This window comes from Cnephaeus nilssonii, assembly GCF_951640355.1.
Source record: "Cnephaeus nilssonii genome assembly, chromosome: 6".
NCBI classification, from domain to species: Eukaryota; Metazoa; Chordata; class Mammalia; order Chiroptera; family Vespertilionidae; genus Cnephaeus; species Cnephaeus nilssonii.
The window spans coordinates 4,116,139-4,254,226 of NC_137077.1; the positions used below are offsets into that span (position 1 = coordinate 4,116,139).

The 138,088-nt window shown below is 56.3% G+C and overlaps 5 protein-coding genes across 11 annotated transcripts; 2 read left to right on the plus strand and 3 right to left on the minus strand.

Annotated features, from left to right (window-relative positions):
• Positions 1-275: 275 nt before the first annotated feature.
• On the minus strand, positions 276-23,417 carry TEF (TEF transcription factor, PAR bZIP family member). Of its 3 annotated transcripts, none has more exons than XM_079774422.1 (4): positions 23,262-23,417; positions 9,397-9,714; positions 5,519-5,739; positions 276-4,172 (listed from the first exon to the last, which is right to left on the minus strand). In XM_079774422.1, the coding sequence occupies exons 1-4, from the start codon at positions 23,362-23,364 to the stop codon at positions 3,957-3,959; spliced, it is 858 nt and encodes a 285-aa protein (XP_079630548.1). In that variant the 5' UTR covers positions 23,365-23,417; the 3' UTR covers positions 276-3,956. The 3 variants fall into 3 exon arrangements, with proteins under 3 accessions (XP_079630548.1, XP_079630546.1, XP_079630547.1); XM_079774420.1 differs by lacking the exon at positions 23,262-23,417 and adding an exon at positions 13,770-14,056; XM_079774421.1 differs by lacking the exon at positions 23,262-23,417 and adding an exon at positions 14,276-15,561 and having other exon boundaries at positions 277-4,172.
• A 4,607-nt stretch (positions 23,418-28,024) lies between these two features.
• Positions 28,025-67,017, minus strand: ZC3H7B (zinc finger CCCH-type containing 7B). 3 transcript variants are annotated; one of them, XM_079775834.1, is made up of 23 exons: positions 66,802-67,017; positions 52,617-52,675; positions 51,630-51,663; positions 51,323-51,520; positions 49,532-49,690; positions 47,874-47,954; positions 47,066-47,122; positions 45,536-45,578; positions 44,777-44,970; positions 44,147-44,468; positions 43,229-43,287; positions 42,418-42,517; positions 40,727-40,888; positions 38,214-38,419; positions 37,084-37,184; positions 35,984-36,165; positions 35,613-35,698; positions 32,350-32,483; positions 32,119-32,224; positions 31,881-31,989; positions 31,500-31,633; positions 31,246-31,409; positions 28,025-30,862 (listed from the first exon to the last, which is right to left on the minus strand). In XM_079775834.1, the coding sequence occupies exons 2-23, from the start codon at positions 52,667-52,669 to the stop codon at positions 30,619-30,621; spliced, it is 2,928 nt and encodes a 975-aa protein (XP_079631960.1). In that variant the 5' UTR covers positions 52,670-52,675; positions 66,802-67,017; the 3' UTR covers positions 28,025-30,618. The 3 variants fall into 3 exon arrangements, with proteins under 3 accessions (XP_079631960.1, XP_079631961.1, XP_079631959.1); XM_079775835.1 differs by lacking the exon at positions 66,802-67,017 and adding an exon at positions 57,311-59,743; XM_079775833.1 differs by lacking the exon at positions 66,802-67,017 and adding an exon at positions 53,354-53,667.
• Positions 67,018-67,283: 266 nt separating this feature from the next.
• On the plus strand, positions 67,284-101,199 carry RANGAP1 (Ran GTPase activating protein 1). 3 transcript variants are annotated; one of them, XM_079775838.1, is made up of 16 exons: positions 67,284-67,443; positions 80,295-80,444; positions 85,069-85,196; positions 87,816-87,875; positions 88,918-89,097; positions 91,057-91,191; positions 92,788-92,946; positions 93,032-93,145; positions 93,692-93,791; positions 93,890-93,974; positions 94,902-95,091; positions 95,958-96,077; positions 97,574-97,676; positions 98,650-98,738; positions 98,937-99,058; positions 100,225-101,199. In XM_079775838.1, exons 2-16 carry the CDS (start codon positions 80,333-80,335, stop codon positions 100,292-100,294), a joined length of 1,767 nt encoding a protein of 588 aa, XP_079631964.1. In that variant the 5' UTR covers positions 67,284-67,443; positions 80,295-80,332; the 3' UTR covers positions 100,295-101,199. The 3 variants fall into 3 exon arrangements, with proteins under 3 accessions (XP_079631964.1, XP_079631963.1, XP_079631962.1); XM_079775837.1 differs by lacking the exon at positions 67,284-67,443 and adding an exon at positions 76,248-76,398; XM_079775836.1 differs by lacking the exon at positions 67,284-67,443 and adding an exon at positions 76,332-76,467.
• Positions 101,200-105,027: 3,828 nt separating this feature from the next.
• Positions 105,028-112,112, plus strand: CHADL (chondroadherin like; the record flags this gene model as incomplete). The annotated part of the gene is made up of 7 exons (XM_079775492.1): positions 105,028-105,035; positions 106,436-106,604; positions 107,561-109,264; positions 109,799-109,965; positions 110,602-110,788; positions 110,880-110,976; positions 111,916-112,112. 7 exons carry the CDS (start codon positions 105,028-105,030, stop codon positions 112,110-112,112), a joined length of 2,529 nt encoding a protein of 842 aa, XP_079631618.1.
• A 1,196-nt stretch (positions 112,113-113,308) lies between these two features.
• L3MBTL2 (L3MBTL histone methyl-lysine binding protein 2) lies at positions 113,309-132,581 on the minus strand. Its single transcript, XM_079773383.1, has 17 exons — positions 132,555-132,581; positions 128,724-128,964; positions 127,041-127,174; positions 125,272-125,395; positions 124,443-124,522; positions 122,755-122,872; positions 122,200-122,334; positions 121,854-121,942; positions 119,419-119,650; positions 118,587-118,663; positions 118,323-118,427; positions 117,804-117,951; positions 117,616-117,698; positions 117,111-117,345; positions 116,591-116,656; positions 115,756-115,872; positions 113,309-115,304 (listed from the first exon to the last, which is right to left on the minus strand). The coding sequence occupies exons 1-17, from the start codon at positions 132,576-132,578 to the stop codon at positions 115,192-115,194; spliced, it is 2,121 nt and encodes a 706-aa protein (XP_079629509.1). The 5' UTR covers positions 132,579-132,581; the 3' UTR covers positions 113,309-115,191.
• Between the last annotated feature and the right edge of the window lie 5,507 nt (positions 132,582-138,088).

Sequence of the window (138,088 nt, forward strand, 5' to 3'; positions counted from 1 at the left end):
CACCAGGCAGCGTGGAGTGGGGGTGGGGGCAGGACAGGGCAGCCTTGGCTGGAAGAAGCAGCCCTTCCAGACCTTGCTGAGGAAGGAGACACTTGGGCTCCACACTTGAGGCAGCAGAGCGAGCAGCACTGACAGACGGTGGAGCTGGAAGCGGGGAGGGGCTTGCAGGGGCACTGCCACAGGTGATGTCCCTATTCCGCCCACCCCTAATGAAAGGCTGTGGGGGCCCGGCCGGCCCTCAGCAGGGGACCTGGGGACACCAATGCTGAATGGATCAGTAACAGCAGCGCAGGAGCCCTGCATGTGGCTGCACTCACGTATAAACTTTCCAATTGTGAAGTTCACACGGCCACAGACAGAAACCGGGCAAAAGGAGAAGGAAAACCTCCAGAATCTCACCAACCGAGACCCACCTCTTCTAGTGTTTGTGTTTCTGTGTGTATGTTTCGTAGCTGCCATCCATCGTTCCGTTTGGGAACACTTTTCATGAGCAGGTCCCTATCTTTCTACCAGTTGTACAGCACTTTATTGTTCAAAATGCTTTTGGTCTGATGTTGTCCTTTCTCGGTAAACTGTGAGGTAAGCAGGAATTACTTTCATCTGGCAGATGAGGAAACCGAGGCACAGAGTGGTTAGGTGACTTGGCCAAGGGTGCCTGGCTCGTGATGCAGGGGTGCCAGGGATAACCCTCAAACTCCTAGGCCAACGTACACACAGAGGAGACACAGAGGGAGGACAGAAAAGACAGCCCCACAATTCTCATCTCAAAATATTTAATTTTGTTTTGAAAAGGTTACATTCCCGGCTTCCCTCCCCGCCACATCACTCCGGCCCACCAGCAGTGACACACTCGCACGCACATACGCACCTAAGGCCAACGGGCTGTGCCGTTGCCGGCTGGGAGGAAGGAGTTTCCTCCTGGCCTCCTTCCCCAACACAGGTAACAAAAAGGGGCTCGCTGGAATCCCAGCTCCCAAGGGAGGACGCAGAGCCCCACACACCCTGTCACGTCACATGCACTTAGAAAAATAAAACCAAGTGGTGATCTGGCATCCCCAACACCACAAAATAGCAATATCCACCTGGAAGTCATCTTTGCCATTTTCTAGAAAAATTTATTGCACTTAATTAACAGATGTTAAAGGAGCTCTTGGCCCTCTGTGTTCCACGAAGCCGAGCTCCCAGGGCCTGGGTAGGGGGCTGCCCAGCACAAAGGCGCCCTCTTCTGCTGGCTCCCAGGCCTGCCGCCCAGCTCAGGGTGACACTTACCGAGGTTCACTGCTAAGTGCCTCCTCCAACCTCAGGATCCAGACAGGCAAACCCCCACCTTTGGCCAAGGGTGATAGTTACCCAGGCCCTCCACAAGGCTGCTGCCCATTGTGAAAGTTCTCTCCATAGGTTTATTTCTCTATCTAGATAGACATTTATTACATTCCTGTAACATGCTAGCTCACTCATGATTTGTCTGTTCGGAGGCTGCACCACGGCTGCCAGGGAACCGAAGACGGCGCTGAGGGAGGGATGGTGCTTCCCAGCCCGTCACAAACCCGGGGAGAGCCACTGACGTTGGCTCCTCCGGCCTCCAGTGCTTCCGAGATGTCCAAGATTTGGGCAAAGGAGCCTCCGTCTTTGGCTGTCAGCCCCAAGATGGAGAGGGGCCAGGAGGGAGTCAAGGAGACTCCCGATTCCATGATGGAAACTAGCAGGCACCAACCCTCTCCTGCAAGGACTCGCTTCCCTGAGCACTCCTTTTCCCCAACATGTCCACCTCCCTGCACATCTCCTTCCTGTCTCTGCTAGGCCCGGCTCAAAGGGGCTCTTCTAGAAGAGGCCAGCAGCCACATTCTTTCCAAGTAAGCACTTGGGGAAGGAACCAGCCGCCCACTGCCTGGGGGAAGGAGGGGAGGGCTGAACAGGCAGAAGGTGGGACAAAGAGGAGATGTCAGGCCATTATCCCACCCACGGGGGTCAGAACATGGACACCATTCAGAGATTAAGTCTCCATTCTTTAAAAAAAATAAAAATAAAAACACAAACCATACACTTTCTGGCCAAAGAAAATGAAGAGCTTTTACACTGGAAGCTCTTCTACTAATAACAAAATGAGAACTGCCCTCTTGGTGGGTCGCCAGACCAGAGGGAGAGTGCCCGGGCGGGCGAGCTGCCCAGGGCAGGACACTGACATGCCGGATGCAACTGCCCTGCTGTGGTTACAATAGAGTGGAAAGTGTGAACATGGTTTTTCTAGAACCACAAAACAAAGTCAGGGGCCTGGAGGGAGTCCGTGACCTCCCTTGGCCTCAGGCACCCTTGTCAAGTCCCCAGGAGAGGCGGGTATGTAGGTCCCGGAGGACCATGGCGTTCCCCTGGGTGCGGTCCACGGCCAGTGGATGGCGTCCCCAGGTCCTAACATGTTATATAGTCTTTAGGGGTCAGAGCCCGGGTCTTGGAGCTACCACTTTAAATAAAGCCAGTGGTAAACATGACCAAGTGTACCCGTCACCTCTGACCCCTCTTAACCACAGGCTGCCTGGCCCTGAGCCAGTAAACGCACCTATCTGCAGGTGCCCTGGCTGGCCACAATGAACAGAGCATTCCACAGATTTCCTCAACGCATCTCCCGGGTGGAGCAGAAGGACAAGTCCAGCCAGACACAAGAGAAAACAGCTGTGAGGTAGTGAAGCCACAGCTGCAAGGACCCCCCACATACCATGGCCAGGCTTGTGTGGGTGGCCTACATCTTCAGGGCCCCAGACTGAGGGGACTCTAGTGGATCAATGTCCCGAGAACCGGCCGTTCCGTGAGTTGTGCTGTGACCCTGGCTGGCTGTCCTGCCCAGCAGGTGGCTCTAGGCAGCTTGCACAGGGGAGGGATCTTGAACCAAGAACTGGGAAGCCCTCTTCTGCTTTCCTCTGGCCTGGCCTACACCGGAGAGCAGAGCAAGACAAAATGGAGACACAGGGCCCAGCTCCCTGCCCGCAGTGCAGGGGGCTGTGGAGGCTGGTTTTCTGAACACCATGCAGAAGGTGCATCCTGCCTCCAGGAAATTAAGCTTCGTAGATGAGGGGGGTTTTCCTTTTAAATCCAAGATCTGAGATTGATCACTGGATGAAGAGAAACAGGCCTAGAGGCCAGTCTAGTCGGACAAACAAGATTCAGGTGGTATCCACAAGTGACCTGGAGAGGAGGAGATGCAAAGGCCCCTCTCAGCTCTGTGATTAGGGCTGAGTCTGGCCGACCTGGGAGTCTCCTTCACAGCAGACGAAACAGAGACAACCGGCTGCCAGCGCCTCCTCCCTGGCTTCCAGGCCTCGGAGCCACAGAGTAAAGGGGTGTGGGAGCCAAGAATGGCTGGTGCACTTCTGCTGCAGGCTCCAGACCCAAACCCCATCCCGGGCTGCAGAGACCCCGCTCTGGTGGCCTGGTACCCATGCAGACACTATGGAGGAGCAGGCGTGTCTTTCTTCCGCTGAGGGAGATCGAAATGGATGCTTCTCTCAAACTTTCTTGGGAGGGTGAGGTGGACCACAGACAGTCCTGGAAACACCCTGCTACCTGAGAAGACGTGACAGCGATGGACTCATTCTGCGGAGACTGGCCTCAGTGGCCCAGGGTGGAGACTGAGGGCGAGCCAGGACGGCTGAGCGCCCTGGGAAAGGAGAGCTGTACTCCAGAGGTCCCTTCTGATCCAATTGGGACATCCAAGCATAGAAACTAAGGCTGAGGCACCGTCTACGTCGATTCCCTCGCGGCCTCACCAGTGAGGAGGCTGGCCCCCTGGGGAAGTTCCACGTGCGCTGGCCATGTGATAATGAAGCTTGAACATGACCACTCCTGGAGCAGGTGCGCCGCCATTGGCCCGCGAGGAGTCATGAGTCTCCACATGTGTGTGGGTTTCAGGGAGCCCTCAGGCAGAGGCTGGGGTGTAGGCAGCGCGGCCTGGGCGAGGGCATGAGTTACAAGGGCCCGTACTTGGTCTCATACTTGGACACGATGGTCTTGCACTTGCCCACCTCCTTGCGTAGCTCAGCCACCTCCGTCCGCAGGGCCGTGTTCTCCTTCTCCAGAAAGGCCGCCCGGATGGTGATCTGGTTCTCCTTCAGGCGCCGGGCGTCCCGGGACCGCTTGGCAGCCACGTTGTTCTTCTTGCGTCTCGTCCAGTACTTTTCATCCTGCGGGAAGTGTCCTCTGTTAGTCTTTCCTCTTTCCCAAGGGGAAAATACAGTGTTGGTTTAAGAGCCTCTCCCCTCCTGCCAGCACTCCACACCCCAGATTCCTCTTATCACTCATCAGAACGAAAGCGGGGACCCAGGGAAGAAGATGCATGTGCCAAGGACAGCAAGGGGCCCTCCCCTTCCCCCAGGAGGGGAAACAGCCATCTGGAGGAAGCGGTGGAGGGAAGGGGACTCCACTTACCGGGAGCCTGCTCTGTGCCGCTCCAACATAAAGCACGATCTACACCTTGCTGCCCACCGTCGTTTTGGTTATGGCTAAGGTCTGGGCTCCTGAGTTCAAGTCTCGGCTCTGTCCCTTACTAGCAGCGGAACCATGTGAGCTCCTTAACCTCTCAATGTCTCAGGTCCCTCAGCTTACAATGGGGGATGACAATAACTACCTCATAGTTGTTTGAGGATTAAATGAGTTAGTATGTGCAAAGTGCCTACTGCAGTGAGGATCACATAAAGGTTTACATTTTCATCATCATCATTATGAAAGCCTCAGAAACCTCCTGAGAGGCAGGTACAGTTGTTCCCATTTTACAAACGAGGAACCGGAGGCCCAGGCAGTTCTAGGTGGCAAAGTGGGGTCTGGACCCAGCTCTGCCTAACTCCAAAGCTTGGATGAAAAGCCCTTCCTGTGAATTTTCCATAGGAGAGGATGGAAAAACTACAGAATCTTCCTCTCCCTGCCCACCCCAACTCCTATAAAACCATCAGCTTGAAGCTGTTTGCTCGTCCCTGGGGTGGGAACAATACAACTGTCTTTGTCCTTCAAAGTGAGGGCTTGTTCAGCCCAGTTCCTGTGGCCGAGTGAGCTCTTGCCCAAAGGCTGGGCTACAGCCAGGGAAGCAAGAACATCAACACAGCCACCGGCCAGTAAGGAAACAGAGAAGCTGCAGGGAGTCACGCTGGGGCCAACCGCGACTTGACTCCCTTTCTTTCTACCAGCTGCTGCAGGGAGGAATGGCTCTATGCTCTGAACTCATGCCTTTCTAAATGGTGTCCACAAGGAATCTCCAGATAAAATCAAACGTGAGGAAGTGCAGCCCTCGGATCTTGAACCAATGCTGTACCTTCCCTTATACCAGGCGTCCTCAAACTACGGCCCGCGGGCCACATGCGGGTGTTTTTGCCATTTTGTTTTTTTACTTCAAAATAAGATATGTGCAGTGTGCATAGGAATTTGTTCATAGTTTTTTTAAAACTATAGTCCGGCCCTCCAACGGGCTGAGGGACAGTGAGCTGGCCCCCCGTTTAAAAAGTTTGAGGACCCCTGCCTTATACAGACACCAGATTACCTTCTGCTCATCAGGCACAAAGACCTTCTTGGCCTTTTTGATCATGGGCTGGGGCTTCAGGTCCTCCTCTGCAAACTTGTGCTTCCGAGGGTTGAAGAGCTCCCCGCCTGGCACACTGGAAAGGACCAGGTCGGCAGGGTCAGGATTGAAGTTCACATCCACCTCCACACAGCTGGGGTCGATGGGACTGGGCGTCTCCCTTTCCTTTTCCAGGGAGGATTCTGAAAGACACAGAGGCAGGTGGTCCTGAAGCAGCCACTGGACAGCAAAGACCCATGTCACATACCCAGATACCGGCTTGAAGCTCAATGTTGCACAGCCACTGCTACTTGGAGGGTCCAACCCCCAAGCTAGACTGGCATATGTGATTCAAATCAGTAACACAAACATAGAAAAAATACTTCCCTTTAGGAAAATATTCAAAAGGAAACAGAGGCCCTTGAAAAAGACAGGGTTTTCAGCCCCCCCCCCCAACCCCCCGAAATATTAAGCAAAACATGAAGTCATTATCCTTCTTAACTCCCTGTGGTTTCAAGCTCTGAAGTAATGAGAAACAGCTGAATCTCCGTGAACCATAATGGGTTGGGGACAGACTGAATAATGAAACAGCTTCCACAATGGACTCCCTAGAGACAGATCATTGCAGTGCTCATTTAGTCTACGACAACTCTGAAAGCAAAATGGATGTTAACCTTACTTTACAGATGAGGAAACTAAGGCTCAGAGAAAGGACATGGTTTTCCCAGGGTCACACGGAAGATAAGAGACTAAACTAAAATTTGAGTCTGATTCTGGCTGATTCCAAATCATTCTTCTCTGTCCTACCTGGCTGCCATTTTATAGTGGACATCGGATTTAAGGCACTTTCAGAATTCAAAGATTGTTAGAGATAAAGTTATTAAAAAAAAAACATAGACTGCCCAGCCAGTGTGGGTCAGTGGATGACCTATGAACCAGGAGGTCATGGTTCGAATCCCAGTAAGGGCACATGCCTGGGTTGTGGGCTCGATCCCCAGTGGGATGTGTGCAGGAGGCAGATGATCAATGATTTTCTCTCATCATTGATGTGTCTCTCTCGCCATCTCTGAAATCAATAAAAACATATTTAAAAAATAAAAAAAGACACAGACCTTTGGCCTACTTGTTCAAGGTACCAGAGGCTGACACCTAGAACCGCCATACCCCACTGCTGGGAGTTATTAACGGCTACAGCCACATTGTACACTACTTGGTAGTATCTACAAAAGCTGAATATATGCATATGTCCAATGACCCAGCCATTCTACTCCTAGGTAAATGACTATTCGAATGTACACATATATTTACCAAATGACATGTATACAAGTGTTCATGGCATTGCTATGCATAACCCCAAACCAGAAGCACCTCAAATGCCCATCACTGTGGAATGGAAACCTGTGATATCGTCATACAACGGAATACCACTTGGCAATGAAAATGAACAAACTATGCTATAGGCAACAACATGAATGGTTCTCATAAACAAAGTTGAGGAAAGAAGGTAAACAAAAGAATGCATACTGCTTATGTCTTTCCTATAGAAGGAACTGAAAAATTAAGAGGGGAGATTCTGCCTTCATTTCTTATCTGTATTGTGGTTTTTCTGTGTCATACGAGTATTCCATAAGTATGTTCTGTAAATCTATGTTGTTAGTATAAGGAGATTTTGGTGCCCACATAATTTATGTGTGTACCATAAAGCTAGCTACAGAAAGCTATACATATAAGCAAGTATAAATGTAATCAACGTAAAATAGTTGAAAACAAAAAAGAGGACATGATATACAATTCCATTTATAGAATGTTCAGTAACAAGGAAAAGGAATCTTTAGTGATGGAAATAAAGATAGTGTCACCTCTGGGGAGTAATGACTGAGTGGGGTCACAAGGCACTTTGGGAACAACAATATTCTATTTCTTGATTTGGGTGGGAGTCACATGGGTGGGTTCACTTTGTGAAGATTCACTGAGATGTATACTTATGATGTGGGCACTTTTGTGCACCATATTTAAGAACATTTACTTAAAAACAGAATCAAAGGAAAATGTTACATAGATGGTGCAAGGTACAAGATGGGGGCTCATTTTCACCTTTGCTCCCTACCCACACATGAAACCAGCCCTCTAGGACAACCAACCAGCACAAAAATGATCTGCCTTCAATGAGAATTTGGCTGAAATCAGCTGAAGCTTCTAACCCGCTTACAGGGGAAAAAACATGATAAATGGGACCACGGGGATATAGTCAGAAAAAAACAGCATGTGCTAAACTCTACATGATAAATGATTCCATTTCCTCAACAAATTGCAAAGAAAAAATAAAAAGGAGAGGGGACCCTATAGATTACTAGAGATTTAAGAGGAATAACTAAATGGAATGTGTGGGTCTTGTTTGGATCCTGATTCAAATAAACTGCAAAACAATAGCATTTATGAGACAACTTTTTCAAAATTTGAATGCTGATGAATTTATTGTCAAGTTCAGATGTAAAATTGGTGTTTTTGTTACTTGGTTGTTGTTGTTTTTGTTACTTTTTAAAAAGAACCCTTGTATTTTATATACTTATTGAAATATTTATGGCTGAAATATCTAGGATTTGACTGTAAATAATTAAGTGAGGGGAATGGAAGAGGTTACCGAAAACAAGATCAGTTATAAATTAAGAATTATGGAAGCTGAGTGATGGTTACATGGATGTTCATTAGAGTAGTCTTTTACTTTTGTATTTGAAAATTTGTCCATAATAAAAAGTAAAGTTAAAACAAAATAAAACAGAGCATGAGCACTACTCAGTTGGTTGGAGCATTGTCCTGTACACCAAAAGGTTGCGGGCTCAATTCCTGATCAGGGCATGTACGGAAGGCAACCAATCAATGTTTCTCTCTGACATCAATGTTTCTCTCTTTCTCTCTCCCCCTGCCTCCTCTCTCTCTAAAAAATCAATAAAAACATATCCTCAGTGATGATTAAAATAAAAAAATAATTTAAAAAACAGAGCATGAGAATTCTTTGGGTGAGGGTTCCCTGGGTTCCATACCAGCGTCGGGGGTCCTTCCAGGAGCCACCAGCCTACATGCCTCTAACTGAGCCTAAAGAAAGCTTTGCAGACTCCTGAGACAGGGGTCATCGGTCCTCTGGAGGGTTCATGTCCCAGGGGCATGAAAACCAATAACCAACCCCCAGAGGTAAAACAGAAAAAGGACAAGAGGACTAAAGAGAAATCCTGAAGACGATGCCTTCTTTGTGCCTGTTCCTAAGCAGTACTTGGCTATGGAGTCAGACATCCTAGGTTCAAGTACTGCCTCTACTACCCTACCAGCTGTGTGACCTTGGGCAAGTTACTTAACTTCTCAGTTTCTCACCTATAACACACAGATAATATTATCAATTTGATAAGGTTGTTGTGAGGATTACATATTAATGCCTGGCACAGAGTAAGTGCTAAATAAATGTTAGCTGGTATTATTATTATTATTGCCCAAGCTTCCCAATAATCTGTGGCAAACTGCATGGGCGGAGAGTCGGGGGTAAAGAGCTGCTCTGATAAAATGCAGAATGGGATTTCTATCCTGCAAAACCTCAGACTGGAAGATCTTGCTCCACTGTCCTGGCCACTTGCAGCACACCAACCAACAGAAAGGTTCCGACAAAACCGATGTGACTGCTATTTTTTCTGTAGACTTGGGGACTGTGCAGAAGGGTGGGGAGCAGAGGGTTTCTCCACACTGCAGGCCCACCGGGACCTCCCTGAGGGCTTCTTGTGTCTATACTGGGTGTGTAGACACAAGAATCCCTCAGTGGGAAATGGACTTCCTTAGTTAGGACAGGTGGCCCTGCCCAAAGGCTCGTCACCAACCTGTGCTGGACACAGTTTCAGAGGGCTGAAAGATGGCGTTGGAAGAGGATGGTGGGGATGCTGTGGAAGAGCTGGCAGATTCCTTTCCTTCTAGCTCTGCCACAGGCAGCAGCAGGTTCTGGGCCAGGTGGGTGGGGCTGGCAGGGATGCCATTCTCCAGCAGGAACTCGTCCAGGTCCATGTACTCCAGATGGAAGGACTCGCCATCATACGGGATGGTCTTGTCCCAGATAGGTGGCATGAGTGAGGCTGAAACGGCCATGGTGCTGGCTGCTGCGGCCTCGTCTTCCTCCAGCTTTTCCTTCCCCTTTTCCTTATCTGCAGACACAAAATCTGTGATGAGACTCCACACAAGAGGGTAATTCAATCCCAAGAGGGGAGCAGTGGGCCTCACAGGGCTGGCCCAGCTCTCGCGTCCTGATCCATCCCATGCATTTCAAGAGCCCACTGTGTTCTCATTTTAACCTGGTGCTTGACCCAGGCCCACTGGTCTCCTTCAGAGATGGCAGCATATCCTTATCCACGCTTGGGCTCCCCAGAATGCTCACCACAAGCTCTAAGGCTTAATGTGGTTAATTCAGAATGGGCTGTGGAATTAGCATTTGGAAAAGAGAGGCTACAGGGAGGAAATGGAATTTCTGAGTCTTCCCGATATCTTATCCCTGTGGTAGGAAAGGGTGATTCCTCAGGCCAAGAACTTGTGTTTTCTCCTGTCCTGTCCCTACCAGATATGCTTCTCCATAGCAACTCAGCCCAGGGCTTGAATCCCAGTTCTGCCAACCAGTTGCTGTGGTGTGTTACTTTAGCTATGTATTTAACCTCTCCCAGCCTCTGTGCCATCCATCTATATATATAAAACTCCAATATGCAAATAGACCAAATTGCAGAACAACTGAACAACCGAACAACTGGTCACTATGACGTGCGCTGACCACCTGGGGGTGCGTGCGGACCATGGTGGGCATTGGCAGCAGGAGGCAGAGTGTGGAACATGGCGGGCGTCGGCCACGGCGGGATGGTGGATCAAATGAGCGGGGGTGCCAGACCAAGGCGAGGTGCTGGTCGCTGTCATCGGGGCGAGCCTCTGGTGGTTACTGAAAATTCTTTGCTCCCACGCACCATGGTCCCACCTGGTGCTCGCACCTGCTGCCGGCACCGGCCCCACTTACACCCGTTGCCGGTGCTGGAGCTGCTGCTCGCACCCGCTGCCGGCGCCCAGCGCCAGCCCCGATCACTCGGCGCTGTCAGTGGGTACAAGCAGTGGCTGCTGGCCCCGATCACCCCTCAGGGCTTCTCCACCTCTCCCTGCTCCTGAGGGGTAATCAGGGTCGGCAGCCACCACTCACACCCACAGCCGGTGCCAGAGCCACCACTCGCACCTGCTGCTGGCGCCCGGTGCCTATCGCTTGGCGCCATCAGTGGGTGCAAGCAGCAGCTGCCGGCCCTGACCACCCCTGACATCTTCTCCACTTCCCCCTGCTCCTGAGGGGCGATTGGGGCAGCAGCCGCCGCTCGTACCTGCTGATGGCAGCGCCAGCCCCAATCACTCTGCGCTGTCAGTGGGTGTGAGCAGGGCCAGTGTCATCAGCACATGGGAGTGGTGGCAGCAGGAGCGGGGCTGCTGGCAGACGGGGGACCAGGAGCTACGTCAGGAGGTGCCAGGCAGGGGCACAGAGAATGGACTGAGACCTCCCCCTGTGCCCACCGCAGCCTTGCAGCCCCCATAGAGCACATGAAGTCCTTTCAAGGTGCATGAATTTGTGCACTGGGCCCCTAGTTGTATATAATAAAGTTTTCTCTTTGGTGTAGACTAGAGATAACATATGCAAGTGTCTTATATAGTTCCTGGAAAATGGCAAGTATTCATTACTACAGTGAGCTCATTGATTCTGAGTCTGATTCATTTCTAGATTTCAGGGCCAACACAGGAGCAGGCTGACCATGGCCTATGGGAAAATTTGCATACTGAATGAAGAATGCTGGAGCTGTCTTTTCAGAACCTTTTCAGAGCAACAATTTCAAGAGAAGTTTATCCCTGACTAAGCAGAGAAGACTGAAGGCAAGTTTTCTGGGAAGGAGAAGGCAGAACTTAAGAAGAAAGCTTGCTCCCATTCAAAGCAAAACTAATAAATTAGCAGGGACTGAATCTCACCTAAATTGTCTCAGTCAAAAAGTTACCTGTGTGGATATTAAAGAAAGAACAAATTAGGGGAAAAAGACAAGAGAGAAATGTGACAAGGTTGAAAGGAAATCAAAGTGACAGGGAGGATAATCGGGGAAGTGGGAGATAAAATCATGACAAGTTCATACTGGGTTTTCAAATCGAGGGAGACAACTTTGCACTCTGGATTCTGAAGTGAAAAAGAGAAATCAAATATAATTATGGTGGAAATAAACCAGTCATACATGGACTCACAGACCTTAGCCGGCCAAAAAGCCTATTGGTCCAATAAAAATGGACACACCAGTGGGTTAAGAAGGTGGAGGTTTTGACAAATAGAATTTGGTAATGGCTTCTAAGACAAATTAACCTGAATGCTTGCAACTGTTTTCTGTACCAGGCTTTGGTTGAAAACCAAATGGGAAGTAAGAAAGCCAAGCTTTGGTGGGCTGGGTGGGCCAGATGGCCTGGCTGTTCTGCTCCCGGAGATCCTGACCTACATTCTGTTCAGATCCACATTGGGTAGAGTCATGGGGATCAAAGGAGACAGGAGAAGGAAGGAGATAGAAAAACAGCCACACCGAAGGACAAGTAACAGTAAGTTCCAGGTTTTGCCTGGCCTAAGCAATTAAGGATATTTTAAACCAATATTTTTAGAAAATGGAGTTTTAATTGTAAGAGATGATAAAGAATTAGGCCCATCACTCGGGTCACAGGGATTGGCATTAGTGGTTGCCAGTGATACAGTAAAAAGCACCAGGCTGAGAGTTATAAGGCCTAGCTATGTGACCTTGAAGAAGTATCCCCCTTCCTTTCTGAGCTTCAACTTCCCTTATCTGGGAAGTGGGGATAATACTCTATAGGACTGCAGTGGAAGACTAAATAAAACAGGAATTCTGTCAAAGTGCTTTATGAGCATTCTGCTAACGTAGAGTCACTGTTACGGATGGCTCTTATTTGGCAATCTTGAACCAGAGCCTAACAGACGTGTGTACCTGTCCCGGCAGCTCGTCTCAGCCACAGAACCGGAACGAAGCATTGCCTTAAAAACAAAAGGGTCGGTGCACATGAAGTCCCAAAGGGGAGGAGAATGCCTGGTCTCACCTGATATGCTGAAGCTATTTATAACCCAATGGAGACAAGCCATAGGAATGGAAGCCTCAGAACACACCAGGAAAAGAGAGATGGCATTTTAAACAAGAAAATTAATTCCCCAAGACAGGTAATTCACAGAAGGCCTATTCCACCTCAAATCCCTAAACTACACTGATGGTCTTGGAAATTCAAAGGTCTCAGATTGAAACCTCCACCTAAAACCACAATAGGTGGTGCTCGGCTGCTCCCTGAACCTCATGTTCCCAGGCCAGAAAAACAAGGCCAAACCTGCTTTCCACACAGGCCCCAGGGACCTGTGTGGCCTAGGGAACAGGATGAAGCTCAGCTCTGCCACTGTGGCCCCAAGTCTAGGGTCAATCCCAAAACACCAGGTGAAGGGCCCTATTCTGATCTTCATCCCTCACCTGCCTCGCCCCCCTCTCCACCTTAGAAGGTGCCTTGGCACCCCTCCCCCACCTCAGCAGCAGCCTGAGACACACTTCCAGAAAACCTCCAGTGTGCGCCTAGGAGGGGGGAGGGAGGCAGGTCCTCCTCCCAGGAGGGGGCAAAGCCACATGCTGAAGACAACCTGCCATGTAAATCAGCGCTCCTCAAACTTGAGTGGACTTTGGAGTCACGGAGGTGGGGTACTCCTGAAGGTGCGGACTCCTGGCCCAGGAGCTGCAGATTCGGTGGGTGATGGGTGGCGCCCAGGAACCGGCATTCTAAACAAGCATCCCAAGTGGTTCTGATGAAGCTGTCCCCGAGAAGGCGCCCAGGAGCGTCACCTAAGGGGCTGCTGCGACCCGCTCCCGCCTGCTCAGCAACCCCGGCACCCCGCGCGCGCTCAGCTGCCCCCAAGAACCTCCTCACCACCACCCTTCTCCTTCCGGAGCCTTTTTCCGCCAACGCCCATCTGACCCAACCTCTCTCAATTCCCCCCGGCCTGCTCCCAACCTTCTCGCCTCGCCTCGCCCACCAGGCCCTCCGTCATCCCAGGCCCCGAGCCCCGCAGCGGGACCACTGCGCCCAGACCGCCGACCTCCCGGCCCCGCCCCCATAAGGCCCCGCCCCTGCAAGACCCCGCCCCCGGGCACGCGCCGACCCCCGCCCTCACCGAGGCGCGCCTCGCGCGGGGGGTTCTCCATCAGCTTCCTCAGGACCAGCGGGAAGGAGCCCGGCAGGCCCCGTTCCCCAGCTGCGCGCCCCGGACCTGGGCCTGGCCCCGCCTGCGGCTCCACAGGCGGCTTCTTTCCGCCGCCCGTGTCGGACATCGTGCTCCGCGCTCCGCTCGCGCGCCTCGCCTCCCCCGCCCGCCCCCCGAGAAAGGCCGGAGCCGTGCGACCCGCCGCAGCTGCCAACACGGGCAGCTACTGCGCAGGCGCCCAACAGCTCCCCCGCCTCCCTCCATCCCTACCCCGCCAGTGGACTAGCTCTGGGATATTCATTATTCATGAGGCCAGGCCAACGTCCCCAGATCGTGGCCTTGGATTGGCCCACCCAGCGAGGAGGGCGGGAGCAGCCTTCTGAGCCGTGATTGGTTCGGCTGACGGGGTAAGTGAGACACGTGCGGGGCCAGGTGAGGAGCAACGCCAGAGGCCCCGCCCCGCCCTCCCGGGTCACCTGATTGGCGCCGGCTGGAGTCTGGGCCGTAGGCCTTCTTCGGCGGCAGCTCCTTCCCTTCCACCAGAGGTTTCACCTTCGCCTTCCTCTTCATAACCCCCACTCTCCTCCCAGACCATCGTGGCCGCTCTCTTTTCCCTCTCATCCCAATCTCGCCGCCTTCGGGAGTCGACACGGGAGGGAGGCGGGGCTGGGAGCGGCCGGGAGGACCTATCACAAAGCCTGTTCGGGCCGCCAGGCCCGGCCTCCGCAGGTCACGTGGAGCCCCAGCCGAGTCCAGTCGCTCGGGGAGGAGGAGAGAGGAGGAAGTCGAGGAGCAGCCAATGGAGGGCGGGGGCGGGGCCCGAGTCCGTGCACGAGGCGCAGCACGTGCGGCCTGCTGCGGGGACGGGAGGGGTGGGGCGGCGCGGGGCGGGCCTTTTGTCCCGGGTACTGCCCGGGGTCGTGGGGCCGGGACAAGGAGTCGAGCTTGCACCCCTCCTCCCTCGCGACCCAGAGGTTGGCTGAGGGCAGGGCGGGGGTGGCCCGAGCCGGAGCAGGCTTGGCCGCCGCTGAAGGGGGTGTCGGGTTCCTCACGGATCCCTGTTTCTGGTGCGGGCGTGGCGGCCAGATAAACAGTAGCGTGGCGGGAGCATTCCTGAGGCCGGGGCGGGGCGGGGTGGGGTGAGGTGAAGGGGAGAGGAGGGCCCAGCTCTGAGCCAAGGGCTGGGGTACAGTCTGTTGTCCTCCCACTAGCTTTTGGACCGGCTGTGACCTTGGGGAAGTCCAGTTGCCTCCCTTGAGCCTGTTCCCTCGCTCACGGGGTTGGACCAGATACTCTCTAAAGCCCGAAACACTGAGCTCTGCAAGTCTGTTCCTCTCCAGGACCTCCCATCCTTATCTTAGGGACAGGAAACAGAAAACAAGCTCCTCGGCAGAGGGGGCCGGTGACCCCCCCGTGGGAAAACCACCTCTGAACAGGCAAACACTCCCTGGGCGTTCCTCAGGCCGCGACACGTGTGAGGGGCGCACACGCGTGGAGACACTGCAGGAAGCTGCTCCGAAGCGGCGCCCACAACTTTGTCCCTCGTTGCAACAAACCCCACTCTGCTTTGCACCCAGACAGTACAAGCCTCCGCCTGCCTGCACTCCCAGAGGGCCGGACTTCGGCTTGTTGATCCTGTATCTGCCAAAGGCGGGGCGCTGGGAACGGAGGACGGCGCCCCGGGTTCACCGGGAGGGGCGTGGCCGCAACGCCCAGCTCGCTGGCCGCCGTCCCGCTGATGCAATGAGAACGCTGCTGGGAGCGGGGCTCCCCGACAGGCTGGGAAGGTGGTGGTCGGGGCAGGGTGATGGGGTCTGACTCCAGAACAACCTCGTTAGGCTTCGGTCACTGTCCGGCTTGATACTAGCCAGTTGCTTCCTTTCCTTATATGTCAAATGGATCCACCTTGTGCAGTGGTGGGCAAACTCATTTGTCAACAGAGCCAAATATCAACAGTACAACGATTGACATTTCTTTTGAGAGCCAAATTTTTTAAACTTAAACTATATAGGTAGGTACATTGTTATTAACTTAATTAGGGTCCTCCTAAGCTGGCCTTTGCTAAAAACTCAAGGGGCCAAAGAGCCGCAGGTGGCTCGCGAGCCGCAGTTTGCTGACCACTGCACCTTGTGGGTCCTCTGTAGGCCAATGTATGTAAAATGCACAATCGGAAACCTGCAACAAATGGTCGTTTTCATAATTTTTATAAAACTAAAAAGAAATAAAACTAACAGGTACACATCCACTGCCTGGTGTATCCATTATCCTGGAGGCCAGCCCAGGGCCCATGTCCCTCTCATTTTAGTGGAAACACGAAATCTGTTGTGTTGCAGGGTGAGTGGGAATTCTGTACGTGGCTAAGATATCTTTAGGTGAAACGGACCTAGAGGTTTTTAGAAACACTTTAAAGAAGGATCTAAGGGAGATTGATTGAAACAATATATGAAGCTTTCTTTTTTATAATAGCTACTTTGGTGAAAAAGAGACTTTACTGGGTTAGAGTCAAATGTGTATTTTCGTGGTTGATGTAACATTGTGGAAGGGGCAAAATAATTCTCAAGGTATTAGGGCGGATTTATAAGATAACAGTGGAAAGTTACAGCATTTGCTTACAACAGGAGTGGGATGTATTAAGGATAAAGATTGAGATATTGTTAAAGCTACAATTATCCAAAGGGGAAAATGCCTACTCCACTCATCATCCAGCCTGGAGCAACTAGCCTACCAAGCCCAGTTATCTGTGAGGCACTGGTGAGAAGCAAGGCAAGCAGGTTAAGGCTTCAAACGTTGGTTTTGATTTGGTTCTCTGTTCATGTACTGACACTCCCCAGAGAGGGTTTTTCCCCCTGGATAACCACAGGGTAAATGGTGTGTCACAAACACTGCAGGAACACCACAAACATGTTCTCTCTCGTGCCTGCTTGCAAGCTGGGAGGTTAGCTACATCGCCGGCTGGCAGCCTTCAGCAGCGCCGTCCTGGAGGCGGGAGCCATTCTGTTCTAGTCTTCCTTCTCCAGCTGACCCGCCAAGAGCCACAGCCGCCCCCTCTACCTCCGGTTCCTGCCAACGAAGTGCAACCTTGCCCCTTCTCTTAGGGGAGAGATAAATGTTGTGAGATGTAATTAGCTAATTTCCAGTGTTTGTGAGCCCTTCCAGGGAAACCACCTCTGTAAAAAGAACATGTGATTACGTGGTTAAGGCTTTAAAGGTATGAAGTGGCACCTCGGAGTTCTTTAGTAATAGGTTTTCAATGCAGCCACTCCTTGAGGAAAGCGTGGTCCTGGGGACAGCTTTGTGGGCTTGGGGGGCCGACCGAGGTAAAATCTCCCCTCGGGCCCTTGCCGTTTGGTTCAGTGGATAGAGCGTCGGCCTGCGGACTGAAGGGTCCCAGGTTCGATTCTGGTCAAGGGCACATGCCTGGGTTTTGGGCTCGGTTCCCAGTAGAGTGCGTGCAGGAGGCAGCCGATCAATGATAGTCTCTCATCATTGATGTTTCTCTCTCTCTCTCCCTCTCCCTTACTCTCTGAAATAAAAAAAAAATTATGTTTAAAAAAATAATAATAAAATAAAATCTCCCCTGGGATGCTGACCAGCCATGTGACTTTTCCTGCCTAAGCCGTAGTTGTTTTCTCTGGGAGACAGAGATGGGTATGCTTACCTCACGAGTGGTTGTGAGGATTAAGTGTGAGAAACAGTGACAAGTGCTCGGCTGGAACCGTGTGGCATGGAGTGGGGGTGCGTCCACCCGGCTGCTGTTGGGCCTGGAGTGGCATTATTTGGGGCGTGGGGACAAGGCTGTGCGGTTAAGGTTGGCTTCCGGAGTCTATGCTGAAGCATCCTTGAGCTGGGCTGGCTTTAAATTCTACTCTTTCATGTTCCAGAAACCTGCTAACCAACCCAAGCTTAAAACTTAACTCAATTCAATTGAGCAGATGCAGAACAAGTGCCTTTCATGAAGCCATTACACCAGTTTGGAGTATCATTTAAACTCAGAGTTTAGAGGAGCTAAAACTCCAGCGTGGGAGCCCCATAATGATCTCTTTCGCCCCGTATTCAGTGTCTAGCAAGACAGGACCATTCCGTCTTTCGACTTTACTGAAACATGTGCTCTGAGTCTTGTGTGTGTGAAAACAGGGCAATAGTAAGGCTTCCGTTGAGCTCTAACAAAGCCCAGTTCTCTGTGTGCTTTGCCAAGACCAGATGCAGGAGAGTACAAAGCTTTGTTCCAGGTGGTAACTCAGTAAATATTTGCTGGCTCGTTTGTTGTTGGTGCCGGTTAACAAAACCTTTCAGAGCCAAGTCATATACATTTGGAACGTTACTCACATGAAATAACAGTCATTGTGTTCCACAGTCGAACTTGGAATAACGTGGCAAGTCCCCCAGCACCAGCCTAACCAACAGCTGCCCGCTTTCGAGCCACATGCCTGTGGCAGTGGTTTGCGCCTTGGTCTCCGTGTGTTCTAGGGCAGAAGTGGTGGGTGAAGGCCCTTCACTAACTCTTGTCCATCTCTTCAGTCCTCTCAAGAGCACTGATTTCCTGTTTGGCTTGCATTTGCCCACTCCCAGGGTTCAGATGGATTACAGATGGAGAGCTGCCCCAAGAGGGCCGTTTGCAGAGCGAAGCCCTCAGCTCCAGTCTCTGCCGTCTCAACAGCCACTGCCTGGCGGCCAGGGATGCTCCTGTACGAGCCGTGTTGGTGGTGCAGCGGCAGGGTGTGGGCTCCAGAGCCGGCCATTAGGGTCTGATTCCTGGTTTGACCACTTCCTAACCGTGTGACCTCAGGCGAGTTACTTAACCTCTCTGTGCCCGAGTGGCAGAGGTACAGGAGGCGGTTCAGGCACACTGCATAGCAAATGCTCGATTGAAGTTAACTCTTAGTACAATTCCATCTTGAATCGTTCTGGGACTTCCCCACTCCTTTCCACCTTCCACTTCCCTGGGAATAGGGGTGGGTGGGTGGGGCCTAGCAGACAGGGCGATGACAGCCTCACAGCCTTTATGACCTTCAGGGCCCTGCAGGCTCTCCCTGTTCCGGGTCCCTCCAACCTCACCTCGTCCTCCTCTCCCCGCCTGCTCACCTTCTGCAGCCACAGTGGCCTTTTATTGCTCAGACACGTGTCTCTCCTGCCCCCGGAAAGGGCCTTTGCAGGTGCTGTTCCCTCAGCCTGAGCGTTCTTGGCGCAGCCGGCTCTCCCTCACTTCCCAGGCCTTGGTTTACATGTGACCCCCCTCGGAGACGGCCCTGACTCCTGATGGCTGACTGTCCTTTCCCAGGGAGCGCAGCTGCCAGGCGGGCGCCAGGGGCCGTGCACGTCTCATTCACCCCATGCCACCCGTGTAGCCAATGTTCGATAAGCAAAGGATGAAAAAGCAAAGGAGGACCGAAGAGGTGCTGCGCCGAGTCTCGGTTTCAGAGACCCTGGGGCCCTGTGGGAGGGCGGAGCCTGGAAGCAGGCGGAGAGGGGTTGGCACCCCTCACAACCGTGGCCTTCCCGTCTCTGAGCCTTGGCCTCCCCATCTGTAGAACTGATCGTGACACCCCCCTTGCAAAGCCATTTCGAAAGCGGTGATGTCAGAGCACTTAGCACGACACCCAGGAGCAGTGGCCTTCGATTCAGGATGCATTCCTGGAGCAGCCTGGCCTTGGGTCAGGCCCCGTCCAAATGCAAAGCCATCTGGAAGGGGGCTTCTGGACACTGCGGTCAGTTCCTGGCCCCGGTGAGATTGAGTTTCTCAGATTAGGGACAGGGGACAGGTAGAGAAGGCAGTCGGGTCCCTAAGGTTGGAGCAAGGAGAGAGGCTGGCCAACCTCTGAGTGCATTTCCTCAGCATTTAGAAGGTAGTAGTAAGGGTTAAGGGAGCTAAGGCTTCCAGCACATAAGGCTTCCTCCACCTCCTCTTCCCTGAAAGAAAACGCCAAGATCTCTCGTCTTTGCCTGCTACCCCAGGCTGGGAGTGGAGGCGACCGCATGGACCTTACTGAGGCTGACCTCAGGTCAGCCCGGCTGCAGGGAGTCCACACTCTCGGGCCATTGAGCTCAATCCTCCAAGAGGAAGCTACCCAGGCTCCTCCTCTGCCCCACTGTCTCTGTCCCAGGAAGTGCCCCTGACTTCCGGCCTGTCATCATTCAGCTGTTTCCCTGGCCAGTCCAGCGGGGCTGATGGCACCCTGTCCCCAAGAGCCTCAGCACACGTTTCCAAGGAGACAGCACAAACTTGCAACATTCAGTTGTTTTAAGGAGGCTATTCACCGGAAGGAGGGTAGAAAGAAGGACGTGAGGGTCAGATTGCAAACGTGATGTTGGTGGAAGGAGCATAGTGCCCGGCCCAGCTGCTCTTTGCCTTTCACAGAGAAAACGGCGTGGCGCGTCACAGTTTGCAAACACTTTCACATGGGATAACACGTGATCCTGGCAACAAGCCAGTGGAGCAGGTATTCTTTCCCCCATTTTTACAGATTGGGGATGGAGAGAGAGAGAGAGATGTGTCTAGGACACCCTACTAGGTGGCCCACTCGTGATTCTAGTAGGAGCTCCCTGAGGTGGGGACGCTGCCTGGCCAGCTCACAGTGGAGGCCTTGTTCAACCTGTGGGTGTGTTTCAGGCTACATGGCTCCTTGGAAGGCCCGAGTGACCAAAGCTGGCGGAAAGATGGGGGACCAGCCTCTGAGCACAGCCAAGGCCCTCTAGGGTGAGGTAAGGGAGGGGTGTAGAGAAGCAGGGTCCTTCCAGAAGCTGGAGAAGAAAGAGCGAGTGAGCAGCCTGGAACAGAATCCTGGAAGAGGATCCTGGGGAGAAAGGGCAGGAGTGGAAACAGGAAGGGCTCAGAGACAGAGGGGAAACTGAGTCAGGGCTTGGGGTACAGACCACCCTTTTGCTGGGCGTGGATTTCTCTGCCCACAGGAAAGTTGGTCACACTGGTGGCCCAGAGTGTGGGGCGGCCAGGTGGCCATTGAGACCTGGAGCCCGGCCAGCTCTGCTAGACAAAAGCTGCTTCCCTAGGGACAAGGACGGGAAGCAGGCGGGGTGGGAGGCACGCGGGAGAGGGAGAACCCCAAGGCCGCTCTCAGGGAGCGTCTTTGAACTAGAAAGCCAGAGGCTGTCGGGAGAGCAGTCTCGGGAGAGCACACCTGGAATTTCTCCCACGCCACTCCCCTTCCCCTGAAATTCCTTCACTCTGGATCCAAGCTATGCTCTGCACGTGACCTAAACGTGTGTGGAAGCAGTCACGGGGCTGGAGAAAGCGAGGCGTTTGTAAACAGGCCGCAGCCCCCCACGAGAAACCTGCCCTTCCTTCTACATCCCGGCAAAGGGCAAGTGACCCTGAGGGCAACTGTTTCCGGGGCAACTGGCCCCTCCGCTGCCTTCCTCTGACTGAGGTCCGAGCCAGAGTAGGGGACCCAGAGGAAGAAGCAGCTTCATCAACAACTTGGAGCACTAGCTCCGTGATGGCTAGAAACTCCAGCGCGGTGTGGCGTGCGCGCTCTTTTTACCAAGGTATATGGCCTTTCCGGTAGACTTATTTTTATAAAAGATTTGGAGAGTTGGAGCTTTGGAAGTGGTGATTCCAGGTTGGGGCAAGAATGTGGGCGAGGTCTTTGTGGGTGCACTGACCCCTCATTTTATCTCCCCCTTGGCATCTGTCAGTCCCACGGGGCCTCATGCTTCTGACCCTCAGTGAGATAGCACCTGGAGAAGGGACAGGAGGTGGCCTGAGACACTGGTCCACACCCCTCCACCCACCCAGCCTCTGCAGACAGCTGATCCTCAGCCAGGGCTCGCCAACACTTGGCCAGGCTCTGGCCAGGACCTCTGGCAAGTCCTCGCAGGGCTGGGCCCGACTCTCTCATCCCTAGTGAGTGATGGGGATTTTCCGGCTGTCACAGGGTCTGCGGACCAGCTGGGACCGGCGACCAGCAGCTGCTGCCACCCTTCAAAGGCCTTGCTATCCTCATCGGAGGAGGAGCAGCACCCCGAGTTGCCCCCACAACCCTCCCCTGCCCCGCTCGGAGCTGTCCCTGCAAGCCGCTCCCTGCGCGTGCACGGGGCCATCCTGGACCCCCACCTTCCCTGGGTGCCTGGACCGAGAAGCTAGGGCCCCACCTCCTGCTTCCGGAAGGCCTTCAGCTTCACCCCCCCACACGGCCGTTCAGAGGTGGCAAGAAAAAGTCAGCTGCGACTCATCCGCCAGGCTGAGCTGAGGGTGTCCTGAGGAGATGGGCTTCTCCCCGTGAGCAGCAGGGTCCTGAGTGCGAGGAGGGCACAGGGACTCCCTCCCGTGCTGCCCGCCTCCGAGGGGGGCCCAGGCCGCCCCAGCAGGAACCGCAGGTGTGGTCTGAGGAGCTGGGGCCTAGAGCTCTGTGAGAGCCCACAGAGACCCGGCCCTGAGCTCTGGGACCCACCTTTCTCTCCTCAGGCAGCGTCTCCTCCGAGCAGAGCCTGCGCCCCTCTTTCCCTGAGCCCGCTCCCCGAGGGGTGAGAGAGGGCCTGGGCTTCGCTGTCTGTCCTTAGGCTCCAGAGTTTGGGAGGGGGCTGGGAGTCCCGGGGATGAAGCCCCATGGGGACATCCAGGCTACCTGGTGATGAGACACGTCAGTTGCCAGCACAGCAGGATGAGGCAGCGGCCTGAGAAAGGTCGCCTGAGGGGACCCCGGGGCTCCTAAGTCAGACTCAGGCCGCAGAAGACAGCTGGGCTCCTTTAAAGGCGCCCGGGCAGCTTGAGCAGTGGGGACCTGGTGTGAGCCCCTCACAGCTTGGAGCAGAAGAGAGTGGGAGGAACATTTACCAGGGGATTCGCCCGAGCAGGTGGCCCCCAAAGCTAGCCGTGGCCTTGGGTTTCTCAGGCAGGACTTGGGGGACACCTGGTGCTGGCCGCGGGCTCTGCCCCTCCGTCCACGCCCTCCTCTGCCGGCTCCCTCGTCCCGTGTTTGCCTGTGGTATCCTAGGAACGCGGGCTCTGAGCCTGTGGTCCTGTTACATAACAGCTTCCCTCCCATCCATGGGCTCAGCCCTCCGGCGAGCAGGAGCTGAAGCAGGCGCGTGGAGGAAGCCTGCCCTCCAGGCAGGAGGCTGCCCGAGTCCACAGTCTCTGCCACCCCAACATGCAGAGGGAGGGCACTGAACAGGCAATTGCATCCAGCGCATTCCCTCGGCAGGGCCAGAGGGCCCTGTTCTTGGCCCACGTGAGCACAGCACCTGTCAGTGGCCACACACTGGTGGCTTCCGCAAGCTAGCAGGCGGAGGGGCAGTCCCCGAGTTGCAGTGCCCCCCCCCCCCCCCCCCCGTGTCTCTCTCTGCACCCCAGCCCTTCCTCCTGCTCAGGAAGGGACCAAGGGCCAGTAGACCCTGCTGGGGACCCTCGCTAGGTTGGCGATGCCTGTCCTGCCACTGTGTCTGTGGCTGCCCCCAGCCCCTTGGGCACCTGGGCGGCCAGCCAATGCCGGCCACCTCCGTTCCTACCTGTCCTCTTCTCTGGCCAAGGCAGAGAGTGCTCCAGCAGGGACTTGAGGACCTCAGGCATGTCCATGGCGGGGGCCACCCCGATCCGGTCGCAGCTCGACATGGCCCGGCAGGAGGAGCTTGCTCTGGGAGTTTAGAAGCAGCTGGAGAGGCAGAAGCTGGCCTGGGAGCCACAGGCTCCGGAGGGGGGCGGGGCGGGAGCCGGAGGCAGCCAATGGGCAGCATGGACCCTGGCCCGCCCATCCACCCCCCAGATTGGCCACCTGCCAGCCCTGGCTGCAGCCAGGCCTTCCCTTCCCGCTGCCTGGCAAGGCAGCCTGGCCTCGTGCCAGCTGCAACCCGTGGAGCCACTGCGCCAATCCTCTGCCAGGGAGCCCGTGCTGTTATCTAACTTTGCTAAGGGAAGTTCTCCCCTCAGGCTGGGCGCCATGACCAGGGCCTGCCAGGTGAGAACCGGGAGCCAGCTCCATGCCCACAGTGAGGCGCACCGCCCCATCAGGCACACTGGGCAGAGGAGCCCGGTGCAGCGGAGGGCAGGGCCTGCCGTGGAAACCAGCTCAGCTGGGAGGTGAGACTCGGCACTGCAGGCAGCTCAGCACAAAGGAGAAACTGTGTGTTGGCATTTACGGGCGCATGAAGGCGCATCATGCGGTCATCTGCGGGCTTGTGAGCCTCCCGGGGTTGTTTGTGGGTTTTGAAGCTGATCCACATGTGCCCGGCTAGGTGCACGGGTGTGCATGTGGCATGCATCATTGGGGCTTTCTACCATCTGCAGAGCCTGAAGTCTGTTCTCCTAAGACAGTGGTCGGCAAACTCATTCGTCCACAGAGCCAAATATCAACAGTACAGCGATTGAAATTTCTTTTGAGAGCCACATTTTTTAAACTTAAACTTCTTCTAACGCCACTTCTTCAAAATAGACTCGCCCAGGCCGTGGTATTTTGTGGAAGAGCCACACTCAAGGGGCCAAAAAGCCGCATGTGGCTCGCGAGCCGCAGTTTGCCGACCATGGTCCTAAGGGAAGTGACAAAACCTGCGGTCTGGTCCCTCTAGTCTCCCGGAGAGGGAAGGAGGGGCAGGTGGGAGGGGGCAGCTCTGCAGACCTGGCTCAGGCTTGTCCTGGATGATGTCCTGCTTCCCAGCCCATCCTAGGAACCTCGGTGACAACTGGCTCTTTGCTGTAGTCCTCTCCCTGGTCCTCTCACCAGGGTGCTGGCCTCTGTGGTCCCCAGGCCACTGAATGTGTGGTTGAAGCCAAGGTTCTGTATGTCACCTTCCACAGAAGACCAACATCAGAGTAGGGGTTGTCAGCTGTCAATCATGCCACACACTGATGTGGGATCTTGAACAAGCTGTGCAGACCCAAGTCTGCGTCTCCAGGCCAAAGCTGCTGGACATTGTGACCTTCGGCTGGGGCTCTGGCTCTGACGCTCCAGTTGGATGCAGTAAGCAGTTGCTTCCTTTACTGTAGCTGATCTCTCTGCAGTCCTCCCCTGCTCTCCAAGATCCCACTTCGCACAGAATCAAACTCCAGGAACCTTTCCTGGCCTCTTCCAAACAGCCCTCATCTTATCTTCTAACGACCCTCCCTCCCTTCCTAAGGGCCCTCCCCAAACCATGTTCTTTTCCCAAATTAATGAACAATTAATGTCAATTTTTAAATTTAATAAAACAGTATATGGCTCAAAGCTCAAAACTTTTGATAAAGGTATCCTTTAAACATGTCATGTCTATCTCAGTCCCTCCTCCCCACGCCCCTTCTTCGTAACTAATTTAATTTTGTGTTTAGCCTTCTAGTGCCCTTTGCCTCTGTGAGCCCGGGGCGAGGACACGAGGACGCGGTGGCCCGGTGTGCAGGCTGCCTGCACTTGTAGGCTGGGGCTGACTGAGGCTGAGCTGGTACAGTAACCACTCCTTGGCCAGAGAACCCTGTCACGTGCAAGGTAGGCTTGCCACAAAGTTGGAGTGGGTAGGTGCCCACGGAGCGTGATTTCAGAGGCAATAGGACGTACCCTACATGTCTCAAAATACCCACTGGCTGCACGACATTTCATTCTCAGAGATCGTTCCTGCGAGCTCTCTGCAGACCCCTTCAATGTAGGAATGAGTGCTTACTGCATACCTGGCCCAGCCTAGCTCTTGTGAGGAATTCAAAGTCAAATAACAAACCCAGCCAGGCAAGTCCCTACCCTTAAGGAATTTTCATGCCACTGAGTCAGTCCACCTGGCACCCCCACTCTGCACCCAGGGTGTCCAGCCAGCAGCATCACCTATGGTCACACACGGACCACATCAGCAGGTTGCTGAATCAAGATGCTAGGGACGCACTAGCCAGTTTGTTCAGCGGATAGAGCGTCGGCTCTCGGACTGAAGGGTCCTGGGTTCAATTCCCGGTCAAGGGCACATTCCTTGGTTGCTGGTTTGATCCCCAGTCCCAGTCCGGTGCGTGCAGGAGGCAACCAATCGATGTGTCTGTCTCACATCAATGTTTCTCTTTCTCTGTCTCTCCCCCTCCCTTCCACTCTCTCTCTAAAAATCAATGGAAAAATATCCTCGGGTAAAGATTAATAACAACAACCAAAAAGATGCTAGGGAGGGCAGAGGTATGGAGAGGGGAGGCCATATACAAGCCTGGGGACATTCAGAGGAGCCACATGGCAGGTGTGTTGGGATTGTCTGCACTTTTTTAAAAAATGCACTGAGTGGCCAGATTATTATGATCTCTGAACGCATAATAATCTGGCCACTCAGAGTGTGTGTGTGTGTGTGTGTGTGTGTGTGTGTGTGTGTGTGTATTAAAGGCCTGGTGCATGAATTCGTGCATGTGCGGGGTCCGGCCAGCCTGGCCAGGGGGAAGGGACATGGGCTGTTGGCTGGCCTGCCTGCTGGTCGAACTCCTGGTTGAGGGGACAATTCGCATATTAGCCTTTTATACTGAGTGTCCAGATTATTATGCGTTCAGAGATCATAATAATCTGGCCACTCAGTGTGTGTGGCCAGATTATTATGTTTTATATATATAAAACATATATATATATTTTATTAAGGTATTATATGTGTACATAGCTTACCATTGTCCCCCCCACCCCAGTGTATATATTTTTTATTAATTTCAGAGACTAAGGGAGAGGGAGAGATAGAAACATCAATGATGAGAGAGAATCATTGATCAGCTGCCTCCTAGGGATGGAGCCTGAAACCTGGGCATGTGCCCTTGACTGGAATCGAACCCAGTACCCTTCAGCCTGCAGGTTGACACACTATCCACTGAGCCAAACCGGCCAGGGCTTTCTGCACTTCTTGGGTTTCCTGGCTCAGAGGTCTTGCTGAGATAGCTCCCCTGGTCGGGGTATATGTGGATGCAGTTTCTGGCAGAGCTCTCACCTGCACCCATCTGCAGCCCCAGGTCCCGGACAGTCATCTCTCCTCGAAAGCAGTTTCCCCAAAGGCAGGGAGGAGGAGGAGCCTGCATTGGTGGCGGTGGTCGTCACCGCAGTCCCTCGTCACAGGACTGAAGACCAGAAACGAGCCTGCATTCAATAACTGGGGGCTGCTCAAGCCAGCTCTGGCACCTTGATGAAGTGCCAGCCACTGGCCATAAATATCTAGGTTACATTGGGGCATGAAGATGCACATGTGAAATACAATTGAGAGAAAAAAGCAAGATGCAGATCAGTAAGTGCACATTGATTACAATGATATAATTTTTTAAAGCCTCAATTCCAGTGTCACCTCCTCCAGGTAGCCCTCCCGGTTCCCTTAGCCTGGATGAGGTGCCTTTGCTGGCACTTGGAGTGTCTGTCCCACAACTGAGCCTGTCACATCATCCTACATTCATCCCTGCAGGTCTGTCTCCCTGGCAGATGATGGATTCAGGAAAGCCATCTTTAGTAATTTGTATCCCCAGGATCTGAGATGGTGTGGGTGCTCAGTTCATGCTTACAAACCTGAGCTAAACAAGGACCAGAGGGGAATTTAGGAGAATTTAAGAGCTTAGTCCACTTCCTTATTTTACTCTTTCATTTCCTGAGTTCAAGGGAGGTCGTGATGTAGGCCAGGGTGGGGCATGTGCCCTTGACCAGAATCGAACCTGGGACTGTTCACGCTATCCACTGGGCCAAACCAACTAGGGTTGTACTGTTGTTTCAAGCTGTCTGATCATGATCATTTGCAGCCTCTCACACCAGGTCCCCGCTCCATCACCTGTAACCACACCCAATCGGAGATTTGAGAAAGTACCTCCAGCAGATGCAGATGTCCCTCAGTGAGAACTCCTGGCCTAGTACACTCTCTCCTTTCAAAGATGAGGAAGCCCAGGTGACTGGGCCCAGAGGAGTCTGGGTTGCGGTCAGGATCATATTCCAAAGCATGACACGGCCCCTCACCTTTCTGGAAAAGCCACACCCAGAAAGGGCACAGAGCTAGACCTCTGGACCCCAGGACCGTGCACATGGAGAACGCAGGGAGGCGTGGGGACTGCTGCACAGCTCGCGGGAGCGCCACAGCAGGCAGGCTGCGGAGGAGCCGGCAAAGGGTGGCTACGGGGCCACTTATGCAGAGCACAGCTTGTCCCCGTCAGCCGTCAGCCGGGCTGCCTGAGCCAGGGTCAGCTGAGTTGCCCTGTTTACACAGGGACGGGCCTGCCCTGCACCCCTTGGAATGTCTGGCGGAGGCCTGCCCAGCACCAGCCAGCTCTGCCCCAGGCACCAGTGCCCGGCAGGGAGGAACAGGAGCGACACCTGGGGGACAGAGGCCAAAATGCACACGTTTATTTTCTAGAACAAAGGCTAAAAGAAGCAAGTTTCTTTCATTTTATTTTAAGAAGGACAAAAATTGTTATTAAAACATCTACATTATTATCAAGATACTAGACCTTATGGATATTTAATATTAAAGTGTGGTATTCTTAAAATTTTAATACACATTTTAAAAGGACCATTGCATTGATTCCTGCCCAGCTGAGAAATGCAGCCTCCCTCCCTGCCCCGCCCCAAAGGGACACTCCATCAAGGGCGCCTGCCCATCGCCATGGGGCGTGACCTCTTGTCCCTGCCCGATGGCGGTGGGCACAGGCCCTGGTTCCCCTCTCCGAGCCTCCCCGTCAGGATCACAACTGAAATCATCGCCCTCATCATTCCAAGCGCACTCCTGTCTCCCTCCCCACCCCTTCCTGCCTCCTGCTAGGGATCCATCTCGGCCAGGCCAGGAAGGCCCAGATCCGGAGGCCCTGGGACGAAAAACGGGTTGAAGAAAAATCCGGACTCTAATCCTTTTCCCTTGGGTGAGGGGTAAACACCAATCCTCTGCTGTTCTTGCGCACTCCTGCTCTCTGCCCAGGAGGGGGCGCTGGGAGCTGCAGGCAGAGCTGGGCCCCCCGCAGATCCCCCTCTGCCTGCTGCCCAGTCACCTCTGGCCCTGGCCCTAGTCCCTGAATCCCCGGAAATGGCCTGACGACCTTGAAAACCTCTCCACATTACACCAGGGTGGCTGCATTTTTCTGGTCAAATTCTTTATCTTTAGCCCTCCACAGAAGTGATTCGTTGGATACCACACACATATATAATATTATATAGAGCGATATATTTAATACCTGTGTATATATGCATCACGGGGCGACATATATACACACTAAAACAAGGCTGGTGACAACAGACTGCAACACCACGGACCAGGGGAAACAAGTGTCATTGACATTCATGGCCACGGCCCCCACACTGGGTGTGGTCTCTCCTGCCCTCCGGCCACGCCACCAGCACCCGCACTCTGCAGTGCTGGCCTGCGGGGGAGGGGGCAGGGGGAGGGAGGGATGCATGCCACAATCATTGGGGGAAGGGTGGGCAGTGGTGGCAAGAGAAACAGGCTTCTCTGAGCCCGATGCCCGTCGTCCTATCATCACACTGTCGATCCTTGCTTGAGGAGAAGTAAGGGGTGCTCTATACTCTCCGTCTCACCCCCGACCCCAGCCTGGGTCCCTGGTTCCTTCTGGGGGGGCCCCACTTCTGTGCCAATGGTGTGGGGCATTCTGGAATGTCTAGGGAACCAGGGGAGACTGGGCCTGCACACAGGGGGTGGGATGGAGAGCAGAGGGCGCACACAGACATTAGGCTACACGAGGACAGGAGAGGGGCTTGGTGGGTGGGGGCAGGGGCTGGGGGGTCAACTGGGGTCCTAGGCAGCTGGCAGGGCCAGGGAGCAGGGAGGGGCCAGGACAGACAGTCATAATTGTATTTCTGGGTCTAAGGGAGAAGGAGGAAAGGACCATGCTGGGTCCCCCAAAAAGAGGGACTGTGTCTGGTCCTAGAATGGCCCATGATGCCCCGGGGTCATGTCTCCCTTCTCTCAGCATCCCCTCGCCTCAGTACCTCATTCCCTGCCCCTCCCACCTTTCCCGAGTGGTGTGGGAAGAGACCTCTGCTGGACGCTCCCCACAACCATCCTCAGGAGAGGACTTCCCCTCCTCCGTGCTGACAAGACCAAACCCCTGAGCTTCCTTCCCCAGCCCCTGGGTGGCGCTGCCTGGGACCCCAGCTGCACACTGATCCAGAGGCGGTCACATAGCTAATGATGGGCCCTGAGTCTCCTGACCAGTCTGCACCCCAGCTTACCTCATGCCGTGGGATGGAGACCCCGTGTAGGTCACTCCTCCCCTTTAGGCCTCAGTTTTCCTATCTGCAGAATGGGGGCTTTGGGCTGGGTCATCACCAAAGGCTCTGAGGATCTACAATCTACATTCAATGGCTCAAGAATGAGAGGGGCTGGGCTGGCGGCCTCACTAAAGGGCCAGACCCCAGAGATCATCTAGCCCAGTCCCTCCCACTCTTCCAACCGGAGGGAAAATTGAGGCCCCAGAGGGTAAGTGACCAATGCCGTGTCCCAGCTCCATTCTGGGGCTGCATTTTAAAGCTAATTGGAGCCTCCTACCCTCTGTTGTGTCCTGATCTGTCCCCAGGGAGGTGGGGGTGGAATGAAGGTGGGTAGAGAGGACCCTCCTGCTGCAGATTCAAGTGGGGACCCCAGGCTCCCCAGCCCTGAGCTTCGGGCCCCCTTTAGGAGCAGACAGAAGTTAAAGCTGTAGCTGAAGCTGGAGGGGTCCAACCAGGGGCGCTGGGGCTGGGGGGAGGGGGCTGCCCAGGGCTTCAGCAGGATGAGGACCCTGGGACCCCTTGAGCCACAGCACGTGCACCTGGCTCGCACACTGGGTAGTGGGAGCGGATGGGATGGGTAGGGCCTCCAGGGCCAGGGGCTGCCTGATGAGGGCGGCCCCCGAACCCCCCAGGCTGCCCCGGCCCTTCCGCCAGGCCCTCTGTTCCCACCCACACCCCTGACCCTAGGACTTCACCCACAAGCAAGACCTGGCCTACTCCCCGGGGACCGTGGCAGCAGCAGGGGCTTCTGGGGCGGCGCCAGCGGTGCCGTCCTCCTGCAGCAGGAAGTTGTATTTGCCGAAGTCGTCGTCCCGGGGACACAGAAGCATGTCCTTGCGGGCCTTGGCCAGCTTCTGCTTCAGCACCTCGCGCCGGTCCAGCCACTCGTTGAGCTCCTCCTGCCCGTGGGCGCAGCGGCACTTGTCCCCGTCCGGGCAGGCCTTGCCCTTCTGGAGCCTGTTGGCAGCAGGCGGCTCACTGCCCACGCCCTGTGCCCTGTCCACCACGTCTGCGGGACCTGGGCCAGCAGCTTAGCCTCCCCCAAGACAAGCTCCCCCCCCCCCGGGCGGCTTCGGTGCTGCTGCGTGCCGGCACGTCCCAGCCTTTTCCAGGGACCCAGGGCTGCGAAGTAGGGTCTGGCCAGGCCCAACCACCTCACCCCTGCAACCCTGCCCTGCCCGGCGCCAGGCTCCTCACGTCCAGGGGCAGCTGTTCCTGGACACGCCATCCCTGGAGTGCCATCTCCAGACCCAGCAGAGCCGGAGCTAGCCACGGCCTCTGTTTCCCGGGGCCACGGCTTGTCCGCCCTCCCCGCCCCCGCGCCCGCCCCCCGCCAGCACCTGTCGCAGAGCCGGAACTCGCCCATGGGGAAGCGGTAGGCCCAGCCGCTGGCGTCGCTGTCGGACGTGAAGACCTTCTCCTTGTGCTTCTCGGACTGGATGTGCTGCTGCCACTGCTTCTTGCTGTTGCTGTTCTTGCCGCAGAGCCAGCAGTGGTAGCCCATCTGGGGGCACAGCCACCATGGGTGCCCGCTCCGCACACCCCCGCTGGAGGCTGGGCCCCTCCCCGCGGCCCAAGCGCGCGTGGGCATTACCATGATGTCGGCGTAGTCCGTGGGCATCTGGATCTGCTTCTCCCCTTCCCGGGAGCTGATGGGGGTCCCTTCCCCCGGCTTCCCCGGGTTGTGCTTCTTCAGCCACATGTCGTAGGTCTGCTGCATGTCCAGGACTGGAGGGACACAGGGGACAGAGTGCATGGGAGGGCGCTCCATCCGTGCTGCCCGGGACCCCTGCTAGACAACTGGGGCTTCTCGGGCCCTGCTGCTGGGCTGCCCGGGCAACCCCAGAGAGCGTGGCCTGGTACACCCGGAGAAGGGCCCGGTGGCCAAGGTGCTCTCAGGCCTGCTGAAGAGTCGGGGTGTCCGGCAACGAGGGGACACAGGGCCAGGCCCCGCCTTGGCCGGTCTGCCACTCACTCTTGTTCTCCTTCATGAAGGTCCACATGTCCCGCTCCTCGGGGCTGTGTGCGAAGGAGCAGTTCCCCACGTACTGGCACTTGCGGCCGTTCTGCGCGTGGATGCAGAGCTGTGGAGGCGCGGGGAGGTCCTGCTGAGTACCGCCGGATGGCGCCACCGCCCACCGAGGGCAAGCCCTCTGGGCCCCACGGCACCCTCCGGGGCCCCACGGCACCCCCCACCCCCCGCCAGGGCTCACGTCGTATTGCTGTGGGAAGTTGCGAATGGAGGGCAGCGGCCTCACTGACACCCACTTCCTCTTGGCCTTGGACATCACCAGCAGGACCCGCCGCTCCTTGGTCCAGCTGTGGGCAGAGCGGGCCGTCGGGAGGGCGTGGGCAGAGCCTCTGGTTGTGTGGCCTCCGCAGAGAGCCGTGGCCCCCTCACCCGTGGCACTCGGGTGGCCGCCACCCAGCCCGCGCCCACTCACCAGTGCCGGGCCTTGGCACTGCAGTACTTGAGGTCTTTGTCAGGCTCCACCACCTGCCCGTTCCTCCAGCACTGGCCACACACGAACTTCATCTGCAGGTCAAAGGTGCTGGGCCCATGTGTCCGCGGGGCACCCTGTGGGCAGAGGGGCTGGTGAAGCTCAGGCACCAGGGCTAAGGCCTGAGGTCCATCATGAGTCCCCTCCAGGGGCATTGGGACTGCCCGGAGCCTTGGGATGGGCCAGTCCATTACCACTTACTGGCAGGAAGTGACCCCCAGCTCCAGGCCCATCGCCTCTCCACGTGGGAGCGAGGCCTGGAGTGGGAGTCCCGACTCCTGATCCCGTGCTCTCCGCCTTAGCTGGCTAGTCCACATCGGCCTGGTCTGTGGGGCTGCTGGCATTTCTCTGGGCACAGCATGCGACCTCATAGCTCCCTGCCTTTGCACACGCCGTTCCCTCTTCCTGGAATGCCCTTTGTCTGTTCTTCATAGGTTTGGTCTAGAAACTTTCACGACTCAGCTCAAGCACCTCCTTCAGGAAGCCTTCCTAGAGCTCTCCTAAGTGGCAGCTGCCCATCCTCCGAGCTCCCACAGCACCTAAGCTGCCCCATGGTGACGGACTCATCCAGTTCGGAGGGCCGGGAGGTGGACAGCTCCCCGCTGGAGAGCAGGGCCCAGGAGGTGGACAGCCCCCTGCAGCGGGTGGGGATGGAGGGGCCTGTGATGGGCGGTGGGACAGACCGCTGGGCAGCCCTGGACTCTCCAAGGCCCCACGCGTTCATGCCCGTCCTCTGCCCCAGCCTTTCCCTCGCAGGCAGGAGTTCCTGCTCTGAGCATCCTGGTCGAGGGTGGGGCAGGCGGTGAGAAGATGCCCACTCAGCCTCACTCCCTGCAACCTCACTGTCCCTCCCTCCGTTAGCGAGAGCCTCCCAGCCTCCCTGGAATCTGAGACGGGGCCGCCCCTCCAGGCAGCACTCTCCTCCAGGCTGCAGGTTCGAGTCCCCTGCCATGGGTGCGCTGTCCCTGGCACTGCCCAGCCCAGGGGCTGCCCGGGGCAGGAAGGGGTTCTGTCCTTGTCGGGTGCTGACTGAGCGCTGGCTCAGCCCCAGGATGACACACGTCGTCCCGATGATGACATAAACCCACCCCTTAATCCCCGGGCCACGGCCTGCACTAGAGCGTACAGGACGCTTATCCGCGGCAGCTGGATGTCTGCTGTCCCGCGGGATGCTCCCCTTTCCACAGGTGAGGGGAGTGGGGCCTGGAGGGGCACCGTGGCTCAGCCACTGGCGAGTGAACTGCCACATCCGTTCACTCTCACAACAGCCAGCCTCCCCCTGGCTGCAGCCTGGGGGTAGGTGGGTCTTTCCCGTTGGACGGAGAAGCAGAGGCTCGGCGGCGTTACTAAGCCACCCACAGGTAAGCGGCCGAGGACAGGGACCTGGCGTGAGGCGGGTGCTCGTGCTTCTCTGCGGGATGGCACAGCTGTGCCCAGGCACTGGCCAGACACCCTGGCATCTCCCTCCCGGTCCCACTCTGCCACTGGCCCCAGCCTATGATGGCAAACGAACAAGACGCCCGTGCCCACGTGACCGGGCCTGGCACAGAAGTTCTGGAGCCAGGCCCGAGAGGCACCTTGGTGGGGAGGGTGGGGCCTGGCAGAAAGAGGGGGTGGAAAGCTGTCATGGTACCTTGAGCAGCCAGGCCTGGCCCCGTTCCTGGGGACCCCGGCAGCTGCCCTGGGCAGGATGAAGGGGTCAGAAGGACAGGTGGTGGCAAGGACAGTCTTCTCTCTAGAAGATGATGCCCAGGTCCAGGCTTAGCCCCTCACTGGTGCCCGGCCAGTAGCAAAACTACACCCATGGGAGAGGGACAGGGGAAGGGAGCAACCAGGACTAGGGGAGAGAGAGGAAAAGGACCGGCAACCAGGGGGCTAAGAAGAGAGAGGGAAGGCCCGAGGGGCTGGGCAGCTCTGTTGGCCGACCAGCCTGACCTGCTCCCTGGCACACCTCTGGCCTCAGGTGGGCCTGAGTGAGGGGGTCGTCCCTCATGTGTGGATGGCACAAGTCACCGTCTCCTGTGCCCTGAGGCCACCCCTTCTCTCTCCCCGCTGTCCCCTAAGTTACAAGGATCCCTGCCTCCTGGGGCAGGGGTGAGGATGGGGATGGCACAGAGGGACTCAGCGAGCTGCAGCGTGATCGGCTCCTGGGAGTCTCAGCCCTACCCTGGGAGATGGCAGGCAGGACCGTGGTCCCCATTTTAGGGACGAGGAGCCCTCAGGGGTGAAGGGCATGGTGCAGGGTGGGACGGGGCAGGGGGAGCTCCAGACCAGACGTCAGAGAAGCTGGGATTTACTCCACTAAGTGTGCCCCTGGGCAGGCCTGAGCATGCCGAGCCTCCGTGCCCGCGTCCGCAAAAGCCATGACGCCGCCGTGCCATCTTCAGGACCGGGGTGAGGCTCACGAGGGAGGGAGGCGATACACTCCGCGGGTGTAAGTGTGAGGAGCACCAGGACACTGACATGGTCTCAAGGACCTCCCGGAAGACAGTTATGAACTTTAAAGGGGGGGAAGCGTAACCTCACAGCAGAGAAACCGGCCCGGTGGGGGCACCTCATAGCAAGTCGTCACCAGTAAAAGGGCAAATCGGACGACGTGCCGCCGGGGGAGGGACCCGGAAGAACAGAACATCCCCCCGAGGTCTGAGGAACCATCGGACAATCCCGCGTGGACGGGCCTTTCACAAAGCAACCGGCTCCTCACCAATGTCAAGGTCACGAGAGACAGAGAGACGGAGGGGCTGCTCTGGGGAAAGGACACTAAAGAGACACGACGGGAAAGCTGCGCGGTGCTCGGGATTGGGAACGGCTCGCAAAATCTGAACGCAGCACGCCAGACGGCACAGGCACACCGATGTCAGCTTTGTGGGCTGAGAACGGTCCTGGGGTTATTACGGACGGGAGCGGCTGCATTTTTAGGAAACACACACTGAAGAATTTAGGGGAAATGGGGCATCGTGTCTGCAACTTATTCTCAAATAGTTCAGGAAAAAAGTGTGTGCATTCCGTATATAAACGTATACGTGCAGGTACACACACACACACACACACACACACACACACACACACGCTCACAGGACAAAGCGTGGGATGTGGTAAATGTTAACATCTGGGGAATCCAGAAAAGGGTGTACATAGTCCATGTACGATTCTGATAATTTTCTGGTAAATCTGCAATCATGTGCGTCCCCAGGCCAGGGCCTTACCAAGCTGCTGCCGGCCTTCCCCGCGTGGGCCTCCATCTGCTGCCAGAATTTCTTGGATTCCTGGACGATGTCTTCGTGGGTCATGCCTGGGGAGGGAGAGCGGACCTGGTGTCCTTGAAGGAGCTCGGCCGGCAAGGAGAGGCAGCGCTCTGGGAGGTGCTGGTGCCACCCACGGTCCACCTGCCTCTGCCTGCTCCCCTGGCAGTGCCCGGAGAGGGAGAAGCCTGGGTCCCCCAGGCCGGGCCGCTGCCTGAGGGCAGAGCCTCTGGGATGTTTAGGAAGCACCGGCTCCTCCCGAGGCAGCCCCCCAGGGGCCGCCCCCCTCTCTGCACCTGCCGCCGCCCTCGGGGGAGCCTGCCCTGCCGGCCCACCTGAGTACTGCTGCAGCAGCCAGACTTTGAGCTCGATGAAGCTGTGGGCGAAGTGGCAGCTGTCCTCCCGCAGGCAGCCGTAGCGCACCTCGTGGCGGCACACGTCGAACTGGAAGTGCTCCTGGAACTGGCGGATCTTGGAGTACTTGAGGGAGGTGGAGCGGACGATGTGCACCAGGCACCTGGGGGCAGGTGGGGAAATGCAGGCTGCAGCCCCCTTCTGCTGGGCCTGAGGGGAGGGTGCCTCCTGCCCCGCTGACCGTATCTACAAGCAATGGCACAGGAGGCGGCAGGTGGGGGTCCCACACTCAGGCAGCCCTGGTGAGAGTCCAGCTGGGTGCCCCGCCGCCCCCCCCTCAGTCTGGGGCAAGCTCAAGGGCAGAGCTGCCAGCAGGAGCAGGACAACAGCTCCCCCTGCTGGGAGAAGGGAGCGCCCGTGGGTGGAGAAGGGGCCTTGCCCTCGGGTTCCCAGCCCGATGCGCCAGAACTGGGCTTGCACCCAGAGGGATAATAAAGCACCCCCTCAGGCCAGGGATCCAGTCACCCTCCCAGCAGCCTTAGGAGGTTCGGAACCATCAACTGCTCAGTGAGGAAATGGAGGGTGAGGGGGGCCGGAGGACACAGGACAGGCCACTCCCCGACCAGCTGGGACTCCAGGGCCTGGGCTCCATCATCCCCGATGGGGCAGAGCCAAGGGGGTCAGAGGGAGCAAACGTGGGTGCCTGGCTCACCCAGCCCCTCCCACTCTGCCGACGCTGATGTCACGAGAGTGGAGGGCACCAGACAGGAGTCAGAGGTGTGGCCTCCCTCTTGCCTGATGGGTGACCTGCTTCAGAGCCTCAGCGTTCTCATCCGTACGCCACAGGCAGCATCCCTGCCCTCAGGACTAGGGGACCGTTCTCATACCCAAAAGGCTGCTCCATAGAGGTGGTCTGTCTGTCCGTTCCAGGGGGGTGCTGGCTCTGAGTCCCAAATTCTGCCCCTTGCCTTGACACCCTCCGTCCACCCTCTGACCTCAGCTGCTCCCCAGGCCTCTGAGCCGCCCCCGGGAGCCTCTCCATGCGCCCCCGTCCCCGGGCTGGGCTGTGGGCCACACTCACTTGTTGTTATAAAAGCTGTGCTTGGCAGCCAGGTTGGAGCAGACGGATGGAGAGTCCTTTGTGCCTTTGCTGATGATCCGGGGTTTACTGTCAAAGCAGATCTGCCCGGGGAGGGCCTGGGCTGGAACCCGGCATGACCACCCGGGTGGGGGGTGGACAGATGGGTCCCCGGAAGCCCTGTTCTGAGTCCCTGAGTCTGGGAAGTGAGGAAGGGAGTCCCAGGGTCTGTGGTCCCCGCCTCTCTGGCTCTCACTCACAGGTAACCTGGGCCCTGGCTCTCTGCTCCCACCCTTCCTTGGGTTGGGATTCACCATGCCATGCCGAGGGCAGGGGTTACCCCATGCCTCAGCCTCAGTTTCCTTAACTGTGCACTGGGGATGACCACACAGGGTCTGTCCCACAGGTTCCCCGTGGAGCTCAGAAAGGATGTAACGGAACTGCAGGTGCTCTGTAAAGTACACGCAGCCGTCCGACTGGGAGCGGACACCCGGGCTGCCTGCTGTCCGCGTCTCCCTGCCCGCTCCGAGTCGGGGGAGGGCTGGCTGTGTGATGGATCGGGGTGGGGCTGAGCTGCACCAAACCCGGCCAGCATCCAGGACCAGCGCTCTCACTCCACAGAAGTGGACCCTCACAGGCCATGGCTGGGTGGGGAGGCAGGGCCCAGCAGGGCCTTCTGTGACCGCTCTGGGGAGGGAATGAACAGCAGCCTGTGGGGCTGGCTGGATCGCAGCTGGGCCTCCGAGGGTCTGAGGATACCCCCGGGAGAGGATACAGGCCGGCCACACGCAGGGAGGGGCAGCGGGCACTGAAGTCAGCACAACCGGGCAAGGCGGCGAGGAGGGTGGAATGAGAACCTACAGCGCCGGCCCCAGCCCGGCCCACGGCGGCCGGGAGGGAAGAGCCGGTGTGATCTCTTCTGGCCTCAGTTTCTGCCGCCCTTGGTGAGGGGCTGGACGGAGCCTCTGAGCCTCACTGTCTATCAGTCCGAGGACCCGCGGACTCTAGGGACAGGCCTCCCAAACCACAGGCTCAGGGCTGCCATTCCGGGGGAATGCGCCAGGGAGCCCTCCCAGCCCGACTGTGCCTCCGCCTGGGGAGGCGGCGGGCGGCGCGGGGCCGGCGGCAGGTACCTCGCAGAGGAAGGTGAAGATGCCCTGGTGCTCCTTAAGGAGCTTGGCGATGGTGAGGCTGCCGCGCTTGACGCCCCCCAGCGGGTCGAAGAGCAGGTCGCGGTTGAGGGTGCCCTTCCGCTCCTCGGTCCACACGTCGATCTCCTCCTGATGGTAGGCGAAGGTGCAGTTATCCCCGTACTTACAGTCCTGCTTGTTAATCATGTCTGCAAAGAGGCAACAGGACACACGTTCTGCCAGGCGGGAAGGCGGCCCCCTGCGCCCCCAGGACCATTGCCGCGGCCCGGGGGGTGCAGCAGCCCCCTGGCGGGGCTGGGGCTCATCTCCGACACGTGGGTGGTGCCCTGCCCGCACGAGGACTGGGGAGGGGCGCATCCTCTTAGCTCTACACCTGGGTGGGTGGGGGTGGGGATGCACATCTTCATCTGCAAAACATGGCTACCATCAGGCACCACCCAGAGTTTGAGGGTGCGTGACGGTGGATACAAAACGGTGACAACATAAAGCACTTAATAACACTGTGGCTGTCGTATTTGCTATGTAGATGCACCAAGACGCTTGGCTGAGGAAGAGAAGAACGCATATCCTATCTAATAAAAGAGCAATATGCAAATTAACCATCACTCCGCTATACCCACAAGCCACACCCACAAGCCACGCCCACAAATCAGGAGCAAATATGCACATAAACTCAACCAAGATGGCTACGGCCACAGAGAGCAGGAGGGAGGCTTGGGTTTCCCTGGCAATGGAGGAAGCCAAGCTTTCCGCACAACCCAGGCCTCCGCTTAAGGCTACAAAGTTTCAATTATAGAAGGTAAATAAACCCCAGATACCAGGGCCTCCGCTTGGGTCGACAGGGGGCGTGGCCAGCCTGCAAACCACCACAGGCCCCTCGCCCAGGCCACCCCATGCCCCAAGGGAACCCCCACCCTGATCTGGGACACCCTTCAGGGAAAACCAGCCAGCTCCCACCTGTGCACCAGGCCTCTATCCTATCTAATAAAAGAGTAATATGCAGATTGACCATTACTCCAACACACAACATGGCTGCCCCCATGTGGACACAATATGGCACCACAAGATGGCCAGCAGGGGAGGGCAGTTGGGAGGGACCAAGCCTGCAAGGGAGGGCAGTTGGGGGCAATCAAGCCTGCAGGGGAGGGCAGTTAGGGGTGACCAAGCCAGCAGAGGAGGGAAGTTGGGGGCAACCAGGCCTGTAGGAAAGGGCAGTTGGGAGGGACCCAGGCCTGCAGGGGAGAGCAGTTGGGGGGACCAGGCCTGCAGGGGAGGGCAGTTAGGGGTGACCAGGCCTGCAGTGGAGGGAAGTTAGGGGCAAACAGGCTGGCAGGGGAGCAGTTAGGCGTCGATCAGGCTGGCAGGGGAGTGGTTAGGGGGTGATCAGGCTAGCAGGCAGAACCGTTTAGGGGCAATCAGGAAGGCAGGCAGGCAAGCGGTTGGGAGCCAGCAGTCCTGGATTGTGAGAGGGATGGCCGATTGCCCATTTAGGCCCGATCCCACCGGTGGGATCGGGCCTAAACGGGCAGTCGGACATCCCTTGAGGGGTCGCAGATTGGAGAGGGTGCTGGCTGGGCTGAAGGACACCCTCCCTGCCATGCATGAATTTCGTGCACCGGGCCTCTAGTAAGGTATATAACTGTCTATTCAATTTCAACCAAGTTGACATGAGCCAGGAGTGAGGGCAATGGCAACAGAATACTTTTTAAAAGCTAACATTTATTGTTCTGGCTGGTTTGGCTCAGTGGCTAGAGTGTCGGCCTGCGGACTCAAGGGTCCCAGGTTCGATTCCGGTCAAGGGCATGTACCTTGGTGGCGGGCACATCCCCAGTAGGGAGTGTGCAGGAGGCAGCTGAATCGATGTTTCTCTCTCATCGATGTTTCTAAAACTCTATCCCTCTCCCTTCTTCTCTGTAAAAAAATCAATTAAAAAAAATATATATATATATATTAAAAAAGGGTCCCAGGTTCGATTCCAATCAAGGGCATGCACCTTGGTTGCAGGCTCTTCCCCAGCCCGGGCCCTGGTCGGGGCTCGTGCAGGAGGCAACCAATCGATGTGTTTCTCTCACATCGATGTTTCTCTCTGTCTTTCCCTCTCTCTTCCCCTCTCTCTAAAAGATCGATGGAAAAATATCCTCAGATGAGGATTAACAAAAAAATAAATAAAAATAAAAAATAAATAAGAGCTAACATGTCTGGAGCCTTACTATGTGCCAGTCCTCAGTGCTGTACACGGATTCTTTCCGCACCTCCCCGCAGCCAGTGGGCCCTGCCGCATAGCAGGCTAGCTCTCCACCAACTGTGCGGCGGCCACCAGCTCGAAGGGAACCCCCCAATGTTCCCGCCCGTCTGCAGAGCTGGTCCGGCGGGAGACGCTCTCTCGGAGGTGGGAGTCATCCTCGATGGGCCACGCCTGCTCTGCCCACCTGCCTGCCGGTGAGGGGCAGAGCGGCAGCCTGGCGTGGGAACACCGCCCGCCGCAGGCCGCCCACCTTTGCACAGGTAGTAGGAGCCCACGAAGCTGGTCTTGGTGGGCCGGGGCCGGATCCGCTTCCAGGTCTGGTCCTCGGAGGTCCGGAGCCGGCCGAGCAGGATGTCCCGCTTGCACTTGTGCTCAAGGCCCTCACGGTAGGTGTAGTCGCCGGCCCTGGGGCCTGTGGGGGCAGGGGGACAGGGACGGTGACTTGGGGACCAGAACTGAAGGCGATGGCTGACGGGCCCAAGCAGTGGGAATCGGGCCCCAGTCTACAAACCTGCCTCCTTCACCGGGGCCTCCGCCACCCCCACCTCCATCCATATGCTCTCTGGGGCCTGGGATGGGGGAAGCCCTTCAAGGAGCCCCTTCTCAGCACCCCGCCCCCGCCCCCTGGCCCTCTGGTGAGCCTGAGCATTTCCGCGTTTCCTTAAGCGAATTATGCAGACAGTGCCCAGCAGAGAGCAGACCTCCACAACGCCCCCCTCTTTTCCTGTCTGAATGGCATCGCCCGGATTCATCCTCCCTCCCCTGCTCCTTTCTCTTCCTGGCCAAGGGGCCCCTGTCCCCGGACATTGGAGTGGGGTGATCTCCTTAAAGGGACCAACAGGAAACGGCCCTGCGGGGGCCCCCTGCGGTCTGGCTGCCAGCACCAGGTGGGCCCCGGCTCCCGGCCTGTGGCTTCCTCAGCACAGGGGCAGCGGGCGGGGGGGTCGGGGAGGCAGCCAAGGAAGAACTTCCTCACGGACACAGCCATCCGCCAAGGTGGCTTCTGCTCTCGACCCCACGGCCCGTGGAGCTCTGGGGGATGACTCAGGCGGGGCGACATGTGTGGGGTGGGCCAGGGGGGTCTGGCAGCAGGTGGAGGACAGTAACTGGATGACCCCGAAGGCCCCGCCAACTCCAACACCCTGAGGGAGGATGCAGCCTGCTGGGATGTCTAACCTGGGATCCTGTATCGCCTAGAACAGTGGTCAGCAAACCGCGGCTCGCGAGCCACATGTGGCTCTTTGGCCCCTTGAGTTTTTAGCAAAGGCCAGCTTAGGAGGACCCTAATTAAGTTAATAACAATGTACCTACCTATATAGTTTAAGTTTTAAAAATATGGCTCTCAAGAGAAATTTCAATCGTTGTACTGTTGATATTTGGCTCTGTTGACTAATGAGTTTGCCGACCACTGGCCTAGAATTTTGGGGCCGTGGGCTTCCGGCAGAGAAACCCCGAGCCTGAGAGTCCAGAATCCTGAGACTCTGGGTGAGCTGAAAATCATCTCCCAATCCCGGGCATCTCTGAGCGACTTCCACCGCCTCCCTTGGATTTGGGGTCTAGGGACTCCCCTGGGGCCACCCAGCTAGTGTCCTCTCCCAAACTCCTTTGCCACCTGGGTGCTGGGCAAGGTTTGCAGTCACCCGTGAGAGACACTCAGGGGGGCGTGGAGGGGCGCACCCGCGTTCCCGCGGCGGGCGGGCTCTGCATGCCGCAGCCAGGTCCCAGCCTCCGGGCTGCAGGCGCCGAGACGCACCAGCAGCGCCCCTCATGCCCTCCAGCCTCCCCGCACTGGTGAAAGCCCCCACCCCCACACTGTCTCCCTGTCTGCTCCTGTGCCCGCCCTCCTCTCTGACCGGCACACGAGGACCTGTCATTCTGGGTGTCCACGCTCGCGACCCCCAGCATCTCTGGGCAGCGGGGCGAGGTGCGGGTGCACGTTACCTGTTTTGGGGTAGCAGAGCTGGCAGGCCTGCTTGAACTCGTGGGTGGCAGCCAAGGGGTTCTTGATGAGCAAGGCGGTGTTGGGCATGGAGGGCTCCGGCTGTGACAAGAGGAAGTTGGGCATCTTGACCACTGGACGAGGGCTGGAGCCACCAGGGCCAGCCTGGGCACCAGAAGTGGGGGGCTCTATGACCCACCCAAGAGCAGAACTGTAGCCCAGGACCCTCCCCCTTCCTCTGCCCTCCCAGCCCGGGAGCTCCTTCTATGATCCAAGAATCCAGAACGTGGGGACTGGAGAAGCCTGGGGGTAACGGTGATCTCGACCTAGAGCCCCCCCCGGGACACAAGCCCAGCAGGACAGCAGAGCAAGAGGAGTGGACCCCGTGGGGCTGTGCACGCCCCAGCCTCCATTTCCCAAGCCCCACAAGACGAGGCGAGGTTAGGGACTTCCCCGGGGCCGCACAGCTGGTGTGCAGCTGAGGCAGGAGGCCAGGCTGCCTAACTCCTGGTCAAGTGCGCGCCCACCCGCCGAGCCTGGCTGAGCCCCAAAACCAGGGATGTTACTAACGCTGGAGAAGTCACTCAGCCCCCCTGAGCCTCCATGCCCTCTTCTGCCAGACCCGGCCCTCTGCTCACCCTCCCAGCACGCGGCTCAGTCGGGAAGGGCTGAGAGGCCACCTGCTCCTGGGCCCCTCTGGGGGGTGCAGCCCCTTGTCCCAGGCAGAGGGCTCACCCCCACTCTGGAGCCCACAGCCCTCGCTTTCCACCCCCGGGTGCATGGCTGGTCACGCATCCTCACCGCATCACTCACCGAGGCGGCTGGTTTCTGAGTACCGCTGGGGGGACGCTGGTCCTGTGAGTTGGTGTCCTCTGGGCAAGGAGAAGACAGGGGGTCAGGGCCCTGCTCTGAAGGGTGTGAGGGGCCCTCCGAGGACTTTCTCCATGTTTCTAACCCAGAGGAGCCGCCCAGCCTACACACCTTCTCCTATTCATGCCGATCCCCTAACTCTACCCCCGGGGACAGGAAAGCATCCCAGCCTGCGCATGTCCCCACACCTCCCGCACCCCCACGGGCCCAGGAGACAGCCGCAGCCCCTCAGCTTGGCCGCAGGTCCTCCGAGACTAGCTCAGGTCTCCAAGGCCCCCATCCTGCCCGCCCTCGTCTGCTCCGGGCCTTGGGAGACATCCCTGCCATGCGGGCCTGTGTGGACGGCTCCCTCTGCTGGCAGAGGCCTCCTGCAGGCCGGGTGGACTGGGCTCTCACCCTCAGGAGGCGCATCACCTCCCCTGGAGCCCCTCTGGCCCTGAGGTGCGGGGCGCCCCTCTGCGCTCCTGCAGCCGGGAATCCCCTCAGCCGGGAGCTCTCGTCTGCGGAAAGCTGTGCCTGGAGGGGCCCACGTGGGCCTGTGCCTGTCTGGGTTCCTGGCACCCAGCTGTGTGGGACTGAAGGAGCCCATGGCCTTGAACCCACCGGCCTAGCGACCCCAGTCCCTGGGAGGCTGGACAGCGAGCACCAGACCACAGGTCTGCAGTCCTAGCCTGTCCCAGCTCTGCGGTTCGATTTTGAACACGATACCTGCCCGACCCTGAGCCGAGAGCCGCAGGGGACATGGCCCTGGGCCTGACGGGGGACAGGACCCGGGCTTTGGCAAACAGCTGTGATCCCAACTCCGCTCTCCAGAGACTGGAGCCGTCAGGGGGTGAGGGGTGACTGCCACCCGGGCCTCACCCATGAAGGAGCTGGGCTTGTCCAGGGAGCCCCGGGTTGACCCGAAGCTGTCCAAGGCGTCCAGGCGGGTCTCTGAGTAGGGCAGCAGTTCCAGGGAGTCCAACGCGGAGCCCGGGGGGTCAAGGGCATCCAGCACGGAGGCAGCCAGCTTCTTGGAGGGGTCCATGACGAGGCCAAAGGAGGCGGGGGGCAGGGGGCTGGAGACGGGGATGGACCCACCCACTACCGGTGGCAGCAGCGGGGTCCCGCCGGGGAACACGGGTATCAGCTGGGGCAGCTCGCTGGGCACACCGCTGCCAGGCAGGCCGCCCTGGACCAGGGACTGCAGGGTGGAGAGCCGGGGTCAGAGAACGCACCTGCCCAGGCCTGGCACGGTCGGCACTGGGACAAGCCAGCCCTCCGGCCTCAGCCCTGCCTGACCCCTGGGGGAACCAGGAACCGCCGCCCCCCCCCCCTGCACTGCCCCCCCTGCACATACTGCAGCTTCGTGTTTCTGCCCCCAAAGCCTGTTCCCCCCCCTCCCCGCCCCCGTGACAGAGATGGGGCCATCCCTCCACCCGCTGTGGGACGTGAGGATGACTGTGGCGGGGCCCAGGCAGGAGGGGGTTCCGGAGAGAAGAGAGGGCTCACCAGTGAGTCCAGAAGGGTGTCCAGCTCCGGACCAAGGACGTCCCCGTCGGAGAAGTCGTCCAGGCCCTCGGTGCTGGGCAGCGCCCTGCTGCTGCCTTCCAGGGGCGCCAACAGGTCCAGCACATGGGGGAACAGGGGCATCGTGGGGGGGGTGGGGAGGAGGGCCGGGGAGCCTTGCAGGTCCATGTAGCAGTCTGTGGGGTGGGGGGGGCTCAGTAGCTGTAGGAGGTCCTGCTTGGTGGGAGTGGGGGCCGTGTCCCAGGGTCCTGGGTCCTCCCCCAACACCCTTCCTCCTCCCCCAGCTCCTCCCCTAACCCTGCCTGCCCGCTGGCCTGACCCAGTGGCCGAGGCTCAGTCTTAGTCCAGGAAGTGGGGCAGGGTCCTTGAGCCCCACAGTATGTCCCTGACGGGCCTGGCGCAGTGCCTGAATATCCCAACCTGGGCAAGCCTCCTTCTCTGAGGGACACCTTTAAAGTGACCTTCCGGGGAGCCAGTGAGAACAAAGGCAGAGGACTTGGACAGAGGTGGACGCCGGGTGAGGGGGCTGGAGTGGAGAACATGGGACCAGCACCCCTCACTTTGAGGTGCCCCCCCCAGGCTGGAGAGGTGCTTTCCCCTCCCTGTGGGGACTCTTCCTGAACCCACTATTTGCTCTCATGTTGCAGGGAGTCCCCAGGAGCCCTTGTCTGCAGGGCTGGGGCTGGCTGAGCCCTTCCCTGGGCCCGTCTCCACCCCGTGCCCTTGCGAGAGGGACACTACCTGTCTCGATGTCATCGATGGAGCCCGGTCCGTTGGAAGGTCCCTGTGGGAGGAAGGACAGGGGTCAGGCAGGCCCGGGCTGGGAGGCCACGGTGCCCAGCGCTCGGGTGTCCCCCGGCCCGAGGGACTACGGCTGCTGTTAACCTCGGGCCTGGACAGGACGGCCAGGAAGGCGCCAAAGGGCCACTCCTCCATCACCAGAGTCCGCCCCAGGCCCCGCCCCGGCTGAGTCGGCGGGTGGGACCCACTGTTGAGGGAGCCCTGCCGAGGGCCTCACCCGCTCCGGCCGCTTCCTTTTGTATAAAGTGGGTAACACCGTCACCCCCCCGCCCCCCGGGGCTTTAGGAGAAACCCTTTGACACCTGCACCGAGCTTGGAACATGCTGACCTGCAGGGAGGGCTTCACGCGTTTGGTAAATGGTGACGTGAAATGTTAGACCCACGCGCTCAGAGCTGGCCGGGTGGACTGGGCTCTCACCGCAGCCTCCACCCTCGGTCCCGGGCATGGCTCCTCCCCTCCGGCCGTGGCCGTCCTCCCCGGCCCCCTGGGTCCTGCACCGTGGGCTCTGCCAGCGCCCTGATCTTGCACATCCCAGTCTCCAGCACCGACGGTAAGTCGTTTGTAAACCACCCAGGCTGCACTTGGCCATGGCAGCCCGAACAGACTGATACGTTCATTCATTCTCTTTTTGAACACTCAGTATGTGCGAGGCTAATAATTCCTGGTTACACACCACGATGAGTGACGGTTACAAACCAGGGGAGGTCGCGCCTGCCCCCAAGCAGCCTGCGAGGCCCCCAAGGGCAAAGCCACGCCTCCCGCGGCCCGGGCACAGCGGCGCCCAGGGCTTAGAAGGGGCTCCCTGGGAGGTGCTGAGCGGATGGATGGCAGTGCTATAGCGCCCTGGAGGGCGGCCTGCTGCTGCCTTGCTGTGTGACGCTGGCCCAGGCCCCTGCCCACTCTGTGCCTCAATCTCTCCTTCTGGATAACGAGGCAGGACACAGGCTCCGTCGGTCCTCTTACAGCCTGTCCCTCATCTTGCAGAAAGCCTCCAAGTCCGCCCAGCAGTCCGTGTGCGGTGAGTGGTGGGGAGTGATGCGTGAGCTGAGCCCTGCCACACCCACATGAGGAGGCCCGCGTGGCTGGCCCCAACCACCTTCCCTTCCCTCCCGCTGCCATGGTTTCCTTTCTCAAGGGGCCGTGGGCTATCCCGGAGGCCCCTGCAGTGACCACTCCCACCACCAGCAGCACCGCCTGTCCCCACGCCGTGCACCCCAGAGCTGTCCTCACAAGCCTGGCTCAGGCCCAGGCCTGGGCCCGGGCTGCAGTCACCCCTCTCCCCAGAGCAGGCGCCTGGCTCAGCAGCGGGGATGAGGAGAGACTGAGCCCAGCCCTTCAGTCTGATGCCCCGGCACCTGCTGCCTGAGGTCAGACACCCCAGGGAGTGGGCTCAGAGCTCTGTGATGGATGAACCCCGATAGCTGCTCCTAGAGGTGAGGAGGGAGGCTTGGGGCCCGGGCCCGCCCTACCTGGTCTGCCACACCAGCCGCAGTGCCGTTACTGAGCAGAGAAAAGGTCTCCAATTCCTGCCAGAGATTGGGGAGGGGGGAGAGTGAAGATCCCGGAGAGATGCTCAGGGTCCCATCACCCAGGCGGTCAGTCGGGGTCTGCGGTCCCTCCCAAGCTCTCTGCCCCCAGGGCTGCTGGGAGTCACCTGCACTCTCTCGGGGTCATATTTGGGCGCCTCCTTTCTGCCACCATGGCCTGGAGAGGACTTCCAAGCACACACTCCTCCTGTGTGCCAGGCCCGGCACCAGGTGCCATCTCATCCTCTCGTTTTGATCCTCTGAGGTGGGCACCATTATCCCACGTTCCAGGTGGAGAGGGAACTAACGTGCTCAAGGTCACAGCAGGACTCGAGAGCCGGACCCTTCCTACGTGCAGCTTCCTGGCACACAGTAGGTGCCACGTGAACCGAACGGACACCAACATTTCAAATACGCGCCATCGGGGTTATTTGAGGGCATGAGGCTGAAGGGCGCTGTCAGCGAAGGCCCCGGCCCGGGTGCTAAGGCGCAGGCGGGAGGGCGCGGCCTCACGGCTGGTGTCTGGTGTCGGTGAGCTGCGCGCTCTGGCTGCGCTTTCCTCGCCCTAAAGATGCTGAAAGTCGTCCCCGGGCTTTCAGCCGCGAGAGGGAGGACCACCTGCTGCCACTCCCTTCTGGCCTGGCCTGGCTCTGGCCACCCTCACCTACTTCTCCCCCAGGCGCCTGGTCCCCCTCTTCCGGTCTCCCCACCTCCACCCCCGCCGGCCCCCCAGCACCCCGAGCCCACCTACCTGGGGCCTCTTATACGCCTTCCGAACTCGCAGCCCCAGCTTCTGAGCCAGCTCCTGACCCAGCTGGGTGACGCTTTCATCCTGGGGAGACAAGACACGGGGTGGAGCGGTCGTCCGGCCCGGCTCACCCGGCTGGGCTGTGGCGCCTGGTGCCGCCTGCCAGGGGGCCGCGGCAGCTCCCGGGAGGGGACACTGGCTGCCCAAGTGACACGGCGAGAGCGTGGTGGGCTGGGACCAGACTCCGTGCTGCTGTTTTTTTCTTGTAGGGAGAGCAATGGAGTGATTTTTGTTTATATTAATATTGTCCCGTTGCCGGACACAGTAAGTGTTCAGAAAACATTCACCGTTATTCTACTTTTTGTTTATTATTCCTGCTCCCCCAATTCAGTTCAGTTCACAGTGAGAACCTTTCTTTGGACAGTTGTCCCCATCCACACAGCATTCTCCAGCATTCACAGCAGGTCCAGGTCACCGAGTTATCATAGCTATGACTCCGGGGAGGGCAGGAGGCTTTACCCGCTGTCCAGCCCAGCGAGGGTGGTAACGTGCCTAAGGAAAGTGCCCAGATGAGGGCCCCCGCGCTCTCACTATGTGACTTGTGTGACTCTCAAACGGCCTTGTCTGGTTTTCTGATTCCGTCCCCAGCACAGCCCTATGATGCATGGTATGCCATCACCCCCATTTTGCAGGGGTGCAAACCAAGGCTCAGAGAGGCTACGCCACGTGTCCAAGGTCATACAGCTAGCAGGTGGCAGACCCAAGATTAGGACCCAAAGCCAGGCCAGCAGCCTGCACCGAGATCCTTGGACCATCGTGCAGTGACCTCCTCTCTGCTCTGCTCACCCAAATCTTTCTTGCTTCTTCCAGCCCCACCCAAGCCCCGCCTCCTCAGGGAGTCCTCCCAGGAAGCACTGACCACCCCCAGTCCTCTCACACCCATTATTTCAGGGATAAAGTAGGATGGACACATTATAAACGAGGGGCTGATTCGCAGAGAGGGGAAGTGCTTTGTCTACAGCCATGCCAGGGGTCCATGGTGGAGCCAGGCCTAAGCTGGGATATTTCCATTTGTCTCCTAGTAGACGGTGGGTCCCCGAAAGGCACAGACTGGGCGCCGTGTGGGCACTGAGTAGATGCTTGCTAAGTGGATGGGTAAATGTGGAGGGGGTGATGTGCCCAGCATGCGTGGGCTGGTGCAAGCAATGCTCTCTGTTGGCCATTTCCCATGGTCTCCTCCCGACCTAATGACAGCCTGGACATTGGGACCCCACACAGGTGGCACCCCTTTTAGTCTCACTGCCGCCCTGCACTCCGAGGGTCTCACCAACTCTGTGATCAGAATGCCGGGGTTCAAATCTCAGCTCTGCCGCCCCCTAGCAGTGACGCTGGGGAAGTTCCTTCCTCTCTGTCCTCGTCTTTAAAATGGGGATAACTGTACCCACCTCAAAGGGTTGTTTGTTGCAACTGAGTTAACACAACGTATCTTTAGCAACACCTGGCACAGAGCTCAGTGCTAACAAAAGTATCTGCAGCTCCATGTGACAGAGGAAACCGAGGCTCAGAGAGATGGGGTGGCTTGGCCCGAGTGAGGGCCAGTGCAGAGGGCTGGCGCCTGGCCCTACGCCGGGGCCCTGGCGTGGATGCAGAGCCACACTCACATGGGGCAGGGCGAGCGAGCAGCGGCTGCTGCACTCATAGGCCTCCTTGTGGCGTCCCAGCTCGTTGAGGGCGCGCGCCTTGCGGAACAGCGCCCGGATGTTCTCGCCGTCCAGGCTCAGCGCCTTCTCGCTGTCCTCCAGCGCCTTCTCATACAGGCCCTGCCGGAGAGGAGCAGGTGCTCTGTCAACCCGTTACCCTCCCTCCCCCAAGCCTTTGCCGCTTCCCCCCAGAAGACTGGCCTCCCTTCCCTGCAGAGACAGAGGATGCTGGAGGACCCGGCTCAGGGAGAGGCTCCAGAGCCACAGGAAACAGCTCTGGTGTTCACACGCCGGTCAAGGGCATCCCTGTGTCCAGCTGCAGGGGCGGCCAATAGGCATTGTCAGGACACTGGAGGGAGGAGCCTCCATGCTACAGTGATGAGCCCAGTCACTCAGGCACGTCTATTCCGTGTCTGCCTTCAGCTCAGAACACCATGGGCTGCGCCCTGGCCGGTGTGGCTCCGTTGGTTGGGCATCGTCCTGTGCACCAAAAGGTTGCTGGTTCGATTCCCGGTTAGGGCACATGCCCCGGTTGCGGGCTTGATCTCCAGTAGGGGGCATGTAGGAGGCAGCCAATCAATGTTCTGCTCTCACATCTATGTTTCTCTCTCTCTCCCTCCCCCTTCCTCTCTCTCTGAAAATCCATAAAAAGTCTTTTACAACAAGAATAATAAAGGCGCCTTCAAGAGGAAGTGAGCTCCGGAAGGCAGCCAGCGTACTGAAGAGTGTGCGCAGGCACCTGGCGGGCCCGTTTGTCCACAACAGTCCACTGTGAGTTCAGGTGTCGCTGAGCCTCCACAGAGCCCACAGCACAGCCTCACAGGATCTGGCGCGTGCCTGAGTCCGCGAGCGAGCAGGGCAGGCACGAGGGGGAGGCTGGAGCTCTGAGGAGGAGAGGAGACTGAAGTGCGGAGGAGGAAGTGAGGGTGTGATGGAGGCAAGGAGCCCAGGAGGGCGGGGAAGAGGCCAGAGGTTTGCAGAGAGAGGCAGGGGGATGAGAAGAGGGGTTCTCAGCTCTGACTGCCCACAGACTCCTGCCCAGTTCCCCGGGCCCCCCCGCCCCAGATTCTAATGTAATCCATCTGGGGTTGGGCTTAGGCACCAGTACCGTTTTATTTTATTTATTTATTTTAAATATATATTTCATTGATTTCAGAGAGGAAGGGAGAGGGAGAGATAGAGATAGAAACATCAGTGATGAGAATCATTGATTGGCTGCCTCCTGCCCGCCCCCTACTGGGGATCGAGCCCACAACCCGGGCATGTGCCCTTGATTGGTCTCAAACCCGGGACTCTTCAGTCCGCAGGCCGACGATCTATCCACTGAGCAAACCAGCTAGAGCGCCAGTAGCATTTTAAAAACTGTTTCTTTATCTGAAACTTTTACTGATTGATTTTAGAGAAAGGGAGGGAGAGAGAGAAACATCGATTTGTTGTTCCACTTAATCATGCACTCCTTGGTTGACTCTTGTATATGCCCTGACCAGGGATCGAATCTGCAGCATTGGTGTATGGGGACGATGCTCTAACCACTGAGCTCCCCGGCCAGGGCTGGACAACAGCATCACTTACAAATTGTTACTATGTGTTAGGACTTTAAAAGCTCCAGGTGAGTTCCCGGGCAGCCGGGCTGAGAGCCCAGGGGGTGATGGGGAGGGTCAGCCAGGAGGATGTGCAGCCGGCCTGGCTCCCTGGGCGGCCGGGGCGTGGCGATGGGGGGGGGGGGGGGACGGGGGAGGGCGCCAGGCTCACCATGGTGAAGTAGCAGGCGGCCCTGTTGACGTGCAGCTTGCACAGCAGCTCCTGGGGCAGGTGCACCTGGTCGGAGGCGGCGTAGTCGGCCACGTTCAGCCCCTCCATGTACTGCACCAGCGCCTGCTTGTGGTCCTTCTCCCGGAACAGGTCGTTGCCCTCAGCAAACAGGTTCTGCACCAGCTTGAGCAGAAAGGCCTGCCGGGGGGAGCGCACAGCGGGGCTCAGGGGCTTTCCCCATCCAGCCCGGCCCGGCCGCCGGCCCCCACGCCCCTTCACCACCCCCAGCCCGGCCGCCCGCACTCACCTCATATTCTTCTTGCTTTAGGGGTAGTGTCGACCTAGCGGGAAGAGGAGAGGAACACGAGGTCTGGTGAGCAGGGACCCGGCCGCATGGAGGTCCAGGAGCCGGGGCCACGGGCCACAGGTCATGCCTGGAGCGGCTGCTGCAGCTCGGTCCGCAGATGTCAGCTTCGGGGTTATGGTGAGGGGGCAGCACTTTTTTCTCCCCAAATCCTCACCACGCTGGCCTCCCATCTCCCGTGACAGGGAGGGAGGGAGGCTCGTGTCTGGCCCAGGCCCGGCGGCCGGGCTTTCCCGGGAGCAGGTGCTCCAGGCGAGCGGCTGTCCCCTGCCTAAGAGACCGGTCCTCTGGGAATGACCGTGCCCCCCACACCAGACCTGACTCTGCAGCCCCAGCACCTCCAGCAGCCCCCCGTCCGCTTCTCCCGTCCCTTCACTAAACACAGGACCCGCCAATGCCAGGCCTACTCAGAGCCGGCACCCCCTAGGACTCTTCGAATCCTGTGAGACCCTAAACAAGTTCCCGGTCTCTGAACCCCAGCTTTCTCATCTGCAACCCGGAGACAAGAGCGCCTCCTTTCCTGGGCCGCGGCGAAGACTAGGACCACGATGCGTGCCAAGGCCCGCACGGAGCCCCGAGGGTGTGCTCATCATCACTCCTCTGTGACGTGCGAGGCCAGCGAGAGCATCACCGAGCCAGGTGGACGGCAGGCGAAGTGGTACACGGGACAAGACCGAAGGGTGACCAGGGCCCGGGAGCGCGGGTGCGTGTGGGGTTCGTGGCTCACATGTGGGGCGCGCAGATCCAGCCCCCGAGCCCCTGCCATGCCAGCCCCTTCCCAGCACACCCCACCTCCCCACACCCCAAGGCACACGGGACCCGAACAGCAAAGGCTCCGTGAGCAAGAGGAGGAGGCTGGAGAGGGCCTGCCGCTTCGGCGTCGCCTTCGGAGGACGCCCTGCTCAGCCGGCCCGCCCGGTGCGCACTCACTGGATGAACTGCAGCCCCTTCTCGATGTCCGCCTTCCGTCTCTGCCTCTCCATCAGTCTCTGGGGGAGAGAACGGTCCATCAGTCCGTCAGCAGGGGCCGGGCCCATCTGCCCCCCGCCACGGACTCGCCCTCACTCATCCCTTTTCTCAGGAGCAGAGGGGAGGTACCGAGGGCAGTAACCTGTCTCAGGGCCTCCAAAGACTGAGCCACGCCACGCAGCTCCTGCCCTCCACGCCCGAGTCCCCCTGGACGTGGAGCCTGTCGAGGGCCCTCGACGGCCACGGGGCTGCATGGAGGCCCCGGCCCTTTCCCACAGCATGGCTTGGGCTGCAGTACTGCACGGGACACCCTCAAGTTCAAGGGGAACAACCTTGTCTAACCATCACACTCAGTCTGGGGAGAAGAGACAGAACTCAGTCTGGGGAGAAGAGACAGAAAAAGCAACATGACGCCCCTGACTAGCGATACAATGTAGTGCCACGCACTGGGCCAGGCTCTGACCGAACCTTTCAACCGCACAGCGAGGCGGGGTGTCATTCTGCCCCCATCTTACCGAGGAGGAGCCGGAGCTCGGGGAGCCCCCACCACGAGCTGGCGTACCGCAGAGGCAGGGTTTGAACCCAGGCCCCTCTCCTTTCATGCCCCGCCCCCAGGAGCCCCTCCACTCAGCCCTACGTGCACCATCTTCATACAGTACGTGGTGGTAAGAGAACTAGACGAACGAGCAGCAACTCACCCAACGCGGACGTCCTGTAGATGCGGAGAACTGACCCTGAGACATTAACAATCAGATAATAACACCAACAGTTGCTGAGTGGAAGCCACGTGCCGGGGGTTGCCACGATCGTTTTACACGCAGTTCCTTCCTTCACCCTTACTCCCCGCACCACCCTCAGGAGGGGCTGCCATCATGTCCCCACTTCGCAGAGGAGGAACCAGAGGCACAGAGACGTTAGAGAGACCTGCCCAAGGTCACACAGCTCGTTCACGGGGGAGCTGAGATTCAAACCCCGCAACCTGGCTCCAGAGCCCCCACACATCACCATCACCCTTCCCGTCACCCACTAAGCAATCGGCCCCGCCGCCCCCACCCCCCGGGGACCCCTCAGCCTGGCCCGCAGCCCCCGCCGCCTGCGGCACAGCCTCCCCTCCTTTCTGGGTCACAGGCAGGGAACGAGCTGTCCACACTGTCTCCATACCCTCACCTCCCACGCCACTCCCCACGCACCCCACCCACTCCCACGGCTCCGCAGCCGCCGGCCAAGGGCCCCCCACCCCAGGGCCCTCTCACTGCTGCGTCCGTCCGTCCGGCAGAGGGACAGGTTTCACCCGCCTTTCCTGGCCCCCCCCCCCCTGCTGCACCTGCCCGGCCCTCCTCGCAGCCACCTCCCCCATCATCCCGCTCCGTCCAGTAGGGGCTCCTCTTCCCCTGCCCAGGTCTCCAGACCAAGGCACGGGCTTCCAGGGACAACACTCCTGTTCTCCTCAGGCCACACGCTCTCCCCAGGGGAGCCCTTGCACTTGGTGACCCCTGAGTCACCTCGAAGACTCACAAATCTGTCCCACCCACCAGCTCCCCCTCCCCCATATTTCAGATTCCTATCTCTGGCTTTCTGGGTAGAGCTACCTGGATGTCCAATGACTTCCATGTCTTTCCCAATCCTAGGCTCTCTACCTAGAATGCCCACCCCCCACCGCACCCACACACCTAGCCAATTCCATTCATCCTTCAAGACCCAGCTCAGAGGCCTCCGTATCCAGGAAGTCCTCCCTGGTCCACCCCCACTGGGTTTCTTGATCCTTGAACTCATAACATCCCAATCTTTTAAAAAATACACCGAGTGGCCAGATTATTATGATCTCTGAACGCATAATAATCTGGCCACTCAGTGTATATCCTACCTAATAATAGAGTAATATGCAAATTGACCGTACCTTCACCACGCCCACCAGGAAACCGTTGCAGGGACGTTGGGGTGCGGCCGAGCACCCACCGGGGGTCGGCTCCTAAGATCCGTAGCAGGGACACTGGGTGCGGCTGAGCCCAAGGCCAGGAAAGCCTCAGGTGGAGGCTTTCCCGGCCTTGGGCACCAGCGGGGAGCCTGCACGGATCGCAGGCAATGACCAGGGGGTCGGCTCCTAAGATCTGTAGCAGGGACACTGGGGTCCAGCAGAGCCCAAGGCCGCCACCCGGGGCCAAGCCCCAACCCTGAAAGAAGGCAGAAGGCGGTGGCCACAGCCAAGGCCTGGGTCCCCGGTGCCGGCAGAAAACTGGTGCAGGCAGCCAGGTGAATGAAAGTCTATTGCACGAATCTTCGTGCAAACGGGCTGCTAGTCCTATATAATAAAAGGCTAATATGCAAATTGTCCCCTCGACCAGGAGTTTGACCAACAGGCAGGCCGGCCAACCGCCCATATCCCCTCCCCCTGGCCAGGCTGGCCGGACCCCACCCATGCACGAATTCATGCACCGGGCCTCTAATATCCTATCTAATAAAAGCGTAATATGCAAATTGACTGTCACTCCAACACACAAGATGGCTGCCCCCATGTGGTCAAAGATGGCTGCTCCCATGTGGACACAAGATGGCCGCCACAAGATGGCCAGCAGAGGAGGGCAGTTGGGAGGAATCAGGCCAGCAGGGGAGGGCAGTTGGGAGGGACCAGGCCTGCAAGGGAGGGCAGTTGGGGGCGATCAAGCCTGCAGGGAGGGCAGTTAGGGGCGACCAGGCTGGCAGAGGAGGGAAGTTGAGGGCGATCAGGCCTGCAGGGAAGGGCAGTTGGGCAGGACCCAGGCCTGCAGGGGAGAGCAGTTGGGGGGGACCAGGCCTGCAGGGGAGGGCAGTTAGGGGTGACCAGGCCTGCAGGGGAGGGCAGTTACGGGCAATCAGGCTGGCAGGGGAGCAGTTAGGCATCAATCAGGCTGGCAGGGGAGTGGTTAGGGGGTGATCAGGCTGGCAGGCAGAAGCAGTTAGGGGCAATCAGGACAGCAGGCAGGCGAGCAGTTGGGAGCCAGCAGTTCTAGATTGTGAGAGGAATATCCGACTGCCTGTTTAGGCCCAGTCCCAGATTGGAGAGGTTGCAGGCTGGGCTGAGGGACACCCCCCCACCCCCGTGCACGAATTTCGTGCACTGGGCCTCTAGTATACATATATATATTTACACTGAGTGGCCAGATTATTTTTTTTTTTTGAGTGGCCAGATTATTATGCGTTCAGAGATCATAATAATCTGGCAACTCAGTGTATATTTTTATTATTGATTTCAGAGAGGAAGGGAGAGGGAAGAGAGGGATAGAAACATCAATGATGACAGAGGATCATTTATGGCTGCCTCCTGCACACCCCACACTGGGAATCGAGTCTGCAACCCGGGCATGTGCCCCGACTGGGACTCGAACTGTGACCTCCTGATTCATAGGTTGACACGCAACCACTGAGCCACATTGGCCGGGCAAAACATCCCAATCTTAACTCAGCAGCTTCTCCCTAACCCAGTTTCTCTTTCATTAACCCCCAACTCTAGACATAGCTGCGACTGCCATCCTGTTCCGTCTTCCACCTTTACCTGTGGAACGTTTCTCCCTCCGCAGCCCCTCCCGCCCCTCCACAGCTGGGGCTGTCGCTCAGGCCCTCGGGATCTCCTGCCAGCAGCCTCCAGGAGGCCCCTCCCACCTGCGGCCACGGGCTGGCGGTCAAGGATATCTGTCTAACACACGTCAGTGCCACGCCCCAGCTCAACACCCTTCCGGGCATGTATGCGCGCGCACACACAAAAGAATGCATGTTATTTTTTAAAAGTTGAAACCCGAATACACTCTGCCGCCTAGTAATGTAGCAATGCCAGTTTTCTGGGCCTGATAAGATAAGACAACTATAAATTACCCTCCGGGAAAGCTGGGTAGGGAACTCTGTGCTATTTTTGCAATTCCCTGCGAATAAAAAGTTTAACAAACAAAGCCTTCCACGACACCTACTAGCAGGGCAAGTCCCGGGCACACAGCACTGTAGGCACGGCCTCCCTCCAGCCCGGCCCAGCCTGGACTCTCACACTCTAGCAACGTCCCATTCACGCTGCCCATCTGTCTGGAACGCCCTTCGGACCCTCGCTTCCTTCCTACCCTGGCCATGCCCGGTGCTTCAGTGAAGCTCGGCCCAGGGGGTCCTCTACAGGAAGCCTGCCTTCCCCGATTGCCCCGAGCTCACCACAACCGCTGCACCTGTCCTGGTTAACTGACCTCAGGTGCTGTGTGCCCAGCTCTCTCCAAACTATGAGCTCCCGAAGGCAGAGGCTGCCCCTGGTTCATCTCTGGGAGCCAGAGGAACAGTCCCAGAACCCACTGTGGGGAAGGGGAGCCCCGCGAACCCCAGAATAACAGTGTAGAGGCTGATTTCAGTCTTCAGTTACCAAGCACTTTCTCCTACCAGACATTGTTCTAGGAGCTTTAAATGTAATATTCAACCCTGACCACATCCCTACGAAGATACGATCATCATCCCCATTTTACGGATGAGAAAACCGAGGCTCAAGGAGTGAAATGATCTGATAGTTAGTAAGTCATGAGCTGGGGTTTGAACCCTGGCAGTCGGACTCTGGAGGCCACCAGTCACCTCCCAACCCAACGTGTTCCTCCCCATCCCCATGCCCACAGGACGTCGCCAGTCTCAGCCACACGCCACCGCCTGGCACTCACCTGTCCCAGGTTTCTTGAAAAAGCAGCAGCCAGCACAGAGTGCAGAATGCAGACTACAGACTGCAGACTGCAGACCACACACACACACGCACGCACTCATACGCACACACGCATGCATACACGCATGCACGCACACGCGCGCATGCACGCACGCATGCGCACACACGAGCACACACATGCACGCGCACGCACTCATACGCACACACGCATGCATACACGCACGTACGCACACAAGCACGCACACAAGCACACACATGCACGCGCACGCACTCATGCGCACACACGCATGCACGCACGCACGCATGCGCACATCCGAGCACACACATGCACGCGCACGCACTCACGCACACATGCATGCATGCGCACACACGAGCACACGCATGCACGCACACAAGCACGTGCATGCATGCACACATACAAGCACACACATGCACGCGCACACGCATGCACGCACACCCGCATGCACGCACACACGCATGCGCACGTACGCACTCAAGCACACGCCTGCACGCACGCACACACACACGCATGCGCACTACCAGAGGTTGTGTCATCTGCAAGATCCCGGGGTCTCCTGACTCACCAGCCTCAGTGGCTTACTCGGAGACCTGGCAAGGTTTCTTCCCCGATCCCGACCTCACCTGTCAGCACCAGGTCTGCACCCATCCCCACCCCACAGTGCTATGGGCCCTGCCAGGCCACCCTCGGACCCTCGGCTCCAAGGAGGCCAGGAAGGGGTTTCGGCTCATTTTTGGAGATTATCCACTGAGCGTCAAGCACCTTCTATGGCAGGGGTTTGAACCTGGGGTCCACGAGAGAATTCAGGGGTCCATTTACAAGTTCGTTTGTTTTGTTTTTTAATCCTCACCCGAGAATATTCTCCCCCACTGTTTTTCAGAGAAAGTAGAAAGGAGGAGGGTGTAGGGGAGAGAGAGAAAGAGAGAGAGGAACAATGCTGTGAGAGAAACACATCGATTGGTTGCCTCCTGCACTGACCCTAACTGGGGCCAGGGGTCAAACCTGCAACCCAGGTAGGTGTCCTTGACCTGCATCGAACCTGCCACCCTTCAGTGCCCAGGTCGACGCTCTAACCACTGAGCACACCGGCGAGGGCCATTTACAAATTTTTTGCACGAACCTCTACCTGATACTTAGGATGCCCTTCAATTATGGAGGTAGGCAATCCACCGCTATAGCCTCAGTGCAGGAAACCACTGCTTTCCCGTCACATTCCAGCTACTGCAGACGTAACAATATCGCTCACACTCATCACCACGGCGAAGTCATGGTGGTCATGCTCTCACCGCTGGGTCTTGCTTTTTAGTGCACGGCCACAGGCCAGCAGGGTTGGTTTCCTCTGTCGGCCTGTGCATTTCACGTTTAATGCATTTAAAAGCAGCATCTGAGGAGGCTTCCCCAGGCTGCCTGACGGGTCAGTGGGGCAGCGATGATTTAAAAGCTCTGTTGTAAGGAATCATGTTTTTATCCCTCCAATAATCTCACATGTAGGTGTTATGACCCCCACTTTCCACAGAAAAGCAAGGCTTGAAAAAATAAAATCATAAAACAAAAAGTGAGCCTGGCCAGTGTGCTCAGTGGTCATGGTTCGATTCCTGGTCAGGGCACATGCCCGGTTAGTGGGTTCGATCCCCAGTGTGGGGCATGCAGGAAGCAGCGGATCAATGATTCTCTCTCGTCATTGATGTTTCTATCGCTCTCTCTCTCTCCCTTCTTTGAAATCAATAAAAGTATATTTAGCCCTAGCCCGGTTTGGCTCAGTGGATAGAGCATCGGCCTGCAAACTGAAAGGACCCGGGTTCAATCCCGATCAAGGGCATATGCCTGGGTTGCGGGCTCGATCCCCAGTGGGGAGCGTGCAGGAAGCAGCCAATCAATGATTCTCTCTCATTATTGATGTTCCTATCTCTCTCTCCCTCTCCCTTCCTCACTAAAATCAATAAAAAGTCTACTTTTTAAAAAAAAGTATATTTAAAAATAAAATTAGCCGAAACCGGTTTGGCTCAGTGGATAGAGCGTCGGCCTGCGGACTGAAGGGTCCCAGGTTCGATTCCGGTCAAGGGCATGTACCTTGGTTGCGGGCACATCCCCGGTAGGAGGTGTGCAGGAGGCAGCTGATTGATGTTTCTCTCTCATTGATGTTTCTAACTCTCTATCCCTCTCCCTTCCTCTCTGTAAAAAATCAATAAAATGTATTAAAAATAAAATTAAAAAGTGAGGCTTGGCAGGTCCTAGACTTGCCCACGGCCACGTGGCTGCCAAGGGAGAAAGCTGGCGGTACCCGCACGCCCCCGGGCGCCACCAGGAGCCCCGGTGAAGGAAGGAACATGGACTGGAATGCCCCCGCCCAGGCCTCAGCAACTTGCACTCTGTTTACTTTAAACTGGCCACCTCAACAAAAACCAAAGTTCAGGGAACTGCCCCCTACCTCCCCCCCCCAACACACACACACACTGCCTCCCCCTAAACCAAACTAAGCGTCGGCAGCAGCACAGCTTACTCCCCCGGCCGCGTGTTCGGCGCTCCGGTTATAGGGAGCTTTCACTGTCACCATCCCGCAGGCTCCCGACAACCCGGGGGCCAAACTGCACAGGAAGCCACATCCTGCGTCGGGGCCCAGACTCCTGCTGCATCCCCGCCCGCCAGCTGTGGTGCTCAAGTGAGAAGTTTCAACAAGAACTCTTTTTTTTTTTTTTTTTAACAGAAAAGTAACAGAAGCTCATTGTACAACCCTTGGGAATCATGGGCTAGTATAACCAAACGAAACAGAAAACACTCCAAGCCCCGTAGCTCAGAGTGACCGCTTAACATGGTGGAGGGTTTCTTTCTTTGGAGCAATTGAGAAGTCGCCACTCCTGCTCGTGGGGGCCCAGAAATCCCGGTGGCTGTGCCGCCTGGTCCGTGGAGCGTGTCACGGGCTGCTCTGCCTACCTCGCGGCCCGAAGACAGGGAGGCGGGGCGGGTGGGCGCCAGGAGCCGTGTGCCGGTGCAGACCTGGGTTCCCATCCCAGCACCGCCCCACACTGGCTTCCGGGGCACCCCTCTGAGCCTAAGCTTTTGTCCTTTGCAATGTGTGGAGCGAATGATATGCCCTTGGCAAGACAACTTGCAGATTTACGAAGGGTGCCCCACAGAGGAGTTGGGAAATCTGTGTTTCGGCCGAGCTGGATGCCGCGAGAGCCCCTGGCAACTCACAACATCAGCCTAAAGTCCCTTTCCATCAGTCCACACCCATTTCTTTGCCGTTTCTGTCTAGGCCACTCGTTTTTGGCAAGGGCTGTTCTGGAACACCCTGCTACTATCGCTCATTTATTCAACACACAGCCACAGAACATCTGCAGGTGCCAGGGGCGCTGCCAGACGCTGGGGGGCGAGGTGAACCAAGTCCTTGGCCGTGTGGAGCTGGTGTTCCAGGCGTGGCAAGACACAGAAACAGGTCAGTGTCAAGTGCACAAGTAAAGATACAGCTAGGAGTTACAAAGAAACGAAAAGAGGAAACGGCAGGGAGTGATGGGGGAGGGCTGGGAGCTTAGGGAAGGCCCTTCTGAGGAGGTGGCGTTTAAGAGACAAAAGGAGGAGCCAGCACGAGGACATGGGAGGTGGGTAAGAGGGCACCCGGCCGAGGATACGGCAAAGGCAGCGGCCCTGAGGTGGGGACGAGCTTAGGATGTGCAAGGAAAAGACAGAGGCCCGTGTGTCAGCGCTGGAGTGAAGGCAAGCCAAGTAGGAAGCGAGGTGCGAGGGGCAGGCCCCACGGGAGACGGCGCCGTGCTCCGCGTGGGTCAGGAAACCACTGGCAGGTGCTGAGCAGAGGAGAGACAGGGCTCATTTAAATCGTGAGAAGATGCCTTTGGCTGCTGCGCTGAGGATGGATGCCAAGAGGGGAAGCTGGGAGGCGAGTGCAATGGTCCAGGCCTGGATCAAGAGGGCTGTGGAACCCATTCAGGAACATTCTGGAAGTTATTTCACGCTCATGGAGCCACAACAACAACTACGAGTGTGCCCTATAAGGACACGGGGTGGTCTTTATAGCTTTCAATGTTCCCTCATTGGGGGCTCACAGCAAACCCCAGGCGGACGGGACTGAACCAGCAAGGCCATTTCACAGACCAGGAGGCTGAGGCCACGCCCGATGACATGCTCGTGCCCCGGATCACGCAGCCAGCACGCGCCGGAGCTGGGAGTGAACCTCAGGACCTTGGACTCCCTGCCCGGCACGCCTCTGCCTGCGGAGGGGCGGGGAGTGACAGGGAACGCTGTGGGGAACGAGAGAGCCGATGGACCTCGGAAAACCCCAGCCGGGTCACCGCGGCCACCTCCCCCGCCGCCCTCGCAGGAAGCGCTCAGCGGCTGCTCGCTGGCTGACCCCCGCACTTGGGAAGACACGACGCTGACACGCTTGTCCCTTTTCTGCGTCGCAGTGTGGACAGGGTAGGAGGAGCTGGAGCGTGGGTGACCCTTCGTTTTCTCCTGAACAATTAGCCTGGAGTCCTTTTCCATCAGCCCACACCGATCTCGCTCCGGAGCCGGACTCCCTGGGTCTGCTCTCTAGCTCTGCCTCTCACACAGCGTCAATCTCTCTGGGCCACATCGCTAACCTTAAAGGACCGTCCTGAGGATTAACGAGAGACTGTGGGCAAAAGCGTGATACAAACGTTAGAGAATTAGGACTTCCAGACAGATAAGAGCTCCACGAAGTCCAAAATAAGGCGTCGCCCCTGCACGGTGGCTAAGACCTCCGACTCGGAGCCTACAGTGCCTGGCTCCCTCTGACCCCCAGCTCCCCCACAGCGTGTGATCTTGGAGCCTTAGTCTTCTGCCTGCAAAATGGGGCTGTTGATAACCGCTCCTGCCTCAACGAGTTGTTAAGAGGTTTCAATTAGACACAGAGTGCCAAGCACCGTGCTGGCACCGAGCCGTGTGAAACGTGGTGGCCGCTGTGGCTACTGCCACCGTTACCATCCAGCGGGTGTCCCGGGGCGGACACGGGGCTCAGGGGTTGCTGCTGACCGGAAGTCGGCTGTGGCTGGGTTCCGAATCAGAAATGCGCTCCCTGCCCCTCCCTCGGGGACACAGAGCTCATGCACCTGCGGAAGCCATCAGGACGCTCGCAAAGAAAGCAGACGAGCCGAAACCGGTTTGGCTCAGTGGATAGAGCGTTGGTCTGCGGACTGGGAGGTCCCGGGTTCGATTCCGGTCAAGGGCATGTACCTTGGTTGCGGGCACATCCCCGGTAGGGGGTGTGCAGGGGGCAGCTGGTCGATGTTTCTCTCTCATCGGTGTTTCTAACTCTCTATCCCTCTCCCTTCCTCTCTGTAGAAAATCAATAAAATATATTTTAAAAAAAGAAAAAGAAAGAAAGCAGCCGAGCAGGGGGACGAGTGAGGGGGAAGTCAGCCCTGGAGCTGGAGATGACAGAGAAAGGAAAAGGAGCCCGTGTTCTACGGGCCATTAAACGTGATGAAAAGAGCTGGCTTCCGGGGAGGCCCCTGGAGCGGACACGGCGCTGTCACTTCATCAACCCCGGCTGCGGCTCCAGCTTCATGTCGCAGCCCGACTTCCTGGGGGACCCCTCCCCCTTCTGCTGTCTGAAGACCACCACCATCAGTCCCCTCCCTCCCTTCCTCCCAGCCACACCGAGGCCCACACTGGGCTCGCTCCAGAGCCGGACTCCCTGGGTTTGCTCTCGAGCTCTGCCTCTTACACAATGTCAATCTCTCTGGGCCACCGTTTCCTCATCTGTAAAATGGGGATGATTAGCCCTGGCCGGTGTGGCTCAGTTGGTTGGAGCGTCATCCTGTACACCAACAGGTGGCGTGTTTGATTTCCGGTCAGGGCCCATGCAGGAGGCAGCTGATTTCTTTTTCTCTCTCCCATGGATGTTTCTCTCTCCCTCCCTTCCTCTCTCTAAGATCAATTAAAAATAATAAATAAATAAATAAAATGGGGACAATGATAGTGCCTACCTATAGGGCTATTACAAAAACTAAATAATCTGATCTGGGGAAAAGCACTCACACGGGGCCTGACCACTAGCTAACTGCTGGGTCGGTGTTTTTAAATTATTAAAAATGTATACCCTCCTCTAGTTCCTCTCATCTGTGATCCCCGGGCACCGAGCTTCTCCCACAAGTTACCATCACACATCATCAAATCTCAGGGTTCATGTTCAGGAAGGAACACTTAGGCCCCGAGAACCCACGGGAGCTCCGTGGCAGAGCCAGACTTGAACCTGAACTCATCCCTGTCACATTCTAGTATATGTTTTACTGACATTTAGAGAGAGGGGGAGGAATAGAGAGAAACATCGATGTGAGAAACAAACATCGATCGGCTGCCTCCAGCATGCGCCCCGACTGGGGACTGAACCCGCAACCTTTGGGTGAACAGGACAACGCTCCCACTAACTGAGCCACACTGGCCAGGGCCTGTCGCCTACACTGTGGCTGCGCCAGATGATCTGCCCGTTCCTTCCATACGTGGCCCTGCCCTTATACGTCTCCGTGCATCTCCTTAGAACACCCTTGTCATGGCCTTTCTCAAGCCATCTTCCACATATTCAAATGGCTCTTCTAGGAAGAACTTCCACCTCCAGACAAAACAAGCCGTCCTCCGTCCTCCTTCCTCCTTCCTCCTTCCCGGTGGGCCATGATTCACTTTGACAGCACAATGGCTGGAGGCGTCCTCCTGGCACCTCCACGGAGGCCTGGGGCACAGAGTGAGTCAGACCCAGTTCCTGTCCTCGGGCAGCTCAAGTTAATCAAATCCATATCTTCTTCCTGTCCAAGCTACAAGCTCCTCCATGGTACCCGCCAGGCACCCGGCAGGCACCAAGGAACTGAACGTAGATCTCCACGCTCGGGGGCCCCATCCTCCTTCCATGACCATCCTGCCTTCCCCGGTCTCACTTCCAGAAATCTCCGAGGGGACACTGACTGGGCCAGCCCTGCGAGGCCCTGGGACATGGGGCCATTTTAGTAAAGCTCCCTGGCCGTGGGGAGCCCGCTGACCTTTTAGCTTAAGCCTCCACCCCTGCTGCATGTGCCAGTTCACATTGTCCTGGTCTCTGCTCTTGTCTACACAGCTAAGACAGAGGTGACCCGATAACATGGTGTCACCTATCACAGCCATTGCGTTGTCAACGGTCTCACAGGTCTGGGTTCAAATCCAGCTGGGCGGTCTTGGGCCAGCCACATCAATCCTGTTCCTCAGTGTCTTCAACTGTGAAGTGGAGACTAGTAACACCCAGCCCTCACGGAGCCAGGAAGAATCAGAGAGAAAGCATGTCCACCTCCCAGCGCAGAGGCGAGTGTGGGGAGCCCAGGCCAAGCCTCCCCGTCCTTCCAAGTGCAAGCCCCGCTTCCTGGGGGGAGGCTTCCCCAACTTCCCCCAGAGCTCTCTCTTCTCCCCACTGCCCCTGCGTGACCCCAGGACTGAGCGCTTCCTTGTTCTCTCTCCTCGTTCACCAATCCAAGCCCACGCCTGCCCCGGCGCACTTCCCCGTGGTCACAAGAGGCGCTTGAAAAGTCACTTGCTGAGGGAGCCCAGGACTCTGGGAAAAGGTGAAGACTGGGAGTCAGAAAGCCAGGCAGGAAGGTTGCAGAGCGAGACATTCTATTCTCGAAGCGTCAGGTTTCTCAACTGGAAAGTGAGGATTGAAACGTGTCGCCCTGACATGGCTGCCGTGGCGGGTAGAGGAGCCAGCACACGTGGGAGCCCTTCGGTTATGAGCTAGGAGTGCTGGTTGAGCGCATATTATCTGCAGACTCTCACATCCAAACCACTGACGCCTCAACTTTCCTACACCGGAGACTCGAGACTAGCTCACCCCAGAGCTCCTTAGCCACCCAAACCCACATTCTTTTTTTAAAAAAAAAACATCAATGATGAGAGAGAATCATTGATCAGCTGCCTCCTACAACCCCCCCGCCCCCACTGGGGCATGTGCCTGGACTGGGAATCGGAACCCTGACCTCCTGGCTCATAAGTGGACGCTGAACCACTGAGCCACGCTGGCCGGGCCCAAACCCACATTCTTAACTGTCCATCAGAAACAAAAGGCCAAGAGCTGAGAATCCCCTGCCTCCATGGAACACAAACCCCACCCCAGCTCAGGGCCACACATCTCTCTCCCCGCTCAGATCTCATCCCACCGGGACACGGGTCTCTCCTTCCCGGCGACTTTGGCGGGTCCCTATGGGAAGTGGAGGTGGAGGAAGACAGCAGTGCGGGTCTGGCTGTGTGTGGGGAGCGAGGGGGGCAGTCAGGGTACAACTGAAGATCCCGCTGGAATTTTGCCTCCAACCATGGCTCAGTGGACTGTGATTATGGAATTCTTGTGGACATTCAAGGACCTGCGTTCTGCTGTTTTCCTGAGACTCGATGGATTCCAGGCGCTGAGAAAAATGGTAAGAAGTTGGGGTTCCTAGTCTGGTCCCTGGGAACCAAAGTCCCAGTGAGCAACCCCAGAGAAATGAAATTCCTGACAAAGCTGCGGTGGGCCCCCCTTCAGCTCCCATCCTGGACCCCAACTCTACTGTTGCCCACTATTGCCTTTGTCACACAGCCACCAGGGTCTGTCAGGGACCCCTCCCACCTGCTTTCCCCTGGGGACCGGCTTTGTGTCTGTGACCCCCAAACCTGCAGGCGGATTTTACGGGGGAATGGGTAAAACGAGGGAGCAGGCCGGGCGGTCCGAGGCCACTGAGGATGGAGGGAGTCCGAGGCTGGGGGTCGGCAGTTCCGGGGGGGCTCCTCTCCCAGGGGCGCCCCCCACCCCAGGCGCTGGGGCGCCCCTCGCAGCCCCCGTGCGCCCCGCTCCTCGCAGGACTTGGGGCTCCGGGGCCGGCCCCGCGACCGGAAATGCCCACCGCCCCGACCGCGCCCCCCTTTCCTGCCGCCCCCCTTCCCCCCACCCCCGCCGGGCTGCAGGCCCGGGATCCCCGGGCTCGCGTGGCCGCCGCAGCCGGCTGGCGCGGCCCGTCGGCGGGCGCAGTCCGCGGCTCTCGCTGAGGTCCCTCCAGCTGCCGGCGCGGCGGGGCCGAGGCGCACACAAAAGGCCGGGCCCCTTCGCGGGCATGGGCCCAGCATCCGCGCACCCCGAAGCTCCGATCGCCCAGAGCACCCCCTAAAGACAATTCCCAGGCACCCCCCACCCCCCACCCCGAGCTTCAGGGGCGCCCCGATCACCCGGCGGCAGGTGCCCCCGGCCGCCCAGAACTTTGAAACTTTGGGGCAGGGCACGGGGACCGGGAGGGGGAGCCCCCCAAAGGAGGCAACGGGGGTGGGGGGCCATGGCTTCAGCTCCGCCGAAGGCACTCTCCAGGGGGCCCCGCGCAGCTCCGGCCGGACCGGGCTCCCTCGCCGGCCCCCGGCCCCGCGCCCCCGCCCCGCGCCCGGCCCGGCGCCCTCCCGCCGGCCGCCCGGACGCTCGGCCCGGCCTCGCCCCGGGGCGCGGGCGCCCCTGCACTCACCCCTCCGGCTGCGCTCCCCGCGGGCCCGCGCCGAGCCCGATAAGTGGTATGCTATGACTAGAGGTATGATTACGTTATTATTATTAGTAATAATAAGAGTAAGTGCTATTTAATTACGGGCGGCCGCATCCTGCTCGCGGCGCCGCCGCCCCGGCAGCTCCGTGCGTGCGGCCCCGGCGCTGCACTTCCATCAGCAGCCGCTCGGCCGCCGCTGGGGCCGCACCGGGTGGAGGCCCGTCCGCGCCGGGCGCTTCCTCCTCGGGTCCTAGCGCGGCTCCCCAGCCCGGCGCCGGGAGGGGGGGCCCTGGGGGCGGGGAAGTCCCGCTCCCCCCGGAAAGCTCGGGCCCCGGATTCATCTTTACTTTCGCCCCGGGTCCCTCTCTCTCCCAGGGCTTGTTCTTGGGGCCATTCTGCCTGTCTGGGCGGGTGCTGGGCCGACTCGCGCCTCCGCCCTCCCCGGGGTGTGGAGGCGCCCGGGGTCCAGGAGCGCTCACTGAAGGCGTCCCGAAGCCCCGGCCGCGGCGTGCCCTGTCCCGGGCGAGGCCCTGGGGCGCAGAGGGGGCGCCGGGACCTCGCTTGGTCGGTGTTGTAGGAGCGGGATCTCTCCTGCAAGGGGCTGAGGCTGCTTGGAAGACCCAGAAGGTAAGGGGAGGCCGCCAGGGAGGGAGACCAGCTGCGAGCCTCCAGGCACGCATCGTGCAAGGGGGACTGCAGCTGGACACCAGCCCGCTGTCCCTTGGTTCGGCACCAACTAGTTCCACGGTCTGAGGGGGTAAACGGGCCTTCGCAAGCCCCCGTCCGGGGGTGGTGGCGCCGGGGAGAGAAAGGCAGCAAGGGGGCACGGCAGGTTGTTTCCTGGGGAACCCAACGCCCCATGTCCCTTGGGCAGCAGTGTTCCCCGCCCCCACGTTAAAGCTGACACAACGGTCACGGCCTCCACTTCCTGTCTACCGTGAGCCACACTCTGCACACGTTGGTTCTTTACCCTCCCCAAGCCCCCAAGGTGGGCTTTTCAGGTGCAGAAACAGACACCAAGTAGGAAGTGACTTGCTTGAGATCCCACGGCTCAGAAAGAGGCAGACAGTTCCATCCCAGGCTTGTCCACCCGAGAGGCCTGGCCACGCACCCACGGAGACGTGGACATCTTCCATCCGCGTGCATCACGAGGGCCTGCCACGTGAGTGGGTTGCAGGAGAACGGCAGCCGGGCATTCATGCTCCGGCCTTTGAGGAACAGACAGGTTACCCCTTTTCCAGGGAGCACCTCCTGCTCCAGGCTCGGGCCTGCCACCCCGCGGCCCCCAGAGATGCCTTGCTGTGGTCCTGGGCAGGGCCTGAGCTGCACCCATGTGCAGTTTCTTCACTCACGTGACAAACATTCATTTCTTCGCTGGGTCCTGGGAGTGCAGAGAAGCCCCATGTGCCCACAGCTCGGGCCGAGTCCCAGGCCCCAGTCCTCCCGCCCAGATGCTCACCCTGGGGCCCCCGGGGATGTAGGCACAATTTCAGGCTTAGGTTGGGGACAGGAAGGGTACTTTCCCCGATAGTGTCACCATGACAATGAAGCGATGCAAAGCACTGATAAATGTGTGGTTGACTAGAAAATAAATAACAAATACATTCTCCTGGGAAACAGTCCATAGGATTCAGATTCTCAAAGGTGACTTAAAAAAAAAAAGAGAGGGATGCCGAAACCGGTTTGGCTCAGTGGATAGGGTGTCAGCCTGCGGACTGAAGGGTCCCGGGTTCGATTCCGGTCAAGGGCATGTACCTTGGTTGTGGGCACATCCCCAGTAGGGGGTGTGCAGGAGGCAGCTGATCAATGTTTCTGACTCTCTGTCTCTCTCTCTTCCTCTCTGTAAAAAAATCAATAAAATATATTTTAAAAAAAGAGAGGGGGGGGGGCAGGACCCAGGAGCCTAGAGGCCAGCCTATAATACAGAGGATGAAATGCGGGCAATAAAACATGGTCACATTTGTCCCCCACATGTTACTATAAAAATGTTCAAGCATGCAGAAAGCTGAGAGAACTATATTTGAATACCCTAAATTATGCCGCGATTGTGAACCTTTTGTTGTATTTGCTCTGTCACATATTTATCCTTCTATTCATCCATCCATCCAGCAATCCACATAACATTTATGTTAAAAACAAAACAGGCCTCGGTTGGTTTGGCTCAGTGGATAGAGTGTCGGCCTGCGGACTGAAGGGTCTCGGGTTCGATTCCGGTCTGGGGCACATGCCTGGGTTTCAGGCTCGATTCCCCAGTAGGGGGCGTGCAGGAGGCAGGCAATCAATGATTCTCTCTCATCATTGATGTTTCTATCTCTCTTTCCCTCTCCCTTCCTCTCTGAAATCAATAAAAATATATTTTTTTAAAAAGTGCAAACCTTCAGAAGTATATAAAATTAAACAAAAATTTTAACTTTCTTCTTTATGCTCTTTTGCATTTACTAGTATACTAATTTTCTTAATTACCAGCAGCTTTTTGTGTGTGTGTGTGTGTGTGTGTTTTTAATTGCTGTTTTGGAACAAGATACTTATTAAAGGAGAAAATAATCTACCCAAAGCATCTGGTACTAGGAAACCCTTCACAAATGTTAGTTGGGAATTTAAGCTCCTCTGCAGACACCATCCTTTTCCTTTTCATTCATCACTGTCTGCTCCGCAGCTGGAACAGTGCCTGGCACAGAGTAGATGCTCGATAACTATTAATAGACTTAATGAATTATTTTAATTATGGGTGTTTATCGAGGTTAAAAAAAGAGAGAGAGTATGTTTTGATGGAGCTTGAACCCAGGGGGGAATGTGGGTTGAGTTGCCTTTTATAAACTATGTAGAGACCCCCTCCCACCAGGAGGTGTCCCCTGGGAATGAGGGGCAGGCTCCCCTGCATGTGGGTAGGCCAGGCCCACACATCTCTCTCCCCGAGGCCCAAGGGCAGCACTCATTGGATCTTAGGAATTTCTCGCCACATTCTTCCTCACTGTTTGGCATGCTTAAGGCATTTGTTTTTGATATGACTAAATGGCAAGTCTGCAGCCTTGGTAGCTCTTCAGGAAACCAGGGTAAATATTATTTATATCATTTACAATTGGCAATTAAGTTTGATTCCAGGCACCAGAATGGAATTTAAAACACTCAAGTTTAAAATAAGCCAAACCTAATCAGAGGCAGCCTGCTTTCCTCTTCAAAACATTAAAATAGAAAACAAAACACACTGTACAACACACAGAGAAAGGTCTGGAACATTCCCTCTCCTCTTATTCCCACCTCACACTCACAAAATGACTTGGTGTGTGTGTGTGTTGGGGGGGGGGGAGGGAGAATTTGAAAAGAAGCCTAGAGATCTGGCTTCTGTCTCTTGTCTAAATTTCTGTGTAACTCGGGCAGGTTACTTGACCTCTCTGGGCTGCAGGTCTTCATTTATTTTAAAGCGGAAAGGGGTAGCTAAGATCGCTTCATCTGCCTGCCAAAGGCTATGATTCCGCTTCTAGAGCCAGGCAAACAGACCAGCTCTCGTGTGGTAACAAAGGAGAGAGAGTTGGAGAAAGGGAAGGAATGAGAGAAGATGACAAATGGGTTGCTTGGAAACGCTGATGGTTCTGGACACTTCTGACTCACTCTACACCCTTGGGCCAACCCCTTTCCCTTCTTATTTTTAAACCCCAGTCTCCATCTTGAAGGGGTTTGAGATAGAATCTAGATTCAGGGTAGCAAACAGAATCTGCCAGGCTGGGTTTGTGATTTTTAGCTTAGAAGGTGAACATCTTCAAACAGAACACCTACTCTCCAGGTGACCCCGTTACCTCCCTTTACCTCCCTGACCGCCCCCCCCACCCCCCGCAGCTGGATGAGGAAAGGGGAGATCGCCTAACATGTGTAATATGTTCTCCATGTTCTCCTGCCCGTCTTCCTCTTCTCTTCGGGAGGCATGTGTCCGAGGGCCTGCAGAGGCTCCCGAAGTAACCTGGAAAAGGGAGCCTGGGATCACCCCAAGATAGCCTCAGACCTGATCGGCCCCAGCCGGAGTCAGCACGGGAATGCCATCGGGCCCAAATGGGAGCGTCTCAGCCTTCTCAGATGATGACTCATTTTATTATTATTATTACTAGAGACCCAGTGCACGATAATTCGTGCACTCGGGGGGTCCCTCAGCCTAGCCTGTGCCCTCTCACAGTCCGGGACCCCTTGGGGGATGTCCGACTGACGGCTTAGGCCCGCTCCCCATGGGGATTGGGTCTAAGCTGCAGTCGGACATCCTTAGCGCTGCCATGGAGGTGGGAGAGGCTCCTGCCACCGCCATTGCACTTGCAGCTGTCAGCCCGGTTTGTGGCTGAGCGGAGCTCCCGCTGTGGGAGCATACTGACCACCAGGGGGCAGCTCCTGTGTTGAGCATCTGCCCCCTGGTGGTCAGTGTGCATCATAGCAACCGGTCGTTCCACCATTAGGGTCAATTTGCATATTACCCTTTTATTATATAGGATTTTTTAATCCTCACCCAAGGATATTTTCCCATTGATTTTTAGGGAGATTGGAAGAGGTAGGGAGAGACAGACAGAAACATCGACGTGAGAGAAGCACATCCATCCGTTGCCTCCTGCACAGCCCCGACCAGGGCCCAGGCCAGGGAGGAGCCTGCAACCAAAGTATGTGCCCTTGACTGGAATCAACCCCGGGACCCTTCAGTCCTCAGGAGGCTGACGCTCCATCTACTGAGCCAAACCAGGTAGGGCTGATGATTCATTTTAAGGAAACATCCAATGACTCTGACTGGAATCCCATTCAAATGAGGAAACCTGAAGCACCTATGACAGGCCTGGCCCCAGAGGATGCTGCCAAGACGGAAATAGTACCTATCCCGGAGGCTCCCCCAGGTTGAGGAGGAAGCTGCCAAGAATGCCATTAACTCTGGCCGTGAAAAAGCCCACAGACCAAGCGCTGTGGGGTGCTCAGCTTGCTGTGGGGGCCAGCGGAAAGCGACTCCTCTTGGCTGGAGCGGTGTAGGAAAGCCTCCTGAAGAAGGGGCATTTGATATGAGCCTTGTAGGCAAAGAATGAAAAAGAGGCCCTGACCGGTTTGGCTCAGTGGATAGAGCGTTGGCCTGCGGACTGAGGGGTCCCAGGTTTGATTCCGGTCAAGGGCATGTAACTTGGTTGTAGGCACATCCCCAGTGGGGAGTGTGTAGGAGGCAGCTGATTGATGTTTCTCTCTCATCGATGTTTCTAACTCTCTATCCCTCTCCCTTCCTCTCTGTAAAAAATCAATTAAAAAAAATATATATATATATGATGAAAAAGGATAGAAGGACGACCCACATGTTGTGGGAACCTGGCTGGAGCTTCAGTTTTCTCACCTGTGAGCTGGGAAGGGTGGTGATGGTGTCCACCTCCTTGGTGGTTATAAAGATTAAATTAGCCGAAACCGGTTTGGCTCATTGGATAGAGCATTGGCCTGCGGACTGAAGGGTCCCTGGTTCGATTCCGGTCAAGGGCATGTACATTAGTTGCGGGCACATCCCTGGTGGGGGCTGTGCAGGAGGCAGCTGATCGATGTCTCTCTCTCATCGATGTTTCTAGCTCTCTATCCCTCTCCTTTCCTCTCTGTAAAAAATCAATAAAATATATTTTAAAAAAAAGATTAAATTAACTGTGTGTGTAAGGCTCTGGCTTGTAAAAGCAGGTTTATAGTTGTGAGTACACGAAACAGTTTATTCTTGTATTATTAAAACTGTGAACCCCCTTTTCCCCCACCCTGTATGTAACGGAATTGCAGGTAGAGCAAAAGCATGTGTGGGGGCCAAGTTGTGCGAGGGAACCTCGGAAAAGACAGCTGCGTATGTTGACGGTGATTACCTCTGGGTGCTAGAGTTTCTGGGGTAATGTTTACTTTTCCCTTTATCCTGTTCTATATTGGTTGAAGTGATTATGATGAACATGTGTTATTTATATAATGGTGAAAACCGTTTTTACGAAAAGAAAAAAGGAAAAGCTACTTGTGCATTGATACTTCAGAAAATTCACACCTACAGAAAAGCCAAAATATTCAAAGAATTCTCATATTCACTTACTGTTAACATTTTGCCACATTTGCGCTCTCTCTCTCTCTCTCTCTCTCTCTCTCCCTCTCTCTCTCTCTCTCTCTCTCTCTCTCTCTCTCTCTCTATATATATATATATATATATATATATATATATATCCCCGTGTTTTTTTTGTTTGTTTTTTAAAGTACTTACTTCTTTTTTTAAAAAAAATATATTTTATTGATTTTTTACAGAGAGGAAGAGAGAGGGATAGAGAGTTAGAAACATCGATGAGAGAGAAACATCGATCAGCTGCCTCTTGCACACCCCCTACTGGGGATGTGCCCGCAACCAAGGTACATGCCCTTGACCGGAATCAAACCTGGGACCCTTGAGTCCGCAGGCCGACGCTCTATCCACTGAGCCAAACCGGTTTTGGCTGTATCCCCGTTTTTGAAAGTCCACTATGCAACTCTTTTTTATGAAAGACACACTCTGTAGAGTCAGCCCACTGTCCCTGTGGGTTCTGCTTCCTCAGGTTCAATCAACAAGGCTGGAAAATATTTTCTGGGGAATAGTTATGCTGTTGTACCGTGTAGTTAGGCCTTACAGTGGTTACATCTTTCCCAAACAGGTAGACTTTCTTTCCTGTCATTGGCCCCTAAACAATGTAGTGTAGCAACTGTTTACATAGCATTTACAGTGTGTTAGGTATTACAAGTAATCTGGAAATGGTTAAAGTATACAGGATGATGTGCTTAGGTGATATGCAAATACTACACTATTTCATATAGGGACTTGAGCATCTGCCGATTTTGGCACCCAGGTGGGTTCCTGGAACCCATCCACCATGAATACTGAGGGATGACTACCTCTTTTTCATAACTGAAGGAAATCAGAAAGATTTCAGAAAATGGATGGAAACCAAAAATAGCGTTAGTGTTTGTGGTGAGCTACGATTGGGCTTCGCAGTGAGCTGTTATACACACAGAGTGCTGTAGTAAGTGAAACTGCACTGTCCATACGTTATTTCGCTTTCTGTGGGCTGTAGAGCACATCATTCTTGTTTTTACTCTATGCTGGTGGTAGCTTAGATTTTATGTTATTTGCTATGATTGGCTAGGTTATGTTTTGAGTCTGGGAACCCTTGAAATGTTTCCCATATAAATTAATGGTAATTGCTTCTTTGCTTTCCATCATGAAGGCTTACAGGAATGTTTGAATCATTTGAGAGTAAGTTGCAGACCTCATGCTCCTAATAATTTCAGCATGTATTTTCCAAGAACAAGGGCATCTCTTACATAGCCCCGTACAGTAATAAAAATCAATAAATGTAATGTTGATACAATACTATTATCTTTCAGTCCCGTGATGAAACGTGCTCAGAGCGCTGCCACTGGTCCCCTCTTCGCCCTCCCTTTTCAGCTTCTGCTAATTGTCTCAATATTACCTTTTTTTAAAATATTTTTTTTTATTGATTTCAGAGAGGAAGGGAGAGGGAGAGAGAGAGAGAGAGAGAGAGAGAGAGAGAGAGAGAGAGAGAAACATCAATGATGAGAGAGAATAATGGATTGGCTCTCCTGCACACCCCCTACTGGGATCAAGGGCGGGCGGGGGGGGGGGGGGGCATGTGTCCTGACCAGGAATCCACCATGACCTCTTGGTTCATAGATCCACGCTCAACCACTGAACCATGCTAGCCGGGCTCAATATTACCCTTTATAGTACATGTATTTATTGCATTTAGTTGTCCTGTTTTGTTAGTCTCCCTTAATCTGGAACAATTCCTCAGCCTTTCTTTGTCTATTTCATGACAGACGGTTTTTGGAAGAGTACAGACTAGTTATTCTGGAACATGCTTGGGATTGTCTGATGTTCCCTCATTATTAGAGGAATTGTATGCATTGCTCACTGGATGGTGATGCTGCCTGCGTTCTCAGTGCATCGCATCGGGACGTGGATGGATGTCAGTTTGTCCCGTTATCGATGTTCAGGTGGACCACTTGGGTTAAGGTAGTGTAATGTCACAGAGTGTCTCTACCATAGGTGTTGTAGTAAAAATATAGAAATGTTTAAAAATGCTTAAAGAATGTGAGAAAAGTTAAAAACGTTTGCGTTAACTTCCCTTAAAACTTAAAGTCTGATATTAAAGATACATTCCCCACTGCCCTGAAGCGTGTGTACCCCAGAGATAAGGATTGGAACTGACGCAGACTTGTGTCAAGATAAACACTTGCCTGAGTGACGTGTACTCTCCTTGGCCCCCTCGCCGTGTTTAAGATGAACATATGTGCATTGACCTAAATCACTGATAGCCACCTGGGCTGCTACGGGTACGAACAGGCCTGAAATATGGACCCCTGCCAGCCAACGATGCTCGTCTTGTGGAGACATTACAAAGGCCCGTCCCTTGGTCGGTCTGACAAGCGACGCCGCTCCACGCTCCTCTTCCTGCCAGATGACAGAACGGCCAGTAATCCCCAATGGAGACGTGACCGAGCTCTCGGGAGAAGAACGCCGGCCCCCCTGCACCTGGACCAGCCCAGCCCAGCTGCCGGACCACAGAGGACAGCACCACGGGGATCCCTAACTAAGTCTGTACCCGCAGCCGCTCAGGAATTTGTGTGAGTAATAAAAAGCTGTGTGATTTGCAACTGCATCTGTTTCATGTGGTGTAATTCCTCCGGCAGTTAATTGAATTAATTTGCGTACGCTTAAAATTTAAATTAAAGCCTTTGGTCTTTGTTGGTCCTAAGCCTGCCACTCTGGTCCTGCTGATGCGGAGCAGTCTCTCCATCAGCAACTACTTGAATGTCCCGATTCCTGCACGGTTCAAGTTTATCTCAAGGGACGCCTTAGGATGAACGCCCCAGATCCTTTCCCGGGATCTACTTGGGACAATCGGGTTACTATTTCCCCTTTTTAATTATCAAGTCATTTGTGGCTATTTACATGGAAAGCTTCCAATGTCTTTTCAAGTTCATGGGACCAAAAAAAAAAAAAGGCGCGGCTTTGCTTCCAAGGAAATACCTACTGCTTGCTGAACTGACCCAACAGCGTGCCTTCGGCTATACGGCTTTGTTAAGTGAATTGGCACCTTTCCGGAAGGGCGGGGATGCTGGGCCGCAAAGCATAAAGGGAGTTGTAGTCTTCCGGGGCGCTCCCGTCTTAACGCCGCCCTGTGGTCTCCGGCAGAAAGAGCCAGAAGCTGAAAAGGGAGGGCGGAGAGCGGGCCGGCGGCGACGCTCTGGACGCGTTGCATCACGGGATTGGTAGTTCGCGGCCGCCCTCTGCCGCGCCCCAAGCGGGAGAACTGGACTACCACTCCCCATAGGCCACACGCGCGGGGGCAGGGGAAGCCGTCAGGGCCTCGAACAAATCAAATCGAAGGAAAGAAACTGCCGGCTTTCAAAATCCTCCTCCTCCGCCATCATCCTCCGCCGTGCGGCGAGCAGGTGGTGTCGAGACGCGAGCGGGGAGAACCGTCAGGAGAACTGACGGACGGACGGGCGGGCTGGGCGTCGGGACCGCAGGACTCGGAGGCGGCGACGCCGACCTGCGCTGCCGGACCCTCGGTCAGTCCTCGCTCCGGCGGAGTACGCGCCTGCTCGGGTCTCCCCGCGCGGCGGCGCCGGCTGTTTACGGTAGAGCCGGGTCCCCTTCCTTTCCCGTCACCTGCCTGGGGTGGGGTGAGGTGGGGTGGGCGCGTCCCTGGAACTGGACGTGGGAGGTGTGGGGCCTCCTGAGCGTGTTCTCCCCTGCGCCTTCCATGGCCTAGCGCGGAGGGGCTGGGAGTGAGGTGCCGGCCCCGCTCACGAGTGGGGAAACTGAGGCTTAGAGCGGGCGTCTGGCTCGCCTGGCCGCCCCGACGTTTCCCGTCGGCGTCGGTGTCACCTGGGGGCGGTGCGCGTCCTCCCGGATCCCGGGCGGGGCTCCCGCGCCGCCCGCCTGTCACTCGCGGCCCGCGCCCGCCGCCTCCCCAGGACCCACGCCCGCCGCCGAGGGCCCGGGCCGGCCTGAGTCCCCGCCGGCGCCTCGCGGGGGCGATGGATGTGCATCAAAAAATGTGCGCCGCCCCTTCCGAGAAGCGAGAGGACTGTCTGTATTTACTGTTTGTCTTTGCTCCTTGGACAAATGAAGGCACCTCTCTGTGCTTCGGGTTCTTAGCCCCGTGGGTCGTGTGTGTGTGTGTGTGTGTGTGTGTGTGTGTGTACACTGGACTGAATGGTGGGCTCTTCTCTAGCTGGTAAGGTCTGTGCGCCTGTTACCTTTGGAGGCCTCACCACCATTTTTCTAGCCCCAAATGGTTCCCTCCCAGAACTGCCAGAGGTGGTGGAGTTTCAGGCTGATTTTTATTCCGTTTCAAACCGCTGTTGGAGCACTTTCCAAATGCCACGCCGATAAGAGTGATCGTGTCAGATCACCCCTCTCCTCTGCTGGAACCCTTCCGGTGGCTCTCCTTGCCACTCGGAATAAAAGCCACAGTTCTTCTTCTTCTTCTTTTTTTTTTTTAACAAACCCTTGTGTCGAGGGCTGACTTTCAATAGATCTCAGCGAGGGAGCTGCCCTGCTACGTACGAAACCCCGGCCCAGAAAAGCCACAGTTCTTAAAATGGCCTTTGTGACTTGGGCCGTGGTTCGTTTTCTCTCCTCAGTTCTTACCTCCTTTCTCCCTGCTCTGCTCTCCAGCCCCGCTGGCCTCCTTGAAGTCCCCCCACAAGAGCAGTTGCATTTGCAAGAATGTTCTTCCTCCAAGTCTTTCCTAATAAGTTCTCTAACCATTCTACTTGAAATTGCACAGGCGCGCACACACACACACACACACACACACACCCCAAAAAATCCTTTACCCGCCTCCTTTTCTGTTTGTTTTTCTTCAGATACTGAGTATCTTGTTTAAGATACTAAATATCTTGTTTAGAACATGTGTTTCAGCAGTGCAGGGTTTTTGTTTCATCATTCACTGCCGGTACCTGGAACAGCGTCCAGCACACAGTAATACTCATAAATGTTGAATGAATGAGTGGACGGATGCCTCCTTACCCAGAAGAATAATTCATGCTTATTGATAAAAAAAACAAAAACAGGCCCTGGCCGGGTAGCTCAGTTGGTTAGAGCAGTGGCTGGCAAACTCATTAGTCAATAGAGCCAAATATCAACAGTACAACGATTGACATTTCTTTTGAGAGCCAAATTTTTTACACTTAAACTTCTTCTAACGCCACTTCTTCAAAATAGACTCGCCCAGGCCGTGGTATTTTGTGGAAGAGCCACACTCAAGGGGCCAAAGAGCCGCATGTGGCTTGTGAGCCGCAGTTTGCCGACCACGGGGTTAGAGCATCGTCCCAATACTCCACGGTTGTGGGTTCGATCTCCAGTCAAGGCACATAATAACAACCAGCCAATGAAGGCATAAATAAGTGAAATAATAAATCGATGTTTCTCTTTCCTTTCCTCTCTCTTAAAAAAAAAAAAGACAGACCAAGGTGATAAGGGTTAAGATCAGGAGAAGGGGTGGGAAGCTGGCTGTTTAGGCCCAGAGGAAGCCTGGGGGAGTGAGAAGATGGGGAGCTATCACAACTGTATCTTGAAGGTGAGTCGTTTGGGGGAGGAAGCCCGGGATGGAAGCAGTCTCTGTGGACATCTCTTAGTTCTGTCCCCCCGTCAGTCTGCCTTCATCTCCCCTGATGACCTGCCATTTCCTCTTTGGAGAAATGGAGTGGTCCTTTCTGAGTCTGCTGGACTCCAGGCTGGTCGCTCCTTTTTCCAGCAACTCTGCCCCTGGTCCATTGTGATGGCGGCTTGGCTGTTGTGATGTAGAGACCTCTGGTGTCCTAGGAACCCCTGAGGTCTGACCCCCGTGGGCTGCCTAGTCTCCTGGCCAAGGTTGAAACCAGATGTGCAGTGGGCTGACCCCTGTGCCCCACCCCCAGAGTCATGCCAGCGTGGGTGGTGGGGCATTCTCCGGGATGGATGACCTGGATCCTGTAGCCTTCTATGTCCTGTTTGAGGAATGGGACCCTCACACAGAAAGTAGCCAAGATGATCAGGCAGGTGTGTGCCTGGGGCGGACTCCTTACAACCATGGGTCTGGGACTTCACTGCCTCTCACTGGGGCCCAGGAACCGGGCGACTCACAGGGCTTTGCTAGGTGTCCCAGCTGGGGCATTTGGGTTCTCCCCAACCAGGAGACCCAGGAGTCCCTCCCTCCCTCCCTCCCTCCCTCCCTCCCTCCCTCCCTCCCTGTCTCTCTTTTATATGTAGCATTTATTATTATTATTATTATTATTATTATTTTGGTTAATCCTCACATAAGAATGTATTTTCCCATTTATTTATTTTAGGGAGGAAGGGGGGGGAGGGAGAGAGTGAGAAACATGGATGTGAGAGAGAGACATAGATTGGTTGCCCCCAAGAATGCGCCCAGACCAGAGCCTGTGGCCAGGAATCAAACCTGCAACCCAGGTACATGGCCTTGACTGGGAATCGAACCTGCAAACCTTCGGTGTGAGGGCCAATGACACTAACCATTGAGCACACCAGCACACACATTTTAATTTTTTAACAAAAAATTTTTTGTTAAACTGATTTAAAGATTTCATTCGAAAGATTTTAAAACAAGTTATAAAATTTTGTTCCAAGTATTCAGGTACAGTTTTAAAATTATACAGAAACTCGTGTTTTACAATAACATTAGATTTAGCAACAAATTACATTATAATGAAAATAATTACAAGGAGGGGTGAGGGGGCAGACTCTAAGACAAGGAGTTGATGGAAGGAAACTTGACTTGGGGTGATGAACACACAATACAGTGTACAGGTGATGTGTTATAGAATTGTGCACCTGAAACCTGTATAATTTTGTTAACCAGTGTCACCACAGTACATTAAATAAAAAGTAAAGAATAACATAAAAAATAAAATAATTACAAACATTAAATAGGAAAACATTCTCTCCATAAAATGGGTCTCAGTTACCTTCTTGTTCATTGTAGCTATCATTACTTTAAAAATAGAGATAAAGTATGTTTGTTTGGGGTTTCCCCCCAAAAAAATACAGACATGTTTATAGGGCATAGTAATGTCAGCCACCCGTCGCCACTGAAGAGGGCAATAAAATAGCATTCTTTGTCATCGTGTAAAAGAAAAATGCTTGGCTGCCATAAATGTGATGTTGCTTCTCAGCGGTCTGCCACTGACTAACCAGTGAACCTGATGTGGTTACTTATTACAAAGTACCGTTCTCCAAAACTGGATTGTTTTCTACCATTTAAAGATTTTATTTAAAACACAAAACTAATCACATCCGTGACATCCTACAGCACTTGTGTATACTTATGACTTGAATTGATTTGCTAACATAGCTTGCTTATAAGTGATTAGTGAGTGCATTTCATGTGCAGAAGCAGCTCTGTGATGTTCTCTGGAAATGAGCCTCCTCTCTCTCAATGAAACTTTGGTCACCTCAGTTTGCAGGTTTCTGGGGGAGCCCACCAGTGTGTCCAGCATGGCCTCTGAAGACATTGCCAAGTTGGCAGAGACGCTAGCCAAAACCCAGGTGGCCGGGGGACAGCTGAGTTTCAAGGGCAAGAGCCTCAAACTCAACACTGCGGAAGATGGTGAGTTCCCGCGGGGGCGGGGGGGGGGGGGGGCGCTGACCCGGGGAGGAAACAGAGTGGGAATAGTGCTCACTCTTCCTGGTTGTCAGGCTCGTTTAGCTGCATTGTCACATTTTGTCCCTGCAGCTCTGAGAGGTAGCACTGGGCCCATCTAACAGTGAGGCTCAAAGGTGACTTGCCCTTGAGCATGCGCAGGCTTCCCTGCCGGTCTCCATGTTTGCGGTGGGCATTCCTGCCATGACGGCTCAGGCTGGCAGGTGGGGAGAGCCCCTTTATCTCTTGGGGGGACAGAGGCAGTGAGAGACCACAGTTTGTGGCAGTCCCAAGGTATAGTTGCTAACTTCTTACTTCAGATCCACCCCCGCCTTACCCCCATGATGCCAAGATGGTGTGGGAATACCTGTCACTTTCCCCAGAGCGGAGGCCCTCCCTCCTGGCGCTGCATTAAACCACAGTGTGGTCCCTCTCTGGAGGTCTGGTCGATGCAGCTGCATCTCCCCGGGAGAGGATAGCCGGCCCTGCCTGTGTGCAGGCACGAGGATGGGAGAGAACTAGGAGTCAGTGCAGACCCTGTCTTCCATCCCTGGCCAAGGCATGCCCGGCACTGACCGACCCTGAATCCCCTGGTGTCTGGAAGGGAAGGCACCTAGGTTGTTACTTTTTTTTTTTTTTTAAGTATATTTTTATTGATTTTTTACAGAGAGGAAGGGAGAGGGATAGAGAGCTAGAAACATCGATGAGAGAGAAACATCGACCAGCTGCCTCCTGCACACCCGCTACCGGGGATGTGCCCGCAACCAACGTACATGCCCTTGACCGGAATCGAACCTGGGACCCTTCAGTCCGCAGGCTGACGCTCTATCCACTGAGCCAAAACCGGTTTCGGCTATGTTGTTACTTTTGGCCCAACCAGGAAACGGGTCCGGAGTGTGTGGCAGGCTTGCCCCTCCGCCATGTCAGACTGCTTTAGTCTTTGGTTGCTGGGAGCACGGTGCTGCACACTCCTAACGTGCTGTAGGCTCTTAGGCTCTTAAAATTTCCGGAGCTCCTCCTGTGTTTTTGTTACTTTTGATTCTTGCATCACCCTGAGATACAAATGTTGCTATTTTATAAATAAGGAAAAAGGACTTTGGAAACTTAAGTAACTTGCCCAAGGTCGTACAGCTGGTAAGTAGAGCCAGGATGTTGAGAGAGGCCCGGCTGCACCCTGTCCCTCTGCTTCTCCGTGGACCTTCAGCTCAGTGCGGTCAGCGTGGATTTGCTATTAAACGCTATTCACTGAACACAGTGTCAGGCAGAGTCTTAAGTGCCTTACAAACAGCATCTCAGTTTATCCTCACAAAAGCCCTTGAAGTAGTTTCATCTCCATTAAGGCTCAGGGAGGTGGTTTGATTACCTGAGGGCACAGCTCTAAGTAGTGCAGCTGGATTGGAACTCAGCTCTCTGTGGCCCTAACATCTGTGCAGATAGCCCACCACTTCCCCAGCACAGGCTGGACATGCTCCTCCCAATTAGAAGGTCACTAAGGATGCCCAGCTTACAGCCCCAGCCTCCGAGGAGCTCATAACTTGGGACGGGAATGAGGTACTCAGGTAACGAACAGGAGGCAGGAGGTGAAATATCCTCTGAGACCTGAGTGGAAGGCGCGGGAAGCATATAGGGGAAAGGGACCACTGAGTGCAGGAGGGTCCAGGAAGTCTCTGGATGAGGTGGTATTTGAACTGTCCTGGAAGGAAGGTTTAAGGAGAGAGCACTGCAGGCTGGGAGAAACACGTGAGCTAGACCCCGACGCTGAGACACACAGGCTGGGCTTGGAAGAAAAGTCAGAGTCCCACAGGGAGCCCAGGGCAGAGGCCCTTGAATGCTGTGCCGAGGAGCCTGGCGGCCTCACCTTGGACCCAGAAAGGGCTCTGTCTTGGCTGGGAGTGAGCCCGCGCGGACAGGGGTGGGCAAGGGCCTGTGCGAGGAGGCCATGTGCCTGATGATTATTAGGTCAAGCCCTTTTCTCCCCAGGAAGTTGTTTAAGGACCAACGAAAGGCCTTCCTGCTTTATGTGGCAGAGTAATTAAACCTGGAACTTGTTACTTTGTGAGGCTGAGAGAGATCCCTGCCACACAGCCACGTGACAGCTGGTTATTTAGGGATGGTTGGGGCCCATTTCTGGTCTGTTTTTAAGTTTGGTGTAACTCCATTTGGATCGGAAACCAAGTGAGGGGCAACTCACGTGCGACCCCCACCGCCTCCTGTCCCTGCTCTTCCCATTTTGGTGCATTTCCGTCCGAGGTTGGTCTGTGGAAAGTACAGCACCTGTTTCTGTACTTCGGTCACTTGGGCAGCAGAGGCTGCTTCCCTTGGGGCCCTGGCACCTGCTGCCTTGCTTTCAGGGACTGCGTAAACATGCTTGACCTGGCCGTCCCTGGGAGTTAAGGGGCGCTCCCCTATGGAACTGGTCATTCACCCCTTGCACAGGCTGCTAGCCAGAGCAGTCACCCAGGAGAGGGGGGCAGGAAGGGGAGGGGTTAAGGAGCTTCTCTGCTGGGGGGCTGCTTGAAGCCCATGGTTGTCCACAGAGACAAGGGTAGAGGGGGAGCATGTAGGTTCGGTTTTGGAAAAGCAGTCTGAAGTGCAGCCTGCTAGTTTCCCTGAGCTCCTGAGCAATGTTGCTTCATTCCTTGAAACGTCAGCTTCCTCTTTTATACGTGGAGGCCCATACCTGTCCAGCCTTCCTGTCGAGAAGTGGAAGATGAATGCTGAGTCATTCGTTTTCTAGCGGTGTGACCTTGGTAGGCATTTACTTCCCCTCTCTGTCTTAATATATTCACATAAAATAGATGTAACGGTAGCCACCTCATTAGATGATGTGGGGAATGGAGGAGTCAGTGTGTGTAAAACGCACATGTTAGTGTGTTAAGTGCTTATCCGTAAGAGGTAGTGAGCAGAGGAGGTAGTGAGCAGAGGAGGTAGTGAGCAGAGGCAGAGCGAGCCCCTTTCCTCATGACCCAGTGTTAACTGGGAAAGCAGTGTTAACAAAGTCACCATAATGAGCAAGTTCATGTAGACGGGGTAACATTGTAGCAGGCTCCATAGGAGATGGGGCTGTGCTGCCTGTGAAGATTTGACCCTGTTGGGAGCTTAGCAAGGGCTTCTGAGGATGTGCAGCAGAGGGGAGACGGAGGGCAGACGGAGGGAGGCAGGGGTGTACGGAGGTCCCCAGCTTGGACAGCTCCGAAGGGACCTCCTTAGAGGTCGCAAGTTGAAACCTTTCTCAAGACCCTCTGTGGGCCCTAACCGGTTTGGCTCAGTGGATAGAGCGTCGGCCTGCAGACTGAAAGGTCCCAGGTTCGATTCCGGTCACGGGCATGTACCTTGGTTGTGGGCACATCCCCAGTAGGGGGTGTGCAGGAAGCAGCTGGTCGATGTTTCTCTCTCATCGATGTTTCTAACTCTATCCCTCTCTCTTCCTCTCTGTAAAAAACCAATAAAATGTTTTTATTTTTATTTTTTAAAAAGACCCTCTGTGGGCTTTGTAACCTGGAAGGTCAAGTTCAAACTTTTATCTCCCATATATATATATCTCCCATCTGTTCTCCACTATTTGTTTCATGTAACTAGTGTGTTTTGTTCAGATTGTAAAGTTAATACATGCACATTATAGAATACAGAAACATTGGAAGAAGGATAAAAACTCTATAACTTAATTATCACACAGCCCAGGGATATAACTACTGTTAATTTTTGTACATTTTTTTAGTCATTTGTTGCGCGTGTGTTTTTCCTAAACATAGCTAAGTTCCTTTTTCCTTTTTTAAAAAACAATTAGGATCATATTACAGATATTTTAAAAGCTACTTTATAACCTGAATCACTTATAATCCCACCACCTAGACATAACTGCTTTAACATTTGGTTTCTATCTTTCTGGACCTTGCTGTGTGAATGTGTATGTTTGTATGCTAAGATGCGCATACGAGAGAGAATACAAATAACATTTTTAAGGTGTTATCAGACCAAATACCATGGAATAACCTCATTTTTTACTTACCATCTAACATGAATATTTTCTAAGTCAGACGCCTGTGTCTCCATTCATAATGACATTAGTGTAAGTGTACTCCAATGACTTAATCTATCAACCTATCTGCTGTTGATGGACATTTCGGTTGTGTGGAGTTTTTCATCATCATAAAACAGCACAGTAATGAACACCCAAACATGAACAATGGAACACTCGAAAGCCTTCGTGCCATTGTTCCTGCTGGCCCTCTGACTTGGGTGCCGTTTTCCCACGTGGCCTGGTGCCCCCCTGTCCTGGGAGGCTCCATGCACACCACCCACTAGGTGTCCCAAGCTCTTTCTTTGCCTCAAGCAGCCAGTTGGTCTTTCCCTTGCTCCCAGGCCTTTTCACACATGCCTTGTTTTAACACTTGTTACAGAAAAATGGTCGGGGTAGCTGTGTCCCCTGCTAGACTGTGAGCCTGTGTGATGTTTGTGAGCCAGGGCCTGGCCCATGGTAGGCAGATCATAGCTGTAGGAACTTGAGTGACAAGGTAGTGTGTGGGCTCTCTCCCGCCTCGGCTGTTTGTGATTCCAAAAGTCTAAGATTCTCTTCTTTGGTCTTGGGCAGCCAAGGATGTGATTAAAGAGATTGAAGACTTTGATGGCTTAGAGGCTCTGCGCCTGGAGGGCAACACGGTGGGCGTGGAGGCAGCCAGGGTGATCGCCAAGGCCTTGGAGAAGAAGTCGGAGTTGAAGGTGAGCCCTGCAGGGGGACGAGCTACCCACAGGGGACTAGCTGGGGATGAGCTTCCACTCACACGGCCACAGACCTTCCCAGGCCCACGACCAGCTCCTGCCTCTGGCTTCCCCAGAGCACTCGGCCCTGGCCAGGGCCCTGCCCCTGCATGATGTGTCCATTCGGGTCCTCCAGCGGCGACACGGAGATGGTATTGGGAGTGTAGCGGGTTTATTGGGCTACACGTGTGAAGATAAAGGGGGAGGAGCAGAACTGGACAGGGCGAGCCTTCACCTGCACGGCAGCTCTGGCGCCTGTGAGGCGGGAAGGGCACAGAACCGGCTTGAGAACCTCCCTGCTCTCGCAAACGCCCAGCCTGCTCCAAGCAGAGGCTGCCCTGCCCTATAGGGAGTCTCGTGTTGGGCAGAAATGCCCGGCCTTAGCTTGGATGCCTCGGCGGCCGGCTGACTGCCCTCCTCACAGCTGATTGGCGGCCTCTTATGGGCTAGATCCAAGGGGTGACCCTCCTAGTGCGTCCCAAAGTGGGTGCCACTGAAGGCCAGTACTTCAAGATGCTCTTTGGGGAAAGTGGTTACCACGTTCAAATCATCGGGAAGATGCCGCGTGCTCTTTTTGCCGGGATCGGCGTGTATGAGTGTAGTAAGGCCCCAAAGAGTCCGGAGGGAAAGGGCCCTGCTTTGCAGGCGGAACGGCTCTTAGCTCATACAAGGCTGGGCTCGTGCTGGCCTCCGCTGCACGGTCACTGAATCCTCACAGCCACCAGGCAATAAAGAGTGTCCATTCTGGAAGTCAGGCAGCGGAGGCTCCGGGGGCTGAGTCATGGCTGGGGATCCTACTGCTGCTGAGCGGCCGAAGCATTTCGCACTCGTGCGTCCAGTGCTCCTCCCCGGGCTTGGGGAAAGGAAGGCATGCAGGGCTGGGGCCACGAGAGAAGCGGCGTGGACTTGTCTAGGGAGGGCTGGGCTGGTTTATGAAGTGGCCCCTGGGGCTTGTTTGCTCAGGAAGGTCACGGCCGGGTGAGCAGCCGGGCAGTGCTTGTGTCTATTCCCCTGTCCGGGAGGCCCTTCCTTGAGCAGAAGCCAGACATTTTCCTACAGAAGAGTTTAGCCCTTCCCGGTGGCTGGTGGCCAGTGGCCGGTGGCCTGGTCAGGAAGGGAACGGAGCAGATGCGGCCTGGGCCTGGAGGCTGCAGGAGCTGAGCTTTGGCTTCCAACCCCAGCACCACCACCTCCTTGCGTGACGTGGCCTTGCACTAAGCTCAGTGAGCCTGGGCTCCTTCATGAAAAGCTTTTCCTCCCTGAGAGGTGGTTGTGATGGCCAGGTGCAGGCTCATGTCATGAGAGCTCGGCCAGGGGCAGCGCTGTGTGCGTCTTGTCCCCTGTGCAAACCCAGTGCCGGAGTCACCCCGCCCCAGCATCGCGGGCCTGCTTCTGTGCAGGAAGGAGCCCAGGGTTGCGGCAGGGGCGGGGGAGCTGCCCTTGATGCCCACTGTGCTCTGGGCACATGCTGATGGGAGGTGTTATCTCCCCTGTTGTGACACTGCACAAGGTAGGTCGTGACAGAGGAGAAAAGTGGGGCCCACAGGTACACATCTCAGGAATTGGAGCCCAGCCTCCTAACTGCTCTGCTGCCACGTGAGATTGTGAGGCCTGAGGCCTTTTTCCAAGTCAGAGATGGGGATTGTCGGGCCTGGGTTCTGATCCTGGGGCCCGTTAAGTCAGAATCAGAACCCAGGCCATGTCTCAGCGTTCCCAGGTTTGGTCAGGAAAGGCCGGAGATGCCAGTGATATTTTAGATGGACACAGCGGCCAGAGTGGGAGGGGAGGGTTGTGCCCATGCATGGCGACTAAACTGCTGGCCAGCATAAGACCGGTGCTGTGGCCACCACTTCTGTGCCACTTACCTAGTATTTCCTCGAAATCAGCTCACTTTGAAGTAATTGAAAAGCACACCGATCCCTTCTGTAAATGGGGACGTGTTATCCTGTTCTGGGACACTTCACGCACACAATCCACAGGTGTCCCAACCCACAAGGCCACCCAAAGGCCCTGAGCCTCAGGTCTGCTCCTTTGCTCAGAAGGCAGACGAGTAAGAAGTGGGGAAGTGGGCAAGACCCTCCAGCCTCAAGGTGAACTTGCCTCCTGAGGTGGCAGGAGGGCTGAAAAGAGACTCAAAAAGAGGAACTTCCTTGCTGCTGGATCCCCCATTATTAACTTTTCTGTTCCTCCACCACCCAGTCATGTTCCACGTCGTTGCCCCCCAGCCCGTGTGGGGAACTGTATTAGAAAGGAGCACTTGGCCGTCTTGGTCCTGGTCCTGGTCCTGGTCCTGGTCCTGGTCCTGCCACTGCCCTGCCGTGGGGCCCGGAGCATCTCCTTTCTCTCACCCTGCTGTCCCCCCCACCCCTCCCAGAAGCCAGAGGGCTGGGCAGATCGGGGGTTTTCCTAACCTTTCTGCTGAGCCCCCATGGCCCTTGCGGGGTCTCCAGGTCCCACCAGCTTTGGCCAGAGCTGGTCCAGCTTTTCGCTGACTAAGCCCAAATGAAGAAGTCTTGTAGTGCTTGGTAGTATAAGTCCGCGAGGTGAGGTCTCAGCTAACTCTTCTTCCTCCTTTCAAAGCGATGCCACTGGAGCGACATGTTCACAGGGCGGCTGCGGTCTGAGATCCCACCAGCCCTGGTAAGTGAACGGGCCGCGCATCCCTCCCCTCTGGCACAGGACCCCTCGGCCATTCCAGGCCTTTCCCCTCTGGCCAGGACCCCTCGGCCATTCCCAGGCCGTTTTCTAACACCTTCTGGAGGCTCTGTCCTGTGGGTGACTGAGATGCTGACACGGAAGGCAGGCGAGCACAGCATCTGCCCTGCGTGTAATGCAGGGAAGGTGGAGCAGGCTCAGAGGGTTTGAGCAGCTCTGACTGCTTGAGGGTGAGAGGTCAATTGGGGCAGATTCCTAGGGCTGGGCCTCTTCCTGTGGATGGGGCAGCCAGAGACCAGTTTAGGCATTGTCTCTCCTCCCCCAGCCTCATTCTGCCCGGTCTTAGAGCCTCCTCTCCGCGCCCATTTCTCCTGGGGCACTGCAGGTACCCCATGGCTAGGAGGTTCCCAGGATTGCTCGGCATCTTTTTGCCACATCTGGTCCTGGGCAGAGGCTTCGGTCTCCTCTCCTCCGTCTCCCAACACACTGGACAGCAGCCTCCTCCTCGGGGCCCTCGATTGCTGTCTCACTCCTGGGTGGGCACTTGCCTCCAGCCTCCGTCTGCCCCTCACTCTGCCCTCCTCAGGTTTGGGGGCTGTTCCTTGCACATCCCTCTCCCACCTCAAAGCCCATTGCTCTCAGTCTCAAGTTCACAGCTCTTGGCCTGGCCTTCAAGGCTCTTGCCTGATCTGACACCTCATTTTCTTTCTAGCAAAACCCGATTCCCTTCTAGCCTCAGCCTCCCTGGAATCTACCAGCTGTTGCCCCAGCACATGCTGCTTTGTGCTTATGTCTCTGCTCATGTTTTTACTGCTGCCTGGAACCTCGTGTTTGATTGGCTGATTCTCATCCAGACTGAGTTCAAATGTTACCTTCTACAGGGAGCCTTCCCTGACCACATGACATGCACCAAGCCCCACTCCCCAGCAGAATTGGGAGCCCTCTGCCGGTTCTCACCAGCCTGAGTGCCCCCTGGCACAGAAGCAGCACCTGGTAGGACACTGACACGAGCTCCCTCTGTGCCCAGATCTCACTAGGGGAGGGACTCATCACCGCCGGGGCCCAGCTGGTGGAGCTGGACCTAAGTGACAATGCGTTCGGGCCTGATGGAGTGCGAGGCTTCGAGGCCCTGCTGAAGAGTTCCGCCTGCTTCACCCTGCACGAGCTCAAGCTCAACAACTGTGGCATGGGCATCGGTGGTGGCAAGGTGGGTGCAGGGGCCCCTCCTCCACCTCCCCGCTGCCCTTCACTCTCCTCCCTGCCCAGTCCCCTACTACACGTGCCTCCACCTGCAGTGTGTGCCCTGGCCACCCACCATCAGGGTTGGTTGGCCTGTTTTTCTCTTCAAAGGAGAAAGGCCTCAAAGGTGGCAGCCTGTGGCCAGTGGGGAGAGGAGATGGTTTGTGAAGGTGGGGTTGCCAAGCAACCATCCCAGTTCTTGTGTTGCTTGGCAACACAGGCAGTATTGCATACGTGCTCCGACTTGCTGGCTCTTCAACACGCACGGGTTTGGGTGTCCTGGGCCTGCTGTGCCCTCAGAGCAGTTGGCAGAGCCTCGTGAGGCCTGGCTGTGCATGTGGGGAAGGAGCCCAGAAAGAGAGGGCGCAACTCGCCTTTGTTCCTGGGCGCCCCGATGCTCCCCCATTCGCTGGTCAGCCCGCTGGTCCGTGTAGGAAGGCTCCTCTTTTCTTCTAGAACCTGCCCAGAGGGAGGAGGCTGTGTAGTCTCTTCTGGCTCCTTTCTGGCTCCTTTAGGCCCAGGTTCTAGAAGGACTAAGTGCCTCCCCTCACGTTCTGACCTAAAGTAGAACAGGGCTGGGATGCAGGAATGGACCGCGGTCGGGACCCCTTCCCTTGGAGGATGTGTTATGTGCATAACCCTAACTCACCTGCCCACAGTGACAGGTGGGTGACGCTGTCCCCACCTTCTCAGATGAGTAGACCTGGGCTTAGAGATCTTGGGCCGAGCGCACCAGGTAATGTGGGATTTGAATGTTCATCCAGCGGCCCTGTCAGAGCAGCAGGAAGACCTGCGTGATGCGTGCAGTGCTCCAGGCTGAGGACCAGAGCGGCCTCCCCTGCAGAGGGTGCCTGTTGCCCTGCCCCCTGGGAGAGGGATCAAGGGCCACGCTCCCCTGCTGTCCCAGGCAGCCCTCCCCCGAGCCTGATTGGGAAATAAGCTTGGGGTGCGTTATGACCTAACTAGATTTGAGTCAGCACAGAAATCAGGCCCAACCCTGCCTAGAGTGTGATGTATTGGGGGAGCCAGACTCATCCGTGTAAAATGCTTCCATTTTCCACCCTCACCTCACTCTGCTCAGGGAACGGAGGCTGAGAAGCTGCTCCAGGCACCACCCCAAGGACAGGAGAGACTGGGGTTCGGTTTTTGCTCCCAGCAGCGGAGACCCTGCTTTGTGTGGCTGCCTGGACACCGGCGTGTCTCAGACGGGCTCAGTGGGGCCATGTTCTCCTTGGCCGGCTCCCCTTAGATCTTGGGGAGCATGGAAGAGACACTGGAAGATTTGGGTCCTGTCCAGAGTCTGCCACTTGCTTAGCAACCGTAGGAACGTGTCTGTCCTTCCCTGAGCCTGAGTCGCTTCCGCTGGAAAGGGACTCCTGATGGTCCCCGCCTGAGAGAGGGCTTGCGACAGTAAAGTGGGTTAATTGTGAAACCCCTTCCCCGGACCTGGCTTCAAGTTGGCCACTTGGTGTTGGTCTCTCCTTCCCTCTGGGCCTTGGTCACCCATCTCTACCATGAAGCTAACCCCCAGGGTGGTGGGACCCGCACATGAAGCAATAGCTGTAAAAGCTCTTTGTAAATTATAGGGTGCTGGGCACATGGGAGAGGTGACCCTCAGCTTTTGAGCAGTTCTTCTTTTTAAAACATTTTGAGAGAGAAAGAGAAAATTGATTTGTTGTTCCACTTATTTATGCATTCGTTGGTTGTCTCTTGAATGTGCCCCGACCCGGGATGAACCCGCAAACCTTGGTGTTTTGAGACGATGCTCCAACCAACTGAGCTACCCGGCCAGGGCTTGAGCAGTTCTTTGTTCCTGTATCCACCACCAGTGGGTGGCATGGACATTGAAGACCCATTCAGTGACATTGCTGCCCTACTGGGAGAAGGGCCTCCTGCCTAGGCCTGGGCCTCTTACCTTCCCCCACAGATCCTGGCGGCAGCTCTGACTGAGTGTCACCGGAAGTCCAGTGCCCAAGGCAAGCCGCTGGCCCTGAAGGTCTTCGTGGCTGGCAGGAACCGTCTCGAGAACGACGGCGCCACTGCCTTGGCAGAAGCTTTTGGGGTGAGTGGGTTCTGCATGTCCTGGGGGTACCTCCCAGCTCTGGGACAGAGCTGAGACCTAAGCAAGGCGCTTCCCCGCCCGAGCCTGCTAGCTCATCCTACGCGGGCAGGTTCCTGTGTGTGTGTCTGAAAGTTGCACACACTCCACCCAGGTGAGCTGGCAGTGGCCCCGGGAGTGCTGCCCGAGAAGATGGTGAGGCTGCTCTGAGAGTCGGGGGCGTCTGCCAGGCGCAGAAGCAGGCGTGGTGATGCCGGAGCGGTGGGGTCAGCGTCTCCGGCCTCTAATGGGCAGGGCACAGACTGGCCCTTGAGACAGGGAGGTGGAAGGAGCGGTGGCCCAGGTGCCCCACCTCCTCCCCCAGGACACTGTGAGTCCCTGGTGGTGAGCTCCGTGAGAGGAACAGACCTGCCTCCACGCGGTCTGTGTCCCTCCTCTTAATTTAAACGTTTTCTTTGGCCAACAATATTCTATCTGCATTAATGGTACTGAGGCCAGAATAGTGTCCCCCACAGTCCTGCCCTGAGGGGTCTCCCTGCCGAAGCTCGCTGCCTCCAGTCAGAGTGGACGTGGCAGGGGAGCAGGGCCTGTGTCTGACTGGACCCCTGGCTGCCGGGGAGCCTTCCCCTCTGGAGCTGGAGGAGCAGGTTACCATCCTCGCAAAGGATGGCGCCTTCTCTGCACCCTCCCTCAGCCGCCGTCCCCCGTGCTGGGAGCGGGTACGTGGGGGGTGTGCTGGGCTGTCATCAGGTGTCCTCCGGGCCCTGTTACGGGGTTCTTAAACCAGCCAATGGGATCCCACTAGCCTGGATACAGCAGGGAGCCTTAGCACGTGGATGGGGGAAATCACATGATTTCATCATTAACATGGCTAAAGTATGACCTCACTTCCGTCAGGAATGTAAGTGGATGGTGAACACCATGACAGCGGAAGGATGGGGCTCTGGGGCACAGAGGGAGAGCACTGGACTGTGCTGGGGGACCCCGGAAACCTTCCTGGGGAGGAGGCGTCAGAATGAGAGCTGTAGAATGCATAATGGTCAGCCTGCCAAGCAAATGCCAACAAATGAGACAGAGTGTTCTGGCAGGGAGAATGGAGTGTCACAAGGTTTGGTTACAAAAGGGCCAGGTGCATTAGGGGAGACCCTCCTAACCCCCAAAGAGGGCGTGGCACGTGGGATACAAGTAGGGCAGGAGGGCCCAAGAAGGAAAGGCCCAGTGGGGCTGCATTATGCACAGAAGGGCCATGGTGACTGCCGAGCCAGAGTCCAGGGTTCTCACAGTGTGGAGGACATCTTACTAAGAAACTTGTGTTAGAGCTGTGTGACCCTGGGCAAGTCACTTAGCCTCTCTGATCCCTCGTCTTCTCTGTTTGTGGTGATCCTGATCCCAGGTAGGTCTCCCTCATGAGCTTGTGGAGAGGCTCAGGTGCAGCCATGTCCAAAAGCACGCTTTGAGGTCTGATCTGCCCAGAACATTCCCAGCAGCTCCTCCCCATGTCTGTAGTGCGGCCCTCCCGCCTGCTGGTTGTCGCTGGCATGGGCCCGCAGCTGGCACTCAGAGGCCCACCTCTCTGCCTTCTCCTTCCTGCCGCTGAAGGTCATAGGGACTCTGAAGGAGGTCCACATGCCCCAGAATGGGATCAATCACCCTGGCATCACTGCCCTGGCCCAGGCTTTCGCCATCAACCCCCTGCTGCGGGTCATCAACCTGAACGACAACACCTTCACTGAGAAGGGCGCTGTGGCCATGGCCAAGGTGAGGCGGGGGACACGGGGGTGACGTTGGCTCGGGGCCTGGGTGAGGCCTGCATCCTCACCCTGGCCCTCACTTCCTCCTGCAGACCCTGAAGGCCTTGCGGCAGGTGGAGGTGATCAACTTCGGAGACTGCCTGGTGCGCTCCAAGGGCGCTGTTGCCATTGCAGACGCCGTCCGCGGGGGCCTGCCCAAGCTGAAGGTGCCTCAGGGTCAGGGTTTCCCCCACTTGGTCGGGGATGGCAGAGGGTCTGGCACGTGGCAGAGGCACGTGGGCCTGGGTTCTTCTGCATCCTCCCTTGTGCCAGTGCCTTCTCCCCTTTGGACCACAGTTTCTTCTTTTAAAAACAAACCAACAAAAAACATTTTTATTGAGTTCAGAGAGGAAGGGAGAGGGAGAGAGAGACAGAACATCCATAATGAGAGACAATCATCGATTGGCTGCCTCCTGCATGCCCCCCACTGGGGATCATGCCTACAACCCATGACCACCTGGTTCATCGGTCAGCTCTCAACTTGAGCCACGCAGGCTGGGCAGTTTCTTGTTAAAATGGGGTCATAGTTGACTATATATAAACATCCTGGGTGCCTGGCACATCACTGGGTACGTGGCATTTCTGTTGGTGGTGTTCTGGCCATCTGGGGACGGAGCCTACCCTTCTCCCCTGGGGAAATGGAGGCTTCCGAGTGGGACCTGGTTCTCTGGCCCACGTTTCTGCCGGCCACCACCCCTTCCTCTTATTTTTAGGAGCTGAACTTGTCGTTTTGTGAAATCAAGAGAGATGCTGCTCTGGCTGTGGCTGAGGCTGTGGCAGACAAGGCTGAGCTGGAGAAACTGGACCTCAATGGTAAGTAGTGGCGGTGGCCTCAGCACAGGCCTGCGGTGGGTCTGACCCTGACCCTGACCCTGACCCTGACCCTGACTTCCCCCCCTCTCCCCGAGCAGGCAACGCCCTGGGAGAAGAAGGCTGTGAGCAGCTCCAGGAGGTTCTGGACAGCTTCCACATGGCCCAGGTGCTGGCGTCCCTCAGGTGCGGCTCTGGGCGCGTAGGGACTCCTTCCTTTTATCCATTCCATAAACATTGGCTGAGGCTCTGTTAGGCGCCAGGTGCTGTGCTAGGGTTAGGGATGTGAAAATACAACCGTGAAGGTGCCACTTCATTCTAGTGGGGAGGGGGTCCAGGATAGTCACGTTATTATTACACGTTCAGCAGAGGGAGAAAGGAGGGCTGGGGGGATGTCCCCTTTAGAGCAGGGCGCTGGGGAGAGCTCTGAAGGGATGACGGCTGGTCTGATGCTCACGGATAAGGCAGGGCAGCCAGCATGAGGCCGGGGTGGCGACTAGAAAGGGAGGGACTGATGCAGGAGGGTGGGGGTTCTGGGTTTGCAGAGCCCACTGGAGGCGGGGGGGGGGGGGGGGCTCCTCCAGTAGATAGCACCCTTTCCCTCCGCCCCTGTAACCTCCAAGTTGGCTTCATTCACTGTCATCCTCAGTCACTGCTAGAGCTCTGCTGCTGCTAGAACGTGGGGACTCGATGGGCTCAAGGCTCAGGGTCCAGGGGAAACAGAACAGCTGTCCTTGGGGCAGGACTTCCCCCCCCCCCCCGCCATCAGCCCTCCCCCAGCTGGGGCTTCTTATGGTCAGCAAGATATAGGTGGCACGGCCCTGGGCATCTCAGCCTGGGCAGTGTTCCTGCCAGACCCTGGGCCCCTGAGACCGTTCTCTTCCTCCCCTGTGTTCCCCCAGTGGGTCTGGGGGCTCTTTTGACAGGAACGAGATCTGATTCTCAGCATGGGCTTCCCTGGGTGCTGAGCTATGAGTGACCGGCTCCCTGGTGACCCACTTGCCCGCCCTGAGAGCAGCTGCGCAGCTGGGGTCTGTGGGTTCAGAGCCAGGCCTCAGAGCCAACATGGGCCATGGGCTGGGAGGGTCTGCTTTAGCCAACTCCCGTCTGCAGTGATGATGAGGGTGAAGATGAGGATGAGGAGGACGAGGAGGAAGAGGAAGGAGAAGAAGAGGAGGAGGATGAAGATGAAGAGGAGGAAGAAGAAGAGGAAGAGGAGGAGGAGGAGGAAGAGTCACAGCAGGAAGGGCAAGGAGAGGAGTCATCCACACCGTCAAGGAAGATTCTGGACCCTAACAGTGGGGTGAGTTCCTCATCGTTTGCCAGGATCAGAGCCCGGGCCCCTGACCGTGAAATCCTGAGACAGCTTCCCGGGGCCACAGGGCAGGCGCGGAATCCGCTTGAACACAGAGGCCATGAGCTATTTTTGCTATGTTTGTATTGAGCCCAGTATAGATGTGTCCACTTAGAAATTACAGCATATGTAATGTTGCTATGCTATGTATAAGACATACATAAGTATTTCTAAAAGAATAAGAATAGAGAGAATTTTCCCACCCATCAGTGGGTTATCTTGGTGACCTGGAGGGACAGCCCCATCCCATAGGCTGGCTGGGACATGACCCAGCTGGGCACGTGGTGCCGTCCTTGGCCAGGAGGCTGGTGGAGCCAGGGCTGCCATGTCCTGATTCACTGATCCTGTTCCCTCATAGGTTCCCCATAAAGCTTCTGGAGAACTTTGGGGTGGACAAGGATCCCCTACTCTTGTTGAATTTGGCGTTCCTAGTTTTATGGAAGCATTTCAGCCAGCCCGCGGCAGTTTTAGTTTTTCTCTGGGCACCGCTGGTGCTCACTAGCAGTGCTTATTCGGGCCCGGCTCCATCCAGTTCTGGTGGGTCCACGTTAGGGCCCACATGCCTCTTGAGTCATGTCTGGGGCATGTCATGTCATGGCGAGGACCCACTTGGTCTTGAAAGGCTCTTGGAGTCCGATGGAGGTGGCTTGTCCCAGCTCAGAGGCTTGAGTGCTGGGAGCCAGTGTGTGGGCTCTGCCCTTGGGGAAGTGCACATGAGTGGCAGGAAGAATTCCAGACTCTGAGCCGTGATTGGCTCATGTTCTGGGTGAGGACTCGGTTCAGACCTTACAGTGCTGCCTGTGCCACCCATCCAGGACCCAGCTCCCGTGCTGTCCTCCCCGCCTCCCGCTGATGTCTCCACCTTCCTGGCCTTCCCCTCCCCTGAGAAGCTGCTGCGCCTGGGGCCCAAGAGCTCCGTGCTGATAGCCCAACAGGTGAGAGTGCCGGGCCCGCCGAGCAGAGCTGCCAGAGAGAAGGGACGAGCTGAGCGCGGGACTGGGAGGGGCGGATGACAGCGGGAAGGGGCTGCCAGGGTTCCTTTTGTACGTAGACGCGTAAATGAGTGTGGCGTTGTCACAAGGCAGAATGCAGACGAGCGGGCGGGCCTGCCGCACTTCAGGCGACTGGAATTAAGGAGTGTGTTCTCTTACACACACCTAGCCCTAGGCTTCCCTCTGCATGTTCTGTACGACCAGCTGCTTCTAGAACAATCTGCTGCCCAGGACTCCTGTGGCCATCCATCTCATGTATATTGCTGGCAGGCTGCCCTAGCTCTGGCCTCACTTGTTGGCTGGTTAGTGGGTTCGGTCGTTCATTTTCTTTCCCTCATTCATTCTGAGGTGATTATCAAGCACCTCCTGTCTGCCGGGCACTGTTCTGATACCTGGGCATGGTTTTATTTAACGCTCTTGGCAACTAGAAATGGAGACCTGTTACTTTTACTGTACAGATGAAAAAACTGAGGCTCAAAGGGGGTGAGTGAGCTGAAACCGGATTGGCTCAGTGGATAGAGCGTCGGCCTGCGGACTCAAGGGTCCCAGGTTCGATTCCGGTCAAGGGCATGTACCTTGGTTGGGGGCAAATTCCCAGCAGGAGGTGTGCAGGAGGCCACTGATCATTGTTTCTCTCTCATCGATGTTTCTAACTCTCTATCCCTCTCTCTTCCTCTCTGTAAAAAATCAATAAAATAAAATAATAATAATAATAATAATAATAATAATAATAAAAGAGGGTGAGTGATAAATACCGTAAAAGGGGCTCACTCACTCTAGCTGGTTTGGCTCAGTGGATAGAGCATCGGCCTGCCGACTGAAGGGTCCTGGGTTTGATTCCGGTCAAGGGAACATGCCCCAGTAGGGGGTGTGCAGGAGGCAGCCGATTAGTGATTTTCTCTCATTGATGTTTCTATCTCTCTCTCCCTTCCTCTCTGAAATCAATAAAAAAAATATATATTTTTAAAAATGGGCTGGCTCACAGCTGGCTTGGCTGATTTCCTTGTTTTATTGTTTTTGTTTTGTTTGTTCATGATAAGTGAGATTATATAATGTAAACCTGTTTGTGGCCCACCTTTTCATCGGCTACGGTTCACCGTTTTCCTGTCAGTAAAACTCTCCTGTGCCCTTTGCCCAGTGAGCAGATGGAGCAGTTAGGCAGTCCCCGGTTTCTGGACGTTTGCGTTGTTTCTACTTTTCTCGTTATCGGTAAAGTTGAGGTCACTTCGTTGCGTGGGCATGTTGTCTGCACCGGGGATTGTTCAGGTTAGATCATGAGAAGGGATCAGTCACAGGGTGACGATGGCTGCTTCACTCACTCTGTGTCTGGCCCACCTGCCTGGGCCAGGTCCACGCCAGGCTCTGCGGGGACCGTGTGGGCCAGGCAGGACCTGGGGCCCTGGCCCCTTGCTGACCAGCCACTGTCTCTGTGTCCTCAGACCGACACCTCTGACCCAGAGAAGGTGGTCTCCGCCTTCCTGAAGGTGTCCTCTGTGTTCAAGGATGAAGCCGCCGTGAGGACGGCAGTCCAGGACGCAGTAGGTAACGTGGGGTGTGGGACCTGGGTGGGCCTGCCTCTTCGCTGCTCCAGGCATGGGGCGTTCCCAGTGACTTGGATCCCCCTCCAGCACTAACTGCTCTCGGCCCCTCCCACCTGTTCCTCTGGGGTTCTCGCTGGAGGCGCTCCTCTCTGGTTTTTGTAAATGGGGAGGCAGAGGCCTTTCCCAGGCCGGCTCAGCTCCATGTATTTAGAACTCAGGCCGGGACAGCCGCACAGAAGACCAGCCGGCCACAGCCCAGGGCCCTGGGGTCGCACTGCTCTCGGAGGGGGGTGTGAGGACAGAGCCTTTGCGCACGTGTCCTCTCCACCTGCAGGTTCCCCTGCTTCCTTCATATCTTTCCCAGGCTTTCCGGGACCTCTGGTCCCCCTCCCCCAAGCCCTGTCATGAGTTCCCTCTCCCACCTGGTTCTGTTACCTCCATCAACCTCCCACCTTGTCAGCGAGTGTCTGGGGTGGTCCAGGTCCTGCTAGGCAGACGAGAGGAAGGGCCTGCATGTGAGGGGCACAGCACGCGGAAAGGGCAGCATTGAGGCAGGAGGGTGGGTGAGAGCCAGGTGGGAGTCTCCAGGTCTCCTCCCTGAGAGCCCAGCCCCGTTGGTGAGGACAAGTTACCCAAATGGTTTCCCTGAGCAGCCCAGCACAGACGCGAGTGGCCACAGCGATCTCCGCAGGCCCTCGGCCACTCTCGTCCCGTCTCCCTGTCCATCTCCCTCGCCTCCACAAAGTGGCCGAACCCTTACTTCACCTCCACCCTAGCGGTGCGAGTCCCCGAGCCCATTTCACGTGAGGGGCCAGGACAGGGAAGGGCCACGATGTCACAGCCGATAGAGCTAGCCCTTCCCGGTGCCGCTGTGCCCTCGGCAGGACTGGCTTGGGGAAGGGCTGATGCCCTTGGGCCCGTGGCCAGGCCTTTGCTGCAGGGGGCGCTCTGCCCACGCTGCTTCTGCCTTGCAGACGCCCTGATGAAGAAGGCCTTCGGCTCATCCTCCTTCAACCCCAATGCCTTCCTCACCAGGCTCCTCATCCACATGGGTCTGCTCAAGGTGCGCTGGGAGGAGCGGTGGGAGGGGCGGAGGGAGTGTCCCACGGGAGTCCTGCAGGGGCCGGCCCCCCACACCGTCCCGGGCTTGGCTCTGCTTCAGCACCTTGGCCGTGGGGCTCTGAGCGGCACTGGGTGGTGGAGACCCTGGGCCCCAGGGGACCTCATAGCTCACCTGCTGCTCCGTGTGTTCCCCTTACAGAGTGAAGACAAGGTCAAGGCCATTGCCAACCTGTACGGTCCCCTGATGGCACTGAACCACATGGTGCAACAGGACTACTTCCCCAAGGCCCTCGCTCCCCTGCTGCAGGCATTTATGACCAAGTGAGTGTGTCCACGGCGGCGCCTGCGCTCCGCCGAGGCTTCCCTGGGCTGCCACTCGGCTTGTGAGAGGCCCTCGTGCCTCCCAGGCTCTTGGCATTCATGTTTGGGTCTCGCTTCTCCTGTGACCACCACTTCTGAGGCCTCCTCCCTGGGCCCAGCTGAGGACACAGGACTCAGGGACAAAGCCTCTCCTTAGAGAGACCGAGGACGTAGCGCCCCGTTTTCCAGAGGGGAACCCAGTCAGTCAGGAGCTTGCCCACACCAGCGCTCAGCGACGTCCCTCGAGCAGTTCTGTGTCCACTCTCATAGCAGCCTAGGCCACCGGCTGTGAAAACCTTGGCCTTGGCCTGGAGGATCCTGGGGCTGGTGGGTGCTGGCCAGTCAAGTAATGAAGAGCCTCCGGGTCCTGTTGGGGCCCACTATGAAGAGGGGGAGGTTGTCCCCTGTCCTCATGGAGGCCTCAGGCCTCAGTCTCCCCCTATGACCGACCAAGGTTGTCTCCAAGGGCTCTGACCAGCCACACTGCCAGTGAATCCAGTGCCTTGGGGGAAAGGGGTGGGATAGGGGGCCCACCCCCACCCGCCTGTGCATCTCCTTTGAAAAGTCGCCATGAACTGAATCCGGGTGGATGGGGTTCCGGGTGGGAGTGAGTGAGACGAGGCTGGAGAGGTAAGTACAGCTTATTACAGTATCACGGGCCTTGAAGTCTGAAGCAGCATGGCATCAAGCAAGGATCTTAAAAGAGCAGTGACACCAGCAGATAAGCCCCACTGGCCGCAGTGGAGAGAGGGACTGGGGGAGACTGAGGAGACAGGGGACAACCGAGAGCTGTGCGCCGCGTCCTAACACCGGCCATGTGGCCGCTGAGCGCCACACGGTCAGCACGCTGAGGCGGCTCAGGAGCACTGCCTTCCACAGACTTAGTGAGAGCGTGGCAGGGCAAAATACACCGATAGTTCACCTATTTCATTCATCTCACAGTAATTATATATTGAAAGGATAATATTTTGCATCCACTGGGCTAAGTAAAATATATTATGAAAATTAAAAAAAGAAAAGTCCTTGTGAAAATGAGCAGAGTGGAGTCAGCACATTTCTAGCCACAGAAATGGCCCCACGCTCTGCTGCCACCTGAGCTCCCGGCCCACAGGTGCCTTTCCCCGCAGGCCCAACGGCGCCCTGGAGGCCTGCTCCTTCGCACGCCACAACCTGCTGCAGACGCTGTACAAGGTCTAGACCTGGACACGAGGCGGCCTCTCCTCGACCCTCAGCCTGGACCAGTGACTTGGGAAGGGACTCGGATGAAGGACTCTGGCCGGAGGCAGGGAGGGTCTTTGTTGCGTGTGTCGTGCTGGTCCGAGTATGTGTGTCGGTGTGGTATGCGTGCCAGTGTGTGCTTCCTGTCGGGATTTGGGTTTTTAACGTCTCCCTGCTGGGCTGGCCCTGGTCCGCTGGAGGGGAGCTGGCCCAGGAGAAAGGGCTGTGAGCTGCGAGCTGCTCTGCCATTAAATTCACCGCCATCTGAGGGCGCTCTGCTGGTCTGTGCCTCAGGCTCAGGGCCTGTGGCTGTTCCCACCACTTTGCCTTCCTTACCCTCGGGCTGCACCAGAGCCCCCACGTGCTGTCCCCCCCCTCTGGGCTGTGACTCGGCTGCATTTCTCACTGCCTGGGCCTCTGCTTCCTGTCACCAAGCCCTGGCCCTGCAGCCACCGCAGTCCCCCCGTCCATCCTGCTGTGCCCACCCCTCCCCTGAGAGGCAGAGACGGCCGGGGGGGAGCCCCGGGGTGGTCAGCAGAGGGCCAGGGCCTGGTGCCATGCCATGTGGACAAGACAAAAAGCCAGCGGGCAGACACCAGAGGGTCCTGGAGTAGAAGATGCCCGACGGCGCTGGCTCTGGACTCGGAGGAGATGTCAGTGCCTGGCCTGGAGGGGCACCTGGACAGGCCACACCTGTTCTCCAGCCGGGGGGGCGGGGCGAGGGCCGGGCCGGGCCCACTGCTGCCTGAGCTGCTTACTGAGCTCTTAGAGGACGGGGCGGGCAGGGGCTGGACCGGCCAGCGATGCCCCTCAGCCGTCCTGTTCCCTTCGTGCTCTGTGTCAGGGCTGTGCCTGAGGCTTCATAATAAAGTCGTGTGACAACCCTGGAGACTGAGAAGCTTCCCCGCGGAAGGGGGACTGGAAAAGTTTTTTGGGGGGGTGGGAGGGGGCATTCGGGGCCTCAGCACCTGGCGCCCCACCTCAGTCTGAAGGGGCAGTCATTCCTGCCCAGGAGTCCCCGTGCCAGCCTCCATCACCCAGGGCAGGTCTCCCACCACGGCCCGTTGCGTCGTCCTTGTGGGCACGCCAGCGCCCAGACAGCCTCCCCCTCGGCCTGATTCACCTGCCGGCTCCATGCCACCCTCCCCTCTGAGCACAGCGCCCCCGGCCCCGGCATTGCTCCATCTGTGGGCCCGGCTGGGCTGGACACTGCCACTTCGCCGCAGGCTCTGCGCCTGCAGTCAGGACCCCCAGGCTGGCCAGCGAGGTCACTTGACAGGGTCGGGCCTGGCGGGGAGCCCCGGAGGACGTTTGGCTGTGGGGCCTGGGATAGAGGACACCTCCCTGGAGGTTCTTTCCTGCCGTTGCCACGTGGGGGAGGACAGGCCCGCAGACCCTCCTCCCCTCACACCCCAGAGAGCAGCGTTCCTGGCGGTCCCCTGGGTGAAGAGGTCCCTCTGAGTTTTCTGACGGGCAGATTTCCTGCTGGCTGTGGGCCGCTCGAGTGACCTTTGCCAGGTGGGGAGGAGCAGGGTGCTGGGCTCTGTCTCGGGCTCTGGAGCTGCAGGCTGCCTTTGGGGGGCTCCCAGGCCAGTGCAGACCGACAATTGTGGCCCATCGTGGGGACAGTGGCTGTGAGGACAGGGAAGCTCCAGAGTTAGGGATGCAAGAACAGTTTTGAGGTTCAAACAGGACTTCTCACAGGCGACATTGACGGGCGGAGAAACAGGCTCGAGGCTGAGGAGGGCCTGTCCGAGGGTCCCTGGCCTGGCTGGCCCTCCCTCTAGGTCCCAGGAGTGCAGGCTCTGACTGCCCAGCCCTCCTCAGACCAGCTCAGCTGTGGGCACCCCGCACCGGCTGCAGGTTCGGGACAGCGCCGGGTCCTGAGAAAGCCGCAGCTTTGGGGTTTCCCCCGAGCTCCAGCCAGCCCCAAGATGGCAGAGGCTGCAAGCCCGCAGCACCGTGATTGGGGGTCTGCAAGGTCACAGAAGCTCGGGCCTGGGATCCCCCGTGTGAAGGGCCTGCTCAGCACCAGGCTGTCCCCACTAAAGGGAACACAACCTCTGGCTCGGGGCCAACCCACCAATTCCATTCTGAAACTCGGGCTGGGAAAGCCCGGGAAGGTGGTCAAGGGTGCCCCTAGCAGCCCAGCCTGATGGCAGGAGCCAGTGTCGGGAAAAGGATCAAAGGCGAGGCGGCCAGTGGGAGCGTCCACGGTGAAAACGTGTCCGCTAGGTAGGAGCATACCACGCAACCACAGGTGAGGCCGTGGCAGTGCTGCGTGAAGGAAATCTCAGGGCAATACATTAGCAAGTTCACGTGTGTTCAGGCATCCGTATGTATGTGACGATGCTGTTATCAATAAAAAGGGCACTAAACCCAGCATTCACAATAGGACTTAGTCTGGGAAAGGCAGGGGACGGGGGGACGGTGGGGTGCAAGCACCAAGCATTCCAAGTGACCCAAGTCCACCCACCTAAGAGCCACAGTCTTCAAATGGGAATAGGACACAGAGAGCATGTGTTTTGGACACGGAAAAAGCTTAAAACATGGGACCTCTGCCTGCGTGATGGGAAATACCATGAAAGTGAAGACAAGGTGAGAGGGGAAGGACCTGGCACATGCAGAGCATAGAACAAGGACTAGTGCTGAGAATACACACCCACTGTGTGGAGGACTTACAGAAGGGAATGCTGGGTGCTCTCTAAAAATGAACAAATTAAAAACCACCACGGGTGAATCTCACCGGCTAAACGTTGAGTGAAGAAAGCCGGCCATAGAGGGTGTGCACTGACTCGGTTGGTAGGGGGTTTGCTGAGTGAAACAGCACATGCAGAGGCTGTGTGTGATGTGGCACTATTTCTGCTTAAAAAAGAAACAAAGCTGAGCTGGTGTGGCTCAGTGGTTGTGCATTGACTTATGAGCCATGAGGTCAGTCCAATTCCCGGTCAGGGCACATGCCCAGGTTTTGGGCTCGATTCCCAGTAGAGGGTGTGCAGGAGGCAGCAGATTGATGATTCTCTCTCATCATGGATGTTCCTCTCCCTCTCTCTCTGAAATCAGTAAAAATAAAAAGTGCCCTAGATGGTTTTGCTCAGTGGATAGAGTGTCGGCCTGTAGACTGAAGGGTCCTAGGTTCGATTCTGGTCAAGGGCACATGCCTGGGTGGGGGACTCAATCCCCAGTAAGGGGCATACAGGAGGCAGCCAGTCAATGATTCTCTATCATTAATATTTCTATTTATCTCTCCCCCTCTCCCTTACTCTCTGAAATCAATAAAATATACATATATATTTAAAAATTAAGTCAATTGAAATAATGAAAAATGCAATTTCATGTTTGCTATGGTCTGGATCCGTGGTCGGCAAACTGCGGCTCGCGAGCGACATGCGGCTCTTTGGCCTCTTGAGTGTGGCTCTTCCACAAAATACCACGGCCTGGGCGAGTCTATTTTGAAGAAGTGGCGTTAGAAGAAGTTTAAGTTTTAAAAATTTGACTCTCGCCGAAACCGGTTTGGCTCAGTGGATAGAGCGTCAGCCTGCAGACTGAAGGGTCCCAGGTTTGATTCCGGTCAAGGGCATGTACCTTGGTTGCGGGCACATCCCCAGTGGGGGGTGTGCAGGAGGCAGCTGATCGATGTTTCTAACTATCTCTCTTCCTCTTCCTAAAAATCAATAAAATATGTTTAAAAAATTATATTTAAAAAAAATTGGCTCTCAAAAGAAATTTCAATCATTGTACTGTTGATATTTGGCTCTGTTGACTAATGAGTTTGCCGACCACTGGTCTGGATGAACTATTTCCTTTAAAAATGCAACTGTGTTGCTCAATGGTTACAGCATTGGCCCTCGAACCAAAGGGTTGCAGGTTTGATCCCCGGCTATCTTTCTCCCCTTTCCTTCTCCCCCTACCTTCCACTCTCTCGAAAATTCAATGGAAAAAATACTCAAGTGAGATTAACCAAAATAAACAAACAAAAACGCATGTTTCCAAGCAGGTAATTATTTGTATATTTTTGCAACATTGTAGCAACACACTTGGAAGTAACAGAAATTAATGGGTAAGTAAAGTTGATACATTTATACCGGGAAATACTATACAGCTGTCAAAATGAATGAGTATGGCTAAGAATCAATTTGGATAGCTTACAATAATTTGATATTGAGTGGGGAAAAAACATTGAAGAATGTTGTATGTATGGTATTGAACAATGTAGGTAAATGTATAATCACAAACGGAAAAGACAGTTAACCATTCTTAAGCACCCACTATGTGCCAGGTGCCTAATTTAATGCCCACAGGAACCCCCCGAGCTAGTTACTAATTATGGTTTCTCCTCACAGAGTAGGAAACAGGCTCGTGAGGCACAGCCCCACCCAGGACCCCACAGCTGGAGGTCCCTCAGCCCCTCCAGGCCCCTCCCTGCCGGGCCCCCCGGGACTTGGCTGCCCAGGCCCGGCCTGCAGGCCTGGGCCGGAATCCTGAGCTGGCGCTGGACGGGAGGCCTTGTAACTCCAGCCGCTGCTCCCGCCCCTGCCCGCCCCTCCTTCACCTCAGCCTCTGCTGGGCTGCCCACAATGCCTCCCATTCAGCCCTGTCCCCACTGCCAGGCCTGCTGGCGGGGAGGGGGCTCCTGCCAGCATCCAGACAGGGACAGACGCAGCCTTCCCTTGTGCTGCTGCTCTTCCAGGCTGGACTGCCTGTGAGACGGCATGGAGGGGTGAGTCTTTGGGCCCCAGGAGTCTGGAGGGGGGTGTAGAGAAGCTGAGTGGCTGCAGTCAAGCCCTCCCCTCACCCCAGCCCACCCGCCCCTCTCCAGGCCTCTGGCATCTGCCTGGGCAGAGACTCCAAGGGTCGCCTCGAAATGGGTTCTGAGGAGGCAGGGAGCGGGAATGTACGCTAGTCCCTGGGGGCTTGTCCCTCAGGGATCTGTCCCCTCCCCCAGGCCCCCCCCCCCCTGGTCCACCCTGAACCTCAGCCTCACCACAGACGGGGATGCCACCAGCCCCAAGGCCAGGGCTGAGCCCTGATACCCCAAGGAGAGTGAAAAACAGGTGGTGACAAAGCAGTGAGTGGGAACGGGAGGCCCAGGGTGGAAGGAGCCCAGGGCAGGACAGGCTGCTAGGGGTCCTGGCAGAGCTGTAAACAGAAGGAAGAGCCGCGTGTTAGGTGTTGTGGGTGAGGAGGGAGCTCTGGGCTTTCGGGGGGTGGGGGTGGGGGAGCCAAACGCTGAACCTCAAGTGTTTGAGCAGATTCCCCCTGGAACCAGGAGTGGGACTTCCCAGCACAGGCGGCTGGGAGGTGCTGAGGGCGTTCAGCCGGGGTGTTGGGGCCCATCGGTACTCTGGAAAGTTCCCTTTGGTGGTGAGCGGAGCGTTACGGAGGCAGGTGACCCACTGTGGCCGCGACTGTCCCCAGGAAGCAACAGGCAGTGGCTGACATTGTGACATGAAGAGGCCCCAGTGGGTGGTGGGTGAGCGGGGGTGGGGTGGAGGGACAGATGGGGGACAGACAGGTAAGTGGACAGACCTTGCCCAAAGCTCAGCCCTAATCCCAGACCCTCAGTTTCCCTTCCCGGTCCTGGCCAGCTAGTGACACTCAAAGGAAAGGACAACAGGGAATGAACAGGAGAGGAGAGGGCCGGGCCATTGGCTCACCTGCCAGGTGGCTCTGACCAGCCATTAAGGCTCCTCAAGGCTCTTGGACCCCACAATTGCTGGTCCCCCAAGTCTTACCCCACAACTCGGGCTGGACCCAAGCCCTCCCCTCTGTCCTCTCGCGGAGGGTGTCACTGTGCTCCCTGCCCCCACGGGCTGGGCTGCTGCTCCCTACACCTCCAGCCTCGGGCCGGGAGGTCCGGGCCTCCCCACAGCGGCACAGACCGAACCCAGAGGCATGCTAGGGTTTAGCAAGGCCTGACAGCCAAAGGGAGGTGCCAGGTCACCTCAGCCTCAGTTTCCTCCGGCGTAAAACGGCTAATAGAAGCTCTGCTGCGTGGGGGAGGGGGAGGTGACATCTTCCCTGGGGCCGAAGGACCAGAGCCGGGGCTCAGTGAGTGGACGATGTGGGCCCCTGGCCCCTGGAACAACGGGCTCCCCCCCTCTCTCCGTGTCCCCAAAGCATCTCCTCGGTCCTGCTGCTTTTCCTGCTGCTGCTGCTGGGCCCAGCGGGGCACACGGCCGCCCAGCGCTGCCCACGGACCTGCGTCTGCGACAACTCCAGGCGGCATGTGGCCTGCCGGCACCAGAACCTCACCGAGGTGCCCCCCGCCATCCCTGAGGTCAGCAGGGTGAGGGGGGGCGGGGGGCAGGACTCTGGCCGGCATGCGAGGACCTGCCACTGCCTGGCTGGGAGGAGACCCTGGAAGGTCACTTTTCCTTCCTGAGCCTTTCTCACCTCTGTGAGATGACAATAAGCAACAAGACAGACAGGCTGTTTAACATCCTCTGGTTGGCACAAGTAGGTGACCTATAGATAAATACTGAATTAGTGACAGACCCTGTGGCAGAGAACGGGATGTATTAGACAGTGGTCGGCAAACTCATTAGTCACCAGAGCCACATATCGACAGTACAACGACTGAAATTTCTTCTGAGAGCCACATTTTTTAAACTTAAACTTCTTCTGACTCCACTTCTTCAAAATAGACTCGCCCAGGCCGTGGTATTTTGTGGAAGAGCCACACTCAAGGGGCCAAAGAGCCGCATGTGGCTCGCGAGCCGCAGTTTGCCGACCATGGTATTAGAGGAAGATATGGTGTCTGCTCTAGAGACTCAAGAACTAGTGAGGACGAAAGTAAATGGGCATGCCCAGCCGGTGTGGCTCAGTGGTTGAGCATCGACCTATGAACCAGGAGGTCACGGCTCGATTCCTGGTCACAGGGCACCTGCCCGGGTTGCAGGCTCAATTCCCAGCGTGGGCTGTGCAGTAGGCAGCCAATCGATAATTCTCATCATTGATGTTTCTCTCTCTCTCTCTCTCTCCCTTCCTCTCTGAAATCAATAAAAATATATTTTTTTTTAAAAAGGAAGTAAACAAGCAGTGATAATTTAATGCAAAAAGTGCCAGAGCTGGGGATGTCCAGGTGGCTGGGGAGGAGGGCTCCCTGGAGGAGGTGTCAGGGAGCAGGGTGAGGAGAATGAGAGAGAGGTGAGGGGGGGTGGATTGTCCAGGTGAGGAAATAGCCAGGGGCCCAGGCCCCACGTAGGCCTTGTGGTGCTCAGTCTCCGCTCCCCTCCCCCTCAGCTGACCCAGCGGCTGGACCTCCAGGGCAACCAGCTGAAGGTGATCGCCCCCGCCGCCTTCCAGGCCCTGCCTCACCTGACCCACCTGGACCTGCGGCACTGCCAGGTGGAGCTGGTGGCCGAGGGCGCCTTCCGCGGCCTGGGCCGCCTGCTGGTCCTCAACCTGGCCTCCAACCGCCTGAGCGCGCTGCCCCAGGAGGCGCTGGACGGGCTGGGCTCGCTGCGGCGCCTGGAGCTGGAGCGGAACCTGCTGGAGGAGCTGCGGCCCGGGGCGTTCGGGGCGCTGGGCGCGCTGGTCACCCTCAACCTGGCGCACAACGCCCTGGTCTACCTGCCCCCCATGGCCTTCCAGGGGCTGCTGCGCACGCGCGGGCTGCAGCTGGCCCACAACGCGCTCAGCGTGCTGGCCCCCGAGGCCCTGGCCGGCCTGCCCGCCCTGCGCCGGCTCAGCCTGCACCACAACGAGCTGCAGGCCCTGCCCGGCGCCGCTCTGGCCCAGGCCCGCGGGCTGGCGCGCCTCGAGCTGGGCCACAACCCTTTCACCTACGCGGGCGAGGAGGACGGGCTGGCCCTGCCCGGCCTGCGGGAGCTGGCGCTGGACCACGGCGCCCTGCAGGCCCTGGACCCCCGGGCCTTCGCCCACTGCCCGCGCCTGCACACCCTGGACCTCCGCGGGAACCAGCTGGACACGCTGCCGCCGCTGCAGGGCCCGGGGCAGCTGCGCCGGCTGAGGCTGCAGGGGAACCCGCTGTGGTGCGGCTGCCGGGCCCGGCCGCTGCTCGAGTGGCTGGCGCGGGCGCGCGTGCGCTCCGATGGCGCGTGCCGGGGGCCCCGGCGGCTGCGGGGCGAGGCCCTGGACGCCCTGCGGCCCTCCGACCTGCGCTGCCCCGGGGACCCGGCGGAGGACGAGGACGAGGACGAGGACGAGGAGCCGGCGGCCGCGCGGCCCCGCGCCCCCCCGGGCCCCGCGGAGGAGGACGGCGCGGCCCAGCCCTGCCCGCGCGCCTGCGTGTGCGCCTCGGCGTCCCGGCACAGCGGCTGCGAGGGCCGAGGCCTGCAGGCCGTGCCCCGCGGCTTCCCCGGCGACACGCAGCTCCTGGACCTGAGGCGGAACCGCTTCCCGGCGGTGCCCCGCGCGGCCTTCCCGGGCCTGGGCCGGCTGGTGTCGCTGCACCTGCAGCACTGCGGCATCGCGGCGCTGGAGGCGGGCGCCCTGGCCGGGCTGGGCAGCCTGCTCTACCTCTACCTCTCCGACAACCAGCTCTCCGGCCTGGGCGCCGCCGCGCTGGAGGGCGCCCCCCGCCTCGGCTACCTGTACCTGGAGCGCAACCGCTTCCTGCAGGTGCCGGGGCCCGCCCTGCGCGCCCTGCCGCGCCTCTTCTCCCTGCACCTGCAGGACAACGCGGTGGAGCGCCTGGCGCCCGGGGACCTGGCGGGCACGCAGGCCTTGCGCTGGCTCTACCTGAGCGGGAACCGCCTCACCCAGGTGTCCCCCGGGGCCCTGGGCCCCGCCCCGGAGCTGGAGAAGCTGCACCTGGACAGGAACCAGCTGCGAGAGGTGCCCACGGGGGCCCTGGAGGGGCTGCCTGCCCTCCGGGAGCTGCAGCTGTCGGGGAACCCGCTCAGGGCCCTGCGGGATGGCGCCTTCCGGCCCGTGGGCGGGTCGCTGCAGCACCTCTTCCTGAACAGCAGTGGCCTGGAGCAGGTGGGCGCAGGGGGTGGGCCGGGGTTCGCGGGGAGGGGGGGCGCAGCTTGGCCCTATGTAAGGAACATTAACTCAACGAACACTGCCGGCCCGGCAGTGCCAGGCCCGAGGCTGGGCACGGGGACCCTTAGATAAGCCAGACTGTCCTGCCCCAGGGAACTGGGTGTGGGGGACAGAGCATCAGAATCCATGCCACACAGAGGCCTGCCAGGGAGGGCACTGCTGGGGTGCTGAGGAGGGAGGGACCTGGGCCCTCAGGGTCACCTACTGTGTGCACTTTGAGGCAGGGGGGAGCCCTCAAGGCTTTGCCATTAGGCGGGGTGGGGGTGGTTCAGGCAAAGCAGAAAGCACCCTGAACCGGGACCAGGTGACTTGCCAAGGGCAAGTGCTTTGGCATCAGACGCACCTACGTGTCCCCCCGAGCGCTGCCTTCCTGCCTGGCCACCCGAGGGTCCCCTGCCCTTGTGCTAGGGGAGCACGGGCCGCCCCCCGGGCCTGACAGGAGCTCACACCGGGCCTGGCACCTCCTTGCAGGTTTCTCCTGGGGCCTTCTCAGGCCTGGGGCCCCGGCTGCAGAGCCTACACCTGCAGAAGAACCAGCTGCAGGCCCTGCCCGCCCTGCCCGGTCTCAGCCAGCTGGAGCTGGTCGACCTCAGTGGCAATCCCTTCCGCTGTGACTGCCAGCTGCTCCCACTCCACAGGTGAGCACCCCCACCTGGACCCCCAGCGGGACCCACCAGCTGCTCTCAGTCAAGTCCCCACGGTCTCTCCAGGGCCCCATGTCTGCCCGGGTTCCCCTGCAGCTTTCGGGGAGCGGGGTCCTGCCAGGGCACAAGCTTGGGGTGGCTTCTCTGAGCCTCGAGTCCCTCATCATAGAGTGGGAATGAGATCTGCCCAGCCCAGCGGGGCCGCACCTCATCAATATTCGTGGGTGCTTCACATGATTACACATAATTATAAGCAGCGGTCACCTGGGGTCCAGCTCTGCCCGCCTGGCCGTCCGTCCGACTTGGGCCACACAACCCTCTTCTGTAGGGGCTGATGGTAGTCGTGTCCCCCGCATGGGGCGGCCTGGCCGCAGCGGCATTGAATTAGTCACGTGTACGGATGGGTTTGAACAGTCACAGCCCGTGTAGTGTTTATCGCTACTGCTGCCCACTTGTTGCGGAGAAGGGATGTGAGGTTGGAAGTGACTTGCTCAGGGTCACAGGATTGGTGAGCGGCCGAACCAGGACTCTCTGGAGTCGGTTCTCAGCACTAGGCCCCACTGCCCCGAATTCCCGAGGACCCCGCCTCAGGAAAGCTCAGCACGTGGGTTCCCCGAACTCTCTCCTCAGGTGGCTCACTGGGCTGAACCTGCGCGTGGGGGCCACCTGTGCCGCCCCTCCCAGTGCCCGCGGCCAGAGGGTGAAGGCTGCCGTTGCTGTGTTTGAAGCCTGCCCGAGCTGGGCGTCCAGGAAGGCCAAGCGGATGCCCAGTGCCCGGAGAGCCCGCGTGAAGGGCAGACGGCGGGGAGCCGACAAGGTTGGCAGGTGGAGGGGCAGGGAGGCCTGAGGGGGGGGGGCAGGTTCCGAAGCGCCCAGGGCAGCAGGGCTCTGACTTCTCTTGGTCTCAGTTTCATGTGGTTCTAGATCTGGGCAAGGACCCATTGCTGCCATCCAGCAATGCCCAGGCCCGCCTCCTCACCGCCTCTACTCTGGGCTGGGCCCAGGGTGGGTCTGTGAGGACTCAGTGATTTCATCCTGTGGGACAGCGAGGCCTCGGCACACTGGACTGACGTGTTCATGAAATCAATCCCGCTGTTACTGAAAGGCTGGATCCCTGCTGACTCAACCATTTCCCACTCTGACCCGAGGGCCTGGCTGTCCCTGGGGCGGGCAACCAGCAGTGCCGATGGCTCCCCTGCTTCTCGGCCTCCAGCTGGACTCCACTCTGCGGCAGTCCATCAACCCTTGGCATTATGTTCCCCATCCCGACAAATACCTTCCCACTGAAAGGTCAGCTGTAGCCAGATCTCGCAGCACATCAGAGAAGAGAGCGAGATGTGGGCTCCTCTCCACGTGGGGCCCGTGCTGTGTGGTGAGGGCACTGGGGGCGGGAGGGCCTATAGGGGAACAGCCAGCCCTCAGAGGGAAAGAGAACAGAATGAGGAGGCACTGGGAGGGAGAGGACCTGCCTTGGAAGATTGGGTGCCTGGGGACCGTTAGATGGTGTATAGTTCCCTGGGGCTGCAGAACCAAGTACCACGAACGGTACATTTGTTACCTCGCTGTTCCGGAGGTCGGGAGTGTGAAATCAAGGCATGGCCATGCTCCTGCTGATGCTGTAGGGGAGGGTCCTTCCTGCCCCTCCAGCCTCTTGGGGCCCCAGATGTCCTTGCCTCGGGCGGCACAGCTCCAACCCCTGGCATCTCCTTGTCTTCACGTCATCTCCCGACATCCCGTGTCCAGGTTCCCCTTCTTTTTATTTTATTTTTCAGATCGCCCCTTTTACCATATAAGAACACAGACCTATTGGATTAGGGTCCACCCTAATGACCTCATTTGACCTTGATTACCTCTGTGAAGTTCCTGTTTCTAAATAAGGTCTCATTCTGAGGCATTTCTCTGGAGGACATAAGTAACCCCGAACAGTGTTCCTTGTGGGGGTAGGTGGGAGTGAGAAAGAACCCCTCATAAGACCCCAAGCTGAAGGTGAGCAGTTCTATCGTAGAAGCAAGGCCTGGGACGAGTGTGACAGCAGCAGCAGGTGTCAGCTGACACTCGTGTGCATGGACTTGCGCCAGGCGTGTGCTCACGAACGGCACGGGGCTCGCTCTGTGCCTGCCCGGGAGCTCCTGGAGCTCTGACGGCTCCAGCTCCAGGCCAGGGCTTTGGTTCAAAGGGAACCCCCCCCCCCCGCCCTAGCCAGTTTGGTTCAGTGGGTAGAGCTCCGGCCTGTGGACTGAAGGGTCCCAGGTTCGATTCCGGTAAGGGCACATGCCCGGGTTACGGGCTCAGTCCCCAGTAGGGGGTGTGCAGGAGGCAGCCCATCAATGATTCTCTCTTATCATTGATGTTTCTCTCTCCCTCTCCCTCTCCCTTTCCCTCTGAAATCAATAAAAACATATTAAAAAAAACAAAACACAAAGGCCCCCCCACAGTACGGAGGTGTGGCAGGAATGGGAACACCTCAGCCATGCCTTCCAGCCACCCTTTCTGACACGCAGATGTTCCACGGAAGGCCAGCCTGGAGTTCTGGGGTTTTTGTTTTTATTTTGTTGAAAGTGGCAGTTTTCTCCCAGGAACACAAAGGAATTGAAGGCTAAGGGTCCTGAGCTGTGGCAGGATGTTCTGGGTCGGGACGCTGACTTGCTGGAGGCACGAGGCTGGACCACACACGCCTGCCTCTCCTTGGAGCCTGAGCTCTAGTTGGGGTCCAGCACATGCAAGATGCTTCATGTTGAGGGAATGAATAGTCCCAGCAGAAATATGGCTGACCAACCAGGGCTTAATGGTTTAATCCCACTGCCGTCATTTTTAAATATATATATTTTTTGATTTTTTACAGAGAGGGAGAGGGATGGAGAGCTAGAAACATCGATGAGAAACATTGATCAGCTGCCTCCTGCACCCCCCCCACTGGGGATGTGCCTGCAACCAAGATACATGCCCTTGACCGGAATCAAACCTGGGACCCTTCAGTTTGCAGGCCTCTCTTCACTGAGCCAAACCGGTTAGGGCCCGCTGCCATCATTTTAGTAGTAAATTTAAGCAACCAAGTTATTAGACCTTAATGAGCCTCTCTTGTCCTGTCTGTAAAATGGTCAGGCACCTCGCAGGCCTGCTGTGGAGATGAAGCTGTAAATGTGTATAAACCGGGGCTGGCACGTGAGATTGTCTAAGCGGCCGTCCCCTCAGTTTTCCCGGTCCCTCGGGCAGAGCCGAGGGTGTGGCCCAGGTGGCAGGAAAGGTGTGAGGTGCATTTGGACTTACAGCTAGGCCTCGGGGAACTCGGGGTCTGGGGGAGGGGAATGGCAGAAATAAGGGCAATGTGTGTGGTTGCTATGGAGACAGGTGCTCAGGAGACAGGTGCCATTTATTCTTTATTGTTTCTTCACATGTGAACTCGCCCCGTAACTGTTACTATGAGGCGAGTATCAGAACACGCTGCTGTAGGGAACAAAAATCTGACAAACTGGACTTCACAAGTCCGGGACTTAATGATCTCACTGCCTGGGGAGGCCTCCAGGGCCTGAGTGGCAGCTAAACGTCCTTCAGCTCGGCCGTCAGAATCTCGGAGCCAGGGCACCTGTAGGCATCACGTCTTCATTCGAGAAGAAACTAAAGGCCAAAATGCTATACGATTCCAGTTTCCCCAGAAGCCAGAGGGAACACCTAGGCCAGTGGTCAGCAAACTGCAGCTCGCGAGCCGCGGTTTGCGCTCTGTTGACTAATGAGTTTGCCGACCACTGACCTAGGCCATCTTCGTCCCTGGGGGTTGATGCCACTGCCTGTCACACCCAGGTCTGTCCCCGTTTCTGGCCTTCACTGATTCCAAACCTAGCCGCTTTTTGGAGAAATCAGGCTGCACCAACAGGCAGCTTTCTGGGGCTCGTTTCTGCACCACGTGGGGCTGCCTAGTGCCCCCAAAGGAGACCAGAACAAGTTCTCCAAACTGACTGGACATGGCTCCCCTTGGGCTGATCACCCCACCTCTGGGAGGACACCAAACAGCCCAGGCCCTGAGCAAGCAGACAGCACCCCGTGTGGCAAGCACAGGCACAGCAGCCTGACCAGCGCGCAGGCGGCAGCTGGACGCCAGGCCTGACAGTGCGGTTCTCTACCCACAGCAGAGGAAAGGGAAGGGCTGAGGCCTGCAGCTTCCGCCTCAGGTTCCAGAAAGGGGAGCCAATGAAGACGGGACTGATCAGAAAGGAGACAGTTTCAAAGGAGACGCATGTGGGCAAACGGGGTGAACTAGAATGTAATTTCCGAGGAGCAGGGAACCTGTGTTACGGGGTTCAGGGCTCGGACAGGAGCGGGGAGGGAACCAGTCACAGCTCTGTGACTGGCGAGGCTGAACCTGACCCTGGTTAACAGAGGGGAGCGACAGGACAGGCCCCAGCCCCGCTGGCCTCGGGGGCAGGTTCAGATGCTGGAGGTCATCTCCCTCAGGTGGGGCCTCCACCACACCTGCCGCCCCCGATCCCATCCACCATCAACCCTCCCCCAGGGGCACAGGCTGGTGCGGTCTTCCCCTCGCCAGGTCCCTGCAAGCCCCCTACCCTGGGAGCAGACCCACCTCTGTCCTTAGAAATGGGAATTGGTGCTCATGCCAACAGAGAAAATGGGGCAAGGACACCTCACAAGCCACTGAATCCCACATCCCGGTCGCTGCTTCTCAGCTGCCTGACAGACATGGCTGCCCCTACGGTGCTGGGAGGAGAGCACCAGCCCAGGAGGCGGGACAGGCCACTTGGTAAAACGTTCGAACCCATCACACCACTCACCACCAATCAGGTGACTGCCTCCCCCTCAGGAGCGGCTGCAGGCCTTTATTTATGTGACGAGCTTGGCCGCACGCACAGGCGCACGCACGCACACGTCACCGTCTTGTCTTGCCGTGTAACTGGACGACAGCCCCCCGACCCGGCGCTGAGGGGTGTGGAGGGTGGCTACTGGGAGGGAGAGCTTCGGGAACTGCAGCTGGAGAGGGAGCCACTCGGACCATGTGGGGACCCCAGGCAGCCCCAGTCACTGGGCCTTGCCAGAGGGCAGAGGTCACAAGGCAGGTCAAAGGAGACCCGGCTCATCCTTCAGTGCCGGGCCCTCAGCACCAGGCGGAATTGACGCAAAAAGGCTCAGTCTCCAGACTGACGTGGGTGAGGGAGGTGGCGCTAGAGGAGCTGCGCTGGCCGCCTGGGGGCCGGGCTGGCGGAGGGCGGCTCAGTGGTCTGCCTCCTGCTTGATGTTCTCGATGGAAACGGGCAGCTCTGGACTCGGGGCCTCGTCAGGTGTGGCCGCTTCCCCGTGCTCTTCCTTCACGCGCACAGCGATGACTGAAGGGGGGGTGGGGGGTGGGGGAGAGACAGAGAGAGGCTGTGCATGTACCGCCGGGAAGGGGGGGGCTCAGGATCTCACTCCCCCCAGATGGGGGCTCAGGATGAGGCGGGGAGAAGGCCCAGGCCGTCGCATGCTCGCCAGGCTGGCTGTGCTAGAGACACTGCACCTGCCCCTCCACCCACCCCCCTTCCCCCGCCAAGCACGAGGTGGAGAGGCCAGGCCGAGCTGCTTGGCTCTGCTCAGATCTGGGGGGGGGGGGGGGGGGGGGAGGGGATGTTGCGGAAGCTCTCCTGCCCAGTGGTCTGAGAAGGGCTGCTCGGTGCCCAGAAAATTCCCTTCAAAACTGACTGTACCCTTCTGTGCCAGGTGGGGAAGGAGAGGCGCCGCCCCTGAGCCCTGCTGCAGGCCGCCCACCCGCCCACACGCCCGCCCGCCCTGGGCTCTTACTCTCGTCGGGAACGGCCCCCGCCAAGACCTTCTCTGTGGCCCGAGGGTCTTCATCCAGCGGGGGCTTCTTGGAACCCTGTCTCAGGGGCCGCGTCTTGGTCGGTGGGATTCTTTTCCCTTTGAATAAACATGGAATTAAACCAGCCTTAGGGTTACTCCATGTGAGGCTGGAAGGCTGATCTCATCCAGCGGCTGGGCAGGCGGCGGAGCAGAGGGGATGGAACCATTTAGGGGAATTGGCCTGAACTTCTGACACCCCCTCAGGCCCTGTGCCCCGGGGCTCAGAGCCCTTCACACCCTCCACAACCTTAACCCGCTCAGCGGCTCCCATTGGGGGCACCTCCTCTCTGGGTGCTGCCGGTCACGGAGGCTACCTCGCCACCACCCTCTACTCCCTGTCCCCTCCAACCGGCTGCCCGAGCTAAGCCTGTGCTGGATTCGGGACCTCTGAGCGTGGCACCGCCTGGGGGGGTGGCCCTGAAGCTGTGGCTGCCCTTGCTCCCACCCCTGAGGGGCAGAGGGAAGATGCCGCCTTGGGGAGCAGCCGCCTTGGGGAGCAGCTTCGTTTCCCCAGCACCTCCGACTTCCACCCCAGCAGAGGGGCCGGTTCCTGTCACGGGCAGCATGGCCCCCCTTCTCTCTCTCAAATACACCTCCGTCTTTTCCTGGCAGCCTGACCCCTGCCAGGGACTGAAGGCTCCCTATCTGCTCTGGGTCATGTCACTGGAGACAGGACGACGGCCGTGGGGCCAAATGGGAAGCTCTGCTCCCAGGGCCACAGGCCGCGCTGATCCAGGTCCCACACGGGCCCAGGTAGCGTCAGAGCGCCACTTACTCTTCTTCCCAAACTGCTTCTTCCTCTTCTTCGTGGCCTCTTTGGCCTTCAGAGGCGTGGTTGGCTCTGTTGTTGAAAGAAAAGGACAAGAGGTGAGGCGAGAGCTCTGAGCACACAGGGTGGAGGCACAGCCCGAGACCCCTGCCCACCCCTCAGAGCCTCCCTGACGCTCGGGACACCCCAAGAAGGAAAGCCAAAGTGGGGCGATGAGAAAGGGGAAGGGGCGGGGGAGGGACTGGAGAGCAGCTGTCCCTTCCCACCCTCGTCACCAGGGCTGCTCCGAGGGGCCTGGGTAGTTTACCTGGGTGCATAAGGGCACGAGCATATGACAGAGTGGGCAAGATCAAGGAAGGAGCTCTGCAGGCCAGAGGGAAAGGGAGACAGAGAAGTCAGGAGCAAGGGTGGTCCAGGAGACTTCTCGATCTCATGCCACAGAACGAGGTGGGCATGGGGCAGGGGCGTGGTTGGAAGGAAGGAAAAATGAAAGTCAGGAGCCCCTTAGGGCTGCAAGAACCCAGACCTGTGGCCACGGGTGGCTGGAGCTGGTAGCCGGTGAGCTCGCACCAGCCGACGGGGTAGATGTCCGGGGACTCACAGTCCACCCACTGGTCGTACTCGTTGTCCCAACCGTCGAAGTGGATGCTGAGGAGCCGGTGCACCACCCGCTTCACCGTGGCCACGCAGATGAGCCGGGGCTCCATCAGGTCCACGGCCTCCAGCTTCATGCCCACCTTGAAGCCGTGGTTCGGGCAGTCCTGGCAGGAGGAAGAAGGCAGTGACCTAGCCAGCCAGCTCCCTGCCCCCGGGGTGAGTGCTGCAGGGGAAGGTCCCTCTGACCAACGGCCCCCCTGAACTTGGTGCCCAAGCACCAGCCCCTGGGGGAAAGGGACCGCTGACTATTGGGGCGCGGTGCCTGTGCGGAGCTGGGCCCTCTCCCCGGAAGGGGCTGATCGCAGCAGCAGACACTCGCCGACAGCGGGCAGGGCCCATCCCGAGGCCCCGGGTGCCCAGTCCTGTCTCCTCACCATGTTAAAGAGTCTCGACGGAGCTGCCTTCGACTTGGTCTTCTCCAAGTAGGTGTCCCAGTTGAAAGTGCGTGTGTCGTAGCCTGGAGGAGCAGAGGGAGATGCGGAGGGAGGAGGGGGAGTGGGAGGAGTCCAGGAGGGAGCACACAGCCAGAGGGGCGCCTGTAGCCTGGTCAGGCCAGTCTTACCTTTTGGGAGTGTGAGCTCTATGTCATTCTTCTGGCAGAAGGTGGCCGGGAAGATGGCGTGGGAGGAGGCGTGGTAACAGAACCAGTCCGAGCCATCGGTGGAGGGCCCCCCGTCCACACAGATCATCAGGTAGCCATCCAGGAGGACCTGGGGGTGGTCGAGAGGGGTACACAGAGAACACAGTGGCATGAGCTGCACTCCATCCCAGGGCAAGGTGGCTGTGGTGGGGACACGAGGCCATGGCTCCCACCGGAGCCAGACGTCCGCTCCCTGAGCTGCTGCTCCAGCTACGGCACTGTAGCCTGTGCTTGTGAGATTATTGACCTTCCTCACCGGACAGCAATCCGTGCCCCGGGGCCCAGGTCTGTCTGTGCCTCTGTGTTCTCAGTGGGGAGCTCACAGAACTCAGGGGCTCCAGGAGCAGCCAGCCGGGAACGTGGTGGGCATGGAGTGCCGGGCTCTGCACCAGCTCCCTCCCTGACGGCCACCGGGGGGTGTGAGGGCAGCCACAGGCTCACCTTGCAGATGGTTGCCACGCAGATGTTGCCCAGATTCAGGGGGTCAATGGCCTCCAGCTTCATCCCCTCCTCAAACCAACCGCCTTCTGTGTAGACAGCTCGAACCTTAAAGGAACGGGACAGCTGGGGCATCTGGACAGCCCAGGGCAGGGCGGAGGGCCAGGCCTCTCCTGCCGCGGCCTGGGAAGGGAACAGGGAGGGCCAGGGCCCACGGCCTGGAATGGCCCCAGGCCAAGGGGAAAGGGCCCAGGAGCGGTGCCTCACCTTCTTGAACAAGTAAGGGACAGCGTCACAGTAGATTTTCCGGAAGGTGGGATGATGGGCCATGTCGCTGCGCCTCTCTTTTGGGGAGATGGCAGAGGGGTGAGGGAGAGAAGGGAGCTGAAGGCTGCTAACAGGGCCATCGCTACACTCCCCAGAAACGTGGGCGCTGCCCTGCAGATGCCGCGATCTGTATCTCAGCCCCCACCCCGCCTAGACTAAAAGACCAGAAGTAGCAGGCACCCTCTACAGCAGTGGTTCTCAACCTTCCTAACGCCGCGACCCTTTAAACAATTCCTCATGTTGTGGTGACCCCCAACCATAACATTATTTTCGTTGCTACTTCATAACTGTCATTTTGCTACTGTTATGAATCATAATGTAAATATCTGTGTTTTCCGATGGTCTTAGGTGACCCTGCTAGCGGTTCTCAACCTGTGGGTCGCAACAACAGCAAAATTACAGTTATGAAGTAGCAACGAAAATAATTTTATGGGTGGGGGTCACCACAACGTGAGGAACTGAATTAAAGGGTCGCAGCATTAGAAAGGTTAAGAACCACTGCTCTATAGGAACTATTTAGCCCTTAAGACCCATTCTCCTCCCATGTGACAAGGGGGAAGAGGGGGCCTGTGGTCTCTAGTTCCAAATCAGTTTTACCACCTGCAAGCTGAGTGACCTTGGTCAAGTCACTCAGCCTCTCTGGGCCTCAGTATTGCCAACTGCAGGGTGGAGATGAGCCCCTCTACCACAGAGCGTGGTTGTGGGTACAGAGGTGCTCCTACCCAGCCTTGGGGTGGCAGAGCTGGGTCACGCTGCCTGGGGCTCTGCTAACCTGACAGCTTGATGCCGTGGCCGACACGCCGTGACCAACCCACGGGATGGATCAGGGGGCTCCACATGTGGCACCAGAAGTCGTCGTCGCTGTCGCCGTCCTCGTACAGGAGCCGCAGGCGACCCCCAATGACCGTGTCCACCACGGCCATGCGGGTCCGAGACACCTGGGACTTGTCCACCACCTCCAGCCGCATGCCCTGCCGAAAGGGGTACTTCATGCTCTCCACCATCTGCAACATCAGAACACAGGCCTGCCGTGGGCATGGGCCCTGCCACCACCTTCTTCAAGCAACCAGAGGACAGGGCAAGTGGGGTGGAGCCGCCCGAACACCGAGTCAGCAAGTGAGTCCTCCTGTCCCCCGATTCCACCCTGGCCGCCACGTCCTGAGGGTGACACTGAGGAGGCACGCAGCTCCAACGCGCACACCACAGTGCCCGCGAGTCAGCCTGAGGGAGGGACAAACCCCTCTGCGGACAAAGGGAGCGGTGCCCAGAGGTCAGGTGACTTGCCCAGGGTCACACCGTCATTCGGGCCAGAGCTGAGCCTTGAACCCGGTCCCAGTACCAGCCTGGTGCTCCTGCAGGACCTGCGTTCTGACCCACAGGTGTCCCACACTCCCCTCTCCTGCCGGCCGCCTGCTGGTGGCACACACAAGCCTCCTGAGCAGAGTCCCTTCGCTTCCATCCATCCAATTCCAGCTCTGGCCTCCCCGGGCCGCGCCTCTGAATGGCTTTCGCACCTCAGTGGCAATGCCTGCCCCTCTGACCCAGCGAGGACAGTGACCATGAGGCCTACCAGCTGCTCTAGAGCCTGTGGCGGGCCTGGGTGACGAGGGCAGGAGATGCTGTGTTTGCTGTAACTTTGGTGAGGACTGGGGACAGCGAGCTCCGCAGGGCTCTCACCCCGGGCACTGCTGGCTCAGGGGCACCAGCCCAGCCTTGGCATGGGGGGACTGAGCTGTGCTATTTCCGATCCCACCGGAAAGGAAAGCATCTCCAGATCACCTGGGAAAGCTGACCCCGTCCTCCACCACAGACCCTCAGCCTTCAACTCAAGGCTGGAATGCACCACCCCAACACCGACTGCCTGCCTGGTCCATTTGGGCGAGGGGGAGAGGCAGGTGAGGCCTGGACTGGGGTCCCTCTGGGCTGCCTCCCCACCAGCTTCCCTGATACATTCCTTTCCTCATGCACTGCACAACTGGGTGGGTGACAGACAGTACCCACATGCTTGCTGACTGGTTCACATGGAACCCTGTTCTGCCACCAGAGCCAAAGTCCTTGTAATTTAGGCAGAAAAGAGGCCACCTTAATACTCATAGTGCCCTGCACCACCACAGTCCTCTGCCTCATCTTAAGACAAGGGCCAGCTGAGAAAGAGTAAACCGTCATCTTAATGGCAAATCTGTCAACTGTGCAAGGCACTATGGGAAATACAGGAGAAAAAGCTTACAGTTTGGTTGGAAAGAGAATACAAAAAGATAACAATAGATGGAGAGATAAGTAGCAAATGAGTAGCACCCACTGAGTTCAAAGACGGGAAAAATCATTTCTACTTAAGGGAAAAGTCCGAGAATGCCTCCCTGAGGGGCTGGGAGCCACCCTCGCTGAAGGCCGGTGCCCGGTGCCTTGGGGGAGATGGCCCCAACTCCCACTCCATCCTTGTTTTCCAATGCTGGCTTCCCTGCCACCCATACCCTACTGATCAAGGTCAAAGCCAAATGCCACTTTTCCCATGAAGCCTTCTTTAATACTTGTTCCCGTTCAATTTCGTGTCATGGCAGCACCTGCCCCGCATTCCCCTGCTCCCTGTTGTGACGACACCCAGGCAACAGGGGAACCACACCTGTGAGATCTGGGCCAGGAGACCTGAGGTTCGGCCCCACCACCTAGGTGAGTGAGCCCCGAGCAATCTGGCCTCTAGAGTGGGAGAGACTAAGTCTTCACTCTGTCCCCTTAAGATCCCTTTGACTCTTTACCATGTGTATGGCTTTTTAGGTTAAAGAACCAAATAATTTTTAAAATCACAATTCACTGCCACACAGGTGGTTCTGGAGCACCTCCCTGGTTCAGAACCAAGGCTACTTTATAATTATTCATGTGCATGACTTCGTGTCCTCTGCGAACGCAGGGTCTGTATTCCCACGGCTCTTAATAAAGCCTACTGAGTGAATGCTCCTGAAAAATGCTGTGAGCAAAGGTAAGCGCCCAGAAGAACAAACGGCAGACAAGGTAGGGTGGTCGAGGCGGCGGGATCAGAGTCTGGGTGGGGAGGAGGCAAGAACCACCATCCTTCTTTGAGAAACATGGAGCCACTACAGATTGTTAACAAGGGGTCTCAGGAAGGATACGCCAATGAGTAGCAGGAAGCACGTAAGATAGGAGGGGCAGGAAGGAGATCACTTAGGAGACCCCAAGGGCTCAGTGCCAGACCTTGATATGAAAATCCACGGGAAGCGTCCTGGAGCCCACCAACCGTTTCATGAGGTAGCCCTTCCAGTCGGTGAATTTGGCGTGGATGGCTGCGAGACAGAAGATTCCTGGTTACACGCTGACAACACTTCCACCGACAGAGGGCGCCAGAGCCACCCCAGAGATCAGCAGAGGAGATGGACAACTTATGTCTGCCTTTCGGGTCAGCAATCACCTCAACCCACAGAATCAGGCTCTACAACCTGGAGCTGCCACGAAGCCTCTGGGACAGAGGGGGCAAGTGGGTTCTCTTCCGCCTGACCGAAGGGCCTGCAGAAACCAGCACACACAGCCCTCCTCCACTCACTCCGTGGGGGCACCAGGATCTTGCTGTTGATGGCACACCAGCCGATGGGGTGGACATCCACAGTTCCCAGGTTGCACCAGAAGTCGTGGCTGGCATCATTTTCAAAGCCCTCATACCGAAGCAGCACTCGGTACCCTGGAGAGGACGGGAGCCGCAGTGAGGGCGGGTGCGACGGGGAAAGGGATGGTCTTAGGCCTTCCTCCTCCGCGGCCTAACCCGGACTTTCCGCTGCCACCTCCACGAACTCCTTGTGGACACTGTGGTCTCTGCTGCCCAGAGTCAGGGCCAAAGCAGACCCATGCCACTGACTTGGGAAGCAGTGTGGCATAACGGGGAGAATTAATTTTCTATAGCCTGATTATCCCTGGAATAAACTTTAAAAAATGGGAGTTTCCAAACTCACCAAGCTCTGGGGTCCCCTGTAAGGCAGGCAAGGGAGGTTGCAAGGGAGCCAGAGACTCCAGCAGGTGGGGTTCTGTTGCCTCAGCACTGCCCACCCACCTGCAGGTGCCCCTCTCCAGACCCTGCTCCTGCTTTGGCCAGAGGAACACCCACCTGCGGCCTGGATGACAGAGGCGATCCAGTACACCCGGCTGGGGAGCACAGCGTCGCTGTTGAGCACCTCCACCTTCATCCCCTTCGTCACATCCTCCCACTGGTCATAGAGGGGGACCTGGGTGGGGATGAGAGCCCAAAGGAATCCGTGAACTAACTGCCTGGGCTGGCACAGAAGAGCACTGGCCCCATGGCTTCCTAATTTATTGTGTCTTTTGCCTTTTCGCATCAGTCACTAGATGCGGAAAACCAGGCACAGGACGAGGGAGGAAGAGATGAGCAAGATGTGTCTGCTGTCCTTGTCAGGGAATGGAGATGGGGTGGCCAGGGGGGACGGTCAGAGATCCAGTTAGGCAGCCCCAAGTACTAGTCTGTACAGGACCAGCTCCTAGCTGTATCATCTTGAGCACATCACACCTGTGCCCGCCTGCATGACACATGACAGTTGCTAGTGCTTACCACGTGCCAAGCCCTGTTCTTGGCACAAATATCACCTCCTTAAATCGTCACTCAAGCCGGGGCAGTAAGGGTCATGACGCCCTGGTCCTCAGCCATCGCCACACCGGCTCGCACAGAGCTGCCCACCACACATTACTCCCAGCGTGCTCTTTCGCCACCTCTCTAGCTGCTCCTCTCCTCCTGTTAAAGTGCTCCCCGGACAGCAAGCGACTGCTTTTTGGGTGCCTTCCCCATAACTGATCCTCACTTTGCTGCCCATGGCACCTTGATTCTCCTTTGGGGGAATTCTCCTTTTCGGCATTCTCAGCCTAGCTGAAGCCAATCGGCAGCCTGTCCCATCTCCCTGGCGCAGAGATTGGGTTCATCATAGAACCTAGAAATGCTACCCAGCACACAGGAGTGGGCTGTTCCCCGAGCACATGAACCGGATGTTAAATGCAAGCGTGATGTTCACTCCCCTGCAGTACAGGGGCCAATGCCAGGAGTGCTAGAGAATTCAGGGCAACTAGGAAAGAGGGCACCCTCACCAACTCAGAGTGGAGGCTGCGCTGGGGGCCAACTTTTCACTGTTCAGGGCACCCTGCAGAGTTCCGCAGCAGCTCAGAAAGGAGGCCAGGGGGTGGGTTTACTCTGGTGAGAGGCCTCCTCCTCCATTTCCTGGCGTTTTGGAAATGGGCTTGGAAGACAAAACCAGAGTGCTGCTCTAGGCCTCCCCCTCCGGCCTGCAACCTCCGCCTACGGAGGCTTCACATTCAGGGCCTGCACTCCCGCCCAGCCCCCAGGGCTCACCCTGCTGGGGTTTCTCAATGATGGGGCCAGGAGGCATCCACATGGGCCTCCCAGGGCCCGGGGGCCCAGGGTAGTTCAGAAGCACCAAGCTTTCAATGGGGAACATGAACAGTGGGAAGAAAGGAGAAAAGGAGCTCACACTGCTGCTCAGACAGAAGCTAGCACAGTTCCATTTTGTAAATAACAGACTCCCCTCAGAGGGAAGCCCCGTGCTGAAGCCCTCAGTGAGGGCTGGAGGGAAGACTTTTGCAAAGTGAACAGAAAGGGAAACGAGTAACAGAGCTGGACTTCAACCACCCAGGACCCCTCCTCCACCACCACCGTTCTCTCGGGGTGCCAAAGCAACGTCCAGCCCGGAACAGTTTGCGAGGCAGCGAGGTGAGATGGGTGGTGAGCCCCTGGGTTCCCTGCTCCCTCTCCCTTTCCCACCAGGCACTCACGTGTTTAAAACAGCTGACAGGAGCAGCCTTGTAACTGTGATCCTTCAGGAACTTCCCCCAGTCGAACCCCAAGACCAGCGCTGCAGACACAAAGAGGAGCTGAAGAGAGGAGTCTGGGAGCTCAGGCAGCAGCCACTCCAGGAACCTGGCCCCTGAGGAGCCCGAGAGGCAGGTCCCTCTCCCACCACAGCAGCATGGCCAGGCCACCTGTCCCCATACCTGCCCCACTAGAGGCCATCGGGACCTTATCCAACGGCTGCCAGACGCTCAGGAGTAAACAATCAGAAGGAAATGTCTGACCTTTCTTTCCCCAAAGAAAAATGAAATTCAAAGACCCTTGAGCTTAAATTCCTCGGACCTCCCCTGACCTGTCATTGGCTACAGCACGCAACCCTCACGCCTATGGAGCTCAATTTCTGTCAGACTCAGACCACTCAGCAGAGTTGCTTTGTGCCTGTATTTAACTTGCTCAGAAATTGCTCCACACTCAGAAAGTTCCCTTTCTTACTGCACCACCCCTCTCCCAACTAGACCTGGTTTTCCACCGCCCAGGGAAACAGCACAGAGCGCAAATCAATGCAAAACAATAGAGGCCAATTCATGGCTTTTGAATGATCAGTGGGGGTCCTGCCATTTAGGGTGTCTGAAGGGATTTTCTGCAGTAATTTCCACAATACCTACCAGGTGAGGCAGATGCAACCCACAGTACGCCTGGGTCAGGGCTCTTTCTAGCAGACCACCTTTTCTCCTCGCTCCCAGCGTGCGCCACCCCGTCCTGGCACCCCGTGCCATGCCCAGCAGCGTCCTGAGCGGTCCTCTGCCCTCTTACCGTCTTGCCCGGTTGGTGTCCCATCTGCTAGCTGCCCCGTCCCTTGCGAGTGGAGGAAGGCTCCGATTTTGGCCGACCAGGCTGCTTTGTGCAGGACTTTGGCTTTCTTGGTTGGCGGTTTTCCCTGAAGGGCGGAGAGGATGTGTGTGGAACGTTGGCTACGCATCTAGCTCTGGACTTAGACTGCCAGGTTTACATCTTAACGTGGGTCAGCTCCTAGTAAGCTCTCTGGGGCTCGTTTCTCCATTTGTAAAGCAAGGCGATACTAATAACAATAAGGGCTGCAAGGATGGGATAAGGGCTTAACTCTTGTTCACTGGGGAGGGACTGGGGACAGATGGCAGAGCAGTGAGGCAGAGAGGGACACCTGTTCCATCTTTTAAACGTTTGCTTCCTCCAGCAACCTTTTCCTAGTGGCTTGAACTCTCAGCCATTACTTGCTCCTGCGCTTCTACAGATTTATGGCGGAGAATGGGCTTCAGTGGGATCTGTGACCTGAACCAGGAGACATTCTGTAAATACATGAATGTTCTGCTTCTATCAGTGCTCAGAGGCCTCCCCCAAAGCTGAAGGACGCCGATCCATTCTGTAACTTGTAACTTAAGCACCGCTCAGAGAGGCCCAGAGAACTTACTAGAGATCAGTGTAGTAGAAATGTGGGTTTAGAACCCACACAGACCTGGGGTCAAATCCTGGCTCAATTTTGTGTACCTTTCAGCAAGTTAGTAAAATTTATTGGCCCTTTAAATTAAAGGAATTTTTTAAAATTATTTTTTTAGAGATCACTAGTTACACCGAGAGTGCCAAGCCCTTAGTAAGTACCTCCAAATTGTAGCTATTAACAATATCATCAGCTCACTGAGGAAGGATTTTTCCATGCCCTGACTACATACAAAATGAGGAAACAACAGTAATGGTCTCATGAAGGTGACAGAGTGTAGGAAGCACCGAGCAGAACTGGCCCCTGACTCACTACACATCAGAGCAGGGCCACAGCCTGCCTGCACATTCGGGTCACCTGAGGGGCTCTTTGAAGCCCCTGTGTCCAGGCCACACTTCATCCCCACTAAAGCAGGCTCTCTGGGAGGGAGACCCAAGCATCAGTATTTCTAAAACCTCCTAGGTGATCTCAACATGCAGTCAAGTCTGAGAACAAGCGTGTGGATGGCAGCCAGTCGCCATAAACAACACAAGGCCAGCACCTGAGATTAGCTTCCAGCCTCGCTCTGCTGCCCTCCTCCCACAGAGCCACCCGAGGTAAGTCCTTCTTCCTCTGGACTTCAGTTAACGTATGGGTCAGACAGCACATCAGACTCTTTCCATTTCTGAAACTTCTATGAATGTCAGTCATCAACTAGAGATTGGTAAGACTTTCTGGGTGGCTGCCTATGACATGGAGTCAGAGATGAGGCATCAACTATCTAAACCCACTGTGGCTGAGGAACCTGTGGCTGGTTCCCAGCTTCCTTTCAGAACATTTATAGAAGTGTGGTGCAAGGACCAAGGGCATTTTTAAAACTTATTGAACCTCCCCAGAGGGGGAACGGAGTGATGCAGCTCCAGGAACCTGCAAGTTAATAAGCTCCATAAACACATTCCTCTCCCTCTAAAGTTTGAGGTCATAATAAATCCCAGGCAATTTACATCCTCGGATGGACACAAGCAAGGTCCTCCCCAGCCCTCTTGGCCCCTTGCCATCAGTCAGTTGGCTGTTCCTGCCTCAGCACCCTGGGCCCCGGGAAGGGTCTTCCCAAGTGACTGCCTCTCACCTGTAATCTAGCCAAGATGCTGGCTTTCTTGGAGTTGGAGGAGTAGCTCCTGGAACAGGAGACGCTGCAGAACCTCTTGGTCTTGGAGAAGAAGGCTTCCCTTGTACCCACGATACCACACATCTCACAGACAGCTGGGAAGAGAACTTAGCACATGACTCACCTGGTATGTCACCCCAAATCAAACAGAATGATAGGCCCTTCAAAACCTGGGCACTGCATTAACCGGGTAAGTCCTGAATCTGTTTCACCTGAGATAAGCTGCTTGGCATCCCTTGGCTCTGTGCCAGTAGTGGGGCTAAGAAAAAGCCACGAAGACACGTGTGGGGAAGTTTGCAGAGGAAAAAAGTAGAAAAAAGGTGCCCAAATCATTTAACTTCTGAGTCTATCTTTTTCTCATCTATAAAGAGACTGAACTAGATCAGTGTTTCAACCCCAACTTCACATTAGAATCACTCGGGAGCTTTTAAAAACGCCCAAGCAGAGCTAGAGAACCCTGGGCTAGATGGTCTTACCGGGTCTTTCTATTCCTAAAGTTCTGAGATTCTAAGAGATCAACTAGAAGACAGAAGGGAGAAAGACACACGAAGGCAGAGAAGACAGGATGAATAGGAAGGAAATAAGATTCAACTGGCAAAGAGTCTTAGATAATTGTTCCAAAGAGTTTGGGCACCAAGGAACAGAGTGTCCTCAGAGACCGCCTAGCCTGCCTTTTCACAGGCAGTCACATGTGGAGACCCGGACATGGGTCCAGCAGCTGTCCAAGCGTCACTCACTGAAGCCAGCTGGCTTCCATTTGCTCCATGGGATTCTTCTCTGCCCATCCCACCTTAATGCTCTTACTCAGGATCACTCTATTCTCTACTTCCCTCACTGTCACTTCAACACCATAAGCTATTTCTTGTTGCTTCCTGGATAATAATCAGGACACTTCAGGTATCCTACCTTTTCAACATCCATGATTAAAAATCCACCAGCTGCCCTCGCTGGTTTGGCTCAGTGGATAGAGCATCGGCCTGTGGACTGAAGGGTCCCAGGTTCGATCCCAGTCAAGGGCACATGCCCGGGTTGCAGGCTCAATCCTCAGAAGGCAGCTGATCAATGATTCTCTCTCATCATTGATGTTTCTATCTCTCTCTCCCTCTCCCTACCTCTCTGAAATCAATAAAAAAAGATCAAAAAATAAAAATCCACCAGCTACCCTGGCTCAGTGGATAGAGCATTGGCCTGTGGACTGAAAGGTCCTGGGTTCGATTCTGGCCAAGGGCACATGCCTGGGTTGTGGGATCAATGATTCTCTCTCATCATTGATGTTTCTCTCTCTCTCTACCTTCTCTCTTCCTCTTTGAAATTAATAAAAATATATTTTTTTAAAAATCCACCAGCTAGTCACACAAATGTAAAAGTAGTACCATGTTAATGACTAGCATCTAATATGTGCTGAATAAAACCAGTTGTATGAAAGAGGGAGTGAAATCGCAATTTGAAATCAGACCGGGGGAAATGACATCGGGGATACTTGGGATGCTTCTGTCTCTCTCACAGGTCCTTACACATCTGATCCCTTACACTTAAGATCAAACAGCCCTTTACACCTGACAACTCTGTGCACATGGCCTATATCCCCCCTCTTCCGCCACAGCCTCCTGAAACCTCCCATCTTCAGGGACACTCTGAAGGCACCTGGCTCGGAACCACTGCCGTCCAAGGAGCGAGGAGTCCCAGGGCTGAGCAGATGCAGGGGGGAGGTGGGCAGCTCCCCTGCTTCCCTCTCTTCGTTTTCTGCTTCACTTGACTCCTCGAGATAGGAGCTGCTCTCGCTGCCCGCACTGCTGTTGTAACCCCGGAAACTGTCATAGCCACCAAAGAGCTCCAAGTCGTCATCTTCCTCTTCTTCCTCCATTGGTTCTGAAGAAGGAGTCTCCTAGTGCAAGAAAGAATGGCACAGAGCAGGCAGGAATCACGGTTGGCTTCGTGTACAGGGAGGGCAGCTGCAGATCGCTAGCTGCTCCCTTTCCAGTTTTTGTTCAGTCAACATTTTTGGGCAAAATGGCAGGCAGAATCAAATATCCCTTTGCGAACACCAGAATCATTACTCTTGTTCATACACTTTGCAGGCATAATTCAACAGAATAGCTTAAAACAGGAAAAAACATGTTTTAGGAATTAACCAAGCTCCTCCTGTGGATTTGTAAGTGATATTTTAACATGATTCAATAGAATACAATGATATGAAAATATCCTAAGTGAGGTGCCTCATGAAGACTTTCTGGGAAAGAAATACACAGTCAGCCCTCCTTATCAGTGGGTTCCACATTCCCGTAAATATATATATATATATATATATATATATATATATATATATCAATACAATGTTATAGTATTGCTGACATGTACTATATAGTTAGGCCTATGGTTGCATCTGTACTGAATATACAAAGACAATTTTCTTTTCCTTATTCCTTAAGTGATACAGAATAATAACTGTTTATATAGCATTTCTATTGTATTAGGTATTATAAGTAATCAGGAGATGATTTAAGATATATGGGAGGATGTGCATAGGTTATTTGCAAATACTATGATATTTTATATAAGGGACTTAAGCATCTGCAGATTTTGTTGTCTGTGGGGGTTCCTGGAACCAATCCCCCATGGATTCTGAGGGAAAACTGTACAGGCATACCTCATTTTATTGCACTTTGCTTTATTGCACTTCACAGATGTTGCAATTTTTACAAATTGAAGGCAAGACCCTCCACCAGCAAAAAGATTACGACTGTCTTTGTTGGGGTGGTCTGGAACTGAACTCAGTAGAAATTTTACTCTTCCCCCTTCGGCAAATGTACATCAAAATAACCTCAACTCAAAAACAAATTAAGTCAGAGAAGAGTTATTTTGGGACCCAGACTGCCAGAAGAAGGATTTGGAAGGCAGAAGACACATTAGCTGTAGCACAGTGGAATGTATCACAACTTTGGACTTAGCTCTGATCCTAACTAGCTGGGGCTCTGGGGCAAGTCATTTCACCTCTCTGGGCCTCAATTTTCTCAGCTATCTATATAATAAAAGCCTAAGCGACCATTAAGGAGGAACAAACAGAACAACTGGTTGCTATGATGTGCACTGACCACCAGGGGGCAGACACTCAACACAGGAGCTGCCCCCTGATGGTAAGTGCACTACCTCAGGGGGAGCACCACTTAGCCAGAAGCTGGGCTCACAGCTGGTGAGTACAACAGCAGTGGCAGGAGCCTCTCCCCCCACCCCCTGTGGCAGTGCTAAGGAGCAGTGAGCCTAGTGGTAAGGAGCAGTGAGCAGGTGGGTGGTAAGGAGCAAAGGGTCCTGGACTGCGAGAGGGTGCAGGCTGGCCTGAGGACCCCCGCAGTGCATGAATTTCATGCACTGGGCCTCTAGTAAAATAATAAAAAACTTGGCTCACAGGATGTGAGATGTAAATGAGATAGTGTATATGCATCTACCTGGCATGTAGAAAAGGTGTGAAGAATCTGGACTCTAGGTCAGGGCTCAAATACCATCTCTAGTTTTTTTGTTGTTGTTAATCCTCACCTGAGGATATTTTTCCCATTGCTTTTCAGAGAGAGTGTGGGAGGGAGGGTGGAAGGAGGAGGAGAAAGAGAGAAACATTGTGAAAAAGATACATCTATTGGTTGCCACCCCCACACCCCTCCACCCGACCCAGGGTGGGAGCGAGCAACCCTTGGGTGCACAATGTGATGCTCTAATCGTGATGCTCTAATCGCTGAGTACACTGCAGGGCCCATCGCTAATTTTTTTGGGTTTTTTATAATATATTTTATTGATTTTTACAGAGGGGAAGGGAGAGGGATAGAGAGTTAGAAACATCGATGAGAAACATTGATCAGCTGCTGCCTCTTGCACACCACCTACTGGGGATGTGCCCGCAACCAAGGTACATGCCCTTGACCGGAATCGAACCTGGGACCTTTCAGTCCGCAGGCCAACCCTCTATCCACTGAGCCAAACCGGTTAGGGCCCATCGCTAGTTTTACTAGCTGTATGATCTGCAGTAAGCCAGTCTTTCAGTGTCTCAGTTTCCCCATCTGTAAATGAGCACATACCACCTAGTTCATAGGCTTCAGGGGGAAAGTAAGGATTAATACATGGAAAGCACTGGGAACAGTGACCTGCACGTAGTAAATATTCAATAAATACTGGCACTTTTTACTGGTTAAAAGCATGGCATTTCAAATCAGCTTTGCCCAGGTTTGAATCCTGGCTCTGCCACCTTTCTGTGTGCTTTGGTGCAAGTCAGTCACCCTTGCGGCTCTGATTCTCCATTAGTGCCCCAGAGATAATAGCAAGCCTTCTTTAGAAGACTGTTACGAGGATGGAGATATGTGAAGCCTAGATCTGTTCCAGCAGTTAGTGACAGCTCTCAAAGTGTGAGCTCTTATTCTCAAATATCCCCCCCCCCCCCAACTGATTTCAGAGAGAGGATGGGAGAGGGAGAGAGAGCTAGAAACATCAACGATGAGAGAGAATCAACAGTTGGCTGCCTCCTGCCCGCCTCCTACAGAGGGTTGATCCCGCAAGCCGGGCATGTGCCCAGACCAGGAATCCAACCGTGACCCCCTGGTTCAAGGACTATTCCACTTTATATTTTCAACTACACATGCAAATGTGCTAGAAAGGAAACTGAATTCACATACAAGGTGACAAGGCTCCGGCCATCGAGGCTAAGTTAGCTGGGCCTCGTCCCAGGAGGTGGCCAGTTGGATTCCCAGTCAGGGCACCAGCCTGGGTTGCGGGCTCGATCCCCAAATGCCCAGTAGGGGGCGTGCAGGAGGCAGCCGATGGATGTTTCTCTCTCCCTTCTCGTCTCCAAAAACAAACAAACAAACAAACAAACAAACAAAAACCCCACAAGGTGACCAGAAGCCAATGATGAAAGCGTGAGTGGGTCACAGGTCACGCAGAGTGGGAGACGCTAACAGGCGGAGTTTGGGAGCCTGCCGCGCCTGGCGCCAGCCTCCTCCACTTCCCGGCGGCGTGCACTTCCCGGAGTCTCGCTACCGAAGCCGCAGCTACGAGAACCACAAAAGCGAAACAGTAACCCAGGACCGTCGTGCGTGTCCTGGGAGACAGTGCACGTGGACACCCTGGGCACGGAATGTTTGTTAAGCCTTCATCTCCCTCCACGTCACGCCGGGATGTGACAGGCCTCACCATCCCTAGAGAACGGGGCCACGCGACAGGAGGGACGACGAAGATTCGGGAGCTCTCGGACCCCCACCCCCGTTCCCCTTCCCCGAGGCCAGGGAGGCGGTTCCCCCCGGAACTACTCGCCAGACGTCGACCCCAGCAACCTCGGACCAAAAGGCAGCACCAACCCCTTCTGGCCCTGCTCAGCCTGTTTACCCATCTCCCACCCAGCACCGCAAGGCGTCGCTACAAGGCCTGCAGCGGGGTCCCCCGAGTTAGGCTCTCGGGGTCCCCTTCCCCACACACCAAACGTCCTCTCCCACTCACCTCGACGCCGCGCGGCTTCTCCATGAGCCCCAACAGTTTCCACGACCGTCACCAGGTGCAGGAAGCCATATTGGCCTCGCCGCTTTTCCCGAGTGCGCTCATTGGTCGCCTTCCAGAGCCGCGAGCCAATCACGCTTCAAGAAAGAGGAACAGCCGGTGCCGCCCTCGCCTGCGCCCCTCCTCCCCTTGAGGCGGGGTCTTGTGGGACTTGTAGTTCACCCGTGGGTGCTGGTGGCGGGGGGCGTTACAATAGCGACCTGAAAATCCCCGGCGCTGGTTCTTTTTATTTCTCTAAGACAACCTCTTCCCGTCACCCAGATCCCATTCTTTATTAATCAGTTATTGATACCTGCGATAGGCAGGTACTGTTCCAGGACCGGATGCCTAGCGGAGAAACTCCGTTCCAATTCAGGTAGAAACGGGAATATTCTTATGCCCAATGCTATACATGTTCCGCATGTTTACAATCCTGCAACACTGGCCCTGCATCACCATCTCCTGAGTAAAACCTCAAGTATGAGGCGCTCTGCCTCATTCCGTTTGCATTTCCCACAACCTTCTTCAGGCTCCCAGTTCCCGGTGCTGTCCTGGAGCTTCACAAACATCTCAAATCCGGGGACGCCGTCACCCTTTGAAAGACGAGGAAACAGTGGCTCTTTGTGTTTAGACAATTTCCAAGATCACACTGGATTGGAAATTAAGAATTAGTTTAAATTATTTCCCTATGTTATGCTGTGCTCTGATTTAATTGAGAATCTAACTGTAGTAAGTGGAGGCTAAATATGTGTTAAATATATTTCTTTAATAATAATTTTTTGAAATTGCCCAGCCAGTGTGGCTCAGTGGTTGGGTGCAACCCATAAACCAAGAGGTCACTGGTTGATTCCTGATCAGGGCACATGCCTGGGTTGTGGGCTCGACCCCAGGTCGGGGGCATGCGGGAGGCAGCCAATTGATGTTTCTCTATCGTCAATGTTTCTCTCTATTCCTTTCCCTTCCTCTCTCTCTAAATCAATTAAAAAAATGCATTAAAAATGTTATTGATTGATTTGAAAGAGAGAAGCACCAACTTGCCACTCTGCCCTTCCATGCATTCATTGGTTGAGTCTTGCATGTGTGCTGACCGGGGATCAAAACCCACAAAACTTGCTGTATCTGGCCCATGCTCTAACCAACTGAGCTACAAAGCCAGGGCGTTATATTTCTAAGTTTGTGTTCCACTGCATAGAAGTGAAAGTCTTCCTTGAACTCTTTCCTTCAACCTTTTCCACCTTCATGCTATCAATAAGTACTGTTGATTGTTCTATCTCCTTATTCCTCCACGACTACCGTCCTAATACGAGCCACCAGGGCACTGCAACAGCCCTCTGACTGGTCTCCTTGTTTGGAAAACTCACCTTCTTTAGTCCACACAAGTGCTCTTTTAATACCATAAACTGGTTCATGTTTATTCTCTTGTTTAAAACTTGACGAATAAAATCCAAACACTCCCAAGAACGCTTAGTGACTGGCCCCCGCTGTCTCTCCAGCCGCCTCTTGTGCCATCCTCTCCCCCTTTCCATTGTGTCCATCCACTCACCTCCTCCTGTCCGTGACGGCCTGGCTTGAGTTGGCCTCAGGGCCTTAGCACGTGCTGTTCCATTTGTGCGGGAAATTCTTTCCATGGCTCTTCTCAAGGATGGCTCTTCATTTTTTCAGATTTCAGCTCAACATCACCTTCTCAGGAACCTTATTTAACGTAGCTGTTCTCTCCCCTCCCTGTATCCCTTCACCCATTTTACAGTCCTTGGTAGCACTTGTTTCTGTCTGAAATCATCCTGTTTATTTATTTACTTGTTCATTGCCATTCTCCCACCACTGGAATGTAAGCCCCAGGAGGGCAGGAACCTAGTCTCTCTTGTTCTTCACTGTATTTCCAGAGTCAAGAACAGAGCCTCACATACATGAGGTGCTTCATAACTTAAGAGCTAAATAATAAGACTTCAAGGATTACAACAGGCCACTGCTTTAAAAAAAATTAAAGTATATAGTTGACATCAAATATTATGTTACTTTCAGGTATACAACAAAGGGGTTCAACATTCATATACTCTATGAAGATAAGTCTAGTAACCATCTGTCGCTGTACAACATTAGTCATTATAATTGACTGTATTCCTGTGCTGTACACTAGATCACTGTGATGTATTTGATAACTAAAAGTCTGTTCCTCTCAATCCTCTTCACCTTTTTTGCCCTCCCTCTCCCCCCGCCCGCCCCTCTGGCAAGCATCAGTTTATTCTCTGTCTCTATGAATCTCTGTTTCTGTTGGGTTTTGTTTTGTTTTTTAGATTCCACATATGAGTGAAATCGTACGGTATTTGTCTTCCTGTGTCTGCCAACAGGCTGCTGCCTGAAGGGGAACACTAGAGTGGGTAGCTTGCTATCCTGACGCTTGTAAACTCTTTGGCTTTACCACTAACAGGGCTCCAGGCCCAGATCCTCCGCCAAGAGAGCTAGGCTTGCCTTCTCTGGGCCTCACCTGCCTCATCAAGTAAACGGGATTGAGTTAATCTCCCTCAACTTGAAGAGTTCCATGATTTCAAAGTACAATAAGCAATTCAAGACTAAACGTCAAACATGATAAATAAATGGAGCCGAGGTTTTAATTTGCAAAATGGAAATACAGGCCCCTCCTCATTGGGTTGTTGTTAGAAATAACAATGTGCAGTGCTTGCCATAGACTGGACATGGTACATGGTAGTCATTATCATCCTATTAGACATTGGAATGGCAGCAACCAGAAGAATATTGGTTGCATTCATTGGTTGACCAGGGATTGAACCCGCAACCTTTGCAACTGAATTATCTGGTCAGGGCATGGTTTACTTAATCTTTTAATTTTTATAAGAGAGCAACCATAAGCCTCACAGGCAGAGAATCTACTCGTGGCGAATCATCGTACTCATTAAATATTTATTTAGTGCCTACTGTGTGCCAGGGCCGTGCTGGACTCTGAGAAGACACCGGTGCGTATTTCTTCCTCCGGGAGTTTCCTGCCTCCTGCAGGGAGACAGTGAAAACAGCTCATTCCTACCAGGGTGCTGTGCTGGAGAAACGGGAAGGGAGCGCCTGGTCGGGGATGTCCAGAGAAGGCCTGCTGCCTAGGGAACACCCTTGACTTACAGGATTTGAAGGAGCCAGTTAGGAGCAGGGGGAAGGGCATGCCAGGCAGAGATACAGAATGCAGGGAAGGAGGCGAACAGCTCCAGTAGCAGGAGAATATAATGGGAAACCAGTGAAGGTTTTAAGCAGGGGAGTGAATTGATTTATGTGGTTGTTTTTTTTACAAAGGATATGTTTTTATTGCTTGAGAGAGAGTGAGTGAGTGAGAGAGAGAGAGAGAGAAACATTGACATGTGAGAAAAACATTGATTGGTTGCCCACAACCTTTCGGTGTACTGGACAACATTCTAACCAACTGAGCACACCCGCCAGGGCTCAGATTGTGTGTGATTGAGCCCTCTCTGGCTGCTGTGGAGAATGGGTTGGAAGAGGATGAAGGGAGGCAGCAGGGAGACCAAGTTGGAGACTCTTCTAATGATCCAGGTGAGGGATGATCATGGCTTGGACCAGGGCAGGTGCAGAGAAGGAGAAGGTGAGAAAAAAGTTGGAAGCAGTAATTAATTACATGGAGTGGGTTTGGAAGAGGGGGGAATCCAGAATGACTCCAAACATGTCAGCTGGGTAGATAGTGAGATCATGTTCTGTAATGGTTAAAAATTTTAGGAGGGCCCTGGCCGGTGTGGCTCAGTTGGTTGAGCATCAACCCATGAACCAGGAGATCACGGTTCGATTCCCAGCCAGGGCACATGCCCATGTTGCAGGCTTTGTCTTCGGTAGGGGGTGTGCAGGAGGCAGCAGATCAATGTTTCTCTCTCACACAGATGTTTTTCTCTCTTGCCCTCCCTCTCTCTCTAAATACAAAAAGGAAAATCAATAAAAAAAAAATTAAAAACATTGTTTGGGTAGTTGAATAGAGGCATAAGAATTTTGCTTAGTCTGAGATGTCTCCAAGAGGGCAAGAAGGGCCCTGGCCGGTTCAGTGTGGTTAGAGCATCAGCCTTGGACCTAAGGGTTGAGGGTTCGATTCCCATGAAGGGCACGTACCTTAGTTTCGGGTTTGGTCCCTAGCCCCGGTGGTGGGAGGCAACCAATTGCTGTATCCCTGTCACCTCAATGTTTCTTTCTCTCTCTAAAGATAAATGGGAAACCAAAACCGGTTTGGCTCAGTGGATAGAGCGTCGGCCTGCGGACTGAAAGGTCCCAGGTTCGATTCCGGTCAAGGGCATGTACCTTGGTTGTGGGCACATCCCCGGTAGGGGGCGTGCAGGAGGCAGCTGGTTGATGTTTCTCTCTCATCAATGTTTCTAGCTTTCTATCCCTCTCCCTTCCTCTCTGTAAAAAATCAATAAAATATATTTTTTTAAAAAAAGGGAGGGGGGGCAAGAAAGCAATTGGGGCTCATCAGAGAGCCCTGACTGGAGATCTAAATTCTGCAAATTTTGGCATCCTCCCTTTAAGACAGAATGAGAGTCCCTGCATCCTCACCCTCGACCAAGACTGCTTTGTCAAGTTTACAGACAGCTGCTCCGATGCATAGCCACGCCCCTCCTTCATGACCCGCTGTCATTTCTTGGGCCCCTTGGTTTTAGTCCCGCCTCTCCGGCCAATGGCCAATTCTCTCTCCTTTGCAGGACCGTCCTCTTCTACCTGAATTCTTTTTATTAATTTTTCCTTTCTTCTACCTGCATTCTAAGTATTGGCTAGCATTCTCCGGGGCTCTGTCCTGAGCCCTCTTCTTTTTACTTTTCACCATAAGTGATGTCTTTCATTCTCAGTGCTGTAAATACCGTTTCTATGCCCCAGATTCACATCTCCAGCCCCTGCGTTTGTCCTCTGAGCTCCACCTTCCTATATCCATCTGTAGATTGCAGCATAAACCACAGAACTTTATCCCTTACCCCAAACCCATGTCAGTGCACGGAACTACCAACAACTCAGGAACTTCCTCCTGATTCCTCCTTCTCCATCCCGCACTTTCTACCCATCAGCAAATCCTTTTATTTTTCCCAAAGCTCCCTCAAATACTTCCACTTTCTAAAAATATATATATTTTTATTGATTTCAGAGAGGAAGGGAGAGGGAGAGAGAGATAGAAACATCAATGATGAATGAATCATTGGTTGGCTGCCTCCTGCACGCCCCCTACTGGGGATCAAGCCTGCAACCTGGACATGTGCCCTTGACCAGAATGGAACCTGGGACCCTTCAGTCCGCAGGCCGAGGCTCTATCCACTGAGCCAAACCGGCTAGGACAACTTCCACTTCTTTCTGTCCCCACTGCCACCACTTAACTCCAGACCACCATCATTCCGCCTCTGTATTCCACTGAAGTGTCCTAGCTGGTCTCCTCTCCTACCCTGTCCCGTAAATTGGATCAATTAACTCGCCTGCATCTATAGGCTGGGTGCTCTTTTTCTTTTTTTAATTAG

What these genes read in the sequence shown, in the direction of transcription:
- TEF (XM_079774420.1), bottom strand. Translation starts at nt 13,926, where the DNA reads ATGTCCGACACGGGCGGCGGAAAGAAGCCGCCTGTGGAGCCGCAGGCG. An exon ending in TGAAACTGTGTCCAGCACAG is followed by an intron (nt 5,740 to 9,396) that starts GTTGGTGACGAG and finishes TGTGTCTTTCAG; the next exon opens with AATCCTCCCTGGAAAAGGAA. An exon ending in TTGTGCCTGATGAGCAGAAG is followed by an intron (nt 4,173 to 5,518) that starts GTAATCTGGTGT and finishes CACTTCCCGCAG; the next exon opens with GATGAAAAGTACTGGACGAG.
- ZC3H7B (XM_079775833.1), bottom strand. Translation starts at nt 53,398, where the DNA reads ATGTCTCAGGGTCAGTTCTCCGCATCTACAGGACGTCCGCGTTGG. An exon ending in CAAGCCCAGCTCCTTCATGG is followed by an intron (nt 43,288 to 44,146) that starts GTGAGGCCCGGG and finishes CTCCTTGCCCAG; the next exon opens with AGGACACCAACTCACAGGAC. An exon ending in TCTTCACCTTCCTCTGCGAG is followed by an intron (nt 37,185 to 38,213) that starts GTACCTGCCGCC and finishes CTCCCCGGGCAG; the next exon opens with ATCTGCTTTGACAGTAAACC.
- RANGAP1 (XM_079775838.1), top strand. Translation starts at nt 80,333, where the DNA reads ATGGCCTCTGAAGACATTGCCAAGTTGGCAGAGACGCTAGCCAAAACC. An exon ending in TGGGCATCGGTGGTGGCAAG is followed by an intron (nt 89,098 to 91,056) that starts GTGGGTGCAGGG and finishes CTTCCCCCACAG; the next exon opens with ATCCTGGCGGCAGCTCTGAC. An exon ending in GGAGAAACTGGACCTCAATG is followed by an intron (nt 93,792 to 93,889) that starts GTAAGTAGTGGC and finishes CTCCCCGAGCAG; the next exon opens with GCAACGCCCTGGGAGAAGAA.
- L3MBTL2 (XM_079773383.1), bottom strand. Translation starts at nt 132,578, where the DNA reads ATGGAGAAGCCGCGCGGCGTCGAG. An exon ending in GCGTGGCAACCATCTGCAAG is followed by an intron (nt 117,952 to 118,322) that starts GTGAGCCTGTGG and finishes GACCACCCCCAG; the next exon opens with GTCCTCCTGGATGGCTACCT. An exon ending in GGGGGCCGTTCCCGACGAGA is followed by an intron (nt 115,305 to 115,755) that starts GTAAGAGCCCAG and finishes CCCCCCCTTCAG; the next exon opens with TCATCGCTGTGCGCGTGAAG.